The following is a 134,179-nucleotide window of genomic DNA, read 5'->3' on the forward strand; positions in this document are numbered from 1 at the left end:
CCTCCTCTGTCAAATCAATAGAACTGCTTCTAGTTCTTCACCGCACATTTCCTTTGGGACCCACTATGAACTGTTCCCTACCTGCTAGATTCTACACTGTATTCCAACCCCAAAATTTGATCTTAACTTACTTCTCTTTTACTACTTTTTGTTATTTGACTCTATTGATGACCCTCTTTTTTAAAATTCTTTTCCTTTTTTTGCATTTTTGAAATAACATCATTCTACTTACATCTTCTCTAACTTATTTTCTTATCTCCTTCATTAAGTCTTTTCTCACTTCTTCCCACATGAAATTCCCTCTTTGTTTCTGTTTTAAAACTGAGTATACTGTCCATCGGTCAAAGAGTTGATTAATTTTATTGCTTTACCTCACAACTCTTCACTGTTGATTTCCAAATCTGGATCTCCTAGTGTGTTATCTCAGCATACTTTCAGACACATATGTCCATTTGCTTTATTGGACAGTTCTTCTCGTTTTAAAATACTCTGAAATTCATCATGCCTAAAGCTTTACTGTGGTATTAAGTTACCCTCATGACTTCCCTCAATGGCATCAGCATTTTCAGCTTCTACAATTTAAGGCCCTGGTCTTTTTAAATTCCTCTTGCTCTCCTACCTCCAGCTTACATGCAGTGAGTCACCACCAAATCCTATGATGCTTCCTTTAAAAATCACTTTTATTAGTCCTTTTTCTTTATTCCGACTCTTTCCATCCAATCAGTAATGTGGATGTCTACTTAGTTTCTCAATTTTCAATTCTTCTCCCTCCCCTTTTGTAAACATTAAAGTAAAATTATCTTAAGCTTCCATTTCATCTTGTCTGTATCTTATTCACAAATTATTTTATAACCTTCTTTTCATAGGATAAAAAGGATAAAACTCAACTCAACTCAAATTTTATTTTTTTCCTCTTTTTTCAGCTTTATTGAGATATAATTGACATAAACATTGTGTAGGCTTAAGGTATACAATGTGATGATTTGATACACGTACATATTACAAAATGTTTACCACAATAAGGTCAGTTACATCCTTCACATCACATAATTACCATTTTTCGTTGTTGTTACAGTAAAAACAATAAAGTTCTACTCTCTTAGCAACTTTCAAACATACAACACAGTATGTGTGTGTGTGTGTGTGTGTGTGTGTAGAATAATCGACATTTATTTAACACACATTAAATACTTCACATGTTACTAAAGATGTTGTAACTGTTATCCCAAAACACCAATTGGGGCTCCCTTGTATGTTACTACCTGTTTCTCCCTTGCTGCCTTTAAATTCTCTGTTTGTCTTTCATATTTACCATTTTAATGATGATGTGTCTTGGAGTGGGCCTCATTGGGCTCCTCTTGAATGGGACCCTCTGTGCTTCCTGGATTTGTGTGACTTTTTCTCTCCTTCAATTAGGGAAGTTTTCCATTGTTACTTTTTCAAACATGTTCTCTATCCCTTGGTCCTCTTCTTCCCATTCTGGTATCCCTATTTTATGGATATTATTATGTTTCAGGTTGTCCTGCATTTCTCTAAATGCCTCTTCATTCTCTCGGAGTCTTTTTTCATTTTCTTGCTCTTTCTGGGAGCTTTTTTCTACCTTATCCTCCAGCTCGCTGTTTTGATCCTCTGCTTCATCTAGCCTGCTTTTGATTTCTTCTACTGTGTTCTTCAATTCAGAAATTGTATTCTTCATTTCTTCTTGTGTCTTATTGATAGTTTCTATGTCCTTTTTCATGGTGATATAGTTTGCAATAAGTTTCCCTGTAGTTTTTTATAACTGTCTCGGAGCTCATTGAGCTTCCTTAGAACTGTTGTTTTGAGCTCAATATCTCATAGTTTACTTGCCTCTATTTCATTTATTTCTCTTTCTGGGGATTCCTCCTTTCCTTTAGATTGAGGGGTGTTTCTTTGTCTTCCCATTGTTTGTGAGGCTCATCTCTTTTGCTTCTCCTTCTTAAATTGATCTATCTATGTTACCTGACTTTGTGGTGTGACCTTCTATGGTAGGAGACTGCTGTTTTTTCTTTCTGGATCTGCCTCTGATGATATCAGATGTTTACCCTGTCTGACCTTAGGCAGTCTGTTCAAGACTTTCAGGAATCTACTGTCTGTGACTGTCTCCTTCAGCTGTTAATCTAGTCACGCTGCATTCAGCAGTCTGGCTTAGAGACACCACAGGGAAGGGCCAAGAACCTCCTGGGGGCAGCATTATTGGGTCCTCTCACAATGCTGCCACTCAGGGGAGTGGTCTACCTTAGCCAGATGGCTGCTGCCATATAGGGGAGGAGTCAGCACCAGGATCTTGCCAGCCACTCTCTCAGCTCTCTCCCCAAAGCCTTCATCTCCAGTCTCTCCTCAAGTGTCTCTAGACCACTCTGCATCCCCTTTAGCCAGGGATCCACTATCTGTGGCTGCCAGTCTGTACTCAGTAGGCTGGCTTAGAGACACCACAGGGCGGGGCTGAGGCCCTCTTTGGGGCGGGGCTATTGGGTTCTCTCATGCTGTTGCCACTCAGAGGCATGGTCTGCCTGAGCAAGATGGCTGCTGCCATGTGGGGAATGAGTCAGCACTGGGATCCCGCTGGCTACTCTCTCAGTTTTCTCCCCAAAGCCTCCTTCCCCAGTCTCCTCAGGCATCTCTAGCCCACTCTGCCCCAGCCTTTGCTGAAGCCCCGGGTAAGTGGCTGCCAATAAAAATTTATGTGTTGGCCCTTTAAATGGCTCTTTGTATCTCCAGTCCCCTGTCTCTGGCCGAGAGCAACCCTTCCACTCTTCACAGCTGGCTGTTATCTGTATACTTTTTGGGCTCTGGTGCTGTAGGTTGGAGATCCCCGTTTATGGTTTAGATCCCGCTCTTCTTGGGGATCAAACTGGCCGTTTCAATATCCATCTGGTGCTGCTGCCCGTGGGTGCCATGCCTGCCTTCTTGAGTCTCTACCGTACTTGTTACCAGTTAGGTTGTGCTAAGGCTGATTCTTCTGTCTGTCCGAGGTTATAAGGCTCCTCTCTTGCTATTGTTCAGTTGTTTATTTCAGGTGATTTCTCCCCAATTTACTTGTAATTCCAGGTTGGTCCTGGAAGGGGCCACTGTGACTATCATTCACTCCTCCGCCATCTTGATTCTCCTCCTCAACAACTTTCAAAGAATTTTCTCTCAGCTCATTTTCATTCTCTGAACCTTTTCTCTCCACATCCATTTCTCTTTGTGATCCCAATATTCTTTTACTCCTTGTTTTAAAATTTGAATTTACCCCTTCTTCCTTTCCTCCCAACTATATTTATGCTTAAATATTTGTAATTTTTAATGTAGTTTTCTTATTAAAGGTATGTCATGGTCATGATAGAAAATATCGGTAAAATAAAAATAAAAATAAAAAAATGAAAATAGAGATTATATTGTTAACATTTGCTGTTTATTTCCCAAACCACCCTCAAATTTATTTCTGTTTCTTCTGTAAAGTATTAGAGGACTATGAAAAGGATTTCTGTATTGCCTTCTACTGTCATTTAAGTATTGTGATTTAAGGATTTAAAATCTGTTCATAAAAAACTGATGTTTAATTCAAGTAATGAGAAGAGTTTTAAAATCCCCTAAACTTCAATTGTACTTTGTATAACAGTGTTAATAAAGTTTACACAGACTTTTTCATTCATTATTTCTGAGGACCAGAATTTAGGCTTAGAGGGAACTTCTCTCTAAGATTCTGACAAAGATTAGGAAAACACAGAGTTGCCTCTTAAAATTTAGGAAGACACTAAATTGGATCTTAACTGTGGTAGGTAATTAGATTCTATTGCTTTTTACCAATTTATTTTCTTTTAACTTCTTTGGGAGATTGGTGAATTTTTATCAGTTATCTGAATGTTTTAATTTGAAATTGTAATGAATATCTTGGGGGATTAGCATGGGGAAAACACATACACACACATACACACACACACAAACACAGAAAAAGCAATAGAATTTCAATCCCAGGAAGGACCTGTTGTTACATGTTTGTGTACAAAATTTATATTTTTATAATTAATTTATGCTATTCTAAGTTTGTTGTATTTTTTGATCAGAAGTTTGAATCATTTTTTAAATATTTAAACAAGTGAACATAGTTTGGGCATCAAAGAGCTCATTAGATAACTCTTAAAGTACACATGGTGCAAATAAGGCCACATGTTTATAAACCTGATTTGTTGGTGTTCAAAATCTAGTCAGACTACATCTGTTCTACTCAGGTAAGCTTGAGGGCTTAATGGAAGTTATGGTACTTTTGAAATAAACTAATAAATACTATGCCCCCACCACCAATGATATAGACCCCTCATAATTAGATGAAGGCCTAGTATCATTCCTCAAATACAAGGCATTGTGTTGCTCTTCACATAATACCTGCCCAGGACTATAGGAATGGTTGGAGTCAGTGATTTTAGATGTGTTTTCATTAAGATAAGGAATTTGGGAAATGCTTTTCATAACTGTGGTTTTGAAGGTATTTTTGTGGGTTGAGTGATGCAGGAGAACAGTCTATTACTGTTCAACAAAGTAATATATTATTTAAAAAGAAGTGTCTGTTCATATCATACTAAAAATATTTATTAAACATTATTTTCTATTTTATATATTCTTAATATTAAACGCTGACCTTGTATATGATTTGCATTTATTTCCTTCTCATTCTCTCTATATAATATACTTTGGTACACAAGTGATTTAAATTTTGATGAAGTCCAATATATTTGTTTTGTTGCCTGTGCTTTTGGTGTTATATCCACAAAAATAATTGCCACATCCAATATCAAGAATATTTTTTCTTATGTTTTTTCTAAGAAATTTTATTTTTAGCTCTTCCATTTAGGTCTTTGATACATTTTGAGTTAAAGTTTGTATATTATGTAAGGTCAGCTTCCAAGTCATTTATTTGCAGGTAGATGTACAATTTTCCCAGCACCTCTTGTTGGAAAGATTGTCCTTTCTCCATTAAATGGTCTGGGCCCCTGATCAAAAATCATTTGATCAAATACACAAGACTCTATTATTTTCATTGATGTATATGACTGTTCTTATGCCAGTGCCTCACTGTTTTGATTACTGTAACTAAGCTTTGTAGAAAGTTTTGAAATTAGGAAGTAGGGTCCTCCAACTCTCTTTTTTTTTTAGGGACAAAATAACTTAGTTCTTATTTATCTTTGTTGTTCTATTTCTGCAAAAAAAGAAAGGTCTTTGGCATTTTGATAAGAATGGCATCAAACTTGTTGATCACTTTGAGTAGTACTGACCTCCTAACAATATGAAGTCTTCTAGTCTATGAATATAGTATGTGCTTCTGTTTATTTATGCTTTCTTTAATTGATTTCAGCAATATTTTGTAGTTGTCTCCTTGTTTAACTTATAAGTAGTTTATTGTTTTTGACGTTCTTTTTAATAGAATTGCATTCTCCATTTCATTTATGAATGTTTATTGTTAGTGTACATAAATGCACCAATTTTTACATGTTGATTTTGTATTCTACTTAAATTGTTTATCAGTTCTAATGGTTGTTTTGTGAAATCTTTAGATATTTCTATGTATAAGGTTATCTTTATCTGCCCCAGGAGGTTACTTATTTTCCAATTTGCATGCCTTCTTTTTCTTTTTCTTACTTAAATGCTCTTGCTACTGAGTTGAATTGAAAGGGTGAAAGCATCTTTGCCTTGTTCCTGATCTCAGGAGATAACATTTCAAGTTTTTCACCACTAAGTGTAATGTTAAGTATGGGTTTTTCAAGAAGGCCTTTATCATGTTGAATAAGAGACCCTCTATTTCTAGCTTTCTTTTTTTAAATTATGAAATGGTATAGAGTTTTGTCGAGTTATTTTATTACGTGTTTTTGCCCATTATTCTGTCAATGTGGTATATTACAGTAATTGATTTTTGTATGCTGAAATATTCTTTAATTCCAAGAATAAATCTAACAGTCATGGTGTATCATCCTTTTAATATTTTGCTGATTTCTATTTTCTGGGGTGTTTTTGTTGTTGAGGATGTTGGCATCAACGTAAGGGATATTGGTCTATAATTGTCTTTTCTACATAGTATCTTTGTTGGGTTTTGGTATCAGGGTAATGCTGGACTCTGAAAATGAGTTAGTGAGTGTTCCTTCTCTTCAATTTTTTGGATGAGTTTGTGAAAGATTGGTTTTAATTCTTCTTTAAATATTTTGTGGCTTTCTGCCAAGATGGGGGCATAGGTAGATAGGTTTTGCTTCCTTGTACAACCAAAAGAAGGATAACAACCAATTTAAAAACAAAAAACAACCAGGACTGCCAGAAAATTAAACTGTAAGGAAGTCGGACAATCAAGGAGTTAAAGAAGAAACATTCATCCAGACTGATAGGGGGAAGGGGCGACAGGAGTCTGGGGCAGAGGGGAATGCAGCAAGGCATCAGCTTGTGAATCAGTAGGGTGGGGTGGTGGTTGGCAGACCAGGGATCCCACATTCACATGTGGATAGCCTGGGAGAAACAACTGGGGAATGAAACAGACCATGCAACCCAGGGTTCCAGCATAGGGAAATAAAGCCTTAGAACCTCTGGCTGTAAAAATCTGTGGGGGTTGCAGCAGGAGAAACTGTCAGTCTCACAGGAGAGTCCCCTGGATTAAAAATAAGGAGAGAATCTTAAAAACAGCAAGAGAAAAGAAGGGAACTACCTGCAAATGAATTCCCATAAGACTATCAGCTGATTTCTTCAAATAAATCTTACAGGTAAGAAGGGGCTGGAAAGAAGTATTCAGAGTTATGAAATGCAGGGACCTACATCCAAGATTATTCTATCCAGAAAAGCTATCATTTATAATAGAAGAGCAGATAAAGTGCTTCCCAGATAAGGTCAAGTTAAAGGAGTTCATCATCACCAAGCCCTTATTATAAGAAATGTTAAAGGGTCTTATCTAAAAAAAAGATCAAAACTATAAACAGTAAAACACAACAAACTCACAACTATCAACAACTGAACCTAAAAAACCAAAAACAAACAGAAACTAAGCAAATGACTAGAACAGAAACAGAATCACAGAAATGGAGATCACATGGAGGGTTATCAGTGAGGAGAGGGAAGGGGAAGAATGAAGGAAAAATTACAGGGGATAAGAGGCATAATTGGTAGGTACAGAATAGACAGGGAGAGGTTGAGAATAGTATAGGAAATGGAGAAGCCAAAGAATTTATATGAATGACCCATGGACATGAACTAAGGGAAGAGGGGAAGGCTGGAGGGAGTGTGGGTACTGGGTGGAGGGGGAAAAAGGGAAGAAAATATGGGACAACTATAATAGCATAATCAATAAAATATACTTAAAAAATAAAATTCAATATTTTGTAGAATTCATGGGTGAAAGCATCTTGTCCTGGGCTGTTATTTGTTGCCTGGTAAGACAACAAAATATAATTTTTTTTTATATTTTGACAAAAATTTTTATCAAAAAAATAAAAATGAAAAAATAATTTTATTTTTCAATTGTAATTGACATCCATGTTATATTAATGTTTCAGGTGTACAGTTTAGTGACTCGACATTTATATAACTTATAAAGCGATCACCCCAATAAGTCTAGCACACAGGTGACACCATACATAGTTACTACAATATTATTTACTATATTCCCCATGCTGTACTTTACATCTCTGTGGCTGTTTTTATAATTGGTATTTTAATCCCTTAATCCCTTCCCTTTTTTCACCAAACTCCCCTATCCTCTACTCATCTGTTTTTATTTATTTTGTTTTTTAATTCCACATAAAAGTGAAGTGACATGGTATTTCTCTTCTCTGTCTGACTTATTTCTCTTAGCATAATACTCTTAAGTCCATCATGTTGTTGAAAATGGCAAGATTTCATTCTTTTTTATGATCTAGTAATATTCCTTTATTGTCTTTATCCATCCATCTATCAATGGACACTTAGATTGCTTCCATATCTTGATTATTGTAAATAATGCTGCATTGAACATAGGGATACATGTGTCTTTTTAAATTAGTGTTTGGGTTTTTTAAGATAAATACCCAAAAGTAGAATTTCTGGGTCCTTCCTTGTTCCTTGTTATAACCTTGCTTAAAGTTTATTTTGTGTGATATAAGTATTGCTACTCCAGTTTCTTTTTTCATTTCCAATTGCACAAAACATCTTTTTCAATCTCTTTGCCTTTGGTACATGTGTGTCTTTTGATATGAAGTGGGTCTCTTGTAGGTGATATGTATGGGTCTTGTTTTCTTACCTATTCCGTCACCCTATTCTTTTGATTGGAGTGCTTAATCCATTTACATTTAAACAAATTGATGATAAGTCTATAGTTATTGCCATTTTATTATTCATATTTTTTACCTTCATTTTCTTCTTCTTAAAGAAGTCTAACATTTCATGTATTTGTCCTTTGAGCCTAAGTGACAGCCTTGCTGAGTAGAGCAGTCTTGGTTGTAGGGTTGTAGGTACATGCTTTTTCATCACGTTGAATATTTAGTGCCAGTCCCATTTGGCCACCAAAGTTTCTTTTGAGAAATCAGCTAACAGTCTTGTGGGAATGTCCTGTAAGTAACTAACTGCTTTTTTTCTTGCTGCTTTTAAGATTTTGCCTTTGACTTTAACCTTTGGCATTTTAATCATGAAGTGTCTTGGCGTGGGCCTCTCTGTGTTCATGTCGTGCGGGACTCTGCACTTCCTGGACTTGTATGCCTATTTCTTTCACCACGTTAAGGAAGTTTTCTGTCATTCATTCTTTCTTTCTTTCTTTTAAAATATTTTATTTATTTATTTTTAGATAGAGGGGATGGCAGAGAGAAAGGGAGAGAAGCATCAAGGTGCAATTGCCTGTCATGCGCCCCCTACCAGGGACCTGGCCCACAATCCAGGCATGTGCCCGGACTGGAAATCCAACTGGTGACCTGTCACCGTCCATCATTATTTCTTTAAATAGCTTTCAATTCACTTCTCTCTTCTTTAGGTATCTCTATGATGTGAATGTTGGTGTACTTGGTGTTGCCCCAGAGGCCCCTTAAACTATTCTCATTTAGGGGATTCTTTTCGCTGTTTTATTGGATGTTTCTGCTACCTTTTCTTCCAGATCTCTGACTTGATCCTCTCTTTCATCCCATCTGCTGTTGATTCCCTCTAATATATTCTTCGTTGCAGTTGTAGTCTTTGTTTCTGTTTCGTTTTTTAAAGTTTTCTACATCCCTTTATATGTTCTTTTTATATCTTTGTTAAAGTTCTCACTGAGTTCATTGAACATCCTTATAACTAGTGTTTTGAACTCTGCATTTGGTAGTATGCTTGTCTCTTTTCTGTTTTATTGTTTTTCTGAAAGTTTCCCCCCCTGTTTTTTATTGGAGACATATTGCTTTGTCTCCTTACTTTGACTATCTCTGTGTTTGTTTCTATACATCAGGTAGAGTTGCTTTGTCTCCTGGTCTTGGTAGAGCGGCCTTACATAATAAGTATCCTGAGGGTTCGAGTGGTGCAGACTCCTTGGTCACCCTGGATGCTCTGGGTGTGTCCCTTCTGTGGTTTTCGTATGTCCTCCTAATGTATTTGAACCTTGATTGATGTTGACACACCAATGTTGAAGATTAACCTTCATGCTGTTCGGTTGTGAGAACTGGCTGTGACTATAGTGGAAGACCTGTTGTACAGGAGATAATTCCATGGAGCAAGATTTGCTTTGGTGGGAATCTAGTGCCTGATAAGTTTACTTTTTATGTGTGTCATTTGCAGAGGTAGTTGCATGGTGTTCTGGTGTGTTCTGATGCTGGCCACTCATTGTGTTGGTTCTGTGGCCTCTTATGAGTGGCTATGGTACTGAAATAATGTGGTGATAAACAAAAAATTGTTTAAAAATAGATTAAAATCTGTTAATTCAGTACATCATAATAGTTATGAATTATTTCAAGTTTTTATACAATTTTTTTCACATCTCGGGAATGTTACTATATCTGGAGAAGCATTTAATTTCTTCTGTACCCAAGGAAGATCATGCACAGGAGTAACTGAATGGTCAATGGAGTTAATAATATATGGCCCACATTGTTAAAAGTAAAGTTGTTGTAAATATTTAATATTTTTCAAATGATACATTTCACTAAATAATACATTTGCTTAACATAAAAATGCAAAAAATTTGCTTTTGAATGTTTCATAGTGTTTTTGAATTGTTCTTATTTTATCCTTTGCAATTCCAGAATTTGACAAAATAAATTAATATTGTTATGGACTGATTATTTGTGTATCCTCAAAATTCACATGGTGAAATCCTAATACTTATGTGATGGAATTAGGAGATGGTGCTTTTTGGAAACTAAATAGGCTATGTGCCTGGAACCTTCATGAATGGGATTAGTGCCCCTATCAAAGGGACCTTGAGAGAGAGCTCTTATACCCTTTTTCACCATGTGAGGATATAGATACAATGAAAAGACTGCAATCTGCAACCCTGAAAGAGTACCTGATCAGAACCTGGCATGATGGCACCCTGATCCTGTACTTCCAGACTCTGTAAGTGTGAGAAAGAAGTTATTTATTCTTTATAAGCCACCAAATCTATCGTACTTTGTTATAGCAGCTTGTACTGACTAAGACACATCAACTTAGTTAAGATAATTATCAGCTTAGTTCTACATAAGGAATAATTGAAGAATATGGCAAGAAGTATTTGTTCAGAGCATCATTTGTGGCATACCTCATATACTAAGCAACATCATAGGGGATGCAAGAATAATGTTTTTGTCTGGCTTGAGTATTAGGATAATGTAGACCTTTTAGAATGAGTCAGGGAGTATTCCCACCTTTTCAGTTTTCTGGAAGAGTTTGAAAAATGTTGGTAGTAACTATTATTTAAATATTTAGGGAATGTCTCTGGAGAATTTTTACAGCAGTTATTATCTTTTTAAGCTTCAGAATTGTTTGATGCCGCTTTATAATTTCTATCTCTTATTTGACATTTCATTTTGGTCATATATTTTGTGTTTCCTTTAGTTTTTTGTCTGTATTTTATTTACGATTTTTGAGTATTTTTAAGACAGTTGTTCAGAGTTATCAGGCACGTCCCATGAGAGGGCTTCATCAGAGATTTTTCTATCAACTTATTTTGTTCATTTCAATGAACTGTATTTTTCTGATTTTTTATGCCTTTTGTCTTCTTGTTAAAAATGAGGCATTTGAAAAAACAGCAACCTATCCTATTTCTTAAAATTATATTTTAATTATTATGCTATTAAAGTTGTCCTGATTTTTCATCCTTGGCCCCCCATCCAACCAGCACCCCTAACTCCATCAGACAACGCCCCCACCATTATTCATGCACATGAATCATGTATATAAGTTCTTTGGCTACTCTGTTTCCTCCACTGTACTTTACATTTCCATGCCTATTCTGTAACTACCTATTTGTACTTCTTAGTCTCTTTACCTCTTCACCCATTCCCCCACATCTCCCCTCCCATCTGACAACCATCAAAATCCTCTTCGTATCCATGATTCTGTCTCTTTTGTTCTTGTTTTGCTTAGTTTGGTTTTTTGCATTCCATTATTGATAGATATGCATTTTTTGCCATTTTATTGTTCATAGTTTTGATTTTCTTTTTCTTAAGTAAGTCCCTATAAGATTTCCTATAATAATGGTTTGGTGATGATGGACTCCTTTAGCTTTTCCTTGTCTGGGAAGCTCTTTATCTGCCCTTCCATTCTATGTGATAGCTTTGCTGGGTAGAGCAGTCTTGGCTGAAGGTCCCTGCTTTTTATGACTGAATATTTCTTGTCAATCCCCTCTAGGCTGCAAAGTTTCTTTTGAGAAATCAGCTGACAGTCTTATGGGAACTCCCGTATAGGTAATTAAGTTTTCTCTTGCTGCTTTTAAGATTCTCTCTTTTTCTTAACCATTGGCATTTTAATTATGTGTCTTGGAGTGGGCCTCTCTGAATCCATCTTGTTTGGGACTCTCTGTGCTTCCTGGATTTGCATGTCTATTTCCGTCATCAAATTAGGGAAGTTTTCTCAAATAGATTTCCAATTTCTTGTTCTTCTCCTTCTGGCTGCCTTATAACGTGAATTTTGGACTTCTTGAAGTTGTCCCAGAGGTTGCTTATATTATCCTCATTTTTTTGGATTCCTTTTTCTTCTTCTTGTTCTGATTGGTTGTTTTTTGCTTCCTTATATTCCAAATCATTGTTTTGATTCTTGGCTTCATCCACTTTACTGTTGTTTTGCTGTAAATTGTTCTTTATTTCAATGAGAAAATCATTCACTTTTGACTAGATCTTTTTATTGCTGCTGTGTCCCTCACTAAGTTTCCTGAGAATCTTTATAAGCAATGTTTTGAATTCTGGATCTGATATATTGCTTATTTCCATTTAGTTTAGCTCTCTTTCTGGAGTTTTGATCTGTTCTTTCATTTAGGCTATGCTTCTTTTTCTTCTCATTTTGGCAGCCTCCCTATGTTTGTTTCTTTGTATTAGGTAGAGTTGCTTTGACTCTATGTCTTGATAGTGTGGCCTAGTATAGTAGGTGTTCTGTAGGGTCCAGTGGCACAGCCTCCCCTGTCATCCAAGCTGGGTACTTGAGGTGACCCTTCATGTGTGCTGTGTACTCTTTCCTCTTGTAGTTGAGTCTTGGTTGCTGTTGACAGATCAATGGGAGGGATTTACCCATGCCGGTCAGCTGTAAGGATTGGCTGTGTCCACTTACCACCAACTTCTGTTCTCCATGGAGGATCAGCTGTGCAGGGGGCAGGGTAGTGGTGCTCTGACTGGGTGCATTAGCCCTGGTGTTTCCCAAGTGGTGTAGGCCAAGGTAAATCCCCACCTGTGTTCTGACTGGGCCCACCCTGCCTGAGCTATAAAGCAATATGAGATGGCTGCTGCTTGTGCTGGTCTTGGAGATTCCCAGGTGAAGCCAAGCTATGAATCTAGGCTGGCTGCTGCTAGTGTTGGGCCTGGGATTCACTGAGGCCAGCTGTTGCATTTTTGTTAGGATTTAGGAATTTGTGAAGCATGAGGCAAGACATGACATTCATATGGAAATGTAGCTTGGGTGAGCCTGTAAATTGGGTGGGACAAAGTCTTTGGGGACCTCCAAGGCGCATCAAACAGTGTTAGCCAGGTTGATGGGGTGTCAGATATGGCACCAGCTTGCTGGCTCTGTTGGGGGATGGTTTAGAAAAGGGACTATGGTGTCTGCTTGATGCCATACACTTCCTGGCAGTGGAACCCTGATCTCGGGGGGCCTGGTGTGGGTCTGGGACTCCTCGCTGTCGAGACACCCTGCCAAATTTAATTTATCATACGTGGTTGAGGGACCAGCCTGTTCTAAGTCTGTACCCCTCCTACTAGTCTGGATAGATGTGGTTTCTTTAATTCTATAGTTGTTAGACTTCCATTCAACTCCATTTTTGATGGTTATGAGTGAATGTTGTTCTATATTTTAGTTGTAATTTTGATGTGGTGGTGGAAGAGGTAAGCTGTGTCTGTTTATGCCACCTTCTTGACTGAAAGTCTCTGTATCCTATTTCTTGAAGATTGTCTCTCTATTTGTGAAGTTTTTTTTATTATAAAGCTAGTATTGTTCTGAGCCTAGTGATCAGCCCAATGTGAAAGGTTAAATTCTTCTGAGGTCTTACCTATGAATGTGTGTGTCATTTTTTAGTTCCCCATATGTGTAGTTCTTTGGGCCTTAATTTCCCACGGAAATCTGCCCTAGAATTAGATGGTCTATTATATGAGTATATCTATCTCTATAACATCTCACCAAGCATCTGCAGGTATGTAATTTTGTCATTTTCCTGCAGGTTTCATGAATAGTGCTCACTTCTTTTCCCATCCAAAATCCATGTTAGGGGAAATAGAAACCAGTCCTTCAGGTAGCCTTTAGCTTTATACAATAATTTGAAAATAAAGTTTGCTTCACTCGCTCCATTTGAGAGAGGGAACTGACAACAGGGATGCTGGTACTTCTAGACCAAGACCACTGTTGCACCACTGAGGTTGTGTGGAAAAGGCAGTAAGAACATGGCAAACCTTCCCTACCCTCTTGAAAGTGGCTTCTTGATTGTGCATTCACTTAGTTGCTGTAAGCTTTTGACTGTTTTTGATATTCCTCTGAAAGTTTAGCAGTTTCTTTTTTTTAAACACTAAAGCAGATTTACTGAAAAAATTTTAAGAACTTGTCTAATTCTATACCATACAATCAATAATTGACACAAGTCTCTGTAAATGCCATTTTAGTTCCAGAATACTAAAACTTCAGCAGATAGATAGTTTGGGAATGAAATGTATAGTATTAATGAAGGCGAACCTCAAGAAAAGGAGTTCCAATGGAAATAGCAAGACAGGGGAGAATCTGGCTCCCCCGACAGGTGAGTGTCTGAAGGTATACAATATCTTTGAATAAAGGGAGAAGGAAATGCTTTGGGACAGAACTCCCATTTGAGTACCTTGCTGACATAAATCCTATTTTTCTGTTTAGTCAATTCAGACTTGATTTCCCCTTAATGTGAGCAAAAGTGTCAAAAACAATCATATAGTTAGTGAAAATAAAAAAAAATGTTTGGCCTTATAATACCTACTCCTGATTCAGAATGACAAGATTAAGAAATGTGACATATCAAAACAGGATTACTCTGTGAGCTGATATCATATGTTTAGAGAGCATTAATCTGGCTTGATTCTTTCTTTTTATTGAATTTATTGAGGTGACATTGGTTAATAAAATTATCTCGGTTTCAGGTGGACAATTCTATAATACATCATCTGCACATTGTATTATGTGTTCACTACCTCACGTCAAGTCTTCTTCTGTCATCAATTATCCCCCATACCCTTTTCTACCTCCCTTCACCCTCCCTTTCCATCTGGTAACCACAATACTGTCATCTGTGGATGAGATTTTTTTTTTCCCCTAGTCCCTTTACCTTTTTCATCCAGCTCTGGAGTCCCCTCCCTGCTAACAGCTGTCAGTCTATTCTCTATCTGTAAGTTTGTTTCTATTTTGTTAGTTTTTTTTTGTTGTTGTTCATTAGATTCCACGTATAATTGAAATCATGTATTACTTTTCTTCCTCTGACTGGCTAATTTCACTTAGCATAGTAATTTTCAAGTCTATCCATGCCATTGCAAAGGGTAAGATTGTCTTCTTTTTTTATGGCTGAGAAATATTCCATTATGTAAATATACCACAGCATTTTTATCTTCTCATCTGTTGATGGACACTTGGGCTGCTTCCAAATCTTGGATAATGTACGTAATGCTGCAACAAATACAGGCATGGATATATTCTTTCAAAATAGTATTTCGGATTTCTTTGGATATAATCCCAGAAGTTGAATCACTGGGTCATAAGGCAGTTACATTTTAAATTTTTTGAGGAAACTCCATACTACCTTCCACAATGGCTGCAGCAATCTGCATTCCCACCAACATTGCAAAAGGATTCCCTTTTCTCCACATCTTTGTCAACACTTGTTTGTTGATTTCTGACAGGTGTGAATTGATAATCTCATTGTGCTTTTAATTTACATTTCTCTGATGATTAGTAACATTGAGCATTTTTTCACATCTATTACCTATCTGTATGTCTCTGGGAGAAGTGTCTTTTCAGGTCTTTTTCCTACTTTTTAATTGGATTGGGGGTTTTTTGTGTTGAGATATATGAGTTCTTTATAAATCTTGGATATTAACTCATTTTTGGATGTATCATAAGAAAATACATTCTTCTATTCAGTGGGTTTCCTTTTCACTTTTTGATTGTTTCCTTTCCTGCGCATAAACTTTGTAGTTTGATATAGTCCCATTTGCTTTTTGTTTGTTTGTTTGTTTGTTTGTTTTCATTGCCTGAGAAGATATATCAGAAATAATGTTAGTAAGAGAAGTCTTGGAAATTTTACTGCTTATGTTTCTTGTATCATACTTATGGTTTCAAGTATTACATTTAAGTCTTTAATCCATTTTGAACTTATTGTTTATGGTGACAGGAGGCAGTGTAGTTTCAATTTTTTGCATATCTGTCCAGTTTTTCCAACCATTTATTGAATAGACTATTTTATCTCACTGTATGTTTTTGCCTCCTTAGTCAAATATTAATTAGTATAAAGGTGTGGGCTTATTTCTGGGTTCTCTATTCTGTTCATTGATCTATATGTCTGTTTTTATGCCGGTACTGTTCTGTTTTGATTGATATGGCCTTGTAGTATGGTTCGATAGCAGGTAGTGTGATTGATATCTCCAACTTTGTTTTTCTTTCTCAAGATTGCTGAGGCTATTCAGGATCTTTTGTGGTCTCATATAAAATTTTTGGAAGGTTTGCTCTAGTTCTATGAAATACACTATTGGTATCTTGATAAAAATTGCATTGAATCTATAGTTTGCTTTGGGTAGTAGGAACATTTTAAAGATGTTAATTTTCCTATCCATGAATATGGTATATACTTCCACTTATTTGTATGCTCTTCAATTTTTTTATTTGATGCCTTATAGGTTTCTGAATATAGGCCTTTTACTTCCTTGGTTAAGTTTATTCCTAGGTATTTTATTTTATTTTTTTATGCAATTGTAAATGGGATTGTTTTCTTAGTTTCCCTTTCTGATAGTTCATTATTGGTATATAAAAATGCAGCTGATTTCTGGATATTTATTTTGTATCTTGCTACTTTACTGAATTTATCAGTTCTTGTAGTCTTTTGGTGTAATCTTTAGGGTTCTCTATATACAGTATCATGACATTGCAAATGTTAGTTTTACTTCTTCCTTTTCAATTTGGATGCCTTTTATTTTTTTCTGCTTGTCTGATTTTTGTGGGTAGAATTTCAGTACTGTGTTGAATTAAGTGGTGAAAGCAGACATCCCTGTCTCATTTCCAATCTTAAGGAAAATGTTTGTTGTTTTTGCCCATTGAATATGATCTTGGATGTGAGTTTCTCTTATGTGACCTTTATTACTTTGAGATATGCTCCCTCTTTTCTCACTCTGCTGAGAGTTTGTATCATAATGGGTGCTGGATTTTATCAAATGCTTTTTCTGCATCTATTGATTTGATCATGTGGTTTTTATCCTTCATTTTGTTTATGTGGTGTATCACATTTATTGATTTGCAGATAGTGTATCCACCTTGCACCCCTAGAATAAATCCCACTTGATAATGGTGTATGATCTTTTTGACATATTCGTGGATCTAGTTTGCTAATATTTTGTTGAGGATTTTTGTATTTATATTTTTTATGGATATTGACCCATCATTTTCTTTCTTTGCAGTATCTTTATCTGGCTTCAGAATTTGAATAATGCTGGCCTCATAAAAAGAGATTGGGAGTTTTCTCTTTTCTTGAATATTTTGAAATAGTTTGAGAAGGATATGTGTTAATTCTTTGAATGTTAAGCATTGCGTACGCTAAATTATTTTTAATTTTCCTTCCCCACCAGACTCTGCTACCTATTTCATTTGGGCTACTTTTTTCTTCCTTTCCTACATGTCCTCTCCTCCCCCCAAACTTCCCCTAAATCCAGGAGAATCCAAAAAATTGGGGAAAATGCCGTAGTTAGCCAACCTAATGCCCCAACCAGTACTGGGCCCTCGAGGGAAAAGGCTGGTTTTAAGTCCAGAGCACAGGACACTTGCTCCCTGTTGCCACCATTCCCGTTGATTAGTCTTTTGAGTATTTGAAAGAGGAACGCTGCACACAGAGCCCAGAGGCTGAAAAAGCTGGCATGTTTCTTTAGACAAAAAGGAGTATGTTCCTTCTTGCCAGAGAAACCAGGGCTTTTGCGAGCCCCTGGCCCCCACTTTGTGGACCTCTCTGGAGAGGTGATGCACAGGCAGAAATGAAAATTTAATATTAAGTAGTGAAAGAACATTTGGATATTAGGTCTGGAGGGAAAAGTAGGTGACAGATCATAACTTATCAAATACGGATTTCAAAAGTAGACATCCCTTCTAACTAATGAAAGACAGTGTTTCGCTGTCTAGTTAAACATTTTAAGTTGAGTTATTGTGCATTTGAAATGATGAAGATTTTTATTGCCATTTTAGGTTATCAGCATTAAAAAGCAATTAATATAATTGTACTATTAATTAAAAAGACAAAAACACTTTTTAGGATTAAAGTATTTATTAGCAGAAACTGCAGTAATGCTAGGAATACCTTCTTACAAAATTAGAAAGCCAAACACTAATAATAATTTCTTATTCTAATAATCAGTGGAGTGATGAAGGCATCTGTGAATATGCCATTGAGAATACATGCGAACATTAGATGAAATACACAACTAGCTTCATCTCAGCAGAATTGGGCCACTTCTCTCTTGGTACAGCCTACAGAACAACATTTGGTAGATATTAGGGAAGAGAGGTCTCTCTTTTTTAGTAAATGTTTAACTAAGCGTATGTTTTTTAATTCTGAAAGACTTTTGTCTCCTGCTCCAATAGTATTTTCCTGAAGTTCTTTGAAGTTACGATTTGTATTCTCTGATGCAGCCTGATGCTTCTTAGCCAATGTTGTCTTCAGTTTCCGTGGTGAAGAAAGAGTGAATTCCATTATTGTATTTAAGTATTCTGCATTTTCGGTGGTAGAAAATGGGATGATTTCTAAGTTTAAAAAAGAGGGGGAGGGGAAATTATTCATATCAATGAACATCAGGAAAATGATAAAATTTTGCATAGACATAAAGGAAAGCATTGCTGCGATAAAATTAAATATCAAAACAATCAGCAGGTATCCTGATACGTAAACAATTTGTTTTATTGTAGTTGGGCACCTTAAAGTACAACATTACCAAGGTTGTCGTGCTTTATTCCACTTGGACCATCTGTTACCTCTCCTTATAGCTCCTTAATGCTTTCATCAAAGCCCTTTGATGCTACCTGACATATTTGAAGTCATCTTGGTCATCAGAAACACTCAGTTTGACCATATGTTAATTCTTCTTACCTGAGTATTTTCTTCCATTACTAAGTAACCCCTGAGTTATAATAATAACTCTTGAAGAGTATATGAATTATTTTAAACTATCAAATGTTTCATGGTGGAAAATTACTATTTCAAGATAAAGCTAAAAAGGCAGAATTTTCAACAGCTCTCATCTCTTAGGTAGGTGATACCAGTCTTTGACTCCCTCATACATCTACTATTTAACAACTTCTTTTCTACAGAGTATTTACTCCAAATTGTAACCGAGCCCCTTGTTATTTTAATGGCCCTAGTATTTTTGTCAGCTGGAATTAAATAATGTAATTCTTAATCAGGCCTTTGTTCACATGTTAATGACTTTTCCTGCTCAATTCCTTTTGTTTTCATGAGTATACACTCATAAGTTGCTGATGTACTATCTCTTTGTCAAGCATGAGATAACTTCAGGGTCACTGGAGAATTTATGTGTTAATTTCGCAGAAGGAAAATATGTCTTCAAGGTATCTGTGACTAGCTGCTGATTCCCAGGAGTCTGATAGGAAAAAGTATCATCTGTGACTAAAGAAACACAGACTTCTCATTCAGTTCTCTGGAACTCTCCCTCCCTTACTCCCTGACTACATAAAAACTCCCTACTTTTGTATTTAGGGAGAGATGGATTTGAGAGATCTTTCTCTCCCATCCTCTCCTGACAGTCAAATCGAATAAACCTTTTTCTCCAGAAATCAGTGTCTCAGTCTCTTGACCTACTAGCACATTAATATACAAACCTGAATTTTGGGAGGTGATCCTTCAGCTAAATCAGTAGTTTAGCTGTATTTATCTGAAGGGCAAACTTCCTTTAACTAAGGGTCCCTCTCAGTTTCTCCTGAAGGTGACCAGGCCCTTATCTTTCTTTCCAATCCCTTCTCTCACAAATGAACTTCAAGACACCGTTCAAAGCTGTGGGAGCTAGGCTCTTCCCTTTGGTGCAGTTTACAAACAAATATATAATTAAAACAAAAGAGGAGGTTTTCAATGCAATGGGCCATGGCCCAGCTTCTTATTTTTACAAAGGAAGAGAGTTGTTAAATCCAAAATCCTCCATTCCTACCACTCTGGGACCCTATGGGAGGTCTCTTGAGTTCTGCCCGACTCACTTGATAATCAGCTCATACTCACTTCCATCTGTCCTCTCAAGATGCCCTGTACAGTTGCTCCAACCACCAGCCCTGCCGCTGTCCAGCCCACAGACCTTGGGCTAACGTCCAACCCCAGTTCTCCCTCCCCCTTATGGGTCTTTGGGCAGCATTATCTCCTCTATGGCTTCTTCCTTCTCCCTACTGAGTCACCCTGGCTGCCAAGAGGTGAAGGGTACCAAATGCCTCTCAGATGAGACTATTCCCACGGCTCTCCCTTGCTCTGATGAGATTCCCAGTGAGACCCTTACTAGAAAAGCAAGTTACATGGGAATAGCCCAGACTTTTAGGGACCAGCAGCTCTTACCTGCAGATGGTTCAGATCTCGTGTTATGGGGCTTCCTCATACCCTCTGCCCAGACGTGACTGCCACAGACCTTGATGAAGAAACGGACTAATTCACGGTTGCACTTAATAAAAATTTCCTCTTTCAGGCCTTGGATCTCTCTGGGAAGTTGGCTCAATAGAAGCGAACTTCCTAGCAGGTGGAACAAGAACAGACGCAGCATGCTGGTCCTACTCTCCTGTTCTGGGCACTTCAGCCTTTGTTTAGAGACTGCAGCTGCTGCTTTCTATCAGCCTCTGCCTGTGTGCCAGTCCTAGACTTCAGGCTGCTTTCCCTTGGTTGCACTAAGCTTTTATCTAGCCCTTGGGCTACCACCTAGACCTTGAGTCATTGGTCCAGCTCCACCCCTTTCCCCACCCACTTCCTTTCAGTCCACCCCTGGCACCCCTGTCCCCCAGCTCTAATTTGTTCTTCCAACCTTTCCTTTATTGGCTCATCTTTCTGTTCTTGGCTTTCTTACAGTTGTAGTTTTTCTCTTTCCTTATTTTCAAGCCATTTTGTATACTATGTAGTTAGTCAATATTTGAAGTTTTTCCTTTATTATAAAGCTAGGCTGGCCCTTACACTGAATTTTCTCAACAAAAATAAAATAGAAATCATTCATATTCTCACAACCTAGAGTTTTCCAGAATGAACATGTGATGCATAACCTAACCTAAATACGATTATAGAGTAATTAGTATAGTATGTGGTATATCAATCCATAAAAATATAATGGATGAAATGATAAATTGTTGATAAGAGAGGGAAAGCTGATGAATTTTTATCTAAATTACAGTAGAAACATCAAAATTAATGCCTCACTTTAGGCTTTTACAATATCTAAGTTTGCTTGCACTTTCTCCACTAATTTTCCCTCAACTCCTCTGGGAGGTAGTTTGATAGTAACCAGTTTCTTGAAGTTTAATTTGAGATTGTATTCTATATCTAGAGACTGAAGAACACACACACACACCCCTCCCAGAAAAGAAAAGGAAAAAAAGCAATGGAACCCCACAATTCCAGAGAATATTTTGGTAGCACATTACAGCACAAAAGTCATGGTGATTTTTTTTTTTTACTACATTCTGTGTTTGCTGTATATGGTGAGGTAATTTTTTTCAACGATAAAAGCATTTTTATTTTATTTTGTTAGAAACATTCTCTGGATAGCATATTAGATAAAAGAGGGTTTGGTAGGAAAAAACAAATAGTTGGATATAGAACAATCATTAAATATATGACCAGGGAATCATGTGTAGCTCTTAAGCCAGTTTCAAAATACATGTTTCTTTCCAGGTGTAGCAAAAACATAACCAAAGATTTTCTTTTTAAAAGTAGGATACACGTTGGTATGTAAAATATATGTATGTGTTGGGAAATGCCCGGCCTGGTTTCAGAAGCTGTAATCCTGCCAACAGGCTGGAGGGCCCCAAGGTTGGAAAAATCAGAAGGCCTTGGAGAAACAGGCTCCTGAGGAGATTTGGCCTGTCCCCACCCCCTGCTTTGCCATGGATGGTCAATGGCCAATGACAGGTAAGTTACCTCGCGCTGAGGTGTACGACCTAAGACTGGTATTGGCCGATATTGGCAGCAGATAAGAAATTGGGGGACACGGAGAAGGGGCAAAAAGGCCCCTGCACCTCTCGGCTTGGCTTGGACACGGCCAGTCCTCATTATAGCCGAGAAGCGGTCTCCTTATCCCTTGGTGACCTCCCCTGGCCTGGCTCTGGCTTGAAACACTACAGGAAAAACACGCCCTAAATCAGATCTGGCGGTCCCGGAGTAATCAGGCCTAGAGGTAAATTCTTTAGAGTGTGCTCTGTTCCTCCCTCAGATCTCTGGTCAGCTCTTGCTGCATAGGACCTTTGTTTACACCCCTTACCTGGTATTGTTAAGACATTTACTTTATTTACACTTTTTATCCTATATCTTTAAGCACCTTTAAGTCTACTTCCCCCTTATCTATAGTCTCTACTGTTGATTCTAATATCTTCTCTGACCCATGTGTATCAGTGAATTCCTGTCACTTGTTTTCTTAAAGGTATCTATTCTCTGTGAACCTTAATATGCTAATGTAATGAGATAACGTATGCATTCTTGTTACCTACCTCACTGATAAGATTTTCAATGAAAGCCTTGGAACAAAGGGCAACGGGGCTTCCCCGCTAGACGGACTTCCCTACTAGGGGGATGTGCCTCGGCCATCCCCACTAGAGCGCTGCACCATGGCCTTATCCAGTGAGAGGGAAGAGCCCCTCTTGGCTCTCCCGGCAAACAGAGAAGTGTTTGCGACGTTTTGTGTTTTATCCCCCTCATCCGTGACAACCCCAGGATGGGCTCTGGGGGTTTCAGAGCCCTGCTCCCCCCTCAGCTGGCCCCAGTTGGTTTCCTTCAGGTTTCAGGGAGCACTGCGCTCTCTGCGGAGCTCCACCGCGGCAGTGCGTCCCTATAGCCGCCACACAGTGCGACATATATGCAATTGGAATCTTTCTTTTGTTCACATTTCAAACTCAAGCATTTGATTGTGAAATCTTCCCTTAGTATACTCTGGAAATTACAGAATTACAAAGATTACATAGTTTTAGCAATGGATGTGGGATCAGTATAATATATTAAGTTATATATTGTTTCAAAAAGTACACTAAGAATATCAGTAATTTTCATACAGCCTTCTATGTTTAAAAATTTTTTTTATTGTTCAAATACATTTGTCTCCATCTTCCTGCCACCATTTTCCCCTGCCTCCCTCAATCCTTTCCCACTTTGGCTTTGTCCATGCGTCCTTTATACATGTTCCTTGACTTGACCTTTCCTTTCCCTTCCCCCGCCCCCCCTTCCTTCTTGATTCTATTTGTTACCAAACAAATGGACCCTTGGTGGGGAGGGGTGTGTGCCCAGATGCTATTACCAAAACACCTCCTTCCCCCAGGTCCCTCAGTTGTAGGTCCTTTGCCTGCCGCCCTTGGAATTATGGCTCTGAATGGCAGAGTTTGGTGAAAAGGAAAGGAACTATTTATTCAAAAGTTATACAGGTTTGATTAATGGCTAAAGGTCACCCTTAAACCTCAAAATCCCTTTAAAACAATCACCAGCACACACATCATCCTGCCTTCCTCCACTTTGCCCAGTTAGGCCAGTCAGGGGTACCATCCTTCAGAAGAAAAAGAAGGGAAGTCCGGGACTCAGCTAGGCAGGCCTCTCACGGGTCTCAGCACCATCTGCTGCGTCGCTGCGATATCCAGCTCCTAATCCATAACCGTGGTGCACCTGTTCATGGCCTGCCAGCAAGAGTCCTTTATCCCCTCTTTCTTCCCACGTGGACTTCACACTGTTTCCCAGAGACTGTGTCCCTTGTTCTCTCCTGCAGGCCCCTGTCTCTCCTCTCCCAGCTACATTCTGCATTAAGTCTTTTAAACCTTCCTGATTAGCTTTGGTGATATGCAAATTAACCCTTTTGGCATCTGAGGAATGAAGCTATCCTGTTACTGACATGCAAACTGATTCTCAATGGCCCTGCTCAAGGCTTCCATCCCTGGGGTGGGGAGAATATATTTTTCTTGGACACCCCAATCTCTGGACCCCATTACAAATACCCTTTGGGGGGCACCCTGGCTGTGCCCCGTTACAGTTAGGTTCCACTTATAGATGAGATCATATGGTGTTTGTCTTTCACCTCCTGGCCTATTTCACTTAGCATAACGCTCTCTAGTTCCATCCATGCTGTGGCAAAGGGTAATACCTCTTTCTTTTTGCTCTATAGTATTCCATTGTGTAAATGTACCATTGTTTTTTGATCCACTCATTTACTGACGGGCACTTAGGTTGCTTCCAAAATTTGGCTATTGTAAATTGTGCTGCTATGAACATTGGGGTGCATAGGTTCTTTTGAATTGGCGTTTTGGGATTCTTAGGGTATAATCCAGCAATGGAATCACAGGGAAAAAGGCAGTTCCATTTTTAGTTTTTTGAGGGAATTCCAAAGTGTTTTCCACAATGGCTGCACCAGTCTGCATTCCCACCAACAGTGTACTAGGGTTCCCTTTTCTCCACAGCCTCGCCAATACTTGTTTGTTGATTTGTTTATGATGGCCATTCTGACCTGTGTGAAGTGGTATCTCATTGTGGTTTTAATTCGCTCTTCTCTGATGGCTAGTGATGCTGAGCATCCTTTCATATGCCTTTGGGCCCTCTGTATATCTTCCTTGGAGAAGCGTCTGCCCAGGTCCTTTGCCCATTTTTTAATTGGGCTGTTTGTCTTAGAGTGGAGTCGTGTGAGTTTTTTATGTATTTTGGAGATCAAACCTCTATCTGATATATCATTAGCAAATATATTTCCCACACGGTTGGCTCCCTTTTCATTTTGCTGATGTTTTCTTTAGCCATGCAGAAGCTTCTTATTTTGATGAGGTCCCACTTGTTTATTCTTTCCTTTATGTCCCTTGCTTTAGGGGACATACGGGTGAAAATATTGCTGTGTGGAATATCTGAGAGTTTCCTGCCTATGTTCTCCTCTAGGACTTTTATGGTGTTGCGACTTATATTTAAGTCTTTTCTCCATCTTGAGTTTATTTTTGTGTATGGTATCAGTTGGTGATCAAATTTCAATTTTTTTCATGTAGCTATCCAGCTCTCCCAACACCTTTTGTTGAAGAGGCTATTTTTACTCCAGTTCATCTTATGCCCCCTTTGTCAAATATTTAATTGACCATAGAGACATGGATTTATTTCTGGGCTTTCTATTCTGTTCCACTGATATGTGTGTCTGTTTTTGTGCCAGTACCAGACTGTTTTGGTTACAGCGGCCTTGTAATATAGTTTGATGTCAGGTATTGTGATCCTTCCTGCTTTATTTTTCTTTCTCAAAATTGGTGCAGCTATTCGGGGTTGCTATGGTCCCACATAAATCTTTGAAATGTCTGTTCTATGTCTGTGAAATATGTCATTGGTATTTTAATAGGCATTGCATCAAATCTATAAATTGCTTTGGGTAGTATGGACATTTTGATGATATTAATTCTTCCAATCCATGAGCATGGTATATGCTTCCATTTATTTGTGTCTCCCTTAATTTCTTTCTTCAGTGTTGTATAGTTTTCTGTAGAGGTCTTTTACCTCCTTGGTTAAATTTATTCCTAGGTACTTTATTTTTCTTGCTGCTATAGCAAATGGGATTTTTTTCTCTGATTTCTGCTTCTGGTATTTCATTGCTGGTGTACAAAAATGCCTTCGATTTCTGAATATTGGCTTTGTATCCCACTGTTTTGCCAAATTCACTTATTAGGTCAAATAGTTTTTGATGGAGTCTACAGGGTTTTCTATGTACACTATCATGTCATCTGCAAACAATGATAGTTTTACTTCCTCCTTTCCAATTTGCATGCCTTTTATTTTTCTTGTCTGACTGCTGTGGCTAGGACTTCCAATACTATGTTGAATAGAAGTGGTGAAAGCGGACATCCTTGTCATGTTCCTGATCTTAGTGGGAAAGCTTTTAGTTTTTTTCCCATTGAGTATGATGTGGGCTGTAGGTGTTTCATATATGTCCTTTATTATGTTGAGGCATGCCTTCTTTATTCTGTTTTGCTGAGTGTTTTTATTATAAATGGGTGCTGTACCTAATCGAATGCTTTTTCTGCATCTGTCGAGATGATCATGTGGTTTTTGTCTTTCCTTTTGTTTATGTGATGTATTACATTTATTGATTTATGTATATTGAACCATCCTTGAATTCCTGGGGTGAATCCCACTGGATTATGATGGATAATCTTTTTAATATATTGCTGGATTCAGTTGGCCAATATTTTGTTGAGGATTTTAGAGTGTATGTTCATTAGCAATATTGGCCTGTAGTTTTCTTTCTTTGTTGTGTCTTTATCTATTTTTGAAATTAGGATGATGCTGGCCTCATAAAAAGAGTTGGGAGTCTTCCCTCTTCTTGGATTTGTTGGAATAGTCTGAGAAGGACAGGGGTTAGCTCTTCCTTAAATGTTTTGTAAAATTCTCCTGTGAAACTGTCTGGTCCAGGGCTTGTGTGTGCTGGGAGTTTCTTGATTACTGCTTCAATTTCACCAGCTACTATTGTTCTGTTCAGGCTTTCTGCTTCTTCTTCATTCAGTGTTGGAAGGTTATACTTTTCTAGAAATTTGTCCATTTCATGGAAGTTTTCAAATTTCTTGGCATATAATTTGTTTATAGTAGTTTCTTACAATCCTTTGTATTTCTGTGATATCAGTTGTTATTTCTCCTCTTTCATTTCTGATATTATTTATTTGGGTCCTCTCCCTTTTTTACTTGATGAGTCTGCTTAAAGGATTGTCAATTTTGTTTATCTTTTCAAAGAACCAGCTTCTGGATTGGTTGATCCATTGAATTGTTCTTTTAGTCTCTATGCCATTCAGTTCTGCTCTGATCTTGATTATTTCCTTCATTCTACTTGCTCTGGGATATGTTTGTTTTTATTTCTCCAGTTCTTGAAGTTGTAAGGGTTAGGTCATTTATTTGAAATATTTCTATCTTTTTTATGTAGGCCTTTGTTGCTTTGAACTTCCCTCTCAGGACCGCCTTTGCTGTGTCACATAGGTTTTGGACTTTTGTGTGTTCATTTTCATTTGTTTCCAGAAACTTTTTGTTTTCTTCTCTTATCTCATTATTGATCCATTCATTGGTTAATAGTGTCCTATTCAGTCTCCATGAGTTTGAAAGTTTTGGAGGTTTTTCTTTGAGGTTGGTTTCCAGTTTCAAGCCTTTGTGGTCCAAGAAACTGCTTGTTATTATTTCAATTTTCTTGAATTTGTGGAGGCTTGTTTTGTGTCCTACCATGTAGTCTATCTTTGAAAATATTCCATGTGCATTTGAAAAGAATGTGTATTTTGCTTCTTTGGGATGAAAGGTTCTATGTATGTCAGTTAAGTCCATGGTCTAATGCATCGTTCAGTTCCACAATATCTTTGTTGATGTTTTGTTTGGAAGATCTATCCATTTTTGACAGTGGGGTGTTAAAATCCTTTACTATCTGTGTGTTGCTGTCTATATCTTTCTTGAAGTCCTCCAAGATTTTCCTTATGTATTTGGATGCTCCTAAGTTGGGTTCATACAGGTTTACAATGGTTATGTCTTCTTGATGGATTCTTTCTTTGAGTATTATGAACTGTCCTTCTGGGTCTCTTTTTATGGCCTTTGTTTTGAAATCTATTTTGTCTGATATAATGAGTATTGCTATCCCTGCTTTTTTCCTGTCCATTTGCTTGGAATATTTTTTTTCTATCCCTTTACTCTCAGTCTGTGTAGGTCCTTTGTTCTGAGGTGGGTCTCTTGTAGGCAGCATATGTGTGGGCCATGTTTTCTTATCGATTCTCCATTCCACTATCCTGTGTCTTTTGATTGGGTCATTTAGTCCATTTACATTTAAAGTTATTATTGATAGGTACTTATTCATTTTTTCCCTTTGCACCCGTGTTCTTCTCTTTCCCACTCTTTTTCTTCATCTTCTCAAAACAGTCCCTTTAGCATATCTTGTAGTGCTTGTTTGGTGGAGACATATTCTTTTAGCCTTCTTTTGTCTGGGAAACTCCTTATTTCACCTTCCATTTTAATTGAGAGCCTCACTGGGTAAAGCAGTTTTAGTTGTAGGCCTTTGCTTTTCATTACTTGGAATATTTCTTGCCTTTCTCTTCTGACTTGCAGTGTTTCAGTTGAGAAGTCAGCTGCTAGCCGTATCAGGGCTCCCTTGTATGTTACTACCTGTTTCTCCCTTTCTGCCTTTAGGATTCTTTCTTTGTCTTTGATATTTGCCATTTTAATGATGATGTGTCTTTGAGTGGGCCTCATTGGGTTCGTCTTGAATGAGGCCCTCTGTGCTTCCTGGACCTGTGAGACCTTTTCCGTACTCAAATTGGGGAAATTTTCCATCATTACTTTTTCAAACAGGTTCTCTATCCCTTGCTCCTCTTCTCTTTCTGGTATCCCTATTATGCAGATATTATTGCATTTCAGGTTGTCCTGCATTTCCCTCAATGCCTCTTCATTCTTTTTGAGTCTTTTTTCCATTTCTTGTTCTTTCTGGGAGCTTTTTTCTACCTTGTCCTCCAGTTCGCTGATTGATCGTCTGCTTCATCTAGTCTGCTTTTGATTCCTTCTACTATGTTCTTCAATTCAGAAATTGTATTCTTCATTTCCTCTTGTCTCTTATTGATAGTTTCTATGTCCTTTTTCATGTTGACATAGTTTGCGGCAAGTTCCTCATAGTTTCCCTGTATTTCTCATATTCTCTTAGAACTCGCTGAACTCTTTGTGTTTCCTTAGAACCATTGTTTTGAATTCAGTATCTGATAGTTTACTCACTTCTATTTCATTTAGTTATGTGGGGATTCCTCCTTTCCCCTCGTTTTGGGGAGTGTTTCTTTTCCTTCCCATTATTTGTGAGATTCTTCTTTTTTCTTCTGCTTCTTAAATTGATCTGCCTTGATTTCATGACTGTGGTGTGAAATTCTATGGTAGTATATGGGTCCTTTTTTTTTTTTTCCTTTTCCTTCTGGGTCTGCCTCTGATGTCAGATGTTGACTTCGTCTGACCTTCAGCAGTCTGAGACTTTCAGGAATCTACTGTCTGTGTCTGTCTCCTGCCACTGTTAATCTAGTCACCCTGCCCTCAGCCGTCAGGCTTAGGCACCACAGGGTGGGGCATAACCTCCTGAGGGTGGGCTATTGTGTCCTTACCAGCTGCTGCCACTCAAGGGAGCGGTCTGCCTGAGAAAGATGGAAGCTGAGGAGTGGGGGAGGAGTCAGCACTGCTATCCCCCTGGCTACTCGGTCAGTTCTCTCCCCAATGCTTCCGTTTCTAGTCTCTCCTCAAGTGTTTCTGTGTCCCCTTTAGCCAGGGTTCCACTTTCTGTGTTGGCCACTCTGCACTCAGCACCCAGGCCTATGTGCAACTCCTGGCCAGGGCAGAGTGTCCAGAGGGTGAGGCTACTGTGTCCTTTATGCCTGAGCAAGATGGAAGCTGCGGATTGGGAGGTAAGTAATCACCGGGATCCCACTGGTCACTGTATCAGTTCTCTCCTCCAAGCTTTCCTCACCAATCTTTCCTCAGGCTCCAGCTCACTCTGCCCCCACCTCTGCCCGGAAACCAAGGAAGGTGGCTGCCACTGCAAATTTTTGCTTTGACCCTTTAAATGTATCTTTGCGTCTCCAGCCACCTGTGTCTGGCAGAGAGCACCACTAAGCTTTTCGCAGCTGTCTTTTGTCTGTGTGCTTTTTTGGGTTTTGATGCTGTAGGCTAGAGGTCCCAGCTTATGATTCAGACCCTGTTCTCCTTAGGGGGATCCAACTGGCCATTTCAATATCCCTCTGGTTCTGGCACTCATGGGTGCCCAGCCCACCCTCTCAAGCCTCTCAAAGAAAATTGGACAGTTGCCCTGTAAACACTACTCAATAGTCATAGTCCCTGTTCCTGAATATATAATAGGAATTGACATTTTGAGAGGTATGACCCTATATTTACCAGAGGGAAAATATCAGTTTGCTGTACAGGCTTTTCACATTTCTGCACTTTTAGGGAAGGTGCCTATGACTCCAGTAACTGCCTTCCCCAACCAAAGTTATAACCCAAAAACAGTATCGTATCCTGGGAGGGCAGGAAGAGACTCAGAACACTATCTGAGAATATATAGCTGCTGGGGTTTTAGTTCCCACTACTTCCCAGTGGAATAACCCTGTGTGGCCCATGAAAAAATCAGGTGGGTCCTGGAGGATGACAGTAGACTATCGAAAACTTAACAGAGTCACTCCTTCTCTTATAGCAGCAGTACCTGATACTGTAACTTTAATTGAGAGGATACAAGAATTCCCTGGGAAATGGTATGCTGTCATTGATTGAGTGAATGCTTTTTTCACATCCCCATTGACCCAGTACAATGGGACCAGTTTGCCTTTATGTGGCAGGGAAGACATTATACATTTAATCGGTTGCCCCAGGGTTATTTGCACAGCTCCACCATTTGCCATTGAATTGTAGCCAAACACCTGGATAGCTTTCCTTTGCCTCCCATAGTTCAGATTACTCATCATATTGATGACATTATGATTCAAGCAGAATCCCAAGAGGTAGTACATCAAATTTTACAGACCCTTATTCAGTATATGAAGGAAAAGGGTTGGGAGATCAATCCCACCAAAGTACAGGGGCTGGCACAGCAAGTAAAGTTTTTAGGACTTGTGTAGACACCTATTCAGGGGTATTGGTCTCCTATGCATACCAATGCGCTACTCAGGAAAATATATGCAAAAGCTTTTCCATAATTACACTTTATTATGGTTCCCCTTTACAAATTCAGAGTGGTAACAGTTCTCATTTTAAGAGAAAAGAAATTGAGACCTATTGCCAGCAACATAATATAGAGTGGGTATATCACATTCCTTATTATCCATAGGCTGTGGGCCTAATTGAAAGAATGAATGGTTTCCTTAAAGAAAAGCTGAGAAAGTTAGGAAACAATTCTTACAAAAACCGGGAAGATCACTCATTCCTTGCTTTGCAACAATTGAATAAGTGACCTTTAGGCAATTCTACACTTTTGGCACAAATGATGTCTCCCAATTTGCAAATTTGTAGCCAGCAATGTCCTACCACCTTAAAAGGGTGAGCGATCAAACCTAATGCTCAGGATCCATATATGGACACTTTAGGATCAGCAGGAAGTGATTTACGCACCCTGCAGGAGATCTGGATCAATTCTAATACTACTCAGACTATCCCAACAAGATTAGGTATACAAATCCCAAAAGGACATTTTGGGCATATTCTCCTGTGATCCAGTCTAGCTTTGAAGGGATTACAAATTATGGCTGAAGTTACTGATTCCGACTATGTGGGAGAAATAAAAGTACTATTGCATAATGTATCCTCACAACCTGTACAACTGCAAGCCCAGGAACAGGTAGCGCAAGTAGTCATTATCCCCTATCACAAGGGGGAATGGCAACAACTTCCTCAAGCCCCTAATGCCACCACCAGAGTGAGAGGCTTCAGGTATACCAATATGAAGACTGAAGCTAAGGTATGGATAAAGAAACATCCCCACAATAGGCCCAGGGCCACAGAAGTTGTTGCTAAGGGAACTAACAATACTATAGCAGTTATCTTATACAGGACAAGACAATATTGAAATTCTACCCACTAATAAGTTGTTCCTGCTGGAATAAGAGTGTCTTTCAGGGCTTCTCCTTGGGCGGTGGATCATATGGATGGCTGAAGCCTGAACACTTGGAACACTCCTTGCTGGTCCTACATTGCACCTGTGGCTCTCTTGGACTAGCATCAGTCATTCTCAGCGTATTGGTGGTAACCAGACATGATAACAGGACAACTTTACTTGTCCAGCCCACCAACATTATATTGTGTTTGGACTGTGGGTCCTGATGCTCAGTGTTGGAAAGCCCGTCTCCTATCTGGCTCATCCTAAATGAAACTTTACCCATTCAAATGAATGTAACTGCAAATGTTAATACTAGCTGCTGTTTACGTTCACTCACTTTAGCTAATCCTGCGACCCATAGCAATGCCCTTCTTCAGCCTACCTTAAATTGCTCAGATATAAACAGAATGCAGGGGACTTTAACCATCAGTATGTCAGGACAATTCCTTTTCTGTACCAATGCTACCCAAATACAAAATAGGCTCACATATATTGAGTATGCATATGTAACCTCTTCCAGTCATACCCATCATGCCCCCCCCACCAGTTAGTAAGATCACCTTGATTTTGCGTGAATGTTTCATATGCTGCTCCTAAATATATCCTAAGATTTAATATTATCTTCCCCATGTTGAAGACCTGCAACAGGAAAAGGAGAGCCTAGTATGATTTACTCCTTGGAGGTGCAGGGACGGGAACGGGAATAGTAAACTCTAGACCTAGAAGCCCTTTCTAGTAGGCTGCAAAGGGCCAGACAAGATGTAGCCTGAGCTTTAACCTTAAATGCTCAACGAATGCCCACAACCATTGTTCCCCACCAAAGGGAACTGAGTTATGATAAAAGATTTCTACTGTTGCTTAACCGTTCCTCTATAACTGCTTTGAAAATAGACACCAATGTTTCCTTACTATTCAATTGGACAATCTGCTCTCTCCAGAATGTATATACTTTAATCCAAAAGGAGAATGAACGACACCAAATGTTTTCCCAAGACATTACTGCATGGAAATATATACTTAAAGATTATATCATTATCATCAAAGATATATTATGATCATTGGATAAGTTTACAAAGTCGTTAGGTAAACTGTTCTGAAACCTACTGCCTAGGAGAAATAGACTATTATAATCCTCAGTATGTTAAAATGTTATGCCAATATCATCTACTCGCTTTTGTGCTAAGAAACTTTTTTGCCTCTGCAGAGACAAATGTATTTGAAAAAATAAATTAAAATAAAATTTAAAAAAAAAAGAAACTTTTTTGCTGTGTCCCAATTAACTGGAACATACATAGATTTGCAAAATATATCATCTCTAAGATTGTATTCCCAGCCCTCAAGGTTTGATGTGTAATGGCTTAACTAGACAAATGGAACCTTGCTTATTACAACATTCCTCCAGTCTGCATATTCTTACTTTATTTCCTATTAACAATTATTCAGCATTGTATGAAATAGAAGTGCAGCATATGTGCCTAGTTAGCAATAATCAGATAGAGATGGCCATGCTGGGTGCAGAAGCCCCATACTCCAGGTGTCTGCAGCACCTAGAGGTTCTCTGCTGGCAGGGCGATATTTTTTACCTTTTCCCTCTCCAAGTGGATGATGTTTCTCTCACCTGGGTACCCACGTCTTTACCCCTCCTATCTGTGTATATATATTCACACCCCTTGATAGAACTAAACAAAAATTCCACACTAATGCAAAAATTATTAGATGAAAATCAGAATCAACTTAATCAACATAGACTACAAACACATATTGTTGCTAATAAGTTCATTGAAGCTTCCCATCTTATTGTAACTGATACTAATCATCATTGGTATTATTTTTTGTTTAAATCTGTATCTGCATCTAAATATTGGAATGCAATATTTCATCCCATTTTAATATGTATTATTATAATATTTTTGCTCTAGATATATATTTTCATGTATTGTCAGATACGGAAAATGTATTTGACCATGACCCCTAAGATGTCAACTAGCTATGCCATAAACATATCAGATTCTAGGGCCGAATTGGCAGGTTAAAGGAACATTAGGAATCCTCCCGCCAACCCCTCCCTCAGTGAACACTAGTCCACTGTTGGTGGGAATGCAAACTGGTGCAGCCATTGTGGAAAGCAGTGTGGAATTTCCTCAAAAAGCTGAAAATGGAACTGCCTTTTGATCTAGTGATTCCCCTGCTGGGACTATACCCTAAGAATCCCAAAACACCAATTCAAAAGAACCTTTGCACCCCAATGTTCATAGCAGCACAATTTACAATAGCCAAGTGTTGAAAGCAACCTAAGTGCCCATCAGCAGATGATTGGATCAAAAAATTGTGGTACATTTACACAATGGAATACTACGCAGCAGAAAGGAAAAAAGAACTACTACACTTCATGACAGCATGGGTGGAACTAGAGAGCATTATGCTAAGTGAAATAAGCCAGGGGGCGAAAGACAAATACCATATGATCTCACCTATAAGCGGAACCTAACCAACAAAACAAAGATGCAAGGAAAATAAGACCAGCAACGTTGAAAGAAAAAAGAAACCAACAGAGACAAGAGGGAAGGAGAGAGGGGTGAGCGGGGGAAAAGAAAGGGAAGGGTCAAGTCAAGGAACATATAGCACGGACTCATGGACAAAGCCAAAGTGGGGAAGGATTGAGGGAGGGAGAAGGGGGAGGGGGGCAAAAAAAAAAAAAAAAAAAGAATCTTTCCTGTTTATCCCTGAGCCATGACCTTTATTGTAAAAACAGAATGTTAACATGTTGTTTCCCAGGGAGAATGGACCCTTCTTCCTGGGAAACTAGTACTGTTAACGTTCAACCTATTAATGTTTGGCTGTTCCTTTGGAGAGAACGGGCCCTTCTCCCAGAAAGACCTGCTAGGTAACTAAGTCATGCAAGGCCCTTGGTGTGCAGCCACCTTTGTCTAAACACTATTTAAGTATAGCCCCAAAGCGAAACTTTGGAATCCCACCTGAGAAGAGGATGCTTTGCTTGGAACTTTTCCCACTTGGACCCCAAACACTGTCTCCAGGATTCCCCAGCATCTATGTTCAGGTGTTGGTGAATTGCTGTCTGGTGATGTATGCTCTTGATTCTTACTTTCACTTTGTGTTCTCTTAATTAAGTATTCAGTTATTCTTATTTTTATCTGGTTTCTTTTATTGTCTGTGAATCTGAACCTCCAAATTAAGTGGCCACTGTCTCATACAGGCCTCTTAATGGCACAGTATCTTTGGGTGATAGTATGCAAAAATATTACATACTTCTCTGGCATATTTCTCTTTTGCTATGGCAAAAAGTATGTGCAATCAGAGTGAACAAGGCAGCAGGAAAGCTAGACCAGACAAACCTAATACCATCTCCTCCATAACCACCCCTCTCCCACTTTATATGATTTAGGCATCTGCTAGTAGGGATGTGTGTGATAGAAGGTTATAACCTGTTGAGAAGTATGTTTGATATGACTTCCCTATCCATTCAGCTTATTCCCAGGTGACCTCTCCTCCCAGCTTAATTCCATCAAATTGAATTCTAGAGATGTTTATGCTGGAAGCCCAGGAGCACGAAGTACTCTGTCATTCTCTGATTATCAGGATAGGTCAGAGAGGGTAAAGAGCAAGAACTCACTGAAAGGTTTTGGGAATAATACCAATGAATTTATTACTTATACAATCCTGAAAAATTGTTAAAATTAAAATTCCTAAATATATCAACCAGTCTTTAGCATAAATGGGTTGTGCAATACTTTAAATGTCTTATAAAGAACTGATGTCAGTAATATAAGGATATGTTATTAATATGGTAAAAAAATAAATGTGTATTATAGAAAGGGAAATATATTTTGTAACTTGTCTAAGGTTTTAGCCAATTTTTAAAAATATAAATTTATTGGGGTGACTTTGATCAATAACATTATATAAGTTTCAAGTGTCCAATTCTATAATACATCATCTGAATATTGCATTGTGTGCTCACCACCCAAAGTCTAGTCTCCCCCTGTCGCCATATATTTGACCCTCTTTACCTTTTTCATCCTCTATGAGTTAGTTTGTTTATTTTGTTTGTTGCTTTCTGATTTATATCTGACATATGCATGAAATCATATTTCACTCTAAGTTACTTCGCTTAGCATGACACTCTCAGATCCATCCATGTTGTCGCAAATGTCAGCATTTCATTTTTTCTTATTCTAGCCAATGTTTTATAGAAACATATTAATTTTTCTGCTTCAACCTGTAATAATGGCACACCTGAAACATTAGTACAAAGATGGTCAGTCATGAATATAGAACCCGAACAATCATACTTTATTCCTTCTTGCTTGAGTTTCAACATTAACCTTTTATTTTGCAAGGATAACAAATGTCACTTACTATCTGTATATATTTGGAGAGATTAAAAAGTTATATTTTATATTTACTTGTACCTGGCTTAATATACCAACCTTGAAACATCTCAGAATAATCCTTATTAAGCATTCTCAAACAATTCTCAAACACTTATTAGCATGCCAGAGACGACATATTAAAGCTTTAAAAAACATATAGTTCTGTTGATTTTCTTTTTTAATTGGTTCTGTTGATTTTCAAGAATTATTATTTTCATAGCAGTAAGTTTAAACAGAATTGTAAATTGCCCCTTCATAAAATGAAATCTAATTCTCCTTCTCTATCAGTTAACATCGATTAATAGGTGTGATTCATTGGTTTCCAACATGTGATTTATTAATTTTTGATGAGGGTGTTCTTCCTGGTATTTAGTGTGCATAGAATATTTGCTCATTTCATTACAATGAAGAGATCTTCTCACTTGCTTCCAGAGATTGAGTCTACTAGGCTCAATAATCAGCTGTTTTAAATGTGTTTTCAATGAGAAGCTATTTTAGGACCACTTCTCTAAAAGGTACAATTTTTTCTGAATACTATTTTTTCCTGCTTTCAGATTTTCTTGTTCATAGGCCCAGATACCTCACATTCTTGATTTTCCAGGATAGCACCAATTTCAGTTTTTTTATTTTCAATAAATATCATTTGTGTAATGCATAACTAAATGTTAATTGAATTTCTACCTTTTTGTGTGTGTTAAGTGTCATCCAAATGAACAAATCAAATATGGCCCCTTATCACATCACTTACTGTAGTTTTAGTTCTCAAGAATGTTCATTATGTTCAAAGAAAAATAGTAATGGAAAAAATATAATAAAGATTATATATTAAAAAATAAAATTAATAGTCACTTTTTTGAGAAATAAGGTACATAATCAACTGCTTAACAGAGAAGGGTTTGCCATCAGCTATCAGTTTCTCCTTCGTAAAATAGAACTCGTTAATTTATAGGGTAGACTGCAAATAGCAATAGATAAGGAATATGTTTTGTAGGATGTTAATAAACATAGAACAATAATACTAGGAAATATTGAGTGCTTATTATCTGCCAAATATTTTATCTACATTATCTCATTTTCATCCATCTCAGCAGTACTCTAAGCTCAGTAATGTTAGTATCAACAAACTACAAGTCTGGTGATGGAGGAAATGAAGATTCAGTCACATGTTCAGGTCTGGTGAATGGTGAAGTAAGGGTTCAGACTGAGACTGTGTTTCTGCAGAGCCTGGGCCCTTAATACTTGGATATCAAACATAGTTTGCTGAGAAATTTTACAAACATGAGTTCATTTTGCCCACAAAACAATTGTGTTACACAGGTATTTACCCCATTTTACAGGTAATACTCAGAGGTACTTAGCCAAAAATCACACAATTAGTAAGAGTCTGGGGTGGGACTCAAGCAAAGACTTCAGATATCAAGTGAAATGCCTTTTCCTTAGTGTCCACTTAGCAATCAACCTAGCAATGACATATTGACTTGATTTTGAAAATCAACTATAATTTGGATTTTTATAATTAACATACATACATATATAATATATACCTTTATCCTTTGAAGACTTATGGCACTTTTTATGACCCTTTATACACTTAAAGCAAATCAACAAGTTTAAAATACCAGTTCTAAAATCCTGCCTTAATTAAGACCCCTGTGGAGAGAAGTGGGCTTTTCCTGCCAACCCTTTGAAAATTTGAGGCTTGAGAGAAAAGTTAATAAAAAGAATAGAATATAAAGAAAAATAGCTATAATGTTATTTTTAAACCATAGCAGGAATAATATTTTAATTTAGTATGACAAAATACCTATCAAATTTTGGTACTTGTACCTACAAGACATAAACGTTGCCAAAACAATTGAAAAGTGGAATTTTTGAGGTTAGTATTATTCATACAACTCCAAACTAAGTAAAGAGAAACTGGAGCCCTAGTAAAATAGTTTTAAAATGAAAGGATTTATTTTAGAAAGTATTGACAGCTTTTAGTTTGACAGATAAACTTTCTCTCTAGAATGTATTTTAAAACTCCAGTACTTTTTATTGTTCAGTTTTTGCTGCCAGTCACCTTTTAATATAGGTGAAATAGAAAATCTTAGAAATAAAAGAGTAGATAGTAGTGGAAATGTTGCCATATAAGCTGAATACCTATTTTTTTAAAAAACTTAAATGTCTTCATTTGTTACTTTGCAAATATTTTGGTTAAACAAATATTTCTTGCAAATGTGTGTCAGAATCCTTGCCTATAAACATAGCTTTCTCTCTTTGCAATTGGTTACGCAAATTAAGCTGAGTACCTTTTAAACTAGCATTTTATGTTGCTAGCATTATCTTTCAAAATCTTTCAAAAATCTTTCAGCAATCTTTCAAAAATCATCTGTTAATTTTGTGTAGCTGGGACGCTAAAAAGTAGTGGTGGTTCACCACTCTTAGAAAAAAAGTATATCTCCTACCAAGAACAGAGTCTAAATGATTGGACTATAAATTCAAAACAGTGATTCTCAACTAGGGATGACTTGGGGATATCTTTGGTTGTCCAACTGATAGAGAGAGGGGTTCTATTGGCATCTACTGGGTAGAGCACAGGAATGCTAGTAAACAATATTATACTGTAAGGCACAGGACAGCCCCCACCACAAAGGATTATCTGGTCCCAAATGGGCCAAGGCTGAGAAACCCTGGATTAAAGCAACAGAATAGTTTCATTTACATTATTGAAATTATACAGTTAGAATTATTCAAGTGGTAACAAGTGCCTAAATAATAATGCATTTAATAGATAAATTTATGAGGCTAATGGTCTGGCATATTGAGTATAACAGTACATTTTGGTTAGTTCTAAAATATATTACTTTAAGGCTGGTGTCTAGACTCAAGCCTCAATTAATAGGCAGAGTATGAGATAGTCAAATATTTCAAAAGCCAACACACTTCTTAAAAGTTTCTGCATCCCACACAGAAACTAAGCAATGGCTCAGGACTCAATCCTCTTCTGTTGAGGAGGTGGTCCCCTGGTTACCAGAGTCTTTTCTTTTTAAATTTTTTTTTAATTTTTCAATTATAGTTCAAAAATTATATAGTGACTAGACACTATATAATTTAACGTATGATTCTCCCTGGTAAGCCTAGTACCCACCTGACACCATACATAGTTATGAGAATATTATTGACTATATTCCCTATGCTGTACTTTATATCCTCGTGACTGTTTTTATAACTGGCAATTTGTATATCCTAATCTCTTCCCATTTTCATGCATGCCTTGCCCTCTCTCCCATCTGGCAACCATCAAAATGTTCTCAGTATCTATGAATTCATTTCTGTTCTGTTTATTCATTTAGGGTTTTTTCCCCCATGTATACATGAAATCATATGGTTACTTGTCTTTCTCTGTCTGACTTACTTCACTTAGCATAATGTTCTCTAGGTCCATCCATGTAGTCACAAATGGCAAGAATTCATTCTTTTCGATGGCTGATTAATATTTCATTGTATAAATATACCAGACATCTTCTCTATCCATTCATCTTTTGATTGGAGCATTTAATCCATTTACATTTAAAGTAATTGTTGATAGCTATATAGTTACTGCCATTCTATTATTTATATTTTTTATCTTTTTTCTCCTTAAAGAAGTACCATTAATATTTCCTGTAATACTGGCTTGGTGATCATGAGCTCCTTTAGATTTTTCTGGTATGGAAAGTTCTTTATCTCACCTTCGATTCTAAATGATAGCCTTGGTGGGTAATATCAGTTGCAGGTCCCTGCTTTTCATCACTTTGAATATTTCTTGCCAATCCCTTCTGCCTAGAAGTTTTGTTGAGAAATCAGCTGACAGTGTATGGGAGCTCCCTTGTATATAACTTACTGCTTTTTTCTTGCTGCTTTTAAGATTATCTTTGGCATTTTAATTATGGTGTGTCTTTAATTATGACATGGGCCTCTTTGGATTCACCTTGTTTGGCACTCTCTGTGCTTCCTGGAATTGTATGTCTATTTACTTTGCCAGGTTAGGGAAGTTTCCCATCCATATTTCTTCAAATAGGTTTTGAATTCCTTACTTTCTTTCTTCTCCTTCTGGTACTCCTATGATGCAGGTATTGTTGTGCTTGATGTTGTCTGGAGGTCCCTTAAACTACCCCCTTAAAAAATTTTGTTCTTTTTGTTATTCTGATTGTGTGTTTTCTGCTACCTTGTCTTCTAAATCACTGATTTGACCCTTGGCTTCATCTAAGCTACTTTTGAATCCCTTTGATATATTCTTCATTGCAGTTATTGTATTCTTCATTTCTGACTGGTTCTTTTTTTGGCTTCTATCTCTTTGTTTAAGTTTTAACTGGGCTCATCTGCTCTTCCCTAAGTTCAATATGCATACTTATAACTAGTGTTTTAAACTCTACATCTGGTAGATTCCTTGTCTCCATTTTGTTCAGTTCTTCTTCTTGAGTTTTGTCCTGTGTTTTTCATTTGGGCCATGATTCTTTGTCTTCTCATTTTGGCTGCCTCTCTGTGTATGTTTCTGTGGATTAGGAACATCTGCTATGTCTCCCGGTCTTATCAGAGTGTCCGTGTGTAGCAGGTATCACATGGGGCCTGGTGGCACAGATTTCATGATCACATTTGTGGGGTGCCCCAGGGCTGTCTCTTGTCTGGATTGTGTGTACCTTCCTATTGTATTTGAGCCCCACCCACCCTCCTCTGCCTCCAGCCAGTCCAGGCTTCCTGGTGCGCCTGCAGCCCAAGTACTGCTCGAATCTTCATAAAGTTACCAGTAGAAAAATAAGTAGAGATGCTAAATAGTCAGCCCTGAATATTAGAACTACTTTCTGAAAATTTGACAGTTGGTAGTATGCAAGGCATATTCTGAAATCTCCTGTGGGCATCCACAAGGCCAAACCTAACAGAACATGTCCAACCCTCTCGCAGAACAGACATACTCCAAGGCCAAGAGACACCGCAGTGCCTGAGTGACAGGGATTATTTAGTAATATTTTCCCAGAAAGAGTTTGTTCCATTCCCAGAAATATAGAGCAGAAAATCTATCTAGGTTCTGGCTAAGTGTCTCTAAAATATCACATTGGAACTTGGATATATTAAAATTGTTGAAGTCTATAAAATATAGTATTGAGTTCAGATTGCTCATATTCTACTTACATTGATTGTAGATTATTTTTGCAATTTGAGTCTGTCCCCTCCCTATTCTCTTCAAATCCCACCTTTGGAACATTTTCTAAGGCTCTGAAATTGAGCATAGGTGATAGTTTTCAAAAATTATCTTTGATCTTGACTGTTACTTTCCTTTCATAGTCAGGTGGCATGTTTCATTGGAAAGAGTCTTTCCAGGGATACCAAACACCAGGGTTTTAGTATACAAACTACTATTAACAGATGTGGAACTTTAGATAAATCACTATGAGCCACCATTTTCTCAACTGCAAAATGGGGCTTGGACTAGACCATTTCTAAGGTCTAGTCCACATTTTGACAATGTAGTTTCTTTAACATTTTGACAATATAGTTTCAGTATTTGTCACTAAAACTGTTTTGAGTAGACTTGGAGCAATGCTATAATCTTTTACAAAGTGCAGTTTAAGTGTTATATCATCATGGGCCCTTCAAAGTTACCCCCAAGCACAAACTGAGTTAGGTGGTTTGCAATTTTAGTCCCTGGAGGGTAGAGTGCAGCCTGCTTGGTGTTACACCCATGGAGCTGAGCTGTGCCTCCAGGCTTATTTCTTAACAAGTCCCCCAGGTAAGGAACTCCTTGCCCCTGGCAAACCTATTAACCAGCAGCAAATCACGACTTGGCACGCATGGTCCTGCCTTTAATCATTCTCCTTCTTCTGCCAAGAAGCACTTTCTTTCACCTCCTTGTATACATGGGCAATTTCAATGCATCCTTCAAAACCTGGCCTAAGGTTCTCTTCAACTATAGTTGTATCAAAGCCATATGTTAATATGTCATCAGCTGCTTAAGAGTACCAGCCATGCATTTATGCTTGTTTCTTCCCTTCAGATTTAACTTCCTGCTATTCCCCCTGACCTTCTTTCTATTCTCTGGCAAGTCTCAGAGCTTTTCCTCTGGCTCTTCCTTTTGCCCAGAGATCCCTTCCCTGTCCCCATACCTGCTCTTCATAGGACTGGCTCATTCATCATTCAGTTCTCAGTTCAAATGTCACCTCTTCAGAGAAGCAGTTCTTACTGTCCCAGATCTAAAGTAGTCCCCCACCAACATCCTTCCAATCATTCTTTTATCATCTTGTTTCTCTGCTGAAGCATGTCACCATAGAAATGATGTTTCTTTCCATGTTTGTTCCTCTCCCCAGTTAACCCCTCACTACAACATAGTTCTCTGGCTGGGATGCAGTGACCTTGTCTACTTACTCACTCATGTAGCCCTAGTGCTTACAACAGTGCCAGACTATAGTAAGTATCAATAAATATCTTTGGAATTAATGTATTATATGTAGTGTTTGCAATTACAGGAATGGGTGTAAATAGAATTACTTTATGAGTATAGGTGTCCTGGTGAGCGGAACTAAAAAGATGGGCATCATAATCAACCTCCTCCCTGCTTCCCTCCTGTCTAGCAACTATGCCCTGAATCATTATTTGAATGTTTTTGCCTTTTGTTTTTCACATCTGCCTTTCCATGTCAAGGATGCATTAAGGCCTAATTTTTTCAAGGCTTTTCAGAGCATAGACACTGGAACCAAACTGTGCAGGTTCAGGTCCCAGTTCTCTTTACCTTGGGCAAGTAATTTAACCAACTTCTCTGTGCCTCACATTCTAGATCCATAAAATAAGGCCTACCTGATGAGACTGTAGGCATGGTTACAAGGACATGTGCAAAACACTCAGAACAGTGCCTGGTCATAGGAAGCACAATATATGTGTTAGTCATTAATATTAGTTTTTTCTATCATGTGGAGATAGGACACAATTGACAAATCCAAATAAAAGACAAATGTGATGGGGAAAGTGTGTGAGACATAGAAATGAGAGCATCATCTGCTTTCTGGAATTCAAAACAATATAATTTATTAGTTTCACATTTAGATATTTATAATATACATATATATGAAGTCTGAAAGTTATTTAGAACCCCCTTTTTTGTTGAATGTTATAAATTTTATTTTAAAATTACTTCACAAAACTGATCTCGCATTTTAATATTTTAAAATAAATTCCATTATATCAAAATCTTGAGCATTTAAAAAATTTTGAAAACCATGATTCAGGTCAACAATTTTGTGCTTTGAGATTAGGTGGATAAACATGGTATTATTTATCTATGAAGAATTTACTTTGTTCCCTTCTGGCTTTTTCAAGGTTTTCAAAAGTAATCATTCCTTTGGGCAGCTGTAACTTATCCTTTTCTGTTTCCAGTATATTCTCGGCTTCACCTTAAATGAAGTACAGACATATGCAAGGTGACAAAGGGGTATCAGCATTTTGCGAGAAGACCTACTTACTATGTTCCAGTGATAAGCCATAACACAGTATGGAGGGATGCCTTCAAATCTTACAGTTAAGTCCTAAGTCCATTGTCCTCAGGAGAAGTGACCTCCCAAAGGAAATACAGTGATGAATTCTGAAGACCCATGGAGAGATAAATCATATGCCAGGGATTTAATTTGATATAAGACAACATTTTTAAAATATAGAAGAGAAAGCATACCAAGTAATTCTTTTTTTTCCTTGCAGGAAAGTCAGGATCCTAGGTATTGGTTATGTTTGAAGGGGTTCAAGGTAGACCCCTCCCTATTGCCTCTTACTGTATCATAACTGACTTGACAGAAAATAAAATTTGCTAAAAATTCTAAATTTTTAGGAAAGCTAATCTTTAACCTGAAACTACTTGTAAATACCCAAAATAATAATAAATGTCCTTTAGTTTGTATATGTACATAACACACATCTACACATTTTTATAAAAATTCCTCTTTCAGATAACAATAATTTCTTGGGCCCATTGACATTTGCCAACTTTTAATGTTGAAGGCTAATTATCAAATTCAATAAAAAGTTATAATACACACTGAGATTCTAAAAAACTTTGTGGATGAAGGCAAATTTTTTTTTAAGTTCTCCTCTTTTAGTACACAATTAATTTATACTCCAAATCCAACAGGACAGACTACAATTTTCAAATTATAACAGCATTTCAACCATCTACAAACATTTCTTTCCTCAGGCTTAAACAGTAAGTAAAGATCATTATAACTTGTATATAATTAGGCAGGCCATTGATGTCAGACTAGATGTTCCCATGTGAGAATATCTTGCATATGGCAAATCTCAGTATGTGTTTACAGGATAGCTGATATTAAATTCAGTCAAACAGGGATTGTATATCTTCAAGTCTTCACTAGTTAATAAGGTTAAATGTGATAACCTGAAGTTTCTAATACGGTAAGTTTCCTGGTTGATCCTGAAGATGCATTTCTTTTTATAAAAAATGTCCAAAACATGCCTTGAAAGTTTTAAACTTTATATTCTATAGAATCTGATGGACCTGTAATAAAATTACTTCCAAAATATATAATCAAAATGTTCCCATAAAATAAACTTGTTCTCTATTAGTAATATTGTTCTAAAGAATACTATGTAATAGAGTTGATATATCTTAATATCACATAATTTTTATGAGGCTCCAAGAATGCTAATGTCCATACAAAACAATGTGACATACTTGAACTCAGACTAATGAATCCTTAAGCAGATGAGTAATGTGAAACTGAGCTGGTTATTGAAATGAATTTTAACACTGGTATATCAGTTGTGTACAATTAATTTTCAGCTTCAAATGGGATTATACTCTAAAATTAATGTGTAGATAAGTATTTTAGTACTTAGAATACATTTTCCCACAGTAATAATGCTATACATCAGTTTCTAGGCCATCAACAAAAACTGTTTCATCCACAGTATAGATGAACTATGGTACCAATAATGCCTGATCACAAAGGACACTTTAACATAATATCTATAGTATCTATGTAGAAACATATTTCCATTTTCAAATGGGAATTTTTAAGAACATATAATCCCTCTATTTCCCTAGGCCCAGGAATGAGATGTTCTGCGGCCTGCTCCCAGGCCTGCACCTCCTCCTTTCCCATAACAAACCAGTTCCCACAGAGCTTCAGGGTTAGGCCCGCAGCCCAGGAGAGGGCAGGATGGCAACAATGAAGGCTTGGGAAAGTACTGTTTCAAACATGAACTGGGTTAAAGACTTGAAAAGTGAGGACACAGGGATCCTTATGTGAGTGTAGCTCTCAGAGAAGTGGTGGGAATTTGGGAAACATGAATATCCTCAAGTAACGGGAAACAATCTTCCTGGGACAGGAATGGCTTCTGTGGCAGTAGGGCTATTTGCTAGGGCAGTGAGAGCCAGGGTTCTGTGAGAGCAGCACAGTGCTGGTGAATGTTTAACAACCAGCTCTTTGGGGTTGGAGTAGGGGGTGGGAAGTAAATACATTTATTATAAATGTTGCTTAAATATATGTAGCATACAATTTATAAATAATAAATTATACAAAGCACTATATCATAAATTCCATATAGCAAACTGATTCTCACAGAATTATTTTAAAAGATTTTATTTATTTATTTATTTTTAGACAGAGGGAAAAGGAGGGAGAAAAAAAGGGAGAGAAATATCAATGGGTGAGAGAAACATCGATCAGTTGCCCCTCGCACATCCCCAGATGGGAACCTGGCCTGCAACCTGGCGTGTGCCCTGTCTGGGAATGGAACCAGTGAGCTTTCGGTCTGCAGGCCAGTGCTCGATCTACAGAGCCACCCAGCCAGGGCTCAGAGAAAATTTTCATTGATGAACTCCTGTAGTTATAGCTAACCTATAGTAGCAGCTAATGAATGAGTATGATTCCAATATGAATGATGGTTGGTGTTTTCATTTACATTAATGAGTACAACAAAAGTGAAACAATGACATGTTGGAACTTTATATTTAAGAATGATATGAACACCTTTACTGAATCAGATAACAGTTATTAAATATTGGGAGAATACGTCCTCATTTTTTTATGCTATTCACAATGTAATGGCTATGGACGCAACACACTTTGAAGCATAACTTACATTATTAACATGTCCTTCATCATTGTCTTAAGTCTAGACCATGTGCTGGCAAACTTTCCTAAAGGGCCAGGCAGTAAATATTTCAAGTTTGTGAGGCCTTTCATCTCTGTTGCAATAATTCAGCTCTATCATGGTAATGGGAAAGCAGCCAAAGACAATTCAGAAATGAATGGGTATGTCTAACTTCCAATAAAACTTTATTTTCAAAAATAGGTAGCCAGCCCACAGACAATAGTTTGCCAACTCCTGATCTAAACAATCAACAAAAACCTAAGTCAAGGCTTGATTTGGCATTTGCAGATTTCCATGGTGTAAATAGTCCCATCATGATCAACTTCAGGGTACTAATAGGATGTCTCTGAAGTTGGAGTTGTATCTGTATTTTACTGTATTTGTAGATGGTATCTGCATTTCGATCATACAGATACAATAGATAACTCTTAATAACTTAAGAGTACAGATATATAACCTAAAAATGTAGATCATAACAATAATTAGAAACTGATCAATTCTGAGTACTTTTTACCATTGTTTTTAATATAATTTAGTGTTTATTTTTTGTAATTTATTTCATTGTAAGTTTATATAATTTAATTTTTAACAACAAGGGAGATGGTCTTCAGAATCTTCCAAAGTCAAGGCATCATAAGGAGAGGATCCTTTAACCAGATAATGAATCAGAAATAGAGTCTGGTTTATCAAAGACTTACCTTTCATTCTTTGTAGAAGGGTTCCATAGCCCAAGTCATACTGGTAGGTAAGGACAAAGCTTAATGGAATAATAGGGAAGAGGAAGGCTGGCTTCTTCCTTTTTATTGCTCTGGTTCAAATACAAAGAAGAATAAATGTCAAAACATGATCTGTAAATACATATTTCTATACTTGAAAAAAATGTAATGGCTTTTTGAAAGAATGTCCTTCATTTCAAAAGTTACTTAATTCATTGGCATCTCCTTTGAAAATAGGATCTCCTTACCCATAAGCCCTTACCAGCTCCTGAAGTTCTCCAGGGCATGCAGGGTCTTTGACTTGCTCATCTTTATTTGATGTTGAGACTCAGATTACTCATTTTATAAATAGTTAAGTATTCATAGTCTACCCTTTAGGGATTGTGGAAATAAACTTGTAGAAGCCCCCTTCTATCTCAGTGTCAAGTTAGTTCTCTAACGTATAAAATGGAGAAAAGGGGAGAGGAAACTTAATATACTAAAGGCAAAATTAACCATTGCTACCCTGATTTTACAGAATTACCTCCAAGGACTAAGCTGTAATGCGTCACTTTGTTTACATATACATTATTTGGACTGAAGTCCTATCTTGGACAACTTAATAACAGTATGATAATGACAAAGACAAAAATAAATAAATTATATAAGAAAATTTTAAAGTAAATAACAAACATACCCAGCTGTTAAAGAGATGGCTGCAAAGCCAAAAAATGTTCCAAAGTATTTGAGAAATTCCCGAGACCAAGCAATCTGCATAGCCATTTGTCTTTCTCTCATTTCATTCTGCATCATTAGCTGCCTTTCCAGCTGAGGACAAAATAAAGAAACAGTGTGGTTACCATCTTTTGAATCTGAGCAGTCAATAATCTGTTTTTCCAGTGGATTTTCATTCTTCAATTGCTTTGATTCAATTTTTTTTTGTTTTAAGTCTCAGTACACTTTTACTGAAGTGCCTCTGGAAAGCTGTCCCCAACTGTTACTTTGGCAGTGAAGTCTTCCTGGAATATATATGGAATAGACATGATAATCTTTTTCTGTGTCCTGATGCACTGAACACATGTAGACTGAAGCTTTTATCCAAACCTAATATATATGTTCAGATTTTTATATCACATGTGAGGAAAGATCTGTGTGTCTTTAAATGCAGACACATCTTATTGGCCTTTATTATAATTGGCACTGAAATAATTTTGTCTTCCAAATCCATCCAACTACAGATTGAAATTCATTTGGATTATCAGGTCCAACCACACCATGATAAAATGGTAAATGGTTTTTATTTTGAGACATCAATAGAGATTTTTATTTGACACAGTTTCTTGTTGCCTCAGTCCTTCACCACTTAAGTCAGTCCCTTTCACTACTTGGAGCAGAAGGCAGATGCAGCTCAGAACACAGGAGACTCAGTTTCTGAATGGATTTTTAGAAAATACAAGAGAAGCAACAATATGAAAGCCCAAACCCGTTATTTTGAGAGAGTCAGATTCTTCAGAGAGCAAAGTTGTAATTTTTCATTTTAAAATCATGGTACAGTATAATATTAGCAAAGCAAAGAGGATAGCAAGCACAGAATTCATGATGTAAACCAGAGTGAGGAGAAATAACTAAAAATGTGACTCAGTTTCCCTTCCCTGTCTTCTTTCTACTGTAGGAAAGAACTGGAAGAGGAGAATGAGATTTTCAATGTAAAGATAGGTCTGAGCTCCTTGGCCCCTCTTGGGGGTTGAAGCCCCAGGACATGTGATAGATTGGGGTTTGAGGGCCCCCAGTCTGAGACCCCAAACATTTGTTCGTCCCATCAACACACATGTGGATTTGTCTCCAAGCATCATTTCCTTTTCTTCAGGTTCAAGAACCATCTCTTCTTTTTCATTATCATCAAATGTACCATTCCTAGTTAATTTCATAATAGATAAACCTTGCACTGGAAATAAACAGGTTCTTTAGGAATTAAGATTTGATCATTCTTGTCAAAATAAAACTCTAGTGGAATGTGTTGATCTTTCCTAGATTCTTATGGCTGCCAGCAATCCTTGGAACTCCTTGGCTTGTGACGCATCACTTTAATCTCTGCCTTCATTTTTCACACAGCCTTCTTCTCTTTCTTCTCATGGTCTTCTTCTCTGTATGAATTCTAACCATTTTAATAGACAGTTGTCTATAAACTATAATATAATGCCACCTTCAAAATAAAATACAGCAAATCAAAGTAGCTTGATTGGTTATTTATAATTTAATTAAAGAGTGGTTATATATTGGGTGGGGCAAAAATAGGTATGGTTGTTCTTTTGAAAAAAATACATTAATAAACAATAACATAAGAATAAACTGTTTCAGATACAACTGTAAACCTACTTTTGCCCAACCCTGTATATACCCTTTTTCTAGGAAGGATTGGAGGTGGTTTGAACATAAGGAAACTTCTTTTCATAAAGAAACAGAGTCATTAGTTCTCCTATACTGTGATGAGTGGTGCTGACCGAGTCCACCAAATGGTCCAGGGCCTGTGTCCATTTTCTGTCTCCTCTATCAAGCTGTTGTTTCTCATTCTTAGCAATAAATCTTTCTCTCTGGCTTCCCTTTCTCCTCTCTCTCCCTCTCTTTCTCAATGATCTGTTGTTTTTAATTGTCTAGAGGCAGTGAAAGAACAAACCTTTTTAGAACTGTGTGTAAAATAAAAGTATCTAAGTTCCTAATGAGCACTTGAAAACCAGGGGCTTCCTATGAGTATGGTGCATGCATTTCAGAACATGGTCTTACTATAATTACTTGGTTCTTTTGTCTTTAAGTATTTCTTTTTGCTTTCTCATAATGTTCCTTATAAGAGGTAGTCAATTATATGAGTTTGGTCTAATGAGGTGTCATTATAGTCAAAATAAAATGGAGAGTAATATTGTTTATACCATTTATAATAATAGCCATAAAATTACAAAGTAGTTATTTTCAAAAAATAAGTCAAACAAAAGAGAAGTAAAACAAAATGACAAATGTAAACCCAACTGTCTACAACTATGACCATGTAGAATATTCTTTTAGTTTCCCTTCTATCTTCTTAATGAGTTGTGCTTTTCTTTTTTTTATCTTTTTTTAATTTATTTACTTTTTAAATACATTTGTCTCTGCATCCCCCCCACCTCTTTCCCTTGCCCCCTCTGAGTTGTGCTTTTCTGATCCTACATTTCTATATCTTCATGTAATCCTGAAACCTAAAGGTTGTTATTCAGTAAAAAGTACTTCTGTACTTTCACTTTCATGCTGTTTTGTTATACTCAGAAATATTCTAAATATAATATAATTCCTCAAAAATGCTTTAAAAGGTGGAGAAATCCTAAGCAAGAAACAAGTAAGGAGGACTAAAGGCCATGCTTAGCAAAGACCTTTCCACCTGGTTGACAGGATTTTCTTTTTTTTAACTTGTTTGACAAACTGGTTCTTAAGTTCTTTTGGAGGAGAAAATATGCTACGTGAATGAACCTCAAAAATAATATGCTAAGTAAAAGAAACCAGACACAAAAGACTACATATTGTATAATTCCATTTATGTGAAAAGTCCAAAAAAGGCAAATCTATAGAGACAGAAAGTAGATTAGTGATTTCCTGTGTCTAGGGTTTGGATCAAAGATATATTATAAATCAGCACAAGGGAATTTTGGCAAATGATGGAAATGTTCTTAAACTGGATTATGGTCATGGTTGCACAACTCTATAAATGTACTAAAAGTCATTGAATTGTACCCTTACAATGGGTGGATTTTATCCAATGTAAATTATAACTCAACATAGGTGTTAAAAAAAAATAGAAGTGGGACATAGTACCCTTTCAGCATCAGTCATGATAGGTAAGTAACAGCATGTATTTATTTTAAATCATTAGTTGTCTGAACATACAATAATTCCAGGTCTTTCATGTTGCAGTCTCAATAATTGTTCAAAAACATCTGGACCACTAGGTAAGAAATAATTTTACACAGATGCAAAGACTTTATAAATAATTTTTATAATAAAACATTCCATCTTTATCAAACAGGGAAGAAAAGACTGTTCAGCATTATATTTGTATTCCTTTTATAAATGATAACTTTTAAGCTTCATAGTCCATATTTTTTCTGTTATACTAATATTATACTACCAGAATTTTCCTTGCAATGGCAGGAGGAGGGGAGGATATTGTTTTTTTCTCGGTAAATGTTCCTATTTTCTCTTCAAGCTTTCCTTTCCCTAATGCTAATATTACCCTCCATGGGTATTAGAACTTACTTGCCCTAATGAAGTGCAGTCTACAGCACAGCATATTTTTGGTCAAGAGTATGTATTGAACTGATCTGTCTTCCTTTAAAACATTGTTCAAATGTTAATCCATCATCACTTTTGCAAAGTATTTTTGGAGTCCAGAGATTCTTTTACTTAGAAGAAAATACATTTACATAGTAGCTAAAATCAGAATCCACTTACCATCAGAAACTTAATTTAATGATATAATAATTGTTAATAGGAAGAATTCCTAGGGCAGGTAATCTCTAATTCTAATTAATTTTAGTCAAGCCTTGAAATTAGAAATTTATTATTTAAACCTGATTTTAATATAAAAAGAAAAGTAGATTGTGGAAAGAATTCATTATTTCTTTCCAGTTATCCATTTCTGGGAAATATTGATACTTCCAATTTTCATGTTCACAAGTGATTTCAAAAATAATATATCACCTTTCTTAATGGGCTTCAGCACTCTTGTGATTACAAATATAAGGCCTTCCAAACAATTTTCAGCTCCATTTGGTATTTCTTTGGAGCCCAGAGCTTTGGGACCTTCTTGATTTAAGTAAGTTTGATAAACTTGATAATTAGTGCATCTCTTTTCAGAAACTTCAGGACTTATAGACTCTTTTTTTTTTTTGCTGGAGCACTTTTGGTTTTGTTAGGAGTTTTTGTCTCAATGCAATGGCATTTTCTTTCCTTTTTGAGGCCATAGGCTCTGTTCCTTTAAAAGAACTCCCCTCCCCCTTTTTCCCTCCCCCTCCCCCTCCTCTTTCTCCTCCTCCTTCAAAAGCACTAGCTTGGAACTAGCTTTAGGAGAAGTTTCTCCTATTTTGTGATCTAATGATGGGAATGTTGCTGAGATTCTTTTGAACTTTTTCACATTTAATTTGCTTCTTCGGACTGCGGTTCTTTCATCCAGAAATTTTTCTATTTTTATTTTATGAGGATATTTATGTTTTTCTGCTTTACTTAAATTGGCTTGGACAGAAGAAAACATTTCTCTCTTTTGGGTCCTTTCAAGCCCTTTTGTTCTTAAGTTCTTCATCCAAAATGGCTAACGTTCTGGAAACTCTTCATCTTCATGCAGTTATCAACCCCGCTTTGCATCTTCATCAAGTCACTGTTGCTTGGTGATGGCTTCTACATTTTGCAAAAGCTCTTTTCTTTTGCTTGCCACCACCTTATCTGATCTTTGGACACTTTTATTTCCAAAATAATCAAGCACTGATGTGGGGGCAAATTTTATTGGTGATAAAGACTTATTCTTAGTCTTAGTGTTTTCTTCATTGTTTTTCATATTTGATGCTCCAAGATGATTATTTTAGATCCTCCATTGTCTTTTGATTTAGAGGCTGCTTTCTTACATATAAAGTCATCTTCCTGATCTGTTTCTGAAATGTAATAGGATACTACCATAGAATTTTACCAGATTTAGGAGACAATGGCAGTTTTTCTGGTAACTTTTTGTCATTTTTTTTACCTGCACTGTCTCCTGATTCTGAATCATAGATGATCCTCTTTTTCTTGTTCAGTTGCTTCTGCTTAGACTTATCTTATGTACAGGAACTGTTTACCTGACTCCCTTTATTCTTTTCTTTGCTTTTAAAGTTTCTTCAGCAGACTTTGTTTTCTCATTCTTCTTTACTGTTGCACTTGCAGGTTTCTTTTCACTTGGTATAACCCCAAAGAATTTCTGAACATCCCTTAGTATGTTCTGGACTCTAGGGTTTCTTGAGTGTCCAGGAGAGTTGACGTCAAAGACTGTGCATCCATCCCTCATTGCTCACTGGAGACAACTCCAGTGGCTCGAGTGACTTTCAGGCTGCCCACTTCCAAGCTGCTTCCCATGAGGCCTCCTGGGAATGATCATGATTCTCATTCTTAAAATTGTAAATTTTAAAGTGATTCATGCTTCATAGTATGAATAAAGGCATAAATGAGAATATTCTTCTACTAAAGCAGAATTGAAAAAAATTACAGTTAAGCAAAAGCTTAAAATTTAACTCCAATCTTATTTCCTTTGTTGAGTAAATTTCTACCACAGAAGTAAATATTTAGTGCTAAGTATGCAGGTAAGAGCTTCGAAACAAAATTGTGAGTTTCCTATTAGTGGCAGCAGGTGAACCAACCTATTTGGAAATGAGCTCATGTACTCTCTTCCAGAAAAGATGAAGTAACCTGTCTTGCAATTTGCTCCATCTTGCACATGGCTTTTTCCTCACTTTACTCAGGCCTCTGCTTATATACAGTCTTCTTTGGAGACAGCACCCAGCCTTAGTGTTCATCAAACCTAACCTAACTCAACCTAACATTTCCTGTGTTGTCTGTCATCTCCATTAAAATATCCACTCTATATGAGCAGTGACTTAGTTCAATTTCATATCTGCATCACCTAGGATAGATGTCCAGTAAATATTTGTTAAATAATGAATAAAAAAAAGGAAAGAATGAAGTAATGGTCAGGTGTGTAGGAGGCTTGCAGAGATTTGTTTAAACAAGTCCACAGTGGCTGGGAGAGGAGGAAGTGCAGTAGCTGCAGGCAGTTGTACAAGATGCTGCCCTGGGGTTCACTGAATTAATGGGGCAAAAAGACACAGAGAATGTTGGCTGGCACTGGTGTCAGTTGTACTCAGCACACCCCCTTAGGTGTGTGAACTTCTTCCCCATCTCTAAGCCTGTTCAGGCAGTTCTGAGGAGCCCTGATTACTTCTTTCTCCATCTAATTTCCTTATATATAAACGGCAGAACTCTGAGCATAGAATTTGAAAGGTGGCATAGCTGAGATCTGGGCAAATAAGAACTTTATAGCAAAGTTGCTAAAATTTGAATGGATGAGTTAAAACCGAGCTTGTAACACATTTTCTGAAGGCAAGGGATATTAGGATATCCAGTGAATGGGGGCAGACAGTAAATAAGGTCCAATCCAGTGTGAGGTTGTCTTTGTGACTGTGGATGGAGTGATAGAGCAGCAGTTGCGTTGTCATCTCCTCCCCAAAAGTGGCAGCAGCAGGGGAAGGCTATCCTGCAGAAATGTTTTGCTACTCAGATTTAGGAAGAATGAGAAGCCTACTTGCCCAGTCATGGAACTTCAGCTTGTGAGGAAACCACCTTCTCCCTGAAGTAGTAGGCTCTTAATCACAGAAGAGGTATAGATAGTAAGCTGTCTAAAAGGACTATATTAATAATCCAAGAGGAAAATAATTCTGTTAAGTCATGGAAGTGGCACAAAGCATGAACTGGAAGAAGGAAAACAGAGAAGTTAGCAATGATCTTCCTTCTTTATAACATTAATTCCCCCTTGGTGAAGTCCACAAGACAACAATTTGATTTTGAAGTGAACACTACTTAGATGCTTTAACTTTTCAGTTTGAAAAAGCTATGAACGTGCTGGCATTTTTTTTGCACTGCTCTCTACCCCATGATAGAAAGTGAGGGTCATAAAGCAAATAGATGTGCCCTTGGGGTCCTATCACTGGAGAGATTCACATCTAAAGCTCCTTCTTTTACATTACATATTTTAGGCAAAATTATATCATATTTAAACATATATAGTCACTTAAACATATTAGTTATTTAAACATATACTTAAACATATTTAAACATATATAGTTATTTAAACATAAACATATATAGTTACTTAAACATATTAGAAAGAGAGAAAGAGAGAGATCACATGTGAGCACACCAAATCGTGTTACGGTGTTCAATGGCAGTAGTTTTTTGTTTAAAGAAATACATAAAGTGGACAAACACACTGCTATTCACATTTTATCATACTGAACATTATTCATTCTTCCCTTTTTTATAAAAACAGGCAGATTTTCTTCATAGTTGTGTACTTTGGGTTTCTAATTCTTAAAAATGACAGTTCTTGAAAAATGAAAGTTCTAACTGATATATTTATTAAAGGGGCATAGCAACAAAATGTTACTTAGAATTAATTTTAACAGTATTTAAAAAAATATCCTAACCTAATAGAATTTCCTTTGCCTTCAACTTCCCAAAGCCTTTATGCAAATACTTAAATACAAAAATATGAAGAAAACATTCAATTAAAATATATATTCCTATCATTTCTTATAATAGTATTGATTTTTATGATAATATGTGCAAAAAAAATCCCTAACCTTTCACCAAAAGCCTGTGGGTAGATTAGCACTTGCTAATGTTAAGACACCATGTCTATAGCTGTAGCTCTCACTGTGCTTTTGTTTGTTTGTACATATTATAAAGATACACATAATTAAAGAAAAATTTTTCAAGAGAGGAAATACACCTATAATTACCCATTCCAACATAATGTCTTAAACTCTGAAGTCTTCATGTTCAAATTTTCCTCAAAACAAATATTACCTCAAATTAATATTTATCTTTTTGGGTACATAATAGAAAATAATTATTTTACACTATGTAATTTGGCATCCAAACCATGCACAAGAATTTAAAAATGAAGTAAATGTAACAAAAATTCATTACAAAACTTTGAATCCTAAGTTATATAATTGTTATTATTAGTGTAATGAATCCAAAATTTAATGGCTCGCATATTTCTTCTAATTTATCATCAATAAATGTACTTGAACTGAACCCAACTATGAACTTAAATTAACATCAATAATTTACTAAACAGACTCAAAGAGAACACAAAATTTTTCTTTACTGAAAACAATCGATTTCTCCTTCCAAAAAAAAGCTCTATTTGAAATGATGTGAACCATTTCAAAACATACAAATATTATAAAACTACTCAACTTTACCTTTTCATCTTTAGGCTCTGGGGCTGACAGGCTAATTGGACCACTGGTCCCATGACCAGCATTGATTATTTAAAGTACTAAACACCCTGCAAGGCAGAGCAAAAGGGAACCACACAAGCATATGCCTGGCCACAGAACTGAAGATATACTGATGGGGAAAGACAAAAAATGATAAAAAATGAAAAATGGAGAATGAAATTAGAGACGAAAGAAAGAATGAAGCAGTAACTATGAGTAAATAAGAGAGAGGAAAGTAGATGAATGGGAAAGAAGGTAACATTTATTGAGCATTTCTCCTGCCATACAAGCTAGTATTTGGGTATCCTCCTCACCTTAGCAATGAAGTTCAGGCTCAGAGAGCCTATGTCATTTATTCAAGGTCATATAACCAGTAAGTGATGGAACCAGGGTTGGCCCCAGTTGTCTGTGACTCTAATGCCTGTGACCTTCTCACTGTACACAAGAAGAATGAAACCATAGTCCTTAGCAGCCATATCCTGGCTGTAAATCCAGAAGACATCAGTCTAGGGCCCAGTTTTCCCTTCTAAATTTCCCATTATGCTACCTCAACCTGCCTGAAAGTTATTTTTCTTTAAAAGATTTTACTTATTTATTTAGTTATTTTTAGAGAGAGGGGAAGGGAGGGAGAAAGGAAGAGAGAGAAATATCGATGTGAGGGAGGAACATCAATCAGTTGCCTCCTGCATGTACCCCAACCAGGGACAAACCCACAACCCAAGCTTGTGCCCTGACCAGGAATTGAACTGGTGACCTTTTGTTTTGCAGTACAATGCCCAACCAACTGAGCCACACCATTAAGGGCTCAACCTGTCTGGAAATTCTCCTATTCTTTTCCTTCCCACTCTTCAGTCTCGCACATTTCAGTGTAAGAATGTCCTTCCATCATATGCACTGCTAATATATTCCATTGCCATACAGGCAAGGGATTCAACTGCAAGAATATCTTTATAATCATTTATAGAAAAATTTAACTTAAAAATTTCCTTTTTCCATGCAGAAAAAAAAAAAACCCAACTTTGATTTAGTCTTTAATTAATTTATTAACTCCTGGAAGACATAAAAATAGACTTAAACAAATGGAAAAATATCCCAAGTTTTGAGGGTGACTCAACAATTCTTCCTAAATAAGTTTATAAATGCATGCAATTTTAATAAAAAAAATCAGTAAACTATCTTATAGAATTGGAGGAGGTGAACTAAAGTTTCTATGAAAAAGCAAACATGTAATAAACACTGAAATGATAAACTGCAATTGTATATACTAGCTGAACTAGGCATGAAAACTTACTAAAAAGCATCTATAATTATAACAGTGTGGTACTGGTATATGAAGACAAAAATTGGCCAAAAGAATAGCATGTCCAGATCCAAGTACATGTAGAACCTTAATAAAGGTGACATCTCAAATCACTGGAGAAAAAGATGGACTTTTTAATAAATGTGAGTACTATGGGGCAGCCATTTAGGAAAAGATAAAGTTAGATCCATATATCTCTTGCCATATATGACAACAAACTCCAAATGGGTTAGAGATCTAAATGTAAATAAATAAGCTTTAAAGGTATCATAGGGAGACATGGTGACTATCTCTTTAACTTTGGTATAGGAAAAAACTTTCTGAATAAACACTCAAAATGCAGAAGAAAAATAAATGATTGTTAATTTGAACACATAAATGTTTTTTCTTACTAAAAAACCCATCATAAAGTCAAAAACACATGACAATCTGGGAGAAATAATGGCAATATATTCCACAGACAAGAGGTTAATATCTCTAATATATAAAGAACTCTTAAAAACTGAGGGACAGGAGACAAAAAACCAATGAACAGACAATTCACAAAAACAAGAGATATAAAAGGCCCTCAAATGTGAGAAAATGTTCAAGTTTATTAGTAATTATGTAAATGCATATTTAAACAAGACTACAACATCATTTTCTTGCCTGTCATATTGGCAAAAATTAGAGAGCAAGACCACAGACTCTGTTGGTGAGACTTCAAGAAGACAGGCACTCTCAAATCAGTACTACTTAGAAGGGAAATGTGGCAATACCCAACAAAACTATATTGGTACCTGCCTTTGACCCAGCAATCTCACTTCTAGAAATCTACCTGGAATATATACCTCCAATAATACAAAAATGTGAAAGCACAAGGTTATTTATTATAGCACTGTTTATAATAGTAAACATTAGAAATAATAAATACCTGTGGTAGGCAGAATAATGCCCCCCCACCAAAGAAGTCTTTGTCCTGAACCTGTGGATATATCGCCCTATAAGGCAAAATGGATTTAGCAGATGTGGTTAACTAAAGGACTTTGAAAGGGGGAGATTATCTGGGATTATCCAGATAGCCCCAATGTATTCACGAGGTTCCTTACAAGTGAAAGACAGAGGCAAGAGAGTCAGAGTTAGTAAGGTAAGAAGATGCTACACTGCTGGCTTAGAGAAGGAGGGTAACATGAACCAAGGAATTCAGGCAGTCTCTAGAAAAGGTTTCTTGCTATCTGAGAAAGAAGTTGCAAACGAAGAAAGAAGAAAGCCTGGAATTTCATACTGGATTGGAATCAGAGGTATCAGAAGGAATTTATGGTTTAGCATACAGGTTGGGTCAAAAGTAGATTTACAGTTCTAAGTATGCAAGCCACTGAGTTTATTCTTGTATTATTTATTAATAATTATATTATTTTCAATATGAACAACTGTAAACCTACTTTTGAGCCCAACTTGTATATATACTTCCAGGTAGATAAAGAAACATGTATAAGTTTATGCATATGCATGGTTGGTATATACGCATGTCCTTGCTGACAGGATCTAGGAAAAATGGACATAACAATAAGCAAACCTAGAGCCCAGGTATTGATTTCTAAATACCATTTTCTAACAAAAGGAATCAGAACCCTTGAATAAGTGGTTAATTCAAGGCCTGGGAAAGGGAAAATATATGTGAATATCCTAGGAAAACAGAAAATAAGCGAGAGTTCAGTAAAAGAAGGGGTGTGTCAAAAGGACATAGGAGCCAGCTGGAAGGAGAGCCAAAATAATTTAAGGCATAAAATAAATAATGACAGTACTAGACTATAACCTGTAGAATAAAATGTCCATGACACCATATTTATATAGCTAGTATAATAAATAAATATATGGAGAAGATGCAGCTTCTCCAATGAACAAATATAAATGAAACGAAGGAGATAAAAATATCACAAGTAGGCAAGCATTACAGCAATAATTGTTGCATGTAAGACACCACCAACGGATGCTAAAATGAGTGGGCAAAAGACTAAGGAGAGGCAAGATATTAACAGTCCCAAAATATCTACGCAAAGATATTTACCAGTTAGAAAAGAAAAAATAGTAACTTTACAGTGGAGAAACCAGGTGGACACCACTTTAACCAAGAGATCAAGATTAACATCACCAGAAATATGACATAATACCAGGTGTCCTTTGATATGGTGCAATGACAAAGACACAATAGCATTCTGTGGTTTAAGAACAATATGCCAAAAAAAAAAAAAAACAACAAAAAACAAAAACCCAAAAACCACAACCTCAGTCTAATCATGAGAAAACATTGGAAAAACCCAAAATGAGAAAACTTTCAAATAACTGACCAGTACTTATCAGAAGTACTTATCATGAAAGCCAAGGAAAGAAGGACAAATATCACAGACTGGTGGACACTAATGAGACACAACAATTAAGTGCAATATAAGATCTTGGACTAGATCCTGGAACATAAAAGGGACAGTATGAGAAAACTAGTGAAGTTTCAGAAAACTCAGTAATTTGGTTAGTAGTATTGTACTGATGCTCAACTCCTGGTTTTGATCACTGTAAATCGTTAGCTAGTCAAGGCTATATGCAAACTTTCTGTACTAGTTTTGCAACTTTTCTGCAAATTGAAAATTATTTCAACTAAAACATTTCTTAAAATGTGGATTCATTGTTATTCTGCATTTAGTCAATCTATTCAAGAGTAGAGACACTTGGGATTTTCCCCCTTATGTTAAATATTAAGGATGTTTACAGAGGCTACTCTTCCTCTCCCCGCTGCCCTCCATTTCCCAATTGTCTTAGGGTAGAAAATGAAGTAGAAACAAGACACATGTGAGAAGCCTAAAAATTTTAACAGCAGCCTACCTAAAATCCTTGTAGGAAAAATGTGTGGGAGGTGTGCATGTGTACATAGTATGAAGGTTTCTAGAGAAAACAAATAGTTGTTAAAGCTACAGGATAACTTCTTAATAGTTTTGTGCTACAAGCTCGAGATACACTAGGCATTCAGTAAATGCTTTACTGAGTTCAAAAATGCATGACCCCTCTTGCCCAAGCAATGAAGAACTCTCTATGAATTAAAATTCACCCTGAACAGGTTTATGAAAATAGAATTATAGTTGAGGGAGGAAAAGAAAAAGAAAATCATCTGGCAGTCAATAACCAGGTTTATTGGTCTCATTGAAGTTGTGAACAAACTGAACACCAGTGTGTCCCTCTTGGAGAACTGAGTGTAGGGAGGTTCCTGGACCCACTGTTGGCAAGGAAGGCCTGGGAGCAAAGGATTGGCTTGCTGGCTTGACCTGTCTTTGTCATTCATCTACCTTTGTAGAAGTAAGTGCTTATGGTACCAACAGCCTTTATTAATTATTTTACTTTCATTTCCTACCATGCCTGAACATACAGTATATACTGATAATTAATTAAATGGCATTTTCATTAACTCCTCGGTGTGATTCCAGACTTCCTTCATGATGCAGTTAAATTAACTTATTCCATCTGTTCCAGCTTTGGAGAGAAAGATACCAGCAGGCTGGTACCATTTTGAACATTTTGATGGTTCCTCCATAAATTCAACAGGAAATTATTATATGATCGTGCAATGCCACTTCTCGGTATACATTCAAAAGAACTGAGAAGTAAGTGTTCAAACAAAAATCAGTACAAAAATTTCCATGGCAGCACTATTCTGAAGAGCCAAAAGGGGAAAAGAATCTTAATTTCTACAGACCAACAGATGGGTAAATAAAACGTGGTATATCCATACCATGTGATGTTATTTCGCCATAATAGGAGTAACATATTGATACATGCTACAATACAGATGGACCTTGGAAAGGTAATGTCATGTGAAAGGAGTCAGGCACAAAAGACCTTACGTTACATGAATCCATGTATATGAAATGTCCAGAACAGGCAAATGCATAGAAACAGAAAGCAGATCAGTGATTGCCAGTTCCGGGGGGAAGAGGGAGGATGGGAGGCGACTGCTTCATGGGCACGGAGTTTCCTCTTGGGGTGAGGAAAATGTCAGGGAATTTAATAGTGGTGATGGCTGCACAGCAGTGTATGTGTAAAAGTGTCACTGAACCGTGCACTTTAAAACGGTGAGTTTTATATTTTACATATTCTACCAAAATAAAGAAAATGAACTTCAGGAGAATGATCACAGGTGTGGGACACGGGGAGGCCACCCGCAGGGAGTGGGGATGGGGAAGGTGACTGAGTGCAAGCACCAGAGCTGGGCCACTGCAGCTTCCTTGCAGCCCCGCTGTGTGAACTTGTGGGGATCCCCCTACCTCTTGTATTCAAGGCTCTTCCTGGGAAAGTCCTCTGACACTGCTGGTTCTTGAACCAACTCAGGCTGCTTATCCCGCTGCCTAGAAATGCAGAGTTGCCTGCTTCCCTCTCCTCTTCACTGCCTACTCTAGTGTTTGTGTTCCCTGTCACCACAAGGCTGTCTGTAAAGTCAACACTGTACTTTCTTGCTTTACTTCTTCCATTTACCCTTTTTATCCAGGCGCTCTATATTGGAGAAAAGAGCCCAAGATTATAGTAGGCTAAAGATAATGGTATGCATGGTGTTCAGTTGGGATTTTAAAAAATCTGCTCTTTGAAGTGCTGAAAAGATGCATTGTCTTCCACGCCAGTGGCTCATTTCTTCTGTTTGCAGAGTCCTCCTCAGTCCTCGGGACTCTGGGCCATGAACTCAACTCCAGCCTCGCTTTAGCTGTTTGGGTTCATTGAGCATGCTGGGAGGAACCCACAGATCGCTTCAGGGGTATTGTGAGTTGTAATTCTTCAATTTAGTGATGGGTCCATCGGTATTCATTTTATTATGCTTCAAAACTTATAACTATGGTCTCCTATACATACATATCAAATAGTTCACGATACCTTTTTTTCCAAAAGAAGGATAGCTTAAACCCTAAGAATGATGCTAGAAGTTTAATTCCTTTAAATGGGGAACTTTCAAGGACCAATCTGATCTTCCCTAATGGCTGCAGGTGAGTGTGCTCCTCTCTAGGCTTTCCCAGTTGGGATCAGAGCTCAAGTAGCTTTAGGGCTGGAAAGCTGCTTCAACCACGTGGATCTGTATTCCCATGTCTCCTTCCTTGAAATCAGAGAATTCATCTTAACCAGCACACACGTTGAGAGAATCGATCGGCATGGGCACTGAGCATTCCTGTCGTTTCTTGCCGGATGGGCCGAGGATGCAGGCCCTGACTGCTCCTGCCCTGGGCCGTTTATCAGCGCTGTGTTTGCAGTGAGCAACCTTGAGGGATGAAGTAAGCTCTCTTACCAAAGAGCAGCCTTGCTGACCACTCACCATCAAAGTGGCAGATTCCACAGCTCACTGAACTCAGTTCAGTCACAAACCTGCGGCATCCCACTCAGCGTCCAGCTAGGCCTAGCTCCATGCCCTCCATGGGACTTGGGGCACATAGAAAACCTCTCCTGCTCATCATGAGCTGTTCGTGCTGCTTGCTGCTGAGAGTAACAAAGTCTTCTGCCTGCATCCCAAAACAGTATTAAGCTAACTGGTTAACTTGCTAGTAGGGTGAAATCCCAGACCCTTCACAGCGCCTGCCTGTTGTGGCGACAAAGCTGAGGTGCTGATGGAAACACGGCATTCTGAAAGAGAAAGGACAAGAGCCTTCACTGGAGGGTTCCTGGAAATAACCAGACCCCTGCGACCAGGCAGAAAATGCTCTCACCTAGGCAGGGGTGAGGGTCGGAGGGAGAGTAAGGGTCTCTCACTCTCCTGTGTGTCTAATGAGGCTGAGCTACAAAAGGTAGGGTCGAAACAGGCCACCCAGGTGGTACTTTGGTCCTGGCACATTCTCCTCTGGGTGGGAGAGGGAAGACTGTTACCATGACAATGGAGCATCAAGCTCCACACCTCAGTCCAAAGGTATGCAGAGCCGCTGTGGCTGATGGGTCAAGGGGTCTCCAAAGCTGAAATAATGGTGTCAGCACTGAGGTTACAGAACTTTGGGTAGGCTAAAAACATTAGAAACTTGTTTGCTGAGCCTCGTGGTGGGAGGCCCTGTGAAACTGAGAGTTAAATTCAAAGGCTAGCTTACTGGCAAGAAGCTGTCTCTCTCCCAACTTCAGCTGCTTTGGGGAAGGCTGAGGGCTCTGGGGCACTTCAGGGAGGGGAGAGGAGGGACTCAAATGTTTATGGCTCTGTTGGATGGTGGGACCCAAGTCCACGTATTCCCATGCAGATGGAGGATGAGCTGAGCCTCAGGTTGGCCCGCGTTGCTGAGAATGCAGGTTTGGAGGAGAAAGCAGCCACTTGACTAGACCTGACCAGCTCAGGGGAGGCCTGCATGGAGGCCTTACCAACTCAGGAGACGGAAAGTAACCCATAGGAAGGACTGAACATACAAAGTCCTAACTCAAAGCGGCCGCTGGTAGTCACGTGCTAGGCCAGTATCTTCCTTGACAAAGGTCAGTCTTGGCCTTAATTGAGCCTGTCTGTTGTCTTTTTGCATCTCAGATAACATACCTTTGAAATTTCAGAGTAATTATCTTCCCCAGACCCTCAGGACACACCTGCCACAGAACCTTGCATTGTCACCTGGTTCCCTGCATCCCACCTCTCTGTGCTGTAAAGGTTAATTATTAACTACCCTATACCCGCCTGTGTAAAAGCAGTATGTGTCTCTGCAGTTTGCTTTTTATCCAATGCCCCAGAGTTCCCCAGTTTGATTTCTCCTGCTGCCCTAATCAATCACCAATGGATTTCATGTAACCCTCCTCTTGCCTCCTCCTATTATTCTAATGTAGAAAATAAGCTCCAAAACTGCTATTCTTCATAGCCTTTTCTCTATCTGCTGAAATTTTGCTACCTGGCAATTTTCCTCATTTTGGCCAAATGAACTCATAAAAATTCTGTACAGGTGGATGTTTTTACGACAAACAGGGCAGATGAATGGCACTAGTAGAGGCTAAAAGAATAATGTCCCTGAACCCCAGTGCTCTCAGAGGCCACGGACACACACAGGAGGGACAGCACCAATGCTGGGATCAGGAGCCAAAGGACAAAAGCTTCCTAGCCACTTTACACTCCCCAGTTTCCCCAGCTTGCAGGGAGACAGAATAATTACCTGAAACTGCTAAGATAACCCGTGAATTATCTATGTTAAACTCTTTCACAGGTTCCCAGAGGGAAAAAAAGCACTGGAATTCAACTGATAGGCTTTGAACAAAGTTTGCAGTGAGGAAGGGAAATTAAAAGTGACTTTGAGTTGCTTCAGAATCCCGCAGTTGTTTCCACCATTATATAAATGTATAATGAAATTGATGTGTTATTTGCTTACATTGTAAATATTCATAGTGATGCGAGGACACCCATTCAGTGATTCCCTGACCCCTTCCAGTTGGTCTAATAGAAACAATACAAAATTCCAGAGAGAAAAACAGAAATCACAGCTGATCTCCAGAAAGGCCCAGTACTGCAGTGTCACCTGCTGGACACTGGCACCAAATACATCCTGTATTAGTTTCTAGGGCTGCCGTAACAGCGTGGCTTAAGCAACAGAAATTTACTGTCTCAGTTGTGGAGTTTGGAATCTAAATTAAGGTGTCAACAGGGTTGGTTCTTCACGAGGGCTTTGAGGGTAGGATCTGTTTAGGCCTCTCCTTGGTTTGTAAATGGCCAACTTCATATTCACATGACATTGTCCCAGTACGCCTGCCTCTTTGTCCAAATTTCCCCTTTTTATAAGGATGCTAGTCTTATTGGATTACGGCCCACCCATATGACTTCATTTTAACATGATTATCTCTGTGATGGCTCCATCTCCAAATAAGGTCACATCCTGAGGCAGTGGGGGTTAGGACTTTAACATGAGAATTTTAGGGGAGGGTCACAATTCAACCTGTAACATACCCCTTTCACTAATGTGAGGCAGCTGCTGGCGTACTGCAGCGCTCTTGTTAAAAATGAACACCTGACCCACGGAGGTCTTATGACTCCGAGGCCTGACATCTCCATTTCGGGGTGGGTTAACTAGGACAGGACAGCTACAAGAAAAGGGCTCATTTCCTGACAAATTAAAATGTATTTGAGGGCATGGCTGGCCTGGCCTTACTGTCATCTCAGTTTTGCATAAAGTAGTAGCTACCCCTTTGGGTAAAACTTTATCCCCTTCTGCCACCTGAAGCAAAGTTACTGGCTCAATAGCACCACTGGATTCACAGAGATTCTCCTAAATGCCTAGGCCTGTTTCACCTTTGATTCAGCCAAGGTGAAAACTGATGTTGCTGATAGTGCTTCTGCCACTTTGACCTCAGTGCCAGCAATGCTGGTCACTGGGATCAGTGGGCAGAAGTCAAGATTGTCCTCAAAGTTCTGGTCAATTGGGCTGAGGGGTAGGTTGTCTGGAGGGGCTATCTGCCATAGGCCCTAAGTGTCCAGCACATTCTTGCTCGGTGGGCCATTACTGCTCTTTGCTCAGGCCATTTCTGTGGGCTGTTTGTGTAGTGAACAACCTTAAGAAATAAGGTAACCCCCAAGCCCCCAACGCCACCAGCTCAACACTCCCTACGAAAGTAGTAGATTCCCTAAGTCCAGTATTCCTCAAATGTGCCACAATCGCACTGAATGCACAGCATCCATTTAAATCCATCTTTGTCACCTCTGCAAAATGCAAGGGAAATGCGGAATTGACACCAACCTCATGCTCATGCTGCTTGCTGTGTTATGAGTAATAAAATTCTCTGTTTCTGACATAGGTGTCTCCTGTATTCCGCCAACATCCATGAAATAGTGACAAGTTAATTTGTTAGTTTGCAAGTAGGGTAAAATCCCAGATCCTTCACAGACCCTCACTTCATGGAGACTGATGTAAGAGGAAAGCCCTATAGTTTCCAAAGGTCTTGGACAAGGGACTCTCTGAGTATGTGACATTCTTGGCTGGTTTGTATGCCTAACGTTTGACCTTCCCTAGGATACTTTGCTCTGTTACATTAATTCAGTTGTCCAGTCTTTCAATTGTTCCATCCCCCCGCCCCCGCCAAAGACATCATTATCCTGCACAAGACAATCATATCATTCTTTAAGAGTAATAATCACAACAGCAACAACTAATATTTAAAGAATGAGAGACATTGTTCTAAAAATTTGAGGCATTGTCCTATATGCTTTCTATAAGGTGCCATTTTACTCTTTAAAACAACCCTAATGAAGGGGATTCTGTCATCTCCAGCTTACAGAGAAGGAGACTGAGGCACAAGTCATAAGTTAGTCAGGGGTAGAGATGGGGTTCAAACTCAAGAAATGTAGCTTTAGCCCTCACATTTAACCACTCACTATACTGCCTCACAGTGGGACCTTCCACCGTCAGAGCCATCATGAACCACAGAGGCATAGAGATTTTAATTTGAAATCTTAGGATGGTAATTCCAGTCTAACTTTTAGCACTTGATTTTGGCATACAACACTTTAAAGTACTTTCTGACAACCTATATTGGGCAATTAGACGATCTTCTCTGCTTTGATCATTTATATATAAATCCAGTGTTAAGTTTTCATAATCTGTATTAGTTTCCTATTGCTACATAACAGATTATCAAATTTAGTGGCTTAAAACAACACAAATTTATTATCTTCCAATTCTGAAGGTCAGAAGTTCAAAATGGACTGGCGGGACTGCATTCCATCTGGAGGGTCTAGGAGGGAATCCATATCCTTGCCTTTTCTATTTTCTAGAGGCCAAGGTTCCTTGGCTCACGGTCCTTCACTCCATCTTCAATGCCAGCAGTATAGCATCTTCAAATCTCTCCCCACCCCTCTTCCTTTCTCTGGTCCTCTTGCTTCCCTCCTTCCCTTATAAAAACTCTTGTGATTACATTGGGCCCATCTAGGTAATCCAGGATAATCCAGGATCTTCTCCATCCCAAACTCCTTAACTTAATCACATTGCAAAGTCTCTTTTGCCATGTAAGAAAAAATATTCACAGGGGATCAGGATGCAGATATCTTGGGGGGGGGGGTATCATTCTGCCTACCCTACACTCTAAGTATTTGTCTCTTCATATATTATGGAAGTTTTTACACAAGTACCTGGATTGGAGAGTTTAAAAAGCTAATTCACCAGATAATTAATAATCCATTTCATCTTGGCTTTGAGAATGGAGCCTCAAGAGCATTTTACCTTTTGAGGTCAAAGAAAACATATTGCTAGGGCACATGCATTAGAAACTTTTCTGTAACAACATAAAATATTAATTATTTTAAAATGTACCTGAAGTCGAGCATTCATAAGCATGAACTCCTGTTGGATTTTCATGTTTTCATTCATAGATTTTGAAAATATAAACCCCATCTTGATCTAAAATATAAAAAAGCAAAGAGGCTTAAAACAATGTATTCTACATGCACCCCCACATGCTCTGCTTTGGGCTATCATGAATTTATGACAATGTTAAATAAAAGAAAAAACTTTGACCTCGCTTGGCAGTCATTTACTAATACCAGCTGAGTGAACTAGATGATTTCCAAAATCTTCTGCTCTAAAACTATATGGCTCCATGTTTTCTGCTTCTATTACCCATTATAAATCTTGAAGAACTGAAAACTTAAAAACACATCAACAGATAAAAACTGGGTATTTTTTGTGTGTGTGAGAAACAGGGTGAATACCACCTATCCTTTTACCTTCTGTACAGCTGGATAATAAATCCTTTTTTTCTGAGGAGGGATGATTCAGAAGGTACATTGTGCACTTTGAAGACAGATTTCTCTGTGCTCCTTGCATTTGCATTTTAGGAAGTTTTAAGTATCTCAAAGTCACTATATCAATACTCTTCTTGTTACCCCTGCCCCTCTCCCACATACCCCATATTTCCATCCACTCACTTCTGACATCCTTTGGCCATTTTCCTCTAGTTTCACCTTTGTTTTCTTAAAGCTACTACTGAAGTTATCAAGGGGGGAAACATAAGGATAATTAAATGTCCTGGGAAACACAATTTTTGAATGAGTATATGGTACTATCTCTTATTTATCTTAAGAAGTTCTTAAGTGGGCTGCCAATTCTAGGTAAGTCAAAACTCCAATTTTTTGTTCTTAATCCAATTGGGTAGGTACAAAAGACTTTCAGTTGTTGACCTTTACTTTCAGGATGCAAAACTCAAGGACATTGCAATTTCTCTACCCTCCTCAAGAATGTTGCTGATTCTCTTTGGTAGGCTGTTGGGCAGGGTTGTGAACCTTGGGTCAGAGTGGCCAGTACTAATGCTTTCTACCCAGGATTCACGTATTCCATGGGAAGACATCAGAGCTCCTATTTACCATATCCATATTCCTATCAGGAAATCTTGGCTAAATGGGAAGAAGAATGGAGGGAGAGCATTTCATGCCAGGTGGAATCGGTTATCCCTGCTAATTAGGGCTTCGGGTGAGTGGGAACTGCAAGCCAGACTTCAGTGGCTTTCCTGTGTTCTGCCAAAGACCCACCCTGGAATTACAGGGTCCTCGGATCCAGAGGCAGCCTCAGTGTTGGGAACAGGAGGCCAATCACTCACCAGAGAAAGATGCACAGCCCTAAATAGGCCTGGGAGGTAATGAGGTTTCCCTCCCGCTCAGCCACTATCCCAACTCACTCCATCCTGTGACCAGAATTGGGGGCCACCTGCTGAGAGTGGGGAGATCTAGCATAAGTTCTCTCCTTTCTGCAGACTCTGACAGTCCCATATCATTTGTCTCCAGCAGCAGATCAGAACTTGCCTAATGGCAGAAGCAATGTATGATCCATCTCGGCAGTCTCATGGTGGATCTTTCCAATAAAACATTGCAGAAAGCAATAAGCAATACAAGAGAAAGGGTAGCTCAGGTCACTTGCTATTTCTTATTTCTCTTCTGTTTATAGGAGTGGATGATTGACTTTAAAATATGTTGCAAAAATTTTTAAAGGAAACAATTGCCCTCTAATCCCATTCATATACATATACACAGTATGTCACAGAGCTGTATCTTACAGTGCTCCTATTTATTAAGGGGTGGGACCTCCCCTGAAGTGTGGGGAGAGTCCTTATGTCAACCATCTGGGGAAGAGAAACTTGTCTGGAAAGTTAGGGATTATGTTTACCTCTTTCTGGGCCTTGTCCTCTTGGGTCTAGACTGTGGTCCTCAGGGGAGATCACACCTGAAAATGAGTGTACAACACCTTATAAAGTATACTCTGGAGTTCAGTATTTTCAACTTTTACCACCATAACAAAGCCATTTTCCAAAATCTGGGAAGTTTCTTTAGGTGTTCAGAATACTCTCCATCTTCTCTCTCCCATTCACAAAATATGTATTAGAAAAATGATGACAATAGTTCATACCACTGTATGATATATAGGAAAGTTGTTAAGAGGGTGAATCCTAATAGTTCTCATCACAAGGAAGAAAAATTTTTTCTTTTATTGTATCTATATGAGATGATAGATGTTAGCTGAACCTATTGTAATAATCATTTCACAATACAGAAGTCAAAACCATCATGCAGAATCCTTAAACTTATGCAGAGATGTATGTCAATTATTTGTCAGTAAAACTGGGGGTGGGGAGTACATAAACAAGAGTGATCTTGCAATATGGATAACGTGTGAGGTAAGTTACCTCAGTGTATAACGTAAGTCCTTCAAAAATTCCAACACTTTTATCATTGCTGAAAAATCTCTCGATACTTAGAACTTAGACACCAGTGTGTCTCAGAGGGCTGAGAATACGGATTTGAGTTCCTTCTGCCCTTATTTTTCCTTTGATTACTTCTGAGATCTTAAAAAAGGACTCTTCATTGTTACAGCCCTGTCTCGGCTGTGCTAGAGATTACAATGGGAAGGGTTATTTCTGTCTGAGGAGGGTTGAGGCTGGATTTCCAGACACCCCTGGGAACCTTGTGTGATGATACTTGTAAAAATGAAAGAAGATAATCCCATTACTCACAACTCTGTCATCCAAATTTCTATGCTGACTCACTTCCTGATCAAATTACACATTAACTACCTACATTTATGACTGGTTTCATAATTATAGTCATTTTCAAGAAGCCTTGCGTTCCATTTGAATTAGCCCACTTCCCCTGCAAATTCCAGCCCGGAACCCATTGCTTCCGGGAGGTTTTCCCTAATTTAACTCCATCCGCCTTTCCTGGACCTAATTACTGTAACTTGGATATTTCCTAAATGGTATGCTGATTTCTTTTGATAATGTTCTATACTTCCCGGCTCGATTGCAATCTTACGGGAAAGGCCTGGAGTCCTTGTGACTGGATCTGACTCCAAAATGAAGTTGGCGATACCTCTCAGCACTAGCGGCAGGAAGCGAGCCAAGGGCAGGCGTTCAAAAGTAGCGTGCACGCAGCGCGGCCCTGCAATCCGCAGCCTGGCAGCTTAGCTCCTGAACACGCGGATCCGTGGACCCGAGCTCTCCACCAACCTGTCGCTACCCGTTCCCCCACGGCTGGCGCTTACTCACTTGGCAGAGCGCGGCAGAGGCGCGGGAACACAGGTGATCGCCGCAGAGGCCTTAAGGTTCAGGGTCCCCTGAACTGCCGCAGAAAACCTGCCTCGCCTGGCGGATCGGCTTGCCAAGACAGTGGATTCCGACCCTCAGCCAATCAGCGCAGTTGTTAGCTTCCTTAAAGGTCCCGCTGCCCGATTTAGGCCTACGGCGTTCTTCTACACCTGACACCTAGACGGGGGAGGTCAAAGAGGACAAATCAAAACTGCCGCTACTGTCAGATTTTGAAGGAAGGCAAAGGAAGCAGAACGAGTCTCACTTAAAGGCTTAACTGAGCTTTGTCACTCAAAGCGGCGGGGGGCGGGGGGGGGGGGGTCCAACCTTTTGGCATCTCTGGGCCACACTGGAAGAACTGTCTCGGACCACACATTAAATACATTGTGACACATAATCACAAGAAAACCTCATAATGTTTTAAGTAAATTTACAATTTTGTGTTGGGCTGCATTCATACCATGCTAGCCCTCAAGTTGGACACCGCTGCTGGATGGACTTCAGTGAGCTATCTTACTCTTAGTCTCCAGAAATGGTACCAACCACCATTGTCTGATCTGTTTCCAGGAAGAGAATATATCTCGCGAAAGGTTATCACAAACATATAATCCTCACTTATAAACATCTTTAGGGCTTTTCTACTTGCAGAATAGGTTTAATGTTGAAGGTGGACTGGAAGCCAAAAAATGAAGGAGACAGGTGGATAGAGTTTATAGAGGTGAGCCTCCTAGGGACAAAGACTGATGGGGCAAATTGGAAACATCCAGCACAACTTTTTTACAACCTTGGGTTTATCATTTATGAAAGTCCTGGTTCAAAGGGAAGAAATGCCACCACCAGGGGGCTCAGCCATGATTCTACTGAATTGGAAGCCGAAATTGTCCCCTATTTTGGATTCCCATGGTGATAGAATTGGGATGACTGATTTCAATTGCTGAGGAGAAATTGGGTTGCAGCTATACAGTGAAGGCAAAGGGAACTGTGCATGACACCCGAGATTCACGGGGCAAGTCTTAATACTCCCATCTACAATAATAATGATCATTAGATAAATTCAGTAAACTGATAAAGTCAGGACCACTTAAATTTCAGACCATGCAGAAAGTGAAGTGTTGCATCACCACACCAGGTAAAAAATGCTGATTTACTGCCCTGGCTACTGTGGCTCCATTGGAGCATCAATCAGTACATCAAAAGGTCATGAGTTCGATTCCTGGTCCGGGCACTACCTACGTTGTGGTTTGGTCCTCCCTTGGAGAGGAGAGTGCATATGTTTCTCTCTTACATTCCTCTTTCTCCTTCCCTTCCTCACCCTCCCTTCCCCTCTCTCAAATATCAATAAGCATTTACTCTGCTGGAGAAAAAAAAATCCTGATCTACCAAGGTAGTGCATAGGGCAAAGGAAACATAAGTGAATGAAGTAGGAAGCTTTGATTATCATTTTTAGCCTAGCAACAAGCTGTAAAGTCAGGGACTATTGTATCTCTGCATTTAAAATGTTAACTGGTTTTATCTTCCCTTCCCTTCCTTCCTTGTTACTTTTTATGAAGAGTATTGGTGGAGATAAATATTATAATTTAGGTTCTAGGTCAGAGCATACCCAAACATCATCTCAAAGAAATCTGATGGTAAGATTTTGTGATTCTCAGGTGTAGGGGATAAACTTCTCCTCATTTGAGGAAAGGGCAAGAATAAATCCAGTGTGGCAAAGCAGGTATATTATCTGGGTTTTCTGTTTGCCTTCCCTCATATTTACTTTCCTCCCTGTCCCCCCTTATTCTTTACTCCAGAAGCTGATCTCTTTAGAAAACATCATCTGGGCTCTTCTCAGTTGCTTTCCATTTGTGTTTGAGCAATGGAAGCATCCACAGGAGATTGGAAGCAGGAGAAAAGAGAGGTAGAGTACATTTTATCCATTCTTTCTGTTTTGGGGTAAGGATCGGGCAGTGGCTGTGTCTCTCCACAACAGCAGCTCTTAACCAGGGGTCCTTCCTCCATGGCTCCAGCTCACACAGTTCTGGAAATGCTTTCCTCCCTTGCTTTTTAGCCTAGAGATGATATGGGCTTCCTGCTGTTGAACCAAGACTCTCTCAACTTGGTGGTTCTTAACCTCATCTTAATGTTTGACATCCCTCAACGGGATTGTTCTCTTAACCCTACCATGCCCCTTTACATAGTGTCTCCATTAATCTCTCTCTCTCTTTTTTTTATTTTTCAAATACATTTGTCTCCATTTTCCCACCACCACTTTCCCCTGCCCCATCCACCCCCCACTCTCAATCCTTCCACACTTTCACTTTGTCCTTGGGTCCTTTATACATGTTCCTTGACTTGACCCTTCCTCTTTTTTTCCCCGTTAACCCCCTTCCTCCTCTCCTCTCATTACTGATGGGTTTGTTTTTTCTTTTAATGTTGCTGGTTGTATTTTGCTTGCTTGTTTATTTTGTTGATTAGGTTCCACTTCTACGTGAGATCATATGATATTTGTCTTTCACCCCCTGGCTTAGTTCACTTAGCATAAGGCTCTCCAGTTCCATCCATGCTGTCTCAAAGGGTAGTAGCTCTTTCTTTCTTTCTGCTTCATAGTATTCCATTGTGTAAATGTACAATAGTTTTTTGAACCACTCATTCATTGATGGACACTTAGGTTGCTTCCAGAACTTGGCTATTGTAAATTGTGCTGCTACAAACATTGGGGTGCATAGGTTCTTTTGAGTTGGTGTTTTGGGATTCTTAGGGTATAATCCCAGCAGTGGAATTGCTAGGTCAAAAGGCAGTTCCATTTTTAGCTTTTTGAAGAAATTCCAAACTATTTTCCACAGTGGCTGCACCAGTCTGCATTCCCACCAGCAGTGTACTAGGATTCCCTTTTCTCCACAACCTCGCCAGCACTTGTTTGTTGATTTGTTTATGATGGCCATTCTAGCCTGTGTGAAGTGGTATCTCATTGTGGTTTTAATTTGCATTTCTCTGATGGCTGGTGTCTCTGGGCACTGTGTATGTCCTCCTTGGAGAACTGTATGTTCAGGTCCTTTGCCCATTTCTTAATTGGATTGTTTGTCTTACTGGTATGAAGTCATGTGAGAGTTCTTTATATATTTTGGAGATCAAACCTTTGTCCAAGGTATCATTGGCAAATGTATTTTCTCCTACAGTTGGTTCCTTTTTCATTTTGCTGATGTTATCTTTAGTCATGCAGAGGCTTCTTATTTTGATGAAGTCCCATTTGTTTATTCTGACCTTCATGTCCCTTGCTCTAGGGGACGCATTGGTGAAAATATTGCTGCATGGAATATCTGAGTTTCCTGCCTATGTTCTCCTCTAGGACTTTTATGGTGTTGCGACTTATATTTAAGTCTTTTATTCTTCTTGAATTTATTTTTGTGTATGATGTCAGTTGGTGGTCAATTTTCATTTTTTTGCATTTACCTGTCCAGATCTCCCAACACCATTTACTGAAGAGGTTATTTTTATTCCATTTTATGCTTCTGCCTCTTTTGTCAAATATTAATTGACCATAGAGACATGGGTTTATTTCTGGACTTTATTCTGTTCCATTGATCTACATGTCTGTTCTTATGCCAGTACCAGACTGTTTTGATTACAGCGGCCTTGTAATATAGTTTGATGTCAGGTATCATGATCCCACCTACTTTGTTCTTATTTCTCAAAATTGCTACAGCTATTTGGGGTTGTTTATGGTTCCATATAAATTTTTGAAATGTTTGTCCTGTATCTGTGAAATATATCATTGGTATTTTAATGGGGGTTGCGTTGAATCTATAAATTGCTCTGGGACATTTTAATGATGTAAATTCTTCCAATCCATGAACACGGTATATTCTTCCATTTCTTTATGTCTTCTTTAATTCCTTTCTTCAGTGTTGTGTAGTTTTCTGAGTACAGGTCTTTTACCTCCTCAGTTAAGTTTATTCCTAGGTACTTTATTTTTCTTGTCGCTATAGCAAAGGGGATTTTTTTCCCTTAAATCTCCTCCTGATATTTCATTGTTGGTGTACAAAAATGCCTTCGATTTCTGAATATTGACTTTGTATCCCGCCATTTTGCCCAATTCACTTATCAGGTCATATAGTTTTTTGATGGAGTCTGTGGGGTGTTTTATGTACATTATCATGTTTGCAAACAATGACAGTTTTAATTCCTCTTTTCCAATTTGGATGCCTTTTATTTCTTTTTATTGTCTGATTGCTGTGGCTAGGACTTCCAATACTGTGTTGAATGGAAGTGGTGAAAGCAGACAACCTTGTCTTTTTCCCCATCTTAGTGGGAAAGCTTTTTGTTTTTTCCCATTGAGTATGATGTTGGCTGTAGGTTTTTCATATATGGCCTTTATCATGTTGAGATATGCCCCCTTTACTCCCACTTTACTGAGTGTTTTTATCATAAATGGATGCTATATCTCATTAAATGCTTTTTCCACATCTATTTATATGATCATGTGGTTTTTGTCTTTACTTTTGTTTATATGATGTAATACATTTATTGATTTGTGAATATCGAAAGAAACATCCTTGCATCCCTGGGATGAATCCCACTTGATCATGGTGGATGATCTTTTTAATGTATTGCTGGATGCAGTTTGCCAATATTTTGTTTAGGATTTTAGCATCTATGTTCATCAGCAATATTGCCCTGTAGCTTTCTTTCTTTGTTGTGTCTTTACCTAGTTTTGGAATGAGGATGATGCTGGCCTCATAAAAAGAGTTTGGGAGACTTCCCTTTCTTGGATTTTTTGGAATATCCTGAGAAGGACAGGAATTAGCTCTTCCTTAAACGTTTTGAAAAATTCTCCTGTGAAACCGTCCACTCCACAGCTTTGTGTGCTGGGAGTTTTTTGATTACTGCTTCAATTTCACCAGCTGTTATTGGTCTGTTCAGGCTTTCTCCTTCTTCATTCAGTGTTGGAAGGCTATATTTTTCTAGGAATTTGTCCATTTCACCCAGGTTTTCAAATTTCTTGGCATATCATTGTTCATAGTAATTTCTTACACTCCTTTGTATTTCTGTGGTATCAGTTGTAGTTCCTCCTCTTTCATTTCTGGTATTATTTATTTGGGTCCTCTCCCTTTTTTTCCTAGATGAACCTGCTTAAAAACTTGTCGATTTTGTTTATCTTTTCAAGAAACCAGCTCCTGGGAATTGTTCTTTTAGTCTCTATGCCATTCAGTCCGGCTCTGATCGTGATTATTTCCTTCCTTCTACCTGCTCTGGGCTTTGTTTGTTGTTGTTTCTCCAGTTCTTGAAACTGTAGGGTTAGGTCGTTTATTTGAAATGTTCCTATCTTTTTTAGGTAGGCCCGTATTGCTATGAACTTCCCTCTCAGATCTGCCTTCGCTGTGTCCCATAGGTTTTGGATTATTGTGTTCATTTTCATGTGTTTCCAGAAACTTTCTGATTTCTTCTTTCATCTCATTATTGGTCCATTCATTGCTTAATAGCATGCTATTCAGTCCCCATGAGTTTGGATGTTTTTGAGTTTTTTCCTTGAGGTTCGTTTCTAGTTTCTAGCCCTTGCAGTCCGAGATAATGCTTGTTATGATTTCAATTTTCTTGAATTTGTGGAGGCTTGTTTTGTGTCCTATCATGTGGTCTGTTTTTGAAAGTGTTCCATGTACATTTGAAAAGAATGTGTATTTTGTTTCTTTGGGATGAAACATTCTATATATGTCAGTTTAGTCCATGACCCAATGTGTCGTTCAGTTCCATAATATCCTTGTTGATATTTTGTTTGGAAGATCGATTCATTTTTGACAGTGGGGTGTTAAAATCCACTACCATCAGTGTGGTGCTGTATATATCTTTCTTGAAGTCCTCCAAAATTATCCTTATGTATTTGGGTGCTCCTATGTTGGGTGCATATAGGTTTACAATGATTATGTCTTCTTTATGGTTTCTTCCTTTGAGTATTATAAAGTGTCCTTCTGGGTCTCTTTTATGGCCCTTGTTTTGAAATCTATTTTGTCTGATATAAATATTGCTACTCTGACTTTCTTTTTCCTGTCCATTTGCTTGGAATATTTTTTTTCCATCCCTTTTTTCAGTCTATGTAGGTCCTTTGTTCTGAGGTAGTGTCTTGTTGGCAGCATATGTGTGGGTCATGTTTTCTTATCCATTCAGCTACCCTATGTCTTTTGATTGGAGCATTTAATCCACTGACACTTAAAGTTATTATTGATAGGTGCTTATTCATTTTTTCCCTTTATACCTGTATTCCTCTCTTTCTCACTCTTTTTCTTCATATTCTTAAAGCAGTCCCTTTAGCATATCTTGCAGTGCTGGCTAGGTGGAGGTGTATTCTTTTACCTTTCTTTTGTCTGAGAAACTCCTTCTTTCACCCTTCATTTTAATCGAGAGCCTTGCTGGGTAGAGTAGTCTTGGTTGCAGGTGTTTTCCTTTCATACTTGGAATATTTCTTACCATTCTCTTCTGGCTTGTAGTGTTTCTGTTGAGAAGTCAGCTGCTAGCCATATTGGGGCTCCCTGATATGTTACTACCTGTTTTCCCCTTGCTGCCTTTAAGATTCTCTCATTGTTTTTGATATTTGCCATTTTAATTATGATGGGTCTTGGAGTGGGCCTTATTGAGTTCCTCTTGAATGGGACCGTGCGTGCTTGCTGGACTTGTGTGACTTTTTCTCTCCTCCAATTAGGGAAAGTTTCCATCATTACTTTTCGAGGCAGGTTCTCTATCCCTTGCTCCTCTTCTTCTCCTTCTGGTATCCCTATTATATGGATATTATTACATTTCAGGTTGTCCTGCATTTCCCTAAGTGCCTCTTCATTCTTTTTGGTCTTTTTCATTTTCTTGCTCTTTTTGGGAGCTTTTTACTACCCTGTCCTCAAACTCGCTGATTCTATTCTGTTTCATCTAGCCTGCTTTTGATTCCTTCTACTGTGTTCTTCAATTTAGAAATTGTATTCTTCATTTGTTCTTGCCTTTTCCTGATAGTCTCTATGTCCTTTTTCATGTTGATATAGTTTGCAGTAAGTTCCTTATAGTTTCCCTGTAGTTTTTTGTAATTCTCTCTGAGCTCACTGAGCTCATTGAGCTTCCTTAGAACCATTGATTTGAACTCAATAACTTATAGTTTACTTGCCTCTATTTCTTTTAGTTTTCTTTCTGGGTATTACTCCTTTCCCTTCAACTAGGGGATGTTTCTTTGTCTTCCCATTATTTGTGAGAATCTTCTTTTTTTGCTTCTGCTTCTTAAATTGATCTGTCTTGACTTCCTGACTTTGTGGTGTAAACTTCTATGGTAGGACACGTATGAGAGTCAGTGGTGCAGTCTCCTTGATCTCCTGACCTTGATGCTCTTTGTATGCCTTTTATGCCATTTATATTGGCTCTCTGGAAGTAATTAGATTTTGTTTGTTGTTCAGTTGTTTTTTGGTGGGTCATACCCTCCAGCTGGTTTACAGGGTCACTCTGCCCACCACATCTTGCATGTTTTTGTGCTGGTTCTGCCAGACGAAACCACAGAGCCCAGGAAACAAAGCCACATCGGCAGAAATAAGTCCCCCCTGTAATCCCATTATCTACAGCAAATGAACCAGTATTAATAAGGCTGTAAAGAGATTAATACTATTATAAGAAAGGAGAGAAGTAAACTATTAATATAAAATCTAATGACTTAATATGCACAAACTTGATGGACCCAAAATGAATATGAAAATGCTATGTAGTAAAGAAAATATCGCCAATCATGGAGAAGACCACTGTGGAATTTGTCTCGGTAGTTTCTAGTATTTACCGCTGTTTTTTCTTTTTGCATCTGCCTCTGATAATATCAGACACTGACCCCGTCTGACTTTAGGCAGACTTCCAGGAATCTACTGTCTGTGATTGTCTTGTTCAGTTGTTTATCTAGTGACTCTGTTTTCAGCAGCCAGGCTTAGGCACCACAGGACCAGGGCAAAGTCCCTCCTGGGAGCGGGGCCATTGTTTCCTTTCCCCCTGCTGCCCGTCAGGGGAGGGTCTGCCTGAGCAAGATGGCTGCTGCCATCTGGAGGATGAGTCAGCACTGGGATCCTGCCGGCTAGTCGCTCAGTTCTCTGCCTAAAGCCTCCTTCTCCAGTCTCTCCTCAGGCATCTCTAGCCCACTCTGCCCCTGCTTTTGCCAGAGCCCAGGGTAAGTGGGTGCAAATAAAAATTTAGGTGTTGGCCCTTTAAACGACTCTTTGTGTCTCTAGTCACCTGTCTCTGGCAGAGAGCAACCCTGCCACTTTTTGTAGCTGGCTGTTATCTGTGTACTTTTTGGGCTCTGGTGCTGTAGGTTGGGGATCCCCTCCTATGGTTTAGACCCCACTCTTCTCAGGGGGATCCAACTGGCCATTTAAATATCCCTCTGGTTCTGCTTCGCGTGGGTGCCCAGCCAACCTTCTTGAGTCTCCACTGCACTTCTTACCAGTCAGGTTGTGCTGAAGTTGATTCTTTTATCTGTCTGAGATTATAAGGCTTCTCTCTCGCTATTGTTCAGTTTTTTGCTCTGAGTGGTTTCTACACAATTTAATTGCTATTCCAGATTTGTCCTGACATGAAGTCAGTGTGACTTCCTTTCATTCCTCCACCATCTTGCCTCTCCTCTCAGATTTTTACATTAATATCTCTTTAGTCAAACTGAGTATAATTCTGATTCCTGATTTAAACCCAATGGGTACACTTTAAACTGTACACATACATTATACTATTGTATGTAAGATATGTTTACAATTTTAAAATATAAGTGAAAAAAGTGACCATGAGACTATATACCTGATAATTGAGAGAACTCTTGGTGTGTATGTTTGTACACACACGCGGTCTGTCTAGAAAATATCCAGCCATTGTTAATATAATGAGAATGGGTTGCATGACATCAATGTAACCTAGCAGCCAACGAGAGTGGACTGGAATATGCATGCATAAAGAATGAGGACTTCACTGTACTAGTCAGTGGGGGCAGTAGACACTGTTGAGTGAGCATTTGTACTGTGTGGGCATGGCATTCAAAATGACTGAATGAGTAGAGAAATGAATCTCCATCGAATTTTGTATTAAGCTTGAACGTTCCTCTGCAGAAACTATTTGGATGGTTCAGAAGGCTGCATCTATGGGCAGCTGCTGACTGGTAGCTTCATCATGACCACTTGCCTGTTCATGCATCACAGCTCATGCAGAGTTTTTTGGCAAAACATCAAATCACTCAGGTAACTCAGCCCCACTATAGCTCATATTTGGTACCCTGTGACTTCTGGCTTTTCCCAAAACTAAAATCACCTTTGAAAGGGAAAAGATTTCAGACTGTCAATGAGATTCAGGAAAATATTATGGGGCAGCTGATGGTGATTGGGAGAACTGTGTGATGTCTCAAGGTGCCTACTTTGAAGGGCACTGAGGCATCATTGTCCGATGTACAATGTTTCTTGTATCTTGTTCAATAAATGTCTATTTTTCATATTATGTGGTTGGACACCTTCTGGACAGACCTCATATATATCACATTTTATAGAATGTGGGGTAAAAAGATTAAAAATTTATTTCAAATCAAATATAAATTTAACTGGTATGTGCATTATTTCTAATTGTATGAATTTGTGTATATACATGTGTATGTTTTTATACACAGGTAAAAATAGGTGTCTTTTATTTTTTTATTTTTTATTTTATTTTTTGGTTTCTGGCATTTGTATTTATTTATTTTTTCTTTTTTTTTATTTATTTTTTAAATACATTTGTCTCTGTCTCCCCCCTACCACTTTCCTTTGTCCCCTCCCTCATTCCCACCCTCAGTTCTTCCCCTTTGGTTTTGTCCATGAGTCCTTGCTGTATGTTCCTTGACTTTCCCCATTCCTTCCCTTTCCCTGCGCCCCCCTCTCCTTCCCTCTTGTCTCTGTTGATTTCTTTTCCTTTCAGTGTTGCTGGTCATATTTTCCTTGCATCTTTGTATTGTTGGTTAGGTTCTGCTTATAGGTGAGATCATATGGTATTTGTCTTTCGCCCCCTGGCTTATTTCGCTTAGCATAATGCTCTCCAGTTCCATCCATGCTGTCACGAAGTTTAGTAGTTCTTTTTTTCTTTCTGCTGTGTAGTATTCCACTGTGTATATGTACCATTACTTTTTGATCCAATCATCTACTGATGGGCATTTAGGTTGCTTCCAACACTTGGCTATTGTAAATTGTGCTGCTATGAACATTGGGGTGCATGGGTTCTTTCGTATTGGCATTTTGGCATTCTTAGGGTATAGTCCCAGCAGGGGAATCACTGGATCAAAAGGCAGTTCCATTTTTAGCTTTTTGAGGAAATTCCACACTGCTTTCCACAGTGGCTGTACCAGTCTGCATTCCCACCAACAGTGTATTAGGGTTCCCTTTTCTCCACAGCCTCGCCAGCACCTGTTGTTTGTTGATCTGTTTATGATGGCCATTCTGACTGGTGTGAGGTGGTCTCTCATGGTGGTTTTGATCTGCATTTCTCTGTTGGCTAGTGATGCTGAGCATCCTTTCAAATGCCTCTGGGCCCTCTGTATCTCCTCCTTGGAAAAGCGTCTGCCCAGGTCCTTTGCCCATTTTTTGATTGGATCGTTTGTCTTCTTGGAGTGGAGTCGAGTGAGTTCTTTATATATCTTGGAGATCAAACCTCTATCTGATGTATCATTAGCGAAAATATTTTCCCATAGGGTTGGCTCCCTTTTCATTTTGCTGATGTTTTCTTTTGCCGTGCAGAAGCTTCTTATTGTGATGAGGTCCCACTTGTTTATTATTTCCTTTAGATCCCTTGCTTTAGGAGACATATCAGTGAAAAAATTGCTGCGTGGGATATCTGAGAGTTTCCTGCCAATGTTCTCCTCGAGGACTTTGATGGTGTTGCGACTTATATTTAAGTCTTTTATCCATCTTGAGTTTATTTTTGTGTATGGTGTCAGCTGATGATCCAATTTCAATTTTATGCATGTAGCCGTCCAGCTCTCCCAACACCATTTGTTGAAGAGGCTATTATGGCTCCATTTTATGCTTCTGCCCCCTTTGTCAAATATTAGATGTCCATAGAGACCTGGGCTTATTTCTGGGCTTTCTATTCTGTTCCACTGGTCTATGGGTGTGTTCTTGTGCCAATACCAGATTGTTTTGAGTATAGTGGCTTTGTAGTAGAGTTTGATGTCCGGTATTGTGATCCCTCCTACTTTGTGTTTCTCAAAATTGCTGCGGCTATTCGGGGTCATTTATGGTTCCATATACATTTTTGAAATGTCTGTTCTATTTCTGTGAAATACGTCATTGGTATCTTAATAGGGATTGCATTGAATCTATAAATTGCTTTGGGTAGTATGGACATTTTGATGATATTAATTCTTCCAATCCATGAGCACGGTATATGCTTCCATTTATTTGTGTCTTCCTTAATTTCTTTTTTCAATGTTGTATAGTTTTCTGCATACAGGTCTTTTACGTCTTTGGTTAAATTTATGCCTAGGTACTTTATTTTACTTCTTGCTATATCGAATGGTATTTTTTCTCTGATTTCTTCTTCTATTGCATTGCTGGTGTACAAAAATGCCTTTGATTTCTGAATGTTGACTTTGTATCCTGCTGTTGTGCCAAATTTACTTATTAGGTTGAGGAGTTTTTTGGTAGAGTCTACAGGGTTCTCTATGTACATTATCATGTCATCTGCAAACAATGATAGCTTTACTTCCTCATTTCCTATTTAGATGCCTTTTATCTCTTTCTCTTGTCTGACCGCTGTGGCTAGGACTTCCAATACGATGTTGAAAAGGAGTGGTGAGAGCGGACATCCTTGTCGTGTTCCCGATCTTAGTGGGAAAGCTTTCAGTTTTTGCCCATTTAGTATGATATTGGCTGTAGGTTTTTCATATATGGCCTTTATTATGTTGAGGAATGCCCCCATTTATTCCCATTTTGCTGAGTGTTTTGATCATAAATGGGTGCTGTACCTTGTCAAATGCTTTTTCTGCATCTATCGAGATGATCATGTGGTTTTTGTCTTTTCTTTTATTTATGTGATGTATCACGTTTACTGATTTGCATATATTGAACCATCCTTGCATCCCTGGGATGAATCCCACTTGATCGTGGTAGATAATCTTTTTAATGTGTTGCTGGATGCGGTTTGCCAATATTTTCTTTAGGATTTTAGCATCTATGTTCATCAGCAAAATTGGCCTGTAGTTTTCTTTCTTTGTAGGGTCTTTATCTGGTGTTGGGATCAGGGTGATGCTGGCCTCATAGAAAGAGTCTGGGAGTCTTCCCTCCTCTTGGATTTTTTGGAATAGTCTGAGAAGGACAGGGGTTAGCTCTTCCTTAAATGTTTTGTAAAATTCTCCTGGGAAACCGTCTGGCCCTGGGCTTTTGTGTGCCGGGGGTTTCTTGATTATTGCTTCAATTTCCCCAGCTGTTATCGGTCTGTTCAAGCTTTCTGTTTCATCCTCCTTCAGTGTTGGAAGATTATACTTTTCTAAAAATTTGTCCATTTCATCAAGATTTTCAAATTTCTTGGCATATAATTGTTCATAATAGTTTCTGATGATCCTTTGTATTTCTGTGGTATCAGTTGTTATTTCTCCTCTTTCATTTCTGATATTATTAATTTGGGTCCTTTCCCTTTTTTTCTTGATGAGTCTGCTTAAAGGCTTGTCAATTTTATTTATCTTTTCAAAGAACCAGCTTCTGGATTGATTGATCCTCTGAATTGTTCTTTTTGTCTCTATGTCATTCAGTTCTGCTCTAATCTTGACTATTTCCTTCCTTCTACTTGCTCTGGGATTTATTTGTTGTTGTTTCTCCAGTCTTGAAGTTGTAGCGTTAGGTCTTTTATTTGAAATGTTTCTATCTTTTTTAGGTAAACCTGTATTGCTATGAACTTCCCTCTCAGGACCGCCTTTGCTGTGTCCCATAGGTTTTGGACTGTTGTCTGTTCATTTTCATTTGTTTCCAGAAATTTTTTGATATCTTCTCTTATCTCATTATTGACCCATTCCTTGTTTAATAGTCTACTGTTCAGTCTCCATGAGTTTGCAAGTTTTTGAAGTTTCTCTTTGAGGTTGATTTCCAGTTTCAAGGCCTTGTGGTCCAAGAAAAAGTTTGGTATTATTTCAATTTTCCTGAATTTGCTGAGTCTTGCTTTGTGTCCTATCATGTGGTATATCTTTGAAAAACTGCCATGAACATTTGAAAAGAATGTATATTTTTCTTCTTTGGGATGTAAGGTTCTATATATGTCAGTTAAGTCTCTGATTCAGTGTGTCATTCAGCGTCCCAATATGTTTATTAATGTTTTGTTTGGAAGATCTGTCCATTTTGGACAGTGGGGTGTTGAAATCCCCTACTATCAGTGTGTTGCTGTCTATATCTTTTTTAAAGTCATCCAACAATTTCCTTATAAACTTGGGGGCTCCTATATTGGGAGCATATAAGTTTACAATGTTGATGTCTTCTTGATAGATTCTTCCTTTAAGTATTATAAAGTGCCCCTCTGGGTCTCTCTTTATGGCCTTTGTTTTGAAATCTACTTTGTCTGATACAAGTATGGCAACCCCGGCCTTTTTCTCTTGCCCATTTGCTTGGAATATTTTTTTCCATCCTTTTACTTTCAATCTGTGTAGGTCTCTTGCTCTCAGGTGGGTCTCTTGTAGGCAGCATATGTGTGGGTCATGTTTTCTTATCCATTCAGCTACCCTGTGTCTTTTGATTGGGGTATTTAGTCAATTCACATTGAGAGATATTACTGATAGAAACTTACTCATCTTTTCTCTTTGTACCTGTGTTCCTCTCTCTCTCATTCTTTTCCTTCATCTGCTTAAACCAGTCCCCTTAGCATATCTTGGAGTGCTGGTTTGGTAGAGATGTATTCTTTTAGTCTTCTCTTATCTGGGAAACACTGTATTTCCCCTTCTATTTTAATGGAGAGCCTTGCTGGGTAGAGCAGCCTTGGCTGTAGTTATGCTTTTCATGACTTGGAATATTTGTTGCCATTCCCTTCTGGCTTGTAGTGTTTCTGTTGAGAAGTCAGCTCCTAGGCATATCGGGGCCCCCTTGTATGTTACTTTCTCCTTCTCCCTTGCTGCCTTGAGGATTCTCTCTTTGTCTTTGACATTTGCCATTTTAATGATGATGTATCTTGGTGTGGACCTCTTTGAGTCCCTCTTGAGTGGGGTCCTCTGTGCCTCCTGGATCCATGAGAGCCTTTCTCTCCTCCAATTAGGGAAATTTTCCATCATTACTTTTACAAGGAGGTTCTCTATCCCTTGCTCCTCTTCTTCTCCTTCTGGTATCCCTATTATACAGATATTATTGCATTTCAGATTGTCTTGCATTTCCCTAAATGCCTCTTCGTTCTTTTTGAGCCGTTTTTCCATTTCTTGTTCTTTCTGGGAGCTTCTTTCTACCTTGTCCTCCATCTCACTGATTCGATCCTCGGCTTCATCCAGCCTGCTTTGGATTCCTTCTACTGTGTTCTTCAATTCAGAGATGGTATTCTTCATATCCTCTTGTGTCTTCTTGATAGTTTCTATGTCCTTTTCCAGGCTGATATAGTTTGCTGTAAGATCCTGATAGTTTCTCTGCAGTTTCTCATAGTTATCTTTGAGCTGGCTGAGCTCATTGAGCTTCCTTAGAACCATTGTTTTGAATTCAGTATCTGATAGTTCCCTTGCCTCTATTTCATTTAGCTCTCTCTGTGGGGAGTCCCCTTTTCCACTCATTTGGGGGGGAACTTCTTTTTCTTCCCATTTTTGTGAGAGTCTGTTAAGTATTTTTGTCCTTTACTTTTCTTTCTGGGCCTGCCTCTGATGTCAGTTGTTGTCCCTATAGGACCTTGGGTTGTTTGTTTGAGCCTTTCAGGAGTCTAATGCCTGTGTCTGACTCCTGCTTGGGGCAGCTCTGTGACCCCTTCCGTCAGGGCTGGGCTATTTCTTGGGATCTCTCTGCACTCTCATGCGGGCTCCTTGAGTGCGCTCCCAGTGCGGCAGGATCCCCCGCCTGCCTGGGCTCACATGTGCTTGCCCCAGACCAGGGGGCTTATTCTCGACCTCGCATACTCATCTGGCCCCCCTGGCCAGCGAGCTCCATGGCACTCGTCAGTTTAGGGTCTTCTATTGTGTATTTTCCCCACTTTTGGCTCTTTGGGTGCGTTGCTTGCCCTTGTCAAATGGGGACTACGGAAATGGGAGGAAGTCAGCTCCAGGACTCTTCGGTTAATCCTGTCTCTGGTCTCTCCTCCAGGGACTCTGGGCAGCTCTACTAATTTTGTGGGCCGCTCCGCAATCGCGGGCGGTCGGGTCAATTTACGCCTTCCCTTGCCGCTCTGTGCACTCCCTCGCAGGCCAGATCTGTGCCAATCTGTGGGAGGCCTTGCCCGCCGGTGCAAGCATTCACCAGCCCGCGGGGGTCACACAACCGCTCGCCAACCCTCGCTGGTCACTCGGCGCAAGTGTGCGCGCCTGCACTGGATGTTTTGGGGGAGTCTATGTGTGCTTTTCAGCTTTTGGCTCTTTGGGGGTGTGGCCTCTTCCTGTGCAATGGAGACTATGGCAAGGAGAAGGAGTTGGGACTCCCCGGTTCCTCCTCCCGTTCTTTCCCCAACCCCTCCGTTTCTAGTCTCTCCTCAGGGGTCTGTGGGCAGTTCTGTGACCCCTTAGGCCAAGGATCCACCCCCTGTGCGGACTGCGTTTCAATCGCAGGCAGTCTGGTTCATGCACACCCGCTTCTGCCTCTTTGGGGTCGCACCTTTCCAGCTCACAATGGAGACTCCCCGGTTCTTCCTCCCGTTCTTTCCCCAATGCCTCCGTCTCCAGTCTCTCTTCAAGGCTCTCCCAGCCAGTCTGCACTCAGCCCCGCAGCTCACACACGTACAACCTGTGTGCCGAGCGCACAAAAGGCAGGTTAATTGATTCCCTTATGCCTGAGCGAAATGGTAGCTGCAGAGTGGGAGGTGCGCCATCACCGGGGCTCCACCGGCCGCCGTGTCAGTTCTCTTCACAAAGTTTTCCTCACCAGTCTTTTCCCAGGCACCAGCCCACCCCGCTGCCGCCTCTACCCAGAGATCAAGGAGGGTGGCTGCCACTGCCACTTTTGCATTTGCCCTTTAAATGTCTCTTTGCATCCCCAGTCACCTGTCTCTGGCAGAGAGTGCCCCTAAGCTTTTCGGGGTTGCGTGTTGTATTTTCTTGGTTTTCGCTGCTGTAGTTTAGGGGTTCCTGTTTATGATTCAGACCCCGTTCTTCTCGGGGGAAGCTAACTGGCCGTTTCAATGTCCCTCTGGTGCCAGTGCCGGTGGGCACCCAGCCCACCCTCCCGAGCCTCCACCGCACTTCTCACCCGTTGGGATGTGTGAGAGTAGAATCCACTGTCCGCGGCACCAAGGCTCCTGACTCCCACTATCGCTCCACTGCTTTCCAGGTGATTACTCCATTATTTAGTTGCAATTCCAGTTTGGTTTTGGGAGATCAGCGTGACTCCCATTCACTCCTCCGCCATCTTCCCACCACCAGGTGTCTTTTAAAAATCATTTTGCATTATAGCATAAGGACTTCCATGTCATTAAATAGCATTCGTATGTGCCTTTTTTTAACAGGTGTCAGATTTTCAGGAAGTATGTATACAATCTCCAGTGTTGGGTATATCTGATTATCAGTGTTTTGAACTCTGCATCTGATAGGTTGGCTATCTCGTCATCACTTAGATCTATTTTTGGAGCTTTGATCTGTTCTTTCATTTGGGCCATATTTCTTTGTCTCAGCACACCTGTTACATTGGAAGGGACAGAGCCTTAGGTATTTGCCAGGGCAGAGCAACCCAGGTAGCTGCTGTTATGCTGTATGTGGGGGGCAGGTCCGAGAGGGAACACTGCTGCTTGCTCAGCTCTCTGCTGGCTTTCAGTCACTTCCCACACTACCAAAAAGCAAATTGGGGCCTTCTGGTGCTGATTCCTGGGTGGGTGGGTTTGTGTACATTCTAGGACCCTATAGGTCTCTCCAACAAATTCTCCTGCGAGTCTGGGAGTTTCTCCCGCTGCTGCATTCTCTGCAGGTTTTTTACAGCCAGAGGTTTTGAGGCTTTCTTTTCCCAGACTAGAACCCTGAATTGCACCATCTGTCTCACTCCCCAGCTGCTCCTCCTGGTTTATCCGCATGCAAATGTGGGACTGCTTGGTTTGCCAGCTGCCACCTCGCCTGCCCAGTCCTCCAGCTGCTGCCTTGCTACGCGTCCTCTCTGCCTGGCTGCTCATCTCTTCCCCTCCTACCAGTTTGGATGAATGTTTCTTCTTTAACTCCCTAGTTGTTGGACTTCCATACAGGTCAATTTTATGGCAATTCTGGTTACTTTTTTGTTTTTAAATTTGTTGTTTTTCTTCTTTTGGTTGTGCAAGGAGGCAAAGTGTATCTACTTACACCTCCATCTTGGCCGAAAGTCTCTATATTTAAATTTTTGAGACTGAACAAATTTACAATGCCACCGGGTGTGAATAAGGGTACTAGTTTTACATTTGTACAGTAGTTAGGAGCATAGATATTGGAGCTAGAGTATCTGGGTTTGAATCCCAGCTATGCCATGTCCTACCTGTGTAAGCTTTGACCAGTTACTTATGCTCTGTGCCTCAGCATCCACATCTCTAAAGTAGAGTCAATAATAGTATTTTCTAATAGAATTGTTGAAAAATGTAAATGAGCTGATATATGTAAATCACCAATACAAAGTTCTGACATATAAAGAATGCTATGTTTTACTGTTACTGCTATTTTAATCTTTATTATAATTATTGCATTTTGTTTTGTTAATTTGATAGATAAAAAAAAGTGATGCTATATAGTTTGTTGAAATTTGCCATTGAAATGGAGTAATCAGAGATGACAATAATTTAAAAGGGCAGCAAAGTCAAGAAAAACTTTTTTTTGAGCAGGGGCAGTTACATATTGCAGTGTAACCTGAATAAAACTGAGGCTTCATATGGTTCAGTCCAAGTATCAATAGCATTCTAAGAAAACATTAAACTGATTGCTGAAGCATTGGAAAATAATATTTAAGCCTTCTTAAGGAGTCTCTACAAATGTTCTGCATAGCACATTGAACAGGAAACTCCCTAAATCTTCTCTAGACATTTCTATTTTCAATTTTTTTTTTCCATTCACAGTAGCTGTTTTTTTCTCTCCTCCTTTTCAACCATGAGGTCTCCATACCACTAGACTAACCTGCTGTAAACTTCCTCCTCCTACAGCCCATGCTACTTGTGTGACAATGTTCTGAGTTTTCTGCACTCCTAAGATATTCAGCCTGGTCTCCTACCCCTCAGTGCCTTTTTTTTTTTTTTTAAGACTTTTAAGGAAAAAAAAAAAAAAAAGGAAAACAGCCCCTGAACTCTGATGAATAAAATGACCTATGTTATTATATATTCCTTCTCCTTTGCAGCTCTTCAAGATACATCTGCTTGTGCCACCCAGGGACACCAGAAAAACCATACCCAGACCTCAGTCTTTATTCAGCACTTGATCTTAGCCAAAAGGCTGAGAAGCAGTATCAGTCTTCATTCTTTTTCTCCTCCTTCCATGACAAACATCCCTGAAAGTGGTGCACAGCTTGGCATGGCAGTGTCCATCAAATCTCTTCCAAGCCAAGCTGGGAACAGCGTGTCAGTGTTAGAATTTTTTCCACCCCATGCCAACTCCATATCTTTCCCTTGCCCTCAAGCAGACATGAAAAAGGATGCATGAACTGAGTTATATTGTTGTGGTAACAGCAGGCATTAATTATCCCCTTTACCAAAGTGAAGCAAATGAGGATTTCATGTGAACTACAGGGTGATGGATAACCAGTGATTTTGCTTGACACCAACCCTACTACACCAGAAGCAAAGTAGGACCACCTTTTTTAACCCAAACCTAGACCAGCCCTCACAAGGTTTGGGGAAACTGCTTATTGGGTTATTCAGTTTGGATTTGGGGTCTTACCTTGAGAGAGCTAGACTTCAAGGATAGAAGTGCGTCTACGTCGCTTCTGAATTCCCAAGCCTACCTCAATGTTTGCAGCGAGAGGTCGCTATTCTATCTCTCTTAAAATGCCGCTACAGTCTTCTCTTTTGCTTTGTCATTTCACATTAGCACAAAATCAGCAGGAATTTCTGGGTCAGTGTCCTTCACTTGGGGTTGTAGGATGTCTATAACTCTAGTCTATAATTCACACATTTCTACTTGGTTTATTTATGTGCCAGTGTGAATGAAACTTATGCTTTTCACTTACTCTCCTCTCTATATTCTGTAAGGAAGTAAAGCAATTCATCTCCAGTCACACACACATATACCCCTCTTAATGCTGATGCCTCAGATGATGGGATTTCTGAGTCTTTGAGGCTTTCCCTCCATGTACCTTGTCAAAGGAATGCTGTAAGAATAACTGAGAACATTTTTCTCTCACCCTTGGCACAATGCTCCCTGTGATTTCTTTCAGCTTCTGCTACAAAGTGACCTGGACCAGTCATTTTGCAGCCTGATGAATAGCAAGTTCCAGGAGCAGGACCAGAGCCTTGAATAACACCAAGCATGTCTTCACCAACTTTCCATTTCCAGAAAGGACTGTAATTTATTCTTGAAAAATTATGAGTCTTTTGACTGCTTAAAGCCAGTTTCCAGTTGTTAATTTAACAAGAGAGTTTAGTTTCATTTTTAGACTTCTTTAGAGAACTCACAAATACTGCAAAAGCCTGAAACTGGAATAGCATGTTAAAACATATACAGGGTTGGGTAAAAGTAGATTTACAGTTGTTTGTATGGAAAATAATACCATTAATAAGTAATAATACAAAAATAGTGTTTTCACATACTAACAACTGCAAGCCTACTTTTGCCCCACCCTATATACCACCCTTGATTTCCTTTTACCCTTACTTCTAATATCCATCAACAAGTTCTATAAATTCTGCTTCCAAAATAAAATGTGGTTTACAGCAACAGATCCTAAAGATCTCCCAGCTTTCATGCTGACCCCTCTAGACCACAGTTACAGTGATACATTTAGAACATCCATCAGGTAATACATCCTGCTTTAACTCATCCAGTGGCTTTCCATTGCAATTAGAATCCCACCTTCTTCCCTTGGTCCTCAAGGCCCTTTATGAGATGATCTGATCCACCACCGCTCCCTTCACTCTACACTCCAGACACAATGACCTTTCCAACTCCTTTCCCTCCTTATGGTCTTTGTACCTGTTGACTCCTTTGCTGGGAATGCTCTTCCCACAGATCTTGGCGTGGTTATCTTCCTAATTCATTTATAAAATAACACCTCTTAGAGAAGCCTTCCCTGGCCACCATAACTAAAGGAGCCTCACATCCAGGCATTCTACCACATTGGGTCACCTTTTTCCTTTTCTTTTAATAGGAGTTTTTAGTATCTGAAATTTATTATTAGTTTATGTTTGGAATCTCTCTCTCTCTCTCTCTCTCTCTGCACCCCTCCCCCCGCTTCTACTTCTTAATATCCTTTCAGGAAAAGTTGAGGAAAAGAAAAAAACTACTCATTATTTTACAATGAGCTATAATCAGGAATGGTAGGTTAATTAGGTTCTAGAGCCTGTTAACCTGGGTGTGACTATAATTGTTCTTTGAATAGTCACCCACTCATACTAGAAAACAAGAACAAGTTGTTACTTTCAAACAAGGAGTTCTGAAGACTTTGGACTTAGAACTCACATTGCTGTTAGTAAAACCACTTCTGGAGGCAATTCCACAGGAAACACTTGAACTAACTCATGTCCTTAAAACAAGTGGACTGTTTCATTTCTACAACATTCACTTAGGTTATTTAGTTCTAGGATATTAAATTAATAAAACATTTCCCAGTATCCTCTGAAAGGGTGTCTCTGAATTACAAACTTTTAGTAGCCTTCAATTCATTTACTGAGATTCCTTAAAATTATTTACCATAGAGTGTTCCCAAGTTCCCACACCTTTAGCTGAGTCATAATTATTTATGTCTGGGTTTGTGAATTCCTTGAGGACAGGGGTCATTTTTAGAGGCTTAATCTTTGTTTTAAAGTTTTCACAGTATGAGAGCTGTCTTTTGAAGGCAAGAGCTCTTTCTCTGGCCAGCTCTTTCCCAGCTCAGGATAGGAAGGAAGGAGACAAACACATGTGACAATAGTTGCTACCCCCTAGCCATCTACACATGTTAATTATTTTGGTATTTTACATCATTGTATTGTATAACCAGGGCAAAGTGTTCTGCTCCATGATGCCTGTTTCACACCAGTCTGTGGGGTTATGAATAGATGGCAAAGATGGAGGCAACAGAAGGTAGGAGTTGGTGGATGGGCACAGAGACATAGAAATGAGCATAACATAGAGCAGTGGTTTATAACCTTATACAATCAAAAATGGAACAGGGGTACAAATCTGAATATTGTCTTTATATAGAATAATGAAATACATTTTATTTTATTATTATTTTTTAAAATCCTCACCCAAGGATATTTTTATTGATTTTTAGAGAGAGGGGAAGAGAGAGAGAGAAAGAGAGAGAGTTGACTGGTTGCCTCCTGACAGGGATCAAACCTGTAACTTAGGTATGTGCCTAACTGGGAATTTAACTCACAACCTTTTGGTGTACAGGATGATGTGCCAACCAACTGAACCACCTGGCCAAGGCTAAAATACATTTTTAAATATTCAATGCAAATGAAGCAGTCCTTAAATATTTTTTAAGTATCTCTATTATGTCCTGGTTTTTAAAAAATATGTTTATTGATTTTAGAGAGAGAGGAAGGAAGGGAGACACAGAGAGAAACATTGATGTGAGAGATAAACATCTCTTGGTTGCCTCCCTTACATACCCCAACCAGGGATTGAACCTACAACCTAGATATATGCTCTGACCTGGAATTGAACCCCACAACCTATTGGTATATGGGATGACACTCCAACCAACTGAGCCACATCGCCAGGACGTTCCTGTTTTTAAAGATCAAGAAGGTTTACTGGAAATTGCTTCTTCACTGGTAATTGCTAGCATCACTTCAGGCCCAGTTGTAAGACCCTGGAATCTATCTTCCCTCTGAAATCTGGACAGAAAAGGATCATCTCTCTTGTGTCAGTGGAATGAACAGAGGTAAAGAGTGGTATCAATACAAATCAACCAAACTGGATGGAGGAAGGGGGGTTGTAATTGCACTTACAAAGATCTCTTGGTTCATTTTGTTCCCTTAAACATCATACAATCAATTTTTAAAACTCCAGTGTGCAAATGAACCACATCAGCTTGGTGTTGAAATGTAGACTCCCAGAACCACCTCCCTTCCCCAGAGAACTAGATTCAACAGGTCTGCATTAAAGCCCTGAAATTTATATTTAAACACCCACTTCAAGTCAACTGTGATGTAAGTGATCCTTAGAAACAGTACATCAGTAGTGATGAGTTTTTACTTCTAAAAATGAACAAAGTAAGAGGGGCATGACTGAGAAATGGCAATACTGAAAATGATTAGTGTGTCTATACATCTCTCTCAGCACTTCTCTATGCACTTTGCCTTAATCATAAAACCCACTGGTAGGATTTTCATATATTTTTTAAATGTTAAAATCTCTTTTTTTTCTAAACATATCCTATTTTTCTATCTCCAGAGTATATCAAAAACTTTATTAAGAAGCTTGATAAACTGTATGGGAAAATGAATGGCTGAAAAGTAGAAACAGGTGGGTGTGATGAACAAGATCACAAATCAAAAAACCCTCAGCAAACAAAAGCTCTAGACCAGATGGCTTCACAGGTGAATTTTACCAAACATTTACAGACCAGAAGAATTAACACCTCTCCTTCTCAAACTATTTCCAAAAATTGAAGAGGAGGAAAAGCTTTCAAGCTCATTTTATGAGGCCAGCATTATACAAATTCCAAAACCAGATAAAGACACTACAAGAGGAGAAAATTACAACGCCAATATCCCTGATGAACATAGGTGCTAAAATCCTCAGCAAAATATTAGCAAACCAAATACAGCAATACATCAAAAAGACCATACACAATGATGAAGTAGGATTTATTCTGGGAACGCAAGGTTGGTAAAACATAAGTCAGTAAATTTGATTCACAACATAAATAAAATGAAGGATGAAAACCACATGATCATATCAATAGATGCAGAAAAAGCATTTGATAAAATGTGGCACACATTTATGATAAAAACTCTTAGCAGAGTGGGAATGGGGGGGGCATACATCAGTGTAATAAAGGTCATATGTGAGAAAACCAGAGTCAAGATCATACTCAATGGGCAAAAACAACAAATGTATTCCTTAAGACTGAAAACAAGACAGGGATGTCTGCTTTCACCTCCTTTATTCAACATAGTACTGGAATTCCTAGCCATATCAATCAGACAAGAAAAAGAAATAAAAGACATCCAAATTGTAAAGGATGAAGTAAAACTGTCTTTATCTGCAGATGATATGATACTGTACACAGAGAACCCCAAAGATTCTGCCAAGAAACTACTAGAACTGATAAATAAATTGAGTGAAGTATCAGGATACAAAACTGATATCCAGAAATCAGTTGCATTTTTACATGCCAACAATGAACTAACAGAAAGGGAAATTAAGAAAACAATACTATCACAGTCACTTCAAAAAGAATAAAATACCTAGGAATAAATCTAACTAAGGTGTAAAAGACCTGTAATTGGAAAATTATAAGACATTGAAGAAAGAAACTGAAGAAGATACAAATAAGTGGAAGCTTATACCATGTCCATGGATAGGAAGAATTAACATCATTAAAATGTCCATGCTATCCAATGCAATCTATAGATTCAATGCAATTCCTGTCAAGATTCCAATGTCATATTTCACAGAACTAGAACAAATATTTCAAAAATTTACATGGAACCACAAAAGGCTTCACATAACAACAGTGATCCTGAGAAAGAAGAACAAAGTTGGAGGAATCATGCTACGTAATATCAAACTATACTATAAGTCCATAGTAATCAATGGAACAGAATAGAGAGCTCAGAAATAAACCCACACTTTTGTAGTCAATATTTGACATGGAAGCAAGCACATACCATGTGCTAAAGATAGTTTACTCAATAAATGATGTTGGGAAAACTGGACAGGTACATGTAGAAAAATGAGAATAGACCACCTTCTTACACCACACACAAGAATAAATTTACAGTGGATTAAAGGCTTAAATATTAGATCTGAAACCATAAAAATCCTAGAAGAAAACATAGGCTGTAAAATCTTGGGCATTGCTTATGGCAATATTTTATCTGATATACCTCCCTAGGCAAGGGAAACAAAAGAAAAAATAAACAAATGGGACTATGTCAAAGGAGACCATCAACCAAATAAAAAGCCCACAGAATGGGAGAACATATTCACCAATACATCTGATAAGGAGTTAATATCCAAAATTTATAAAGAACTTACAAAACTCAACACCAAAAAAGAAAAATCAATCCAATTAAAAAATGGGCAAAGGATCTGAATAGACACTTCTCCAAAGAGGACATACAGATGGCCAGTAAACATATGAAAAGATTCTCAATGTCACTAATCATCAGAGAAATGCACATTACAAGTACAATGAGATATAATTTCATACCTGTCAGTATGGCTATCATCAATAAATCAACAAATAAGTGCTGATGAGGATGTGGAGAAAAGGGAACACTAGTACACTGTTGGTGGAAATGCAAACTGGTGCAGCCACTGTGGAAAGCAGTAGGGAGACACCTCCAAAAATGAAAAATGAACTGCCTTTTGACCCAGTAATCCCACTTCTGGGAATATATCTGAAGAAACCCACAAACAAATCCAAAAGAACATAAGCACCCCTATGTTCATTGAAGCATTATTCACAGTCACCAAGATATGGAAGCAGGCCAAGTGTCCATCAGTAGATAAGTGGATAAAACAATTATGGGACATTTACACAATGTAAAACTACTCAAACATAAAAATGAAAATTTTACCTTTTGCAAAAGTATGGACATGGAGAACATTATACTAAGTGAAATAAGCCACTCAGAGAAAGGCAAATACCATATGATTTCATTTATATATGAAATCTAATGAAAAAACTAAACTAACAAGCAAAATAGAGACAGACTTAGAGAGCAGGATGGCAGCTAAGGTGCGGGGAGGTTAGGGAGTGGAGAGATTGAGCAAAAATTAAAAAGAACTCATGGACATGGAAAACAGTACGGTGATTGCAGGCAGAGGGAGGTATTAGAGGATTGACTAGTAATGGAAAAAATACAATTTAAAAATTTTTTGAAAAAGAAAATGAATGGCTGAAAGGTGGACACAGGTGGGGGAGATGAACAATATCAAAAATCCTCAGATTACTAATATGTAAGTCACTGAGCCCTAAAATGAGCAATACTTTCCATTCTTATCAACAGAGGAAGGTCAGTTCCATTTGCCTCCTATCTTTCCTATTGATCATATGTATATCCTGAACACTGGGTAAAATAAACAAAAAAACTTTGCATTTTAAAAATAATTCATAGGTCATAGATGCCATCTAAGAGGCTATTACTTAATCCCGACTACTCAGTAAATTATTTGCCCAACATTACCCAGCTAGTGAGTGGTAGATAGCTCTAGAGCCAGATTTTTCTGACTCGATAGTCATGACCACACTAGCAGGTCATGAAATATTATGTCCTGATGGTCATTTTTAGAAAAATGAAACATGAAGTAGAAAAATATCAGAGGAACCCCCCCGCTGGCATGGCTCAGAGACCTGAGAGCCCACCTGCGAACCAAAGGATTGCCAGTCAGGGCACAGGCCTGGGTTGCGGGCCAAGTCCCAACAATCCACACATTGGTGTTTCCCTCTCTCCCTTTCCCGCTCTCTCTAAAAATAAATAAAATCTTTAAAAAAAAATAAAAGAAAATATCAAAAAAACTAAATTTGGAATAACATTGCTCTATTACTCTATGTGACCTCAAAAAGAGATTGGCAAGAAGAAGCATTTTGAGCTGAATCTCCAAGTCTATCATGATTTTATTGAGGCTAAAGAGAATTTCACATTCCCCACCAGATTTTTAAGGCAATATCATTTAGTATTTTTCCAAGTTAAACAGGAAAATATGTGCCCTGAGTGGTGTGGCTCAGTGGATGGGGCATCATCCAGCAAACTGAAAGGTTGCTGGTTCAATTCCCGGTCAGTGCATATGCCTAGTTAGTGGGTCAGATTCCTGACTGGGGGCATGCAAGAGGCAATGGATTGGTGTTTCTTTCACACATCAGTGTTTCTCTCCCTTTCTTTCTTCCTCCCTTCCCTCTCTCTAAAAGTAAAATAAATAAAATGAAAATATGTGCTATTCTGGGAATGTGAAATTTCCAACTTGGGAAGAAAATGCCATATCCAAGCCAATGGACATCTCAATATTCATTCATTATAGTATTTTGAATTGCAGTGGAAATGAGTAAGTAGGAAAGGCAAACAATGAAGAGTTCAATAAATCGACTTAAAATTACAAAGAAAGAAAGAAGGAGGGAAGGAGAAAGAGAGGCAAGCATTAAAAATCTAATCCTGGAACATTTAAGTAAATTATTCCACTGCCATCTCACATGTGAGTCACATGGTTTTCAGCTTGGGCTCATCCACTGATGAGAGAATTACCAGAAGGGTTTTTCTTCACTGTTATGTGCTACCTCAACTGAATGGAAGGCAGCAGGAATCTGGAGCATTCTTGTAAACTGTAACTCATGATGGGAAATTCTTTTAATGATGAGGCAATTGAAGTTTCATTATGTCCAGGAACTCTGAGTAAGGCTCACAATACACCATTTAAAAATATATTTCCTATTATTCTCATTCATATTCTCTCTCTCTCTCTCTCTCTCTCTCTCCCCCCCTCTCTCCCTCCCTCTCTCTCTGTCTCTCTCTCTCTCTCTCTCTCTTTCTCTCTCCCTCTCTCCTCTCCCACCCCCCACCGAAGCCATATTGGCCTGTCGTTTTACTTTCTGTAAATTGCGAAATTATGTCAAGTTCTGTTTTTTTGTAAAAGCTTTTATTGAAAGGGGAGAAACCTGATGGCAGAATTTGAGGTATCTGGATTCTGAAGGTAAAACCATCTGAAATCTTTGTGATGATTTCAGGCGTTGGTTTGTTTTAAACCTTTTTAAAAAACAGTTCAGATAGCCCTGGCCGGTGGGTCAATTGGTTGGAGAGTCCTCCCGTACACGAAAAGTTGCTGGTGGATTCTGGTTAGGGCGCATACCTGTTCCATCCGTGGTCAGGGATCCTAGGGGAGGCAGCTAATCAATTTCTCTCTTCCGTCGATGTTTTGTTTTCTGTTTCTTTTTTCTCTTTCTCCTTTCCCCTCTCTCTCAAATCAATAAACATCCTAGGGAGAAGATTTTTTTAAAAACATAGTGAATGTTGATTTAATTACGCCTTTTTTAAAAGCTGATTTACAGGAAACCTCAGTGGCAAGTTTCACTTTCGGTTTCACGATTGTTTACCAGGGGAATCCGTTTAACATTTTAGGCTGAGATTTCCTTCAACTGACCCCATTGCGGCGCATCCTCTCCGCTGGGGGCGGGGACTGCAGCCCTTCCTCCACTAGAGCTCTTAGCGCGCCCGGTATTCGGCAGAGGCTGCTCCGCTGGGTCTGCTCCGCTGGGTCTCCTCCGCAGTTCCGGACGCAGCTGCCGATATCTGCGCGGACCGTGAATCTATCTGTCGCAGGTAGGGAGCGTTCTCCCCCCGCGAATGGTTCACTGGCCGGAATTTCTGGCTCTCTCGCTGGACACTTTTAAAGTGTATAGTATATAAACCCCTTTCCTTGAGATAGAGAGAGGGAAAAAAAGGGAATCACAATGGTTTGGTGGGAGGCAGTAGAGCCAATAACTTGTCAAGGTTAATAAGAACGGGTAACACGTTTGGCCTTTTGCTAGGCAGGATACGTTTTGATTAATGTCAAACTTGTAAGTATGTGCTTAAGCTCTGTGCATTCATAAATACGGTCCTGAGGTCAGCAGAGGGTCTAGAGGGAAATTTCTGGGCTGGAGATCGGGCCACACCTGGGTCCAGGCGTATGCTTAGTCCCTCACTAGCAGTGTGCTCTCAGTAAGTCAGCACTCCTGCACCATCTCCTAAGGTCCGTTCCTGCTGTAAGAGCCAGCATACTGGAACCTGAATTCTTTGCCCTGTCTGCTCTGGGTACTTGAGAAAGAAGAAAGGACCCCGGGGGCGGGGGGGCGAGGAGCCGGGGCGGGGGGGGGGGGGGTTAAATCATTTCTTAGACACAATGGCCTTGGTGTATGTCAAAGTACTGTTTGGGTTTGTTTTATAACACGGGGAATACTTCAAGTACCATTGTTCCACCTTGGTTTTTTTGCACCTAAAATAAATATATAGACATACTGTCGATGATTTTCTATTATATAGCCTTCTAAATGCGATTTTTTTTTAAATGGCTGTATTCTATGATGCTGGATAACCAAACAGAAATAATCCCCCATGTTCGGCATAAAGATTATTTGCAGTTACAGCAATTTACTCTTTTAGCCAGTCACTGGACAGTTTTGCATATAACTCTCTGGTACATGACTTATTATTTCCTTCAGGTAAACTTTTAGAAGCATGAACTTAGTCAAAGAACATGATTTTTTTTTTTTTAAGATTTTATTTATTTATTTTTAGAGAAAGCAGAAGGGAGGGAGAAAGAGGAGAGAAACATCAATGTGTGGTTGCTTTTTGCGCGCCCCCTACTGGGGACCTGGCCCGCAACCCAAGCATGTGCCCTGGCTGGGAGTCAAACCAGCAACCCTTTGGTTCACAGGCCGGCACTCAGTCCACTGAGCCACACAAGCCAGGGCAACAGCCTAAATATTTTAAAGGTCTTTTGATTAAATGGTGATGGAAGGAGACCTGACTTGAGGTGGTGAACACACAATACAATATACAGATGATGTACTTTAGAACTGTACACCTGAAACCTACTTAATTTTATTAACCAATGTCACCCCAATACATTTAATAATAAATAAAATGAAAATTGCCTTCCAGAAAGATTGTTCTAGTTCACATTGACAGTTGCCAGAAGTTTTAAGAAATAGCATACTCTGAAGAAACAAAATTGGCTTTTTTTTTCCCCCAGGGGAAGAGGGTAGACAGAGGTTATAGGAGAGCAGTTAGAGTGTGGTATTAAAGGACACCATAGAAATACTGTGGATAATTGAAACAGTACCTGGAAAAGGTGCAAGTGTGTCTCAGGGTCGCCACTAAAGGGAAGGAGTTTGGTCACAGGGTTTAAATGAGTTTAATAGAGTTTGATAGTTTAGTAAAGATTTAATAAGTCAATTCTCTTGATCTATTAATGGGGTGAATTTTCAGCTCACTTGGAGGCACATTATCAAATTCTAAGAACTTTTAAAAATCAAATTATAGTAAATCGGGTAAAAATCAAAGGAAACCCTAAACCAACAGATATCAAGACACCCCTTGCTCCTGCTTTTGAGAAACAAAGCTTGAATTCTTTCCCCGTCTCTTCCTCCTATCCATTCTACCCTTGGGAAGCAGAGAAGCAGTATCAGTTCCATAGTATTATACTGGGTTCTCCTAGGGACAAACCTGCTTCCCCATACTAAATGAACCATCACTTATTCCCTAGTTCACATTTCCTTGGTCTTTGAACATCTCAGTTCTTGTCTGAGAGTTCAGATACACATTGGCAAAATTAATTGTCATCCATGAGTGGATTTAATTAATGTCCCTCTGATTTATTTAACAGTTCTTTGCTTGGAGTTAGAGTTACCTTAAGTTTTCTTGTGCCCAATAAGCATATTTGTGTTTATAATAGAGCATTTGTATTTTATAATTGTGGTATATCAACTCTGACCCAAGAAAAGGATAGCTAAATAGCTGCTACAGAAGCCTCATGTCATAACTAGAAGTGTTTCCAGGCATTACCTGGGTTAAAGTGATAGAATAGTGGTTTTTCCCTTCTTTTCTTTTCTCATTTTGTGCAATGTGTTTATATTACTTTAATAATGAGGAAAAACTTAAAAATAAACCAATGTCATTATTTTACCTCATCTCAGGTGTTTGGGGTGCTGGGGTTCTTTTCATTATACTACTCTGGCAAATACTCTGCAGCTTGGCAAGGTGAAATGGTTTATTAAATGATTTTTTTTCTGAGAATAAAAGTAAAATATATACATTTATTTGAAAGACTCTAAAAAAATCATTCACAATCTTATCTCTCTTCTTTTCTCTTTTCTTTCATCCTTCCTTTACACACTGGAATACTACTTGGCTGTAAAAAAAAAAAAAAAAGAAAAGAAAAGAAAGAAAATTTTACCCTTTGTGAAAGTATGGATGGACCTGGAGAACATTGTACTAAGTGAAATAAGCCAGTCAGAGAAAGACAAATACCGTATGATTTCACTCATGTGGAATCTAATGTACAAACTAAACTAACAAGGAAAATAGAAACAGACTCATAGATAGAGAACAGGGTGGCAGCAAAGGTGGGGGAGGTTAGGGAGTGAGGGAGGGGACAAAGGAAAAAGGACTCATGGACATGGACAACAGTGGTGACTCTGGCAGGGAGGGGGATATAAAGGGACTAAATGGTGATGGAAACAATACAATAAACACTTTTGAAAAAATAAAATAAAAAATAAAGTATGGAAAGGTGAAAAACCTACCTATCTTCCCTCTAATTTTACTCCGAGAGTTAATCGCTGGCAATATCTTGATATGGCCTTTTCTGGGCTATGTTTAAACAAAAACACACACAGATTTTTTTTTTCTTTTTTTTTTAGGTGGATTTCTGCTACATACACTGTTCTGCAACTTTCTTCATCTCTGCACAATCTCTACCTTTACATGTACTTAATTATGTCTTTAGTTGTATTACATTGTATGACTATACCAAAATTTATTTGACCACTTGGGTTGTCTAGGGGATTCCCGGTTTGGGGCTAATATTAGCAATGCCATCGCTTTACATGTATTGTTATATGCATGTGTTTTTGTTTTTGTAGGATGTATTTCTAGAAAAGAAAGTGAAAACTTATATGACATATACATTTAAATTTTTAATGGAGACTACCAAATTGGTCTCCAAAAAAGTTTACACAACTTCATATTTCTTCATACTATTACATGGTAAGAGGTTCATATCCTCAAAAACACTAAGCGTTAGATATCTTTGTAATTTAAGTCAATCTAATAAATGAAAAGTGGTATCTCATGATCTCATGTCTTTTCTACTTTTTCTAAATTGGTGAGATTGAGCATTCTTTCCCTTGTTTAAATGTCATTTGCATTTCTTATTCCCTGAACTGTATGTTAGAACCTTTTATTCATTATCCTGTTGGGTTGTGCGTAGTTTTCTTAATTAATTTTTAGGAGCTATATATATTAGGAGCATTAACCTTCTGCCTTATATGTGTGTAGCATTGGTTAGTGGATCATTTGTGAGTTTTTGTATATATGCAGAAGTCAGAGAGACCCTAAGAGGGAGAACTGACTTCCTTCTCAAAGTTTATCAATGTATGTATAACACCAGAGAGAAACTATTTTATTAAACAAACAGGTTGGCTGAAATGCAATACAGATCTTCTTTATTTATTCCCTACTTGAATATAAGCTCCAGGAGGAGAATAAGTTTTCTGTCCTGTCCACTACTGCATCCCCAGTCCCTAAAATAGGGCCTGGCTCAGAGGAGGTGCTCAATCAATGTTTGCTGAGAAAGAATTGGGAGAGTTTCAAGCAGAGTAACAGAATGAAGAAAAGGCTCTAGGCAAATACCCCTGAAAGAGTGGCTGTGTGTCATTCACATGTTCATATCAATTAGTTAACTGTTTCTCCTCCTCATTGCCCCTGCTTCTAGTGGAATAAGTTTATTGCAGTGATAGGATTTATTACATGGCATAAGTGAAGGGCAGAAGAGGAGATTTTTAAAGGATGGCAGCTGGGAGAGAGCCGGCATCATTGGAGTAGTGATGTGGAAGGCTTGGATAGTTAATTAAAGGTTAATTGATAGTTAATATGATGAAAGTCTTCGGCTGCTGGGTGTGGGCCAGGGATGGGAAGCATTAAAAGGTAGGATGATGTGGAAGACAGACTCTCCTGGCTTTGAAATTTTGCATAGGGCAAGTTTGTATTTCCAGATATGTTCTAGTGCAGGAAAAAAACAGGAACTGAGTATTTTGGTGAAGTATTTTCTTCTTGGCTTCTTTTGAGTGTACAGTGAACGTTCTCTGCAAGGCCTGTAATTAAATTTTAAAATTCTCATCATAGTAGCTTTTTAAAAATTTTATTTTTATTGTTGACACTGTTACAGATGTCCCCATTAGCTCTCCCATTGCCCACCTCCACCCAGCCCTTTCCCCCTTCTCTTGGCTGTCACCGCACTGTTGTAGCAACTTTTTAAAAATTTGGCTTTAAATGGTTCTGGGATATTAAGTGACTATTGAATTTCTAAATTGTCTGCTGCATTTCTACACTTACAAGTGAGTCATTGTATAGTTATCACAAGACTATTTCAATTAGAACATCCACGTTCCATACAGTCTGGGTATTTAATTATTGAGTAAAGCAGTTTTCTTTTTGTATTTTCTATAATTAGGTGATTTCAGAAAAATGAGGCTACTTAGTAGTGTTATACTCATGACCTACTGTCATTTGTTGAAAGGTAAGACACCAGATCTTTCATTATATTTCATATTTTAAATATTTTAACCATAAGTTAAAAATTGGTGAAAGACAAATACCATATGATCTCATTTATAAGAGGAATTAAATGAATCACCTAATGATGCATTTCTCAAAGTAAACTAATGGCCAAAATAGAACCAGAGGTATAGAATCATGGAATAGACTGACAGCGGTAAGAGGGGAGGGGGGAAGTGGGGACTGTTCAAAAGAGGGTGAAGGGATTAGTCAAAGAACATGTATGAAGGACCCATGGACATGGAAAATGGTGTGGGGACTGACTAGAAGTGGGAGGTGGGCTGGGAGGAGGGGATGAAGGGAGACAAACTGGGACAACTGTAATTACATAAACAATAAAAAATACTTTAAAATGGATATAACTTTTAATAGTACATTCTGTTTTTTCTTCTTTATTTCACAAAGTCATATCATTGGACAAAGATTTAGACAATATGGACAAACTGAAAGAAACAAAATTAACTCATTATCCATTATCCATTTCTCACGTATAATCACTGAAAACATCTGGGGAAATAGCCTATGATGTTGTTTGTTTTAAACAAAGGAAGGATCATTTTTATCCACCTTGCTCTGTGACCTGCTTTTCCCTGAAGAGTATATTCTAAGGAAGAATTATGGAAAGTGTCATGGTAACAATAGTACTAGTCTCATCCTAAGGCCCTCCCTAAATCTCCACACCCACATACCTCTGGCCAGACAACCGATTAAGAGTTTGGGGCAGTTAAGTAGAAAGGACTACAATCATTTGCTGCAAAAAGACATTTTATTCGGTCAATGATGGACTGTATAAACCACAGTGGTCCCTTAAGATTATAATGACACTGAAAAATTCCTATCACCTAGTGATGTCATAGCCATCATGATGTCTCAATGCAACACATTACTCACATGCTTGTGGTGAGTTTGGTATAAACCTACTGCACTGACAGTCGTATAAAAGTATATAGCACATACAATTACGTAGAGTACATTATACTTGATACTGATAATAAATCACTGTTACTCGTTTATTTACCATGTTATACTCTTTATTGTTATTTTAGAGTGTACTCTTTCTACTTAGAAAAGTATCTAAACATTATGTCATGCTGGGCCAACAGCAGCCTCATACGTCTTGTGTCTACCATGTCTCTTGAGTACATCATTTTCTGTTGTGCTTGTTTTATACAGTAGTAACATGTTGTACAGGGTTGTAGCATAGGAGCAATAGGCTATATCACGTAGCCTAGATATGTAGTAGGCCATACCATCTAGATATGTATAAGTGTACTCTGTGATGTACACACAACAACAGAATCACCTAATGGTTCATTTCTCAAAATATATCATTGTTGAGCAGCACATGACTGCATTGGTATCTGTTATTCAGATGATACAGAAGGCAAATCGGTGTCCAGTCAAAGGACACTCTGGGCATGTCCACATGAAACAAAGTCATCAGGTTTTAAGTACTTCATCACCATATATTTTTATAATGTATATTTATGAATTTAGGGACAACAATTTGTTAGCCAATTTTATTATTTTAACTCAGGGATGAGATATAGCATCCCAAAATATGTCTCAAACCCACTGGATAAAATATGTATTTTAAGGAAGTAAGTCCTTAAACATAATTATCACATAAGTGACCGGGTAAACTATTTGTAAACCATGTACTTATTCTGTAAATTTTTTGAGGGATTTTCCACATTCTGAGGATTGGTCATCTTTCTTTTCAGCATTCACTATCTCAGTGACCCAGGACGTGTATGTGGTAGAGTATGGCAGCAATGTGACAATGGAATGCAAATTCCCAGTAGCAAAAGAGTTAAACCTGTCTGCATTAGTTGTCTACTGGGAAATGGAGGATAAGACAGTTATTCAATTTATAAATGGGACGGAAGACCTGAAGGTTCAACACAGTAGCTACAGCGAGAGGGCCCATCTGTTGAAAGACCAGCTCTTTTCGGGAAAGGCTGCACTTCAGATCACAGATGTGAAACTGCAGGATGCAGGTGTATACTGCTGCTTGATGAGCTATGGAGGCGTCGACTACAAGCGGATTACTTTGAAAGTCGATGGTAAGAATTATTATAGATAAAGAGGCCCAACCTTTATTAAAATCATATTCCAGTGCTGATAACTTTTCATTCTTTTAAGTTCGTTCTTACTGTCCACAGCAGCATTCTGTTCATTCATTTATTCACACTCTCATCCAATGAGCATTCCTTGAGCACCTCCTATCTGAGAGTCCCCAGAGAGCTGGAGCCAAACATGACAGAGCCATGTTCCACAGTATGTTCAGTTTTCCTAAAAATAGATTCTTTATTTTGTTATTATAAAAGTATACATGTGCTTGCAAATAACTCAAATACTATGAAAGAGAATAAAATGAATTACAAAAGTGCCCCTCCCCCCTTCGCCACTGCCTCCCATGGCATGCGGACATAACTAGGTGATCACTATCTGTGTGTTCCCTCCAGGGTTGGTTTGTTTTTTTTTTAATTCAGCTACTATTTTTATTTTATTAGGTCTGCCAGCATTTTCCTTCCTTCGAACCTATGTCAAACCGAAATAAATGTGTTAAAAACAAACCTCACTATAAAGTTCACATTTAAAAAGTCTTGAAGTCAATTTATGAAGGTAAAAAATAAGTATAGAAGAAACTATTCTTCCTTAGAGACGGTATAAACTGTGCTCACTAGGCATTCGTCTTGAAAATCTCGGAGTGTTAAAAAGGAACTGTGAGTGACAAATTCCTGGGTACTGACCCACAAATATGTCACCAGAACCCATGGGTTCCAAGTTTGGGTGGCTGCTATCTAAGTAAAGGAAAACACCTTAGCTGAATGACTACCTCTGCTTTCACTGTTAAGATTCCTAGAATTGAGCTGAAGGGATCCCAGGCAAGAGCCGCTTATCCAAGGAACAGAACAGAAACTCCCCAAAGGGTATTCTGCTCACATACTTCCCACAATGACACTCATGTCATCTGGATCTCCCTTCCATAGCCTATTGAAATTACTTTCTGATATTGAACTGAAACCTGCCCTCTTACAGTTTTGAACTTACCTGCCTGTTACTTTTTTTTTTTTTAACTTTTTACTACATGACTAGAATTTAATCATCATCCCTTGGTCTTTCCATTCCTGGGATAACTACCATCATTCTGAAGGCCAATAAGTAAAAAAATATCTGAATTTATCATAAAGGGATAACTGATAATTATAAACCCAAAGTCAAAATTATATAAGAATTAGGAGAAATGCATCTATTTTATGGTACATTACTGGATCTCTGATTCTGGTTCAGTTAGTGCTACTGTTGTCAAGAAAATGTCACTTGTGTTCTGAAGTAGATTTAATTTTAATTATATTTTACCATATGCTTCTCCAGAACAATGACATTCATGAAAAGAAAATGGGATTCCAACTTGGGATTTTCAACTTTTCTTCAGTCTATCAGCAAATATCAGGCACTTACTGTGTTTCAATGTATAAAAGAAATTACTAAAACTTAATCCTATAAACAGCCAGCAGTGCTAGGTCTGGGGGGCGGGGCCGGGGGGGTGGGCAGAGAGCAGAAGCCTGGCAGTCAGGCAAAGGGAAGTATAGAGTACAAGTTTCTGCTTCCAGAAAAGGTCTCACATTAAACTGTAGGGAGTATGCAGAGAGTGGGACAGCTGTCCCTATAGTGAGGAAGATGTTTCTCCGGGTCATCTGGGTTCTGTGCTGCCCTTCTTGGATCTGCAATTTCTTCTCCTGTGGTTTGACACAATAGGAAATCTCTCACTCTGATGGTTTTTCCAAGGAGGGATCTCTGGTGGAGTAAGGCAGATTACCAACATCTGATTCATTTGACTATTCGATTTTGTATTGCAAATTACTAAATGGACTTCCTACTCCCCATCCATCATGTTGTCAAACAGTGGTCTTCAGAATGAATTGAGCTTCACTGAGAGCAAGCCAGCCTCCAACTTTCAATTGAGGTGGTGTCAGCATTAGAAGTTTGGTCTTTAGGCCATGAGGCTGGCAATTCAAGGAAGTTCTGAGTCACCTCCAATGCAAATGATTTCAGAGTAACCCTAACAGGGCTTCTCTTCCCATCACTAGGAACATGTGGTAACACAGCTTCCCCGCAGGGAGTTTACAGCATTTTAACAGTGAGACATTTCAAAACTGAAATTTGGGAGTTTCATTTTGGATGAACTCAATTATTGTCACTTTGGGCGTGGGTATTATTGTACTTTTCATGTTCTTTAGTTTAAATACCAGACTTTCAGGCATCTGACTTTCAATTGAAAATGTTGTTTTCCCTTAAACATTGAACCTAATGGCAGAGAAAATGAAGGCCCTTTTATACTTTCAAGACCTTAACTGGGATTGGGCATCTAAAAGAACAAATATTGCATAGATAATTTGATAAAGCTAATTTGTTCCTGTGGACCAAGGGTTAACTGCTATCATTCCTCATCAACCCCATCTCTCCTCCAAATTTAGTGACCAGACCTTTGAAAGTTTTCTGTATAGTATTTATTCTCCATCTAATGTATCATACAACGTATCATGTAAGTGAATCTATTCTGTATATTGTCTTTCTCCTCCTCCTAGAGCATATACTCCACAAAGACAGAGATTTTAGTCTGTTTTATTCATTGCTATATCCCTAGAACTTGGCATATAAGGGTAGTAGCATGAAAAGAGCACACAAAAAATTTGTTGAAGGAATGAATGAAATATTTTCTCAAATAGGATAAACCTAAACACTTTGAAACATGAACAGGTTTGGATATTTGAAAATTTATTTCCAAGGCTGTTCATCAGGAACTGTCAGTGCTCTCTCATGAGTGTACTTCAGTGGTAGTACTAAGAGGAGGAGGCGCTCTGGTGGTAATAGTAGCAGTTGTTAACACCTATGAGTACTTTCTATGCGCTGTACCCTATCCTAAGCACGTTGCCTATACTAACTGTTAATCCTCAAATGACTTTATGGAGTAGGGGCTTCATCATGTCTGAGATGCATGGTTTTTTACATTTTATATCTGTGAAATCTGAGACTGTCCGTCTATACTGTCATCTTAGATTCAAGGATATGTGGTGTTATTCTTGTTTTATGGATGAGAAAACTGAGGTTCAAAGAAATGAGATAATTTGCCCACGTTTACACAGCTATGAAGTGGTGAAGCCAGGTTCTAACCTCAAGCAACTTGGCTCTAACATCTGCACCCTTAACAACCAAATTTTACTGCCTGTGTTTATACTTCTGGAGTGTGTATAGAGTTGCAGATTGACTTCAAAACTACCATAAACTTTTCTTGGTCTTGATGTGAGGGTTGCATTGGATCTAGTGTTCTAGATCTAGTAAACCAGGAGTCTGCATATGTTTTTGTTACCTACCCCATCAGTAAAGCATGTTAAACTAGCGCATGCATGCGTGTATGCATGTATGTGTAGTGATAGGGAATATATTATGCTAATATGTAGGTTATATTATAAGAAATGGACATTTTTAAATGGCAGAAGAAATTGAACATTACCAATTTCATGTGGTTCAAATTAGTACTTTATACATTCTACAATGTATAAAAATAGAAATCGAAAAGGGTGAAAAAATTTAATATTTTCAATTTCTTGCTAATTATGATGTTTGACTATCATTAGCTAATATTTTAAGGCATAATATATCTTAGATGAAATTCATCATTTATAAAGGTCTTAATAACCTTGAGGTTTTATTTTAACCAATAACTTACCAGGTTCAATTAGGTACTTATTCTTTTAACTCATGAAGTGATAGTAGAAAGTGTCACTCTGACATTTCCTTTTGGTTTATGCTTGAATTATTAGTATTATCTTTAATCCTCACTTTCTTTAGGGAAAATTTGTATTTAGTTTTTTTATTTTGTAAGCAGATTAGTTTAGTTAAAATTAGTCAAGAGAATCTGAAAAGCTATACTAAGCTCAAATAAGTTACTCTTCTCCCTTTAGTATTAGAAAACTCCTCTCTCCCCACAAGACCCACAAAGACTCATGTGGCACACAAAATGAGGGCCGGTGTCAATCAGTTAAGCTTAGATTATTTCTTAATTGTTATGATAAAAATACATATAAATGGAAGTTCTAAAATTTTCTTTCTGTACCCCAATACATGTGCCCCACTTTAGAGACTAATATAGTGGACATTTAATCAAATGACTAGAATGGATTCATTCATTTATTGGGTCCTTCTATGTGTACCCCATTTATATATATACCTAGTCATGAAATGACATTCTCCTTTATCCTTATACCATTAAAAATGGAAAAGTAAAAAAGCAAATGTTTTACCTTTAACACTTTATCATTAACTGTGATTTTAGGCTTGAGATTTTAATTGTCCAGAAATCAAGCTATGTGCTATATGAGCTAGATTCTGTTATGATAATGTTATTTCATAAAGTGTAGTAAGTGGATTTGTTTTTTTATGATTCTTACACATAACAGATACAAGGTTGAGGACATGAGTATTCATAGGAACCACTAAGTGCTTTCAAATTGAGATTATGTTGATTTTCAGTGTTTTCATTTGTGGTTTTATTGATTTAAGAGCACAGAAATATCACATCATTATTTCAGTTTTGCTTGCTCCTGGCTGTATTAAATCTCTGTGAATATCACAAAACCACTGTTATAACCATGTTAAAGGAATACAAAGTTAAGGCTCCAGGTGGACCAGTGGTAGTTAACACAGAAGTATTCGAAGTAAAATAAAGATTATACGAACAGAATAATAACATGATAACATGCTTGTAATGGATAAACATAAGTAAAGATCTTAGGTAATATAAATAGTAGTCAGTACACTGGGTATCTTAATAATAAAATGGTCACAAACCAATGATCTAAAATTTAATCAAACTATCTTCCTTGAGAACAGTTATTTAAATGATGTATTAAAATAGCCAGCATAAAAAAATTAAAAAGCAAGTATTATAATGTGGTATTCTAGATGAGATCCTAGAACAGAAAAAGACATTAGGGAAAAACTAGTGAAATGAAACAAAGTGTGAAGTTTAGTTAATAGCAACATACTAATGCTGGTTCCTTCACTGTAAGAAATGTACCATGGTGAAGTAAGATGTAAACAATGGGGGAAAGTGGGTGAAAAGTATACATAAACTCTGTACTATCTTTGAAACGTTTTGGTAAATTTAAAACTATTTTAATAACAATATATTTAGACCTTAAAAAGTTTTATCCAAGAACGTGTGTCAGTTTTTACAATGACATCATACTGTTTTCATACCTAATTTCTGATCATTGACCTAAAGCTGAAAAAGTGAATGGCCTTCAGAATCAGGTTTTTTGTTTATTAATTAGTCTAAGAAACTAATACTGGCCAGCTGGAGAGTCATGTTTATGAAGATGGCATTATAATAACAAAAACAAAATATCCAGGAATAAATTTAAGAAGAATGTGCCCCATGTATTTAAAAACTATGAAACTTTACTGAGAAACATACTAAGACTTGAGTAAGTAGACAGACATATTTTATATTTGGATAAAAAGACTACTGGTTTAAAGATGACAGTACTTTTAAAATCAATCTACATATTTACTCTGAGCCCAATAAAAATAGCAATATATTTATAGCAAGCTAGTTATTTTTAAGCCCAAATTTGGCCCAAGTATGAATAGAAGAGGTGAAGCAGAACTAGCAGGGGTCCCCCACTGCTGAAACATCTGAACATTAAGCTTATTTCTATGAGAACCGGCCTGGATCTCTAGCCTTTCTAATGTGGACAACACCAAGCCACACATCTAGTTCTGTGCTGAGTGAAGCCCTGACTTTTCTTCTTTTGCTCATGACGTAGCCCCATACCGCAAAATCAACCAAAGAATTTCTATGGATGCAGCCACCTCTGAATATGAACTAACATGTCAGGCTGAGGGTTACCCCAAGGCTGAAGTCATCTGGACAAGCAGTGACCATCAAGTCCTGCATGGCAAAACCACTATCACCAATTCCAACAAAGAGGAGAAACTTTTCAATGTGACCAGCACGCTTAAAATCAACACGACAGCTAATGAGATTTTCTACTGCACTTTTCGGAGATCAGGTCTTGAAGATAACGCTACTGCTGAGTTGGTCATCCCAGGTAATATTCTGAATGTCTCAATGAAAAATGTGCCTGGTGCTATCCCGGTGGCACCAAGCATGATGCCTGCTCATTGTAGGCATTCAATTGTTTGTTGAATAAATAGTACTATATTTACAAAATGCATCCTGCTTCCTCACCTCCATTCATCTAAGACATATTGCTATTTAATAAACATTCAGTATATAGTTATAGACTATGGCCTACATGCCAGGTATTGAGGGCTCATAGAAGAATAAATTTACATTCTTCAGGGAACAGATAAGAAAACAGGTGATCTCAGTTTCACCCATGCAAGAAATGCTCTTGTGGCTGGGGGATCTGGGGAAGCACCTGAGAGGGATACTCAACTCAGGCCGTGTTTCAGGAATTCAAACCTGAGCATATAGAGCAACTCTTTTCTTTCCAGGATTCCTATGGCAAGAAGCAAATGGAATGTACTTTCCTATTTTATTCCACATGGGAAAGGTCCTTCCTCCCCATCTGCCTTCCCCAAGGTAGCCTATGACATTCCAACTCAAGGTGATGTGCTTAGTGCATAGGACATAAGGCTGTGTGTCCCTGGGCAAGTTACTCAACTTCTATATGCTTCAATTTCCCTATATGGTTATAACCTGTTGGGCAAAATTATCATAGGAATAAATGAACTACAGTGTATGACAATGATTTGAGACTCTTGCCTAAACAAATTTGGCTTTTTTTTTTTTTTCCTCCCTACCCTACAGAAGTGGATAAAGTGAGTAAGGTAGGATACAGCCTGGTGAAAGGCTCAGACCTTTAGAAAAAGTGAGGTGGATAAGCATGATATTAACATAAAACCAGAGGTATTCTGAGAAGTGCTTCTCACCATCCTTTCCCCAACTAGATGTTGACAGTAAAGCTTCAGGTACTACAGAGAAAACAACCAAAAACTGGGTAGAAAAGTCAAGCAATAGTGAAATACAGTCCAGGATGGTCATATGAATAAAAGGAACAGAAAAGCTTTTTTAGATAATAAGAGACGCTCTTACTGGGGTATGAGTCAGTTTGGTAGGAGCTGCATTAGTGGGTTCCTGCCATTTAACAGATGTTTTATGACAACGTTTTTTGGGATGATGTAGGATAACTCACCTAATTGCTATGAGTCTATTTCCTCATAACCTGAGGATTAAAAAAAATCCCTGGCACACCTAACTCAAACTTATTTTGAGGCTCAAAATAGATAGGAACTGGTTTTATGGACCCTAAGCTATTAGACAAAGGCTCATTGCTGTTGTTGCTTTAAAACATGAACTAGGTAGTCAGGGATCATTGACTAATGCGGGGGAGGTTAGCAGTCTCTGAGCATCGTGTGCCATGGGACCACAGACAGATGAGGAGATTGGTGAGAGGTACTAGTGATTAGAAGTCCTGAGATTCAGACTGTGGAAAAAGGAAAGATAAGTATTGATCCCTGATCATCACCACGGACAAAGAGGTAATCCTTTGGCAGTTCTAGTTGGCCTTCATGTTTCATCTCTGCCATGTACTTTAGGCTATTAACTTCTGTATTAAAAAAGTGAAGAGAAAGTGAAATAATCAAGGCTGCCGCTTGATTATTTCCCTGTGGTACAGTGCTAAGCACTCTACAAACATAAGCCTCAGAAAAGTATTATTGTTTTCCATTCTGCAGACTGGTTAAAGAACTTGTCAGAGATGTCAATGCTAGTGAGTGGCAGCAGAATTTAACCCCAGGTCCACCTGTCCAAAGCCTGGGCTTCCTCTACTTTTCCATGCTGCTCTCATTTTCATATAGGAGGTATCTCACCATTCCAGCCACTCACTGGCCAGGAACTTTTGCTATTTAGGAAAATTAACGTAGGCCCTGGCTGGATAGCTCAATTGGTTAGAGTGTTGTTCCAATACACCAAGGTCGCAGGTTCAATCCCCAGTCAGGGCACATACAAGAATCGACCAATGACTACAGGAATAAATGGAACAACAAACCGATACCTCTCTCTCTCTCTTTCTCTCTCCCTCTCTAAAATAAATTTTAAAAATTAAAAAAAAAAATTAACCTAAAGCTAACCTCAGTTAATTTCAAGGATAATTATTCTCTTGACCCTTCCCTTTATATCAAAATTTTATTTTTAATTTCTTTCTGTTTTGTGTTGTTTTTCAGAACCATTAAGAGATCCAGGGAGGACTCACTTGGCAATTCTAGGAGCTCTCCTGGTGACACTTACAGCCCTGGAACTCATCTTCTGTCTACGAAGAGATGGTATTTCTTTTATCACACGGGTCTTTACTGAGGATGTGGGGAATTGCATGGGAGTGCTATTGTTATCACAATGGTACTATTAGGCAGAGCCAAGGATGCTCAATCTTCTGTAATGTGCAGGGCAGTCCCACATAGCAGGGAACAGTCCTACCCAAAATTCTAATGGTGCTCCCACCAGGAAACACTGATTTACACAATGTTGCCTTCTTACTGGCCTTTTTTTTTTCAGAGCCAGTTTTCAATGATGCAAGGTAGATTTTAGCCATGCCACCATGTGAACCTGTGCATCATCTCTCCTCCAGTCCTGCTCATTTCACTGCTCAGCAGCATTCCCTGCGCTGGAGGGCAGCAGTGAACGCTGTGCTGTAGTAGCATTTTTGAGGGAGTGATAGTTGGATCATGACTGCAGAGGAACCTGACTTGCCTCTGCAAGGTGGCATAAAAACACTCCACTGTTGAACAGCAGTTACAGTGAAGCTGAGCAGGATTGCTGGGTCCTTGTGTACAGGACCCAAGTGTACAGGAGTGAGAAGTGGGAGGAGAGTATAAGAGATTGAAGAAGACCAGTGTCATATAGTTCGTTTCTGTTATACAAGTAACCACAGACTTAGAGGAGAGAAAAAGCAAAAATACCTGTTGATTTGGTTGAATTTGCATCTTGTATTAGTTGCATTTTTATATTTAGCTGGATTCTGGGCACCCTAAGTTAAAAAAAAAACTTCCTTCTGTAGAGCTGTGATACTTTTACCATAGAGTATTTTACAGGGCATTATGTCATTTTCAAAATAATTTGCACATGTTTCTCTTTTTACCTTTGGCAACAATTAAAATGCAGGAAAATGAGTCTATTCACATCATTTCTTCGCATTTTAAGATGACTCAGAGAAAACATTTCTCCAGTACTTTAAAAGTATAGCAAAGGATCCAATGACAGTTTGCATAAAGTTATCTGATGTCATATAGGGAAGTAGAAAATGAAAGGGGATTCCATTAGTTATTGAGAAATTCCCCACAACCCCTTAGGAAGGTGGGTGGATCTGGGGAAGTAGTGTAATTGAGGGAGTGAAGGTTGCTGATTGTAAAGACTAAGTAAACAGTTAACAGAACAGAAACAGTCAAAATATAAGGATCATGTTTTAATGATAGCAAGATCCTGAGCTGGAGTTGATTTGTCCAAGGAAGTGACTGTTACCAACTTGTATTTTGAATATTTTCCTGTAGAAAGTAATGAGTTGACATTAGAAATGGCTAGAAAACCAATGCGTAACAAAGCACCTCAGTATATGGTACATCTCTGAGGGAAGGATGGAAAATAAAAGTATATACTCCTAAAGAAAATCTAGAAGCAAAAGGATATGCCCTGAACTGTTGAATTAACCTCAGGGGCTGAGACCTGTGAAATAAGGAAGTCTACTAGATTTCCCAAGGGATTAAAAATGTTTCCTAGGAACCTGGAATTTAAACTTGAGTCACTGTGTAGGAAGGATGTGGAGTTGTGTTTTGTGGAAATGAAAATGATTTTTTTTTTTCAAGTGAGAATGATGGATGTGGAAAATTGTTGCCCTGGAGGCATGAACTCAAAGACACAAAATGGTAAGAATATTAGCAGGGATTGAGAAGTTGATGGACAAGGAAACAAAAGCCTAAAGCAATAACAAGGAGAAATCTATCAGCCATAATCCCTCTTCTTTTTAAAGAATGCTAGTGTTGGAACTGCAAGCTTCTTTTTGCCTCACGGCTCTAATATGAGAACTCCTTTCCCCACAGTCTGAGAAAATTTAGGGGTGGCCTGCTGAGTAAAGAATGATGAGCAACTTTGCGTGTGTGTTGGGGTGGGGCGGGGCTGGGGAAGGGGCTCCGGGAGGCTTGAGCTGGAGAGGAGACGGTTTCTCTCTGCTCTGTTTCTATTGCTTTTCATCCTAACTCTTCTCTGCAACTGGGGACAAAGTTGACTTATGTAGATGGGAAATAGGTCAATAGAAGTTGTATGTCAGAAACTGTGTTAATTGCTTCATGTAAAGTACCTCATTTAATTCCCTCCCACCCCTCAAATCATGGAGATAAATGCTAGGATTATCCCCCATTTTATAGTAGAGAATACAGGGCCAAGAAGATAATGTAAATTGCCCCAAAACACACAGCTGGTAAGTGAAAAAATCAGGCTTTGAGGCCCACTATCTTGACTGTAGAACCTTAGTCTTAACCTATCTGCTTAATTCCATTTTGCTACAAATGTCTGAACGTATAAAAGGCCAGAAGGACCTCACCCAGCTGGTTGAACAAAGAAGAAATTTATATTAAGGTTTTCAATTCTTTTTAATGGGGTTAGAAACTAAACTTCACAAGAAGCCCAAGTTTAAAGTAGTCTGATTAGCTTGGACAAGCTCAGGAAGTGTTCATCATGTGGTTTCATAGCCCTGCTCTGTGCTGTTAAGCTAATTGGTGTATGCTGTTTGAGTCATCCTAGGATCGTCAGCCGCCCCAATTTGCCCGGGACTGAGTGTTTTCTCAGGACATGGGACTCTCAGTTTTAAAATCAGGACAGTCCTGGGCAAACTGGGATGATCAATCACCCTTTGTCAAGTATAGGTATTTGGGCAAAAATAAAATAGTCTTCTTTATCTTCTTGCAAATGTATTATACATCTAGCAAATGTAAAATGTTTCTCCTTATTACTCTCCAGATACACAGTTCGAGGAGACGTAATCCAGCATTGAAACTTCTGATCTTAAAGCAGGGATTCTCGGCCTGTGGTTTGGGTTCATCAGGGCCGAGCATGTGGTGACAATGGGCTGGCAGGCTGCAGGCAATGCAGGACTTAAAAGAATGGTGGAGTTAGAAAGTATAGCCTGGAAGGAAACCTCGATACCTCAATGACTGGGAGACTCATCTGTGCCTATGAAAGGGAGAAAGGATGCTTCTGAATGACAAGCCTCCATGCAAATTGTCCATTGCTCATCCTAGGAAAGCAGGTTGAGATTCCCTGATTTAATGGTCAGTTCCTGCAGAAGTGCCCTTTGCCTTCACCCCATACCTTGCATTATCTCCTGTATGATTAATAGTCCCAGTGTTGCAACAGAATTTAAGTATGAGTTATTTCTATTTATTGTGAGTCTTTGGGGTCTTGTCATGTGAGTTGGTTATGCATAATTTCTTTTGAAGATATTTTGTAGTGTAAGTTAAAATTGTGTCACCAAATTATACTCAATGTTTTCATGTGTCCAGTAAAATGTATACTATTTGTAAGGTCCTTTGTATCCTCTGTAACTATTGATACATAAGAAGTACATAAAACAAAACATTGGTTTGTATAGGATATTACCCTATTTAACTCATTGCTACTTTGGATGACTTGAATAATCTTATCCTGAGACCACAAATGTTTCAATAATCTTACTCTCAGACCTCAAGGTAATATACATTACCATAGTATCTGTTGCATTTAAATATCAGCTTTACAACTATGTGGTATCCTACATACATAATTTTATTTAATCCCTATAACAAATGTGTTGTGGAAAACTTGATTTTTATCCATTTCAGAGTTGCAGGAATGATAAATGGCAAACCTCAGATTTCTAGGACTGTTACTACTGTCCTTTTAGAATACAACCTACAACAGTGTTTTACTTTAAGAAATTCATTTTTAAAAAAAGAAGAAGAAATTTATTCATTCAACAAACATTTAAGAAATGGCATTGGGTGTCCATCACTGTGCCAGACAGTGAGCCTACAGATGTGAGCAAGATAAAGTACCTTCCCTAAAGGATCTCCTAGCACAATGGGGAGGTTGATAAGAAAATGTATTATCAGAGAGTGACTAGATTAACAGCTGAAGGAGACAGCCACAGACAGTTGATTCCTGGAAGTCTCAAACAGCCTGCCTAAGGTCACACAGGAACAAAATCTGACATCATCAGAGGCAGATCCAGAAAGAAAAAACAGCAGTCTCCTACCATAGAAGTTCACACCAGAAGGTCAGAAAATCAAGACACATCAACTTACGAAGCAGAAGCAAAGAAGAAGAGTCTCACAAATAATGGGAAGACAAAGAAATACCCCCCATTCAAAGGGAAAGGAGGAATCCCCACAGAGAACTAAATGAAATAGAGGCAAGTCAACTATTAGATACCGAGTTCCAAATGATGGTTTTAAGGAAGCTCAATGAGCTCAGTGAGCTCAGAGAGAATTACCAAAAACTAGAGGGGAAACTATGAGGAACTTACTGCAAACTATATCACCATGAAAAAGGACATAGAAACTATCAGTAAGAGACAAGAGGAAATGAAGAATACAATTTCTGATTTGAAGTGCACAGTAGAAGGAATCAAGGAGGCTAGGTGAAGCAGAGGATCGAATCAGCGAGTTGGAGGACAAGGTAGACAAAAGCTCCCAGAAAGAGCAAGAAAATGAAAAAAGACTCAGAAAGAATGAAGAGACATAGAGGGAAATGCAGGACAACCTGAAACACAATAATATCTGTATAATAGGGATACCAGAAGGAGAAGAGGATGAGGAAGCCATAGAGAACGTGTTTGAAAAAGTAACGATAGAAAACTTCCCTAATTGAAGGAGAGAAAGTCACACAAGTCCAGGAAGCACAGAGGGTCTCATTCAAGAGAAGCCCAAGGAGGCCCACTCCAAGACACATCATCATTAAAATGGCAAATATGAAAGGCAAACAGAATTCTAAAGGCAGCAAGGGAGAAAGTAGTAACATATAGGGGAGCCCTGGTATGGCCAGCAGCTGACTTCTCAACAGAAACACTGCGAGCCAAAAGGGAGTGGCAAGAAGTAATCCAAGTAATGAAAAGCAGAGGCCTGCAACCAAGACTGCTCTACCCAGCAAGGCTCTCAATGAAAATGGAAGGTGAAGTAAGGAGTTTCCCAGACAAAAAAACGGCTAAAAGAATACACCTCCACCAAACCAGCACTGCAAAATATGCTAAAGGAATTGCTTTAAGATGAAGAAAAAGAGTCTATGAACACCCAGTTCCTTTCACAGTTGCTAATACTTGATATTACCAATATTTTTTAACGTATATTAATCTGATTGTGACAATGATGTATTGTTTTAATTGTTCCTTTATTATTTGTTGAAACTAAACCTGTTTTTGTATATTTCTTGCCTATTTCTATTATTTTTAAAAAGCTTTAAATGACTTTTGGTATTCTTTTATCCACTTTTTGATTAAATGTTTGTAGAATTTTTTCCCTAAAAAACAAAACAAAACAAACCATTAACCCTCTTTTAGATGTCTGGCAAATACTTTCCTATTCTATTACTTGTCCTTTAACTTTTTTATATGTATATTACTATACAGTCTTAAATGTTTAATATAGTCATATAGTCAATATTTTACTTTATAGCTTCTGGGTTTGAATATTTTACTTCAGGGTAAGAAAAATATTAGTTTATATTTTCTCCTAAAACTCCTTAGATTTTACATATTGATTTTTAACTCACCTGAATATTTCTTGTATAATGTGTGAAATCAGGGTCTATATTTATTTTATTTTAGGTAGTTGTGGTCCATGCACCTTATTTGTTGAATAAGCCGTTTTTACCCGTTGATTTGAAATATCAACTTAATCATATATTACGTTATTAGACAGATATATACGTTTGTCTCTAGAATGCTCATTGTATGTCATTGATCTACTTGATTATTTCCGTGCTGGTGTCATGTTGGTTTAATTGCTGGATTGATGACAAAGAAAACCTTGTTTGCTTTTTCACATGTGAAGACTGACTGAAGAAACAGAATCTCCAACAGAATGTCTTCTGTTATCTTTTTGCACATGTTTATTTGTACAATATCCCTTGTTTATATGAGGTACAAGCTAGGATCCTGGCTGAGCAAGACATACAGCCTATTCAGTCTACTCCTAAGTATTAATGCCACTTCATGGTGTAGGATTCATAAAGCACTTTATCCCTTTGTCATGTGTTTCACTGTAAATGCCATAGACACAGATGATATCTAATTCTACATTTAATTTTTACCATATACACCTGTATTAATTAATAAAATACTATTTATTGTTTCCAATGTACCAGTATGACCATTTTCTTATTTTCCACATGCTTTAGAAAACCACTCCTAGTTTAACATGCCAGCGTAAACAGTTACTTGAAAGATCTAGAGCCACTTTGCTAGTTCTTTTCATAGCTTCTGCATTTACACAGCATACCCTTGAATCCTGCATGATGAAAAATAGGAAAAAGTTATTTTTAAAAGAACATATTGAACGTTTTTATTCTTCCCCACTCAATAGCTTCTTTTAGGACAAAACCAAAAAAGAAAACAGAAAAAGTCAAAATTATGTCATCCAATTGAAGATCTCAGGGGTGGAGGGTGGAAGAGAAGGAGTGGCCAAGAGAACTCTAGGGAAACAAAGGGGCTTTCCTTTACGAGAGCACTCTTCTCGGATCAGTAAACATGGATATGTGAGACAACGCATATGAAGCTGGATGTATTTCAGTCTTCAGTTTCTGAAAAGGAAGTGAGAAACCTAGAATGAAGCCAAGTTGATTGAGGCCTAGTACGGTCCTCATAGGAAGACTTATAGTTGTAAAACAAAATGACAACACTTGTCATTCAAGGAAGTATAGAACTTTTAATGTATCATCTACCTTAATCAGTCATCAAGTTCACTTTAAATAGGTTTTTGATCATTTCTCTGAATCATACACTCTCAAAAGGGTGATAATTTCTACGAATATATGTCAAATTCTGTATGTTTTTTTCAAGAGTATCAGTATCTTCATAGAAACTATGATGGTATAATATTTATGCCAGGTGCTGGGCATCAGGCTATACAATCTTTCTGACTAGTCTTCCTGGCTGACTTTGGCGGTCATGGTTCTGGCTGGAATTTTGTGACATTGGAGGGGTCTGTATTTTAGAAAAGGTATTCTGAAATTGGACTATCAGCTTTCGTTAAACTTTTACTCCAGTTCCTTTACAAGTATGTGACTATCTGCCACAATGGGCTAAATATATTTTTGTTTAAATATTTTAGAAGATATAGGTTATTACTACTTTAAAACTTAGAATTTGAAATTAACTTTTGCACCATTGATATCCCTGGCCAAATTTGTGAAGACACATGTATTCTGTTTGAATAATTTTTTCCTACCCCCGAACTCTAAAGTTTTGAAGAAATTAATATAGTATACCAACATATCCCTATCATAGTTTAAGTATTTCCAGAATTATTTATATTTTTAAAAGTGTAAAGTTTGGATAAACTGAAGCAATTGTTAACGGATGGGATCTACCATTAATAATCACAATAATTACCATTTATTGAGCATGTACTCTATGCCAGGCACTAAGATTTACATACCGTATCTCATTTAATGCCATGAACCAGTGATGAGGTGTAGCAAACAAGGGAACCACATTTACCTGGATGGCTGCCAAATCAGCAAAGTTATGGAAAATTGGAGCATTAAGTAGGCAAAAATAAATAAGACTGCATAATTACAGTGATATTATGGGGAAGCTTTAAAACAATAATTTTGATTTGAATTCTTGCTGATTATTTACTTACATCTTTTCCCTCAACAGGAAAAATATAAAATGACCATTTAAAAGAATTACATATAAGACTGTGACATTAATTTTGAATGGGCAGTAAGCAGCCAAACATTAGCTGAAATATACACTTCTTAGTTTCTTAATTGTGTTGAAGCTATCATATTTTGGCTCCATTTATCCACTATTTGATGATCTGATTGCAGATTCTATCGTAGAAAAATGCAATTGGATGGACAGAAAGTCTAGAATATCCATTTCCACGGAAGGAAACATTTTCAGTAAACACAGATTCCCGACCTCCTCTTTCCAGTCAGTGTGACCTCTTAGGACATCTCTTCTCGCACAAAATGAGAGCCTCTAATCCTGTCTTGCTGAGGAGTCACACTAGGGAGATGGGCAGCTGTCTGGACTATGGAGTGAAATCTCATGCACAACTCCGGGATTCAATCCCTCATCAGAGCCTCTCAGGCCAGATGACAAACCAGGGGATGATTTGGGGGTTTGGGATAGATCAGAAATGTTAAGGGAGGCCTACACTGCAAAGGTAGACCTGAGGAAATGAGCAGCAACAGCAACCTAGGTGAAGGCAAGGTGAAGGGAGGTGAAGACCCAGCCAGTCTCTAAACTTGCATTATCTCTATGCTGGGGACCAGCCAAAGGATCCCACATTCTCACATTCAATGCTTTGAGATCCCAGGAGATGACAACAGTCATGGTTCAGTAATAGTTCAGACAGTGTTCCAGTGCCTCCATTTTGAGTGGGTAATTTTCAAGATAAGAAGTACATGGGTTTACCAGAAGAGGGCTTTGTGGCAGGATTGCAATATATCTCAACATGAATGTGATCTTTCTCTGTGGATGTCCCTCTACCTTAGCTCTCTTTGTAGCCTGAGGGTCAATTTCCCTCTCCAGCCCATGCCAAAGCTGAGACATAGAAAGTACCACTTTAATACTTGAAAGTCCATTCACATTTCCCACATTTCTCCATAGACAGCTCAGTGGGTCACAGTGACTCACTGGGCATCTTCTCTAGGGCAGGCATTTACAGAGCACTGTGGGAAACATAAAGAAATATTAAATGTGGCTCATCCAGTCATGGAGCTTTAGGCTGATGAGACAACACATAAATTCATGAAGAATTAAGTAATCATTCAAGTGTTAGAAAATATGAAACTTTAAGAAAATGTCTCAAAACTGAAGAGATGACAGCAAATGCTGTGAAATAGAGGAAGGAGGAAACCCTAGGTGCTAGGAAACCTTCAGCCAGGAGGCCAGATTCTACCTGGACCCTGGAAAATAGAGAAGATGCCTGCCTCTGATGGTGTGTGTCCCGGTCCGCTCAGGCTGCCTTAACAAGACACCACAGGCTAGGTGGCTTGTAAACAGCAGAAGTTTTTATTTCTCACCTCTTTGGAGTCTGGGAAATACAAGACCAAGGCACCAGCAGGGTCGTGTGTGGTCAGGACCCTTTTCCTGGCTCATGTGTCCTCACATGGGGGACTGGGTAAGGGATCTCTGTGCAGGGCCTTTTTCATTAGAACAATAATCCCATTCATGAGCACTCCACCCTCATGACCTAAGCCCGTCCCAAACGCCCCATTGTCCTAGTACCATCATCTTTGGGTTTAGGATTTCAACATGTGAATTTAGGGGCAGGGGTTGACCAAACCATTCAGACCATAGCAGTGTAGAAAGCAGCTTTATTTCTTTTCATAAAAGATAAATTTAATGATTGAAGGAAATCTGTGATCCCTTATATTTCTAGTGGAAGTATAAATGAGTACAACCTCTGAAAAGGATAATTTAGCAATATCTATTAAAATTATAAATAACAGAGTAATTCCACTTACAGAAATTAACCCTACAGCTATATTCTCATAGGTGCAAAATGACTGCTGTATAAGGATATTCATTACCGCTTTATTTATAGTAGCAAAACACTGGAAACAACCAAAATGTCCATCAATAGGGAACTGATTAAATGTGGTGGCACATCAAAACAGTAGAATGCTATCTTGGATAGCCACATGAACAAATAAGGAAATTCTTCCTGTACTGATATGAAATAGATCTCCAAGATATATTTATTGTTAAAAAAGGAATTTATAGAACAGAATGTAGTATGCTATTGTACACTATACTATGCATACAACATGTACACTCTGAATACTCACTTTGCATACTAGGTACTTTGTATGTATACTATGTAACTTAATGTATTAGGTACACTATGTATGCTTCCAGATATACATTTTGCACTTTTGAAAGGGAAAAATGTAGATGTGTATTTGTCATATATGCAAGACACATGTATCAGGATGCATAAGAAACTGGTAAAGCTGGTTGCCTTTGGTGGCATATTGAGTTCCTAGTAGGAGAATTTTACTGGTATAATCTCTTGGCTTTTGAATTATGTGAATATATTACCTATTCTAAATGAATATAGTCTTTAAAAGTCTGAGTTCAATTACTTGCCTTCCAGGGCAAGTAGTTTATATACTTTGAAGGAATTGATAACTCTCAGTGTATAAGGCCAGTACAAAATCAGTGGTGAGGAAGTTTGAACAACTTAATTCAACCACCACTGAATTTCAGTCTGGGCTTGAACCCAACAGATTTAAATTAATTTTTCATTTAATTTTCCCACTGGTGTCACTCCCAACACAGCTCTAGTATGTGCAAGCGTGATCAGGTCATTTATGGCCTCTGATTAAGCAGCTATGTGTTTAGATCCACATGATATAAATAATATTATTGTAAACGAACAAATGAACCAAATCGGCCCACAGGTGGTTTTTTTTTTTACCAAGCAGAATTATATCTTTCTTCTTTTTGTTGTTATTCTATTATAGTTGTCCCAAATTTTCCCCTTTGCCTTCCTCTCCCCAGCCCACCCCCTGCTCCCACAGCCAATCCCTGTGCCATTGTCTGTAACCATGGGTCATTCATACATGTCCTTTGACTAGTCCCCTCATCCCTTCCCCTCCTTTCCACCATTATTCCCCTCCCCTCTGGCTACTGTCAGTCTGTCCCATGTTTCCATGTCTCTAGTTCTATTTTGCTCATTAATTTATTTTGTTCATTAGATTTCAGTTATAAGAGAGGCCACATGGTATTTGTCTTTCACCAACTGGCTTATTTCACTGAGCATAATATTCTCCCATTCCATCCATGCTGTCACAGAGGGTAGAAGTTCCTTTTTTCTTTCTGGTGTGTGGTATTCCATTGTGTAAAGGTACCACAGCTTTTTGATCCGCTCATCTATTGATGAGCACCTAGGCTGTTTCCAGCACTTGGCTGTGGTTAATAGCACTGCTATAAACATAGGGGTGCATAGGTTCTTTGGAATTGGTGTTTCAGGATTCTTAGGATATACTCCCAGCAGTGGAATTGCTGGGTCAACCCACTGTTTATGTTGCCATAGACATCAAAGATGTTTCCATGGATATGAAATAAACATTTGGACCTTGGGAAAGCTTACAAAAATGATCCCAGCTTATATTTATCTAGTCTGACAACTGAGTTTAGCATGTGAAGTTTTTGCATAAGAGTGAGATGAAGCTTTTTGGTCAGCACTTTAGGGGATATTGCTGACTATCAAAATTCCCCAACCTAGGCTTCCCCTCTTAGCATCTTGGCTTCTCCTTGGGAAACTTTGGCTGCCTGCCCCAAAATCAAGCATCCCTTTGACAAGACACAATAAGCTGCTTTCGCCTCAATGACCTGCAATGATGAAAACTGAAAAGGGAAAGATCATGGAGAAGTTTACTCAACAGAAAACAAAATTTATATAACTGAAACTGATTAAAAGAACTTTTGTTAGAATTGAAGAAAATGCCCTGTCAAGCTTGAGGAATAAAAAGAAAAACCAGTATCAGCAACAACAAATGACTGAGAGCAGGCTTCATCTGTCAACCACCTTTCTTCTTTCTGGATGTAGATGACTTAGCAAGCTTGGGGTAAGTTGTGAATGCTAATATATATGAGATCAAATAAAATGATCTCTTTCTAGGATGCTAAAGGTGTTTGAGGACTTTAAAACATGATTAAAACAATTCAGGCTTCTAGTAGAAAACTGAAATAAAGAAACACTACTGTGAGAAATACATGTGTATTTGGGAAGAGTGGGAACTTGTTTTAAAGACCTACAGTTGGTCAGGTCCAAGTTTCAATTTTATGAACTCTGTGACTTTGGGTATGCAATTTAACTTCATTACACCTGTTTTTCTAATGGGTAAATTAGAATAAGGACTAAATGAGGCAGCATATATAAAGTGCTCAGAACAATGTCAACTTGTTCATTGATGTTATTGATGCAAAGAAATGGTTTATTAAATTATTTTAAGGTCTAAGAGCTATGAATCCAGCTAGACTATTATTGTTATGAATGACTTAAGAACTATTTTTAATTAAAATTAATTTTGTATTATTAAAATGCTATTTATTTTTAAAAATTAAAAACATTTAAGTTAAAATGTTTAAATTTTTCTTTGTATCTTAAAAGTGAAAATAACTGTGAATTAAAGTTGTACTGGGTTGATGATCCAAGTTGATCATCTTAGTAATTTTGTAATTTTTCATAATGTTTAACTAGAATTTCTTTTTTTTTCAATTTGAACATTTGAAATTCTGATATTAATTCCTTTTTTGATTTAGCTGGGCTCCCTCATGTCTGTTAATGTTGAGCTACTTGTAAAACAGAAATTATGTAGTATAACATAACCTATAGGGGTAATTTAGTAAATTTATTTTTGATAAATGATGTTTTATTTTTAAAGAAAAATGTTTCATTCTTTGCTAATTTTAGAACAAACAGCTTTCTAGTGGAAAGCAATTTCTCTTTCTACACCTCAAGGTAAATTTCTATCTATCTCTGTCTCTTCAATTAATGATGTTGGGAGAACTGGACTGGTACATGCAAAAAAGTGAAAATAGACCACCATCTTACGCCATTCACCAGAATAAACTTGAAGAGGATAAAAGACTTAAATATAAGTCGTGATACCATAAAACTCCTAGAGGAAAACATAGGCATTAAAATTTCAGATATTTCATGCAGCAATATTTTCACTAATATATCTCCTAGGGCAACGGAAATAAAGGGAAAATAAACAAATGAGACTTCATCAAAATAAAAAGCTCCTGTGCAGCTAAAGAAAACATCATCAGAATGAAAAGGGAACCAACTGTATGGGAGAACATGTTTGCCAATGATGCATAGGACAAGAGTTTAATCTCCAAAATATTTAAAGAACTTCCATGACTCACCACCAGATAATCCAATGAAAAATGGGCAAAGGATCTGAATAGACATACGGAGGGCTCAGAGACATGTGGAAGAATGCTCAGCATCATTAGCCATCAGAGAGATGCAAATTAAAATCACAATGAGATATCACCTTACAACTGCCAAAATAGCTATTGTTAACAAATCAACAAACAAGTGCTGGCAAGGATGTGGAGAAGAGGGAACCTTAGTGCACTGCTGGTGGGAATGCAGACTGGTGCAGCCATTGTGGAAGACAGTATGGAATTTCCTCAAAAAACTCAAAGTTGAACTGCCTTTGGACCCAGCAGTTCCTCTACTGGGAATACACCTGAGGAATCCTGAAAGACCAATTCAAAAGAATTTATGCACTCCCCATGCTCATAGCAGTGCAATTTATAATAGCCAAGTTTGGAAGCGGACTAAAGTGCTCATCAGCCAATTAGTGGGTAAAAAAACTGTGGTTCTCTTATTCAATGGAATACTACTACACAGCAAAAAGAAGGAATTCTTGCCTTTGCAACAGCAAAAGCCAGTCGGTGAAAAGACAAATACCATATGATCTCACTTATAAGAAGAATCTAATGAACAAAATAAACTAACGAGCAAAACAGAACCAGAAGCATAGAAACATGGAACAGACTTACAGCTGTAAGAGGGGAGGAGGGTGGCGGGAACTGACTGAAAGTAAGTGAAGGGATTAGTCATGGAACATATATGAAGATTCATGGACATGAACAATGGTGAGGGGAGTGATTATGGAAGTGAGGAGCAGGCTCTATGGAGGGGGCTGAAGGGGAAAGAAGTGGGACAATTTTATAGCATAAACAATAAAATATAAAATTTAAAAAATTTTCAGTTTATTCTTTAGTCAATTTGAAAACAAAAGCATAACAAAACAATGACCCAGCTTGGTTTCTAGAGCACACCATAAATGAGTACCTATCCTTTTTATTCAACTTTTGTTGAGCACCTACCATGCCCCGTAGGCATTATGGAGAATACAGAAATGACCCAGACATTCGCATTGCCCTTAAAAACACAAAGATCAAAACATTGTATCACTAGTTATGAGCATAACTCTGCCTTCCAAAACAAAACATACAAATAACAGGATGTGTCAGAAATATAGACACTCACCATTGAGTCACCAGAAAATAATTGAAGTAGTTTGAACTCAGTTTTTATACTCTCTACCACTTGAATTAAAGTTTATCAAACTTTTGAGAGTTAGTTCATATATTTTGGTGCCCCACTGAGTCTAATCCAAATATAGTATTATTGTAGTTCCATCTGTTCTGATTCCATATTACAGCACTAGAATATATGGAAGAGATTTAATAAACAGTATTGACTTTTTTTTACTACACGCTGGGCAATGTTCTGAAAGCTTTACTAATTCATTTAGTCTTCCTAAAAAACCCTATCAGGAAAGTGCTGTCATTATCATCTCCTCTTGACAGATGAAGAAATAAAAGAACAGAAAGTTTAGGTAACTTAACCAAAATCAAGTGTCTAGTTAGCTATGGCCCCGGGATGCAAACACAGTTCGGAGTCAGCGCCCATGCTCTTAAACTCTACGCTTGTCAACTAAGAGGTTTCAAAGATTAACACTATGGGAGCAGTGTAGTATAAACTGATGGCTACCTAAGTTGGAGAACTCCAGAAGAAGTCTAGTGTTTGTCTGATGCCCGTATATTTTTGTTTTTTCAGGCAATGGAAGCTAATCCAACTAGCACTGCTATAGGTATTCTAGCATGTTTTTGATGAATCTTGAACTCATTTCTAGTCAGTGTATACCTGGTATTTCAATTGCTTTATCATTGGTATATAAAAAGAAGTGGAACTTTGGGGGCATAATGTGGAGTTGCCAGAAAGTGTACCAATATGCATTCCCACCATCACTGTATGGGAATTCTAGTTGCTCCACCTTCTCACCAACATCTGGAACTTTGTTTCTTTTATTTTAGGCATTCAGGTGGATCTGTATGTAGAGTAATCACATTATGGTTTTAATTTGCATTACCCTAATGACTGATGGAGTTGAGTTCCTTTTTCATATGTTTATCAGCCATTTGGCAATAAATTTTATGAGTGTCTTTTCAAATGTTTTGCCCATTTTCCTATTGGGTTGTCTATCTTTTTGATTTTGTAGGAATTCTTAAGAGATTCTAAGTATGAGTCCTTTGTCAAATATATGAATTGAAAGTATCTTCTACTCTGCGTGTTATCTATTTCCTCTCATAATGGGGTCTTTTGTGAACAAAAGTTATTAATTTTAAAATCCTATATATTGATTTTTTCCTAGATTAGTACTTTGTGTTCATGTCCCATTTAAGCAAACTTTGCCTCTTCCAAGGTCACGAAAGCCTCTTTCATGTTTTTTTTCTAAAATTTATATCGTAGTAAGTTTTGAAATCAGAAAGTGTGAGTCCTTCAGCTTTATTCTTCTTTTCCAAGGTTGCTTTGTCTACTTGGGGTCCCTTGATATTCCATATGGATTTTAGGATGAATTTTTTTTATTTTTCCGAAAAGATGTTGCTGAGATATTGATAGAGATCAAATTGAATCTGTAAGGTCACAGAGTAGTATTAACATTTTTATGAGAAAATTATTCTCTGTATTGCCATCTCTCTTTTATTTTTACTTTTTAAAATGTATTGGGTCGACATTAGTTAATAAAATTGTATAGGTTTCAGGGGTACAGGTCTATAATACATCATGTGTATGTTGTATTGTATGTTCACCACCCTGTCAAGTTTCCTTCCATCACCATTTATCCTCTATTTACCCTCTTCTACCAGCACCCACTCCCCTTTCCCACACCCTTTCTGGTAATCACCGCATTGTTGCCTGTCTGTGAGGTTTGTTTTGTTTTGTTTTGCTAATCCCTTCACCTTTTTACCCTGCCCCCTATCCCCACCCCTCTGACAGCTGTCAGTCTTTTCTCTATATCTACAAGTTTGTTTCTATTTTGTTAGTTTATTTTGTTCATTAGATTCTACATGTAAGTGAAATCATTGTATTAACATCTTAACTAACTATTGAGCCTTCCTGTTAATGAACATGGGATATGTTTCCATTTATTTATGTCTTCTTTAATTTTTTTTTTTAGCAATATTTTGTAGTTTTCATTGTACAAGTCTTTTACCTCCTTGGTTAATTCCTAAGTATTTTATTCTTTTTGAAGCTATTGTAAATGGGATTTAAAAAAATAATAATTTTCTTTTCAGATTGTACCTTCTTACTGTATACAAATGTAATTTTTGTGTGTTAACTTCATATTCTACTACTGTGCTGAGTTGATTTATTAGTTTTTAGTATATGTGTTGCCAGAGTGAGCATAGTTTATTAGTTTTAACTTTTTTGTGCATGTGGAATCTTTAGAGTTTTCTACATATGCGATTATATCATCTGTGAACAGAGATGATTTTACTTCCCTTCTGATTTTGGCATTTTTTATTTCTTTTTCTTGCCTAATTTCTCTGGCTAGAACTTTCAGTCTTTCACCATTGTATATAACATTTACTGTATGCTTTTCACATATGGCTTGTATTATGTTTAGGAAGTTTCCTTCTATTCCTGGTTTGTTGAGTGGTTTTTGTCATGAAACAGTGTTGAATATTGTCAAATGCTTTTTCTGTATGACCGAAACAATTGTGTGGTTTTCTTTTTCCCCTTCAATCCATTGACATTGTGTATTACTTTGATTGATTTTCATATGTTGAACCATTCCTGCATTCTAGGAATAAATTCCACTTGGTCATGATGTAGAATCCTTTCAATACATTGTTGAATTTAGTTTTCTGGTGTTTTGTTGAGGATTTTTGCATCAAAGTTCATAAGAGATATTGATCTGTAGTTTTCTTTTCCTGTAGGGTCCTTATCTGACTTCGATATCTGGGTAGTACTGGCCTCCTAAAATGAGTTACAATGTGTTCCCTCCTCTTCAGTATTTTCCAAAACTCTGAGGAGGATTGGTATTAGTTCTTTCTTAGATGTTTGGTGGAATTTACCAGTGAGGCTGTCAGGTTCATGACTTTTCTTTGTTGGGAGATTTTTGATTGCTGATTCAATCTGCTTACTAGTTATCGGTCTATTTAGATTTTCTTATTTATTTTTATGTGATCTTGGAAGGTTTTATGTTTCTAGAAATTTGTTCATTTTGCCTAGTTTATCCAATTTATTGGCAGACAGTTCTTCATAGTATTTTCTTATAATCCCCTTTTTTTCTGTAGAATTGGTAGTAATGTCCCCACTTTGATTTCTGATTTTAGTAATTTGAGTCCTATCTTTCTCTCTTTTTTTAGTCCATCTATCCAAGGGTTTTCAATTTTGTTGATCCTTTCAAAAAACAAAATTTTGGTTTTATTGATTTTCACTATTATTTTCTATTCCATATTTTGTTTATCTCTGCTCTAATCTTAATTATTTCTTTCCTTCAGCTAGCTTTGGGTTTAGTTTGTTCTTCTTTTTCCAGTTCCTTGAGTTGTATAGTTGGGATTTTGATTTGAGGTATTTATTGTTTTTAAATATATGTTTATGGTTATAAATTTGTCCCTTACCACTACTTTTACTGCATCCCACAAGTTTTGGTATGTTGTGTTTTTGTTTTCATTCATCTCTAAGTATTTTCTAATTCCCTTATGATTTCTTCTTTGATCCATTAGTTAAGAGTTCATTACTTAATTTCCACAAATTTGTGAATTTCCAGCTTTATTTTTGTTATTGATTTCTAACATCATTCATGGTGGTCAAAGAAGATACTTTGTATACTGATCATATAATTATACCAATCATATCATATACCTATTCTGGAAAATGCGCCATGTGCACATAAGATGAATATATATTCTGTTGTTGTTAGGTATAGTATTCTGTATTGTCTGCTATATCTAGTTGATTTGTTGTGTTATTTAAGTCCTCTCTTTCCACACTCATCTTCCGTATGGTTGTTCTGTCCATTATTTCAAATAGGGTATTGAAGTGCCCAGCCATTCCTGTAGAACTATTTCCCCCTTCAAGTCTGTCAGGTTTTGCTTAAAATATTTTGATGGCGTGTCATTAGATGTATAATTTCCTTCTTTTTACTGTTGAGTAGTAGGTTTTCAGTTCCTTGTTCTCTCTTTTTTCCTTCTTATTCCCCTATGATTTAAATATTGTCACACTTGGTGTTGTCCCAGAGGCCCTTTGACTTCTTTTTTTTTTGTTTGTTTGTTTTCTTTTTGCTATTCTGATTGGGTGTTATTTGCTTATCTTCCAAATTGCCTATTTGATCCTCTGCTTCATCTAAACTATTGCTGACAACCTTAAATCCTTTCTAAATATCCCAGATAGCCATTGAATCCAAAGATGTAGATCCTTCCTCATTCCAAAAATGCTCCAAAAAAATTATTATATTGCCTAGAGAGAAGAATTATTATTCCTTATTGCTTTTCTAGAGGGTTGGTGGCTCTCAGTAGATTAATTAAGAGGATTAGGTTGTGAAGACAGTTGGGACTTTTAGAGAAAGTGGATCTAGACAACCCAAATTGCTCCTAAGAACAATTTATGAATGTAGGTCACGGAGCTCAGAAAAAAGGTTCTTTTTGATATTTATTAAGGATTATGTGAAAGGGAGACAATGAGAAATTCTGTGAACAGTCAGGGAAGCCTCGAGTATGTTTGTTATGAAGAGTTACAACGGGAGGCCAACAGGCGAGTGTGGAGAGGGTGAGGTAAAACAAGACTACTTACTCAAATCAGGATGGTTATGAAAATTCTCTGTTTTGAACTTCAAAAAGTTACTGGAAATGAATAATTTCACAGACACACACATGTGCACACACATCTATTGAAAAGAAAAAACATAACAAATGTCTTTTGCAAGTGGGCAAGTGCCAAGTTAAAGTACAATGATTATCCTTCAAATCTCTTGCTGGGAGAGAAGCAGTATTGCCTCCCATGTGCGATATGGACAGGGAGTGAACATCCTGGCTGTGACGCCGATAGTGGGAATGTGCTGCTCCCTTTTCAGGCCAGTCCTCCCAACTCTCCCAGTTTCGTTTCTTCTCATCCACTGCAGAATGGCTTATTCACACGGGTTACTTTCTCCGGCATCCCTTCATTCTTAGTGTCATATTAAGACTGGGCCATCTGTCTGGGCCTCTGGCAATCTTTCATACCTCATTTGACCCAAATGTTTTCTTGAGCAGTTAGATCATAATTTCACAAACTTGGACATACAGTGCAAGAAATAAAATGTTTATTAAATCTGATTACTTAACATTTTTAGAAAATTAACCATTTGTGGAGACAAATTGTATATGCCTAATATATATATATATATATACATGTATATATAGGTACAGATATATACACACACAGAAAACATATGCATACAAGACAGATCAATAGTGTGCATGTCTATTGGTACAAAGCAGTTGCAGCCTATGAGGAAGGGACAGAAGAAACAGGGAGGGAAAAGTAAAGGAACTAGAGTTGGCACAGAGTAAAAGCAAAGATGCCCACATAACCTCTACTTTTAATTCAAAGCTTGTCACTGTCGGATAATGTCATAAATCCCCTAGCTAGAATCCCCATGGTTCTGCCACTAAAAAAGTTGGGTTTTTTTCCACTCCCAGGCCTGGAGAGGATTTATTCAATCCTCTTGTTGATCAGTTTTTGATCATCTAAAGAGGTTTCACTTTTTACAACAGGTTCTAAAACTCCCATTAGCTTCTCTAAGGCTACCTCTGATACATACGTTTATATATTTTTTCATAATTATTTCAAGAGTGTCTGGTTGAAGATAAAATCACAGATCCCATTATTACAGACATGAAAAGAAGCAATAGTAAACAAAGGAAAGCCAGGGCTAGGTGATGGGTGTTTAGTGTCAGCTCTCTTATGTATTCAATGTGTAAATCTTTAGCACATTGTCTACCCTCTCTTTGCCTCAGCTTTCCTATTTATAAAATGGGCCCAATGAGTTTGCTTATCTTGTCCTAGGATTTTTAGGAGAGTTAAATGGGTTAATACACGTACAGTACTTAGAACTGCTCTGGCAATATTTAGACCTGTATATTATTGTTTTTCTCTTTAGTTACAACAATGTGGTGAAGGCAGAGAGCAGGAGGTACTGGGTGAAGGAGACCAAAACAGGGGACACGGGGGACAACTATAATAGTGTCAACAATAATTTTAAAAAAGAATTGCTACCAGTAAGAATAGACTGCACATTCCACTAACACCACCACCGCCCCCCATCCCCCGCCCTCGTCACTCTTCTCCCATACCCAGCTGTGTGATGGAATGTTCCACCCTAGAACAGCATCAGGAAGGGAGGCTGGAGGGAAACATGTAGCATAGCTGGCCTCAAGTTTAGGGTGTAGGGCCAGGAGCTTCCTCACCTTCCTCCGCCTATGACAGGAACTAGAAAACTGGCCAAGCCTGTGGCCATTTCCTTTGCATTGTCTATTCATCTTTCATTAGTTTCCAGCCAACAGAAGGTGCTGGTGTCATGACCACCAGTCTTATTAGTTGCTTTACATTCCAGCTTTATTTGCTAAGGAAAATGCTCAGGTCACAGGCCAAGTAATGAAACTTTGGAGCTGGGAAAAATCTTTCCCAAGCCTCACCAGAG

At 38.2% G+C, this 134,179-nt stretch overlaps 3 protein-coding genes across 3 annotated transcripts; 1 reads left to right on the top strand and 2 right to left on the bottom strand.

Moving 5' to 3' along the window:
• Window positions 1–18,096: 18,096 nt before the first annotated feature.
• Window positions 18,097–20,600, bottom strand: LOC129078302 (prorelaxin-like). Its single transcript, XM_054583090.1, has 2 exons — window positions 20,399–20,600; window positions 18,097–18,591 (listed from the first exon to the last, which is right to left on the bottom strand). Exons 1-2 carry the CDS (start codon window positions 20,598–20,600, stop codon window positions 18,284–18,286), a joined length of 510 nt encoding a protein of 169 aa, XP_054439065.1. The 3' UTR covers window positions 18,097–18,283.
• A 22,509-nt stretch (window positions 20,601–43,109) lies between these two features.
• Window positions 43,110–70,742, bottom strand: PLGRKT (plasminogen receptor with a C-terminal lysine). The gene is made up of 6 exons (XM_054583091.1): window positions 70,630–70,742; window positions 69,255–69,311; window positions 67,410–67,496; window positions 47,510–47,640; window positions 46,816–46,925; window positions 43,110–43,404 (listed from the first exon to the last, which is right to left on the bottom strand). The coding sequence occupies exons 3-6, from the start codon at window positions 67,488–67,490 to the stop codon at window positions 43,283–43,285; spliced, it is 444 nt and encodes a 147-aa protein (XP_054439066.1). The 5' UTR covers window positions 67,491–67,496; window positions 69,255–69,311; window positions 70,630–70,742; the 3' UTR covers window positions 43,110–43,282.
• Window positions 70,743–98,190: 27,448 nt separating this feature from the next.
• On the top strand, window positions 98,191–117,108 carry CD274 (CD274 molecule). Its single transcript, XM_054583092.1, has 7 exons — window positions 98,191–98,382; window positions 103,277–103,342; window positions 105,105–105,446; window positions 111,219–111,503; window positions 113,644–113,742; window positions 115,276–115,335; window positions 116,426–117,108. Exons 2-7 carry the CDS (start codon window positions 103,291–103,293, stop codon window positions 116,446–116,448), a joined length of 861 nt encoding a protein of 286 aa, XP_054439067.1. The 5' UTR covers window positions 98,191–98,382; window positions 103,277–103,290; the 3' UTR covers window positions 116,449–117,108.
• Window positions 117,109–134,179: the final 17,071 nt, after the last annotated feature.

This window comes from Pteronotus mesoamericanus, unplaced genomic scaffold (genome assembly GCF_021234165.1).
Source record: "Pteronotus mesoamericanus isolate MK-2021 breed Mesoamerican mustached bat unplaced genomic scaffold, CSHL_Meso_final contig_73, whole genome shotgun sequence".
NCBI lineage: Eukaryota > Metazoa > Chordata > Mammalia > Chiroptera > Mormoopidae > Pteronotus > Pteronotus mesoamericanus.

What these genes read in the sequence shown, in the direction of transcription:
- LOC129078302 (XM_054583090.1), bottom strand. Translation starts at nt 20,600, where the DNA reads ATGCTGCGTCTGTTCTTGTTCCACCTGCTAGGAAGTTCGCTTCTATTG. An exon ending in GAGATCTGAACCATCTGCAG is followed by an intron (nt 18,592 to 20,398) that starts GTAAGAGCTGCT and finishes TTTTAAACTTAG; the next exon opens with AAATCATCCCATTTTCTACC.
- PLGRKT (XM_054583091.1), bottom strand. Translation starts at nt 67,490, where the DNA reads ATGGGGTTTATATTTTCAAAATCTATGAATGAAAACATGAAAATCCAA. An exon ending in TTATGAATGCTCGACTTCAG is followed by an intron (nt 47,641 to 67,409) that starts GTACATTTTAAA and finishes TTTTGTCCTCAG; the next exon opens with CTGGAAAGGCAGCTAATGAT. An exon ending in CCTTCTACAAAGAATGAAAG is followed by an intron (nt 43,405 to 46,815) that starts GTAAGTCTTTGA and finishes ACTTCATTTAAG; the next exon opens with GTGAAGCCGAGAATATACTG.
- CD274 (XM_054583092.1), top strand. Translation starts at nt 103,291, where the DNA reads ATGAGGCTACTTAGTAGTGTTATACTCATGACCTACTGTCATTTGTTG. An exon ending in TGCTGAGTTGGTCATCCCAG is followed by an intron (nt 111,504 to 113,643) that starts GTAATATTCTGA and finishes GTTGTTTTTCAG; the next exon opens with AACCATTAAGAGATCCAGGG. An exon ending in CTTCTGTCTACGAAGAGATG is followed by an intron (nt 113,743 to 115,275) that starts GTATTTCTTTTA and finishes TTTTTTTTCAAG; the next exon opens with TGAGAATGATGGATGTGGAA.